Source organism: Phalacrocorax carbo, chromosome 3, assembly GCF_963921805.1.
Source record: "Phalacrocorax carbo chromosome 3, bPhaCar2.1, whole genome shotgun sequence".
Classification (NCBI taxonomy): domain Eukaryota; kingdom Metazoa; phylum Chordata; class Aves; order Suliformes; family Phalacrocoracidae; genus Phalacrocorax; species Phalacrocorax carbo.
Genome location: NC_087515.1, coordinates 92,495,598 through 92,604,063, shown reverse-complemented (window position 1 = coordinate 92,604,063; position 108,466 = coordinate 92,495,598). Strand labels below are relative to the sequence as shown.

The window sequence follows — 108,466 nt, the reverse complement described above, 5'->3', positions numbered from 1 at the left end:
AGTGACTGACCAAAGGTACAGGTTGGCATCATTGCAGTCTTCCCTTGATTCTCAGTCTAGTATGTAATTTTTAATACCTTATCAGTCCTGTCTGAAACTTCCCCTTTATCTCCAGTGTGAACACCGCTATGAAAACGCTACCCATTTGTGGCTGCTTCTGCACCCTGGAGCACCTGTGCCACCTGCCCTAAGGCAGGGCGGGTAGAAGGGATAGAGATGGGGAAGGCAAGCCTGAAAGGCCTGAAACGAGATCCTCAGCTGAGCAGAGCTGTGGCAGCTCAGCTGTTGTGTCACGGTGGGTAGAAGCAGCCAGATTTTGCTGCAGGGGTGGGCAGAAACTTCTTGATTTCCAGAGAGGAAGGTGAAGAGATGTTCTGTATCACTTTGCTCACGTAGCATCGCAGCCTGTGCTCCGTATGTAACCCCGTGGCACTGCCATTCCTCCTACGCGGCTGCTAGAGAATACCCTGAGGGCAGTCAGCGGGCAGAGATCCCGCAGTGAGGGATGCTTTGCCACTAGCTGTCATCCTCCCGTGTGTCCCAAGCTCTGCATGTGCTCCCTGTGCCAGGGGAGCGTCAGTGGGCAAAAGTACTTAAAAGTCATCTCTGTGTTTGCACACACGCATACACGTTTGTCAGTCGGTCTACATCTCCTTGTGCCTACCCCAGAGCAGTCCGTCTGGGCTGTGAGAAGGTTCTCCTGAGCTTGATTCACTTTTCAGGTGCCAGAAGGACTTTCCTTTTCATTCCGTAGACTTACCAAGCTCTTGCTGAAGGTGCTGTCACGCTCTCCTCTGCAGTAACCTCCCTCAGGCTGCGCTGTGCAGCACAGGCGAATGTGGTTCTGGGTGCAAGTCCTCCATACACTGATTACTGTAAAGGTGATCCCTGCATGTAATTCAATCCCCTGATGAATTTGGGAAACATAAGAAAATTATAGGATTAAGGAACTGGCACCCTAAAGAAAAGGTCCTCTGCAGCCCCGAAAAATTGTGTTTAGAAGGCAAGAAAGAAATTGTTAGGTTCTGGCATGGAGAAAGGGGGTTCAGAAGCAGAGTCCTTGAGAAACGTGTGCCAATCCCTAGCTGCTTGGTTGCCCATCCACTGTAGCCAGCCAGAGTACGGACATCTACATTTGGGAGAGGCACCTTATGCTCTCCAGTGTGAGCACACACTTCTGGCCATGGCTTATTTCATCCCAGGGCAATATTCAAAAGTCAGATCAATTGTGTCTTAAGAGTAATGCCACCTCTCCGCTCTGGAGGAGCTCAGATGCAAAGCCAATGTAGTTAGGCACCGTAGGGGGAATTCCTCCCTTTGTGTCTGAGGAAGCAGGCAGCCCCCTGAACACCCCATCCCTCTCCCTGCACTCCAGGATGCCCCCAATGGGGTCACCCTGTAACGAAGAGAGCCCTTACGTGGTGCTATTGCCATCCCCAGAAGGCACCTCACATCACGCATCAGCCCTGCATCTACCTGGGGATGCTTCCTGCTCCCTGCTGCTTGAGAGGAAAGGTGTTTTTCACATAATGGGAATAAACAGCACAATGTTTCGGCACCTCTCGAGTCCCACAGATTGTACGTCTCTCCCAGGGCTGGGTGCTATCTCCCGTAACTCTGCTGCCCAGCAAACTGCGCTTTCCTTTCCTTTGCACCTCTTTGGAGATCGAGCAATTCCACCAAAATCGATGAACATTAAGATGTGTAAAACAAGAATTGAGCCTACGTGTCTCTGCGTTACAGCGCCTTCCATAAATAAATTTGGCAGAGTAAGTTATTCTGCTGGGAAACAACAGGGAAAAAAAATGGGAGTAGCTTGGGGTTTTGTCTCGTTTTTTGGGTGAGGTGCTTTGAGGATCAGCGAGGCTTTGCAAACACCTCGCTGTAAAGGGCCAGAGGTGAGAGCGTAGCAGGGCTTCCAGCCCCAGCTGCCAAACAAAAGCCATGGCTGCTTTTCCCTCTGCTCCCAAAGGGACCGATGCACTGCCAGCTGCACCTACACACGAGGGATTTGTTTCCCCAATGTGTGATTGAAGGACTAAGAAGCAGATCAGCGCTGGCAGGGAGAGAAACCCACCGAGGATGATTGGGTGCCCGTGGGCAAGGTCAGGTGAAGAACACGGGCTGTAGCGGGTGGGGTTTGCTGAAGATAACACCTCAGGTCTGTCCCAGCCGGCTCCTCCAGCCGCTGCTACCCGTCCCTCCGCTTCTCTCCCTTAAACACTTCCAGCTCACACCTTCCCAGTAGGAAATGGGTAATTATCAGTTTTGATGCCTTTTGCATGCATTTCCAAGTAGCTTCAGCCATTTTTCTTTCTTCCATGCAAATTCATGTGCCAGCTTCTTTTTCACAGGGCAAAGCTGCAAGGCTGGCACGCACGGCACTGGAGATGGTGTGGGTGCAGCCGCCGCGGGGGGCCCGGTCTTGCAGCATGTAAACACCACCCTGTCCTCCCTTCCTTTGCAAAATCCAACCCACAGAGTCTGCAGCCAGGGGTGAAGCAGCGCTAACAGCTCTTCCCTTCCTTTTTCTTCAGCTTCTCTTAATTTCATGGGTTTATATCCTTAGTGGGAGGAGGAGGGAAGAATGTAGTTGTGAAGAGGCAGAAATGGATGACGTACAGACCGGCCTTTCATATGTGAGAACTAAGAAAGCTGAATCACTCTTCAGCATGACATGAGCAGCATGCTAACATGTTCAAATACCTGACTTCTATTGTTTAATTATAAATTGTCTAATTAAAGCTGTATCTGGAGAGGAGTTCAGTTCTTTCTGCCTCAGCTTCCTTGCCAACATACCCATATTGTCCTCTGTTAGCTATTGCTGGGAGCGGCCCTTGCAGAGCCCTTCGGTGACATCACCTGTCTGAATCAGTGACATGGCCACCTGTCATCGCCAGAAGATGGGGAAGTTGCTTGCGGAGCTGGCTGTAGCCCCCTGGGCGCTGCCCCTGGCCCCTGCTGCGATCCATGAAGGCTGGGTGTTCTGCCGCCATCCCGCCGTGCTGCGCCCCGTAATGGCTGATAATGACTTTCACCGCTGACCTCCGAGCTAATGGTCTTCCTACTACAAGACTTCTGTAATCGTTGGCAGTGCTGGTAAAATTTTCCTTCAACACATTTCCTTCTCTGAGTTTTCATAGGTTTAAACTCTTCTGGTTTTCTTCCTGGCTTTGTTGGATATGCTTTTTCTTTTAGATATCTTCTGTGAGTGGCATAAATTTGAGTTTAAGCCACGAGAGGACTTTTATGTTGGGACAGCTCTACAGCACTTGCTGTGAGATATGCCCTTGAGTCATTAAGGTAAACCGCTGTAGCATCAGTACTGCTCCAGCTGGGCTGTAATACTTAAAGCCTAAGTGGCCATTTCATGTCCTTCGGAGCACTCTCACTCTGAGCAAAGTGTGGGTATCCACCAAACCCACTTACACCTGCAGAAACTTGCAGAGGTGATGGCATTTCATGGTCTGAACGAAGTAGTCAGCCTAGAGGAGATCTCTTGGGTTACAGAGCCAAATCCTCTGCTGTTTCTGTCATTGCAGAGTCTGTTTCAGAAAACTACCCAACTAAGCTAAAAGCACCAAACTGGGTCTAGGTTGATATTTTTTCCCTGTGTTTTTTTGGCTCTGCCGTGCCAGTTGGAAGGATGTCTCAAAATTCCACTTCTCTTGCACCAAAAAACCAAACCTTTCAAATTCCAGCTGAAGTTTATTCATGGCCAGCTTATCTCCATTGCCCTTGTAGTCCTCTCATTTAGATAAGTCTCCTCGCAAGGGTTACCTGTGGTATGTACTTACACAGTGGTTTCCTCTACTGCCTTAACTAAGCTTTTGTCAGGCAGAAGTGGCTGAGCTGGCGCAGACTCCGGTTCTGCTGCTGGCACCACTGATGTCCAGGGACAACTGAGATTCACAGGATGAGATCTCCCTTATACAATAGTATGAAGTAACTCCATGAAGCAAGTCCAGAAAGAGCTCTCTAATTACTTCAGCTAACAGAATTCATAATTTAGAGGTGTAACGAAGACAGAGATGATCCTCATACTCGCTTTCAGTGTCTTGGCAGAAGTCTTGGCCATTTAACAGTTTCCCATTTTACCCCTGACTGAGCTATTGCTCCAGTTTAGCTTATTTCCCAGGCATATTGTGTGGGCAGATGAAAGAACTGTGCTTGCTAAATACATTAATTAAACATCCTCTTGACAGACTTTAACCTTTGATTAATTCAAAGGTGTCAGAAAAATCGATAGCCAGGGATGTGCTCCTTGAACTTACACCAGCTGCAGGAGCGAAATGCAGAACTTGGAAAAAACATGAGTAGCCAGACATCTTAAAATTAATTTCGGTTTAATATATAGACACACACATTAAAAAAAGTTGGTTCAGGTAGATCTTAATTCCCCACTAATCTCAACAAGGAACTTGACTCTCCAGGGCAGACAGCAGTTACCCCAGCATAAAAACCTGTATATGAGGGGCCTGAGACCTGTTGTGGTTGTGGCTCTATTTGCATGTGCTGTGTTGAGTGGGATGAGGGCAATGGCCATTTTTTCCCCGAGCATGTGGAAAATCTGCCTCCGGCCTTTCAGCAGCCAACCCGCTGCCTGCTCTTGCTGCACCGGGCTCAGGCTCTTCCTTCCTGCTCCTCTGCCAGCCCTCACTGCTGCCTCTCCTTCACCTCCCAGAGCAGTCCTGCTGCCTGGTTTTCCTGCACGTCAAGCCAAAATCATTGTTTGCCCCCCAAAAATCACTCTTGTGGTGTTTGCTCCAATCTGCTCCCTGCACGCATCCCTCAGCAGGCTCCCACAACTGAATCCCCACCCTTGTCATACCATCCTAGCTGGAGTTCCAGCACGTTTATCACGGTATTTTCCAGTCTTCTCCCCTTGCTTTACACCTAGTCGTGTCTTCAAATACAACCTTTGCTCTGGCGGCGTCTTCCCTTCGCCTCCTTCCCTGACTTCATGTCAGTCTCCCTGCCTTGCGTCACCAGCCGAGGTTATGAAATATGTGAGATATTTTGTGATATGTGATAAGGGGGAATGTAACAAACATCTTGATTATCTTCTTCCCGGGGTAATCAATTGCCATTACAAAGCACCACCCATCAGAAAACACCTCTCACTAAGTGTTAGCTGAGACCCCGCAGAGCAGACGCATCACTGCCCCAGGGGGTGCTACAGGGCTTATGCTCTCCAAACCCCAATGGGACAGATGCTCTTACGCTTAATAATAATAAGAAAGCCAGCGATGTATACGTCCTAACCCCACTGAGAATAAAACATGAAATGGTGACTACTTCGGCATTTTTTCCCAGCTAAAGACTGGTGAGAGTTTTGATCACTGTAACTTTACAGGATCTTCTTTACCATTACCAATTGCTCGACATCCTTCCAGGGTTACACATGACCTAAAGTTTAAACTAGTCTGTCTTCAGGGATGGTGATGGTCGAAACTAGAAATACATTTCAGGTTTTCTTAGCTTCCCCTATCCCACCTAATTGTGCATTATGCTACCCGTTTCTTAGTAATGTCTTCAACCAGTCAGAAGCGGAAGTCCTTTTAAAAGATACTCTTAAAAAGATTTAACACTTCAGGGGATCAGTAAAGACAGAATAAATGTTGATTGCACCTTTTTGATGACCTTTTTGACATCTTGGGGTGATAAAAAGAGTAGGGAATGAAAAGAGGGTAAAGTTAGAGATGAGGTCTCTGGTGAACATTGTCTTCACATTGTGCTGACTGAAGATCTTCACATTAGAGCCGTTTAGAAAAATGTTGTCCGCTTCCTTTGTAGAATAAAATCTTGGAAAACAAGCCCACACAACAAATAAATGAATTATTTTTCACATCTGCCTTAAAAGATAGAAGCCCCAAAGAGAGTAGGTACGTTTAACAGTTTTTGTGCACTTTCACCAACCTTGTTTTTCACTGAGAAAGGCTTCGATGGAAAATTCTTTTACCAGCAGCACCACTAATAAGTTCACCCTCATATAAGTTGGCATGGCAAGTTGTTGAATAGCCTTTTGTTTCTCCTGCACCACCTTATCTATCCGTTGTTGAAGAAGATCCTCCTGTGATACCATCAGCACACGCCGGCATGGCGTTCCCCATCCTGATCAGGGGCTGCAGCAATCCTTCGCTCACCTCTGAGGAGAGCGTACCACCTTTGGGAAAGCACCCTCACGTTATCCAGGTGACCTGGATGGCCTGGTCCTACCAGCGCATAGCGAGAAACTGTATTACCAACCGTTGATAACCCATGGGAAAATTGGAGACGAGCCTTTTCGAGAACTTAGGTCACAGATTTGCGTCTCAGCTTGGTTTGGAGGAACACCCTCCTTTGGTGCTGCCACGAAGGGACGGTTCCATCACCGGGACAATGAAGCCAGGGAAGGGGAAGGAGGAAAGAGTCTGGCCCAGCCATGATGGGCTGGGGGTGGGAGAGAGGAGCTGGGATGCGCTGTCTGCCATTGACATCTAGAGGACAACACAGAGAGTGTGTGTCTTGCAAAGCATTATAAAGTAAGCAAACCTGGGCCATGACAAGTCTTCCTTTGCCCTGGCGCCGCTCACAGACACAGCAGTGCTTGCAGCTGAAACTCACTGGCTTTCCAAACTGGTGCTCGGGCTGTCTTTAAGCATTTTACCCAGTTTGGACACTGACATTGCATTTTTCTTTGTCAGTGAGATACCAGCACTGCTTCTGCTGCGGGTACGTTCTCATCTCCCGCTCCTCACCAAACACACAGAACTGGAGACTGGCCAAACCAACTGGCACTGGTGGACGTTTCCTACCGGGGAACACACCGGCAGCTCCGCACGCTGCCATCACCCATCATGACTGCGAAGCCCACAGGCTTTACCCAACTAGGGAAGGAGGCCTGGTGCCAGCAGAGCCCCTGTGGCTCTGACGCTGGGGTCTGTGGGTGCCTGCTGGGCACCCTGTGCTGAACAAGGTGTTGGCAGGAGGCTGTGGGGTCCTGCTGGGCACCACGTGGTATAAGCCCTGCTGCAAGGTGCATCTGCCACCCCGCTGTGCCAGGGCTGGGGGCTGGATGGGGTCCCTCTGGTTGGAGCAGCAACCAGGAGCGTTACAAGAGCCTGTCAGCATTCACTTGTATTATGAATATTTTACACCTGCCTATAAAAATATGTTGTTCAAGCCCCTGTTAATGCAAGGTAAGCCAGCTTTTAAAATTAAAGGAAATATGTAGGGAGGCTACTGGGAAATTACTTAATTTTAGAGACGTATTTTCACAGTAGGCTCCTCTTCCTGGCATAGCTAAAGAGAATGAAGATGGAAGTTATTATAGACAGGCCACCTTCTCTGTGTCTTTCTGCCGGCACCAAGCATTTGGAGATGTAGAAAACAACTGAAGAGGCTGAAACAGCAATTTGTACCATTTCCAGAAGAAAGCTTCAGTGGAATTATTTTTAACTGCTTGCAGCTCTTTGGGCTGGGCTGGTTTCTTTTGCCCCAGGAGACAATCAGTGGTCACTTCAAGCCAAGGAGCCACTGGTTCTTCTCGGGGTGGCTCAGCACATATGTGCGCAGCAGCTCATCGCCCTGCTTAGACCATGCCAAAATGGCATTTAATAGGGCAATCTCCCAGGATCAGTGGATTACCCCACACCTTGGTTTTCCAGCACTCCTGAAGAGGCTGTCCTCATAAAGAAACAGTGAGCAGAATAGTAAAAGGATGAGTAAACTCTTTTGCACAAAGCTAATAAAATTTTTTAGAGGGATTTTAACTGAGGGGTGCTTTTAATTAGCTTTTCCCATGTTCTCAGCTTTGCCCTCTGGATTTACAGGGCTGAGGACAGCGAGGGCAGGTAGCACAGTAGGTGTAACCCATGCCACTGCTTCCCAGCAGCTCTGCACGTCGGCTGAGCAGTGCTTCTGTCAGCCACCCCCATTGCTGCCTGCTTTGTAGCCGGGAAGGCTCCTACCTGTTTGCTTTTGCAAACAGTGGACCCCAATGACTGACATTTCCAGGGGCTTATTTTATTTTGTTGGATTGATAAAGGATCACCAGTAGAGGGGGTTCATCAGTGAGCATGGTCTTCATGCCTGTGGTGTTACAGAGGGCCCTTCTGCTGTCCCTGCACACCATGCCAGGAACAGTAGACAAACACAACCAGAAAAAAAAGGGTGACAATCTGTTCATCTGCAATGGAAATGTGTTATGTGTAGAAAATAATTTGGGCAGTGGACACCTGATGGTGTTTCAGGTAGAGCTGGATGACACAGGGATTGACTTCTTCACAAAGCTTTAAGATTGCAAAGTTCTTCCAGTGACGCCCTGGGACAAAACCCCCAAATCTTTATTGTTTCACTTTACAAAGCAGCCAGTAGCTGCTATCCTTAAACCAAGGGAAATTTTGTCAGTGGATGGAAAGAGAAAGGCTACTTTATTCCTCATCCCTACTCCCCCAAAACAAGGCGCTGTCAGGTACAGTTTCCGGAAGGAGATGTATGGGCGAGGCAGATATGCCCCCACCTCATGGGACAACACTCCCCTGGCACTGGGGCCTCCTCTCCCGAGCGCTCCTGCATGAGGACAATGGTTTGGGGGCTGGTTTGCACCTGCTGAGAGAGCCGGTGCGGAGGACGATGCCTGCATCCCCAGGGGAAGGCTGACGGAGGCAGGTCCAGGGGGGCTCAGCTCAGTGCCACAGGGACGCCCCAGCGCTTAAGCTGGTTGCCAAAGGAAATAGGTTTTAAAAGCAGATGTTTTAATTAGAGCACCAGGCTTCCTCGTTGTAATGCCGTGTCTCTAGATATATTTACTGCTTTATTAACAAGTCTTTTGTACTTCTTTCTTTCCCATTCTGTGACAGATGCTTTCATCAGGGTTATGTAAAGTCCTATTTTCATCCCTGCTTTGCCTAGAAATAGATTAAAGAAAAGCTGAAATACAGATTAATAATGATATGCAGAGCAAAATATTTACTGCATACATTTTTAAAATTAAAATAATGCTATTTTAAACCAGTTTTACAAGAGTTGATGCTTCACAGCAGTATCTATCTACCTAGGAGTGGTGTCTCCAGGGAGGCAGCTGTTTCGCTGAAGCTGACAGGAGTTCTGTGCTGCCAGGGGAGAGCCGGAGTGAAATGCCTCTTCCTTGCACAGGCACACAGAAATGGGAAAAACCCCTCAGAGAATTTCAGTGCTGCTGTTGTCAGACAGCAAATTAGGCTGAGATTAGACGGGTTCCCATTAAAACATGTTGCTTCTGCTAGACGTGTTTCTGAGCAGTCAGACCAAAATGATATAGGCAGCCCAAGTTCACCAAAATTCGCTGGGTAAAGTTAGCCCTACTGTCCTGGTTTCAGCTGGGATAGAGTTAAATTTCTTCGTAGTAGCTAGGATGGGGCTGTGTTTTGGATTTTTGCTGGAAACAGCGGTGATAATGTGGAGATGTTTTGGCTGTTGCTAAGTAGTGCTTACACTGGTCAAGGACTCTTTCAGCTCCCTGTGTCTGCCGGATGCACAAGGAGCTGGGAGGGGACACAGCCGGGACAGCTGACCCCAACTGACCAACGGGATATTCCACACCGTATGATGTCATGCTCAGCATATAAAGCTGGGGAAGAAGAAGGAAGGGGGGACATTGGGGGTGATGGCATTTGTCTTCCCAAGTAACCGTTACCCGTGATGGAGCCCTGCTGTCCTGGGGATGGCTGAACCCCTGCCTGCCCATGGGAAGCAGTGAATGAATTCCTTGTTTTGCTTTGCTTGTGTGCGCAGCTTTTGCTTTACCTATTAAACTGTCTTTATCTCAAACCATGAGTTTTCTCACTTTTACTCTTCCGATTCTCTCCCCCATCCCACCGGGGGGGAGTGAGTGAGCGGCTGCCTGGTGCCTGGTTGCTGACTGGGGCTAAACCATGACACCTCCTTACTGCTGGGTTCAAAGGCGTGCTCACAGAAGGCAGAAGCTTGCTGGCAATGGTGTCCTGCACGCTTGCTTGGTTGGACAGTCAAAGTGATGAACAGATGTTACAGATATATTTTGAAGGCAGCTATGTGCTTTCTTACAACACAGGCCACCCAAAAGTACAAGTTCTTTTAAAGCGAACCATGGTCATAGAGGCCACAAGACACAAGTAGCACAGTTTTCAATTGTTTTAATATTGGCTACAGCTCTTCAACATTAACACTATCAATCAAGGTCACAGCAATTCTATCAATACCTTATCAGCCCCTCGACCTCACCACTTGGCTTTACCACTGAATAAATACGTCATCATTTTGTTCACATTAAGTACGGTCCAACAACTGAACGCATCCTTTGGCTTTACGTTCTTTTTATCCAGTTTAGAAAATGTACAAGCAGAGGACTGAGATTTAGCCCCATATTAAGATATCTAAGTGCATGTTCTTACATGAGCAAGGTATCAAACTTCCCCTTGCTGCCAATGGACATCTTAGGGAAGGCTCAGTTCAGCTGCCTGCAGGCAGACGTTTGGGTATCTAAGCCTACACCCAAATCCTGTCTTCTGTGGGAAAGATAACTAATGTCCATATTTGACCCCATGCTCATCTCCGATGCACCAGCTGTCACAGCTCCCAGGTCTCCAGGGACCTATTTTCTTCCTGCTTTTTCTGCTACAATTGCCCAAAACTTTAATCTCGTCACTGCGAGGCAAGGCTTTGAGGATGGAGAGAAATGAGAAAAAGTCTGCTTGAGGTCACTTAGCAGTGGTTATATTTTGCAGAAGAAACTTATTTCAGCAGAAAATGAAAGTTCAATCACAGCCAGATTTGGTCTTACAAGAACTTTGAAAATCTTAGCTGTTCCTAAGGAGATTTTCTCCAAATCCATATGTTTACATTACATTGATAAAAATCAATATAATTTCAGAAAATATTCAACTTTGAATTTATTTTAACTGGCACAACTGTATCTCAAAGACGGTTCATAAACAGGCCCCGTATATCATTATCTTCCTCAAATAAACATCCGTAAATAACAAAGGTAGTCTAAGGAAGGGATTTTGCAGCAAAATCGACTCTTGCCAGATGTAGAAGTTTCTCCCCATAGCACCTGGAATCACAGATTCTCACCACACAGTGAACAACTCTGGCTTTCACCTCCCGCCACCTTAACGCCAGAATGAGCAACGCATCACCATGTGTGAAACACGGGTCACGGCAGCGCCTGCGGGCAACAAATGTCCCACCTTCTGAGTGCTAATATGGAACCCAAAAAATACATCATGAGTGCTTCCCTCTGAAAAGGGCTGGTTTTCTTTTTGTCTGAGAATATACTTATTGCTAATAAAGTACTAACACAGTTGTGCCTGGTTTCACATATCAAAAAGGAGCAGAACATCCTCCAACTGTTGAGGGAAGGACCAGAGAGTCAGAGAACAGGACAATGTCAATGTTTCCTAAGAAGTTGCTTTTAACGAACACCATTTAATGAATAGCAAGCAGTATATGTTACAGACTCTGTGTAGTTTAACTAAAAGCGGCCATAACCCTCTGGAATATACAAGTGTTTTGTATGAACTAAAACAATTTAGCTGACATCTGCCTTTGCAGCAGATTTACCATAGCATCCAGCTATTCCAGTTTATTCATAATTAAATGACATCAGAGACATCTGCTTTAAAAGTGGAAGCAAACCTTCCAAAGTGGTTACAGCTGCATGGTCTTTATCTTATTTTTCAAAGCAACGGGACCATCTTCTTTTCAAAATTACCTTTAACTAGTCTCCTTCCTCTAACCACCTCTTTAAATACTACCATTGTCCGTGGCTTGTTAACAGAGTAAATGACTGAACTAGAAATAATACAGAATGTCCTTCTTCTTGAGGAGATTATTGGGGATGCACCAGCAGCAGCAGCAAGAAGGAGCAGAGTGCTTAGCAGAAATAACACTGACACAAGCAATGATAAACTTTAAAAATGTTTCATAGAAATGTTTTCATTTCATAGAAAAGTTCTTCTCAGGTAAGAACGTGATCAGATCTTTATTGATACCAGATCATAGAAAGAAAAAATCTTACAGAAACAACACTCGCAAACCTTTCTACTCAATGGGCATTTCATCCAGTTTAGGTGTTGGGAAGGGAGATCAAGCAATGGAGCAAGTGACTCTTTTCCCACTGGCCGACTCACTTCATAAAGTGTTTTATAAATGGTAATGCACAGAAATAGTGTCTTATTCACTTGGGAAGTGAAATATGACTGCCTGTTTTTTCTCGGTGCACTTTTGTTTCAAAGGAAGCCTAGGATTCTTCTATGTTTTCTGCTACCCTTTGATCAGCCGTCCTGATCATAACACCCTATTTTCGGTTTCATGTAATCACTTGTCTTGAATCTGCCCTCTGAGAAGGTAACTGGCTGGGACAAAAGAGGTCACTCAAAGCTTGTGTTCCTACTAAAATTACTATGATAAATGATTTATCACCTCTGAGGAAGATATCTGCCAGTAGAAAATACCTTTCCCAGATACTTATAAAGCAAAATTGCATTGGCCGTGCCGGGTGTCAAGTAATGCCGCAAAAGGTTTTGGGTTTTTTTACTCCTCTCTTTGTCCAAATCCAGGCTTGCCCACTTGTCATCAAAGGTGTATCCTCCACAAAACGTTTGCTCCCTGAAATGAAACAGCAGTGCACATGTCTGCTCAAGTGCAAACTTTGAAAGACGTCAACACCCTCCAGCAGTGACTGATCCAGGCAGAGCTGAGCCCCAGAGACATTTTGGGTAGCCTCCAGTCAATCAGAGGCTGTATCTGCCCCATTGTCCTACCCCTGCTGCAGAGCCAGGACTGATGCTGCGCTCAGCCTGGGCATCCCTCCTACACCAGGAAAGCATCACCGTAGGGCACCAGGTTGCGGAGGCTCGGGAAGGTGTTGAGATCATGCCTCTGCAGGAAGCAGGATGGTGTCTCAGGAACATGTCCAGGCTAAGGATTTGTGACTGAGCAGCAAAGGGAGGGCAGGATGTGCTGTGAGCACAAAAACAGAGTGAAAAAACATATGAGAGGGTGAGCTTTGGCATAGTTTGCTTATGGGAAAAGAGCTTACCTAGACCTGAGTAGAAGAATCAAGACACAAGCAGGATGGCATGTCTCGGAAAGAGTATAAGGTAAGCAAACTGAGAACAGTATGAACCAGATAGTTCAAGGGTAGTTTGGAGGGTCTTTTGGGGAATGGAGCCTTGCAAGGGCAGCTGTACCTAGGAAACCATATCATTAACGCCATTTAATGCTGAGATTGCATATGTAATGGTATCAGAAATACCGAATTTGGAAATGGCTGTAGCAAAATAGAGATAACATGGTGGTTTTTTTGGGAGGAGTCTGGTTGGAGAAAGGGAGGTAAAGGTGGTGAAAAGGAGAGCAGAAAAGGGAAATAAAAAAGGAGCACAAGGCATGAAATCAGACAGTGAGCAACAGGAGGTGGAATGTTTGCTGGCAGGAGTGTGGACATCTACAGGCAGTGCTGACACTGATCCCACCAGGACGCTGGAATAAACCCTTTGGATGCCTCACCAGACTCTCCACCCAGTCTATGTCCAAAAGACTTGTGTGGGAGGGTAGAACAAAGAGGGGTGGAACTGCACTGCAGTAACACATGGTGTGGGAGGGCACAGGGTGGGGTGGCAGAGCTTGGAACCCTTTGGAAATGACTGTGGTGCGATCTGCCAGACTGTTAGAGTTTCCCAGTACAGCTTTCAGTCTCATAAACAGATATATAAAACTGCGGTCAATCACTGGAAAAATCAAAGTGCTATCACCCAGTCTAAGATATAGACATAATAAAAAATATCACCTATTCTTAAAACAAAAAAAAGTTTTCATGAGGTTCTGAACATCCTTCTTGTTGCTGGAAAGCATCTTTGCATTCAACAGGCATTTCTTAATAAATGTGTGGTTAAGGTGAAATATTTGTGGACAGATACATAGTTAACTTAGATTTTTCTCTTTCCAATGAATGATGATGAAACATGTATACATTTAGAAAGTGACAGACTAGCGTTCATCATTTATGAGCTGGCTGGTAAACTAATCATGTGGGACTGTTCCCTATTAACCATCTGTTCTGGCAGATAATGGTTCAGTGCTGAGCCATCAACAGTGCAATGGTCTCTGCAGTCTTGCACATCAACATGAGCCTGGGAGTGCAAAATACAGAAAGGCTTTCATTGGGTTAAGCAATCAGAAACTCCAAGTGCATCCGTAATCTCCTTACACGTTAAGCTGGTTGGGAAGCAAGAGGCTGGGATCCTACTGACCTTGCCTGGGGGGTCAGCTCAGTCCACACAAATTTTGGGGGGTCTCAGACTGTGCTGGCCCTGCTCAAAATTACTGCTACTGCATCAGTCAGAAACGTGTTGTTCTTTTGCCTGCATGAGTGTTTAGAAGAAACCTGGGTGTGATGATGGTGATAAATGGCTGTTAATTTTGAGGTTGACTAAATAGATAAAAGGCAAATAGATGTTGCAGGAAGAAAAGGTGCATTTTCCAGCAGTACTAGTAACACTGAATTCAAGTGAAGAGCAGGAACCACTTTTCCATGGCTCTCACTAAATACCTTGAAGCACAAAGACTCCTATGCATTATATTTAGATTTTTAAGATATGTATAAATATGAGTGTGATCCAGTTTGAGGGGGCTGGCTGGCTTGATAGGGTGGGGATAGAGTTATGACCCTATCTTTGCACTGAGTTTGTGTAGCAAGGTTTTGGTAGCAGGGGGGCTACAGGGTTGGCTTCTGTGAGAAGCTACTAGAAGCTTCCCCTATCTCCAGGCTCCTGGCAGGACCTTTGGCTCCATGGAAAGAGAGGAGCTCACGCCGAAGCAGGTTTGCTGGCAGAACTTGTGACCCTGTGGGGGACCCACACTGGAGCAATCTGATCCTGAAGGACTGCACCCCGTGGGAGGGACCCAGCTGGAGCACTTGGTGAAGAACTGCGGCCTGTGGGAAGGCCCCACATTGTAGAAGTTCATGGAGGACTTTCTCCCGTGGGAGGGACCCCACTCTGGAGCTGGGGAAGAGTGTGAGGAGCCCTCCCCGTGAGGAGGAAGGAGTGGCAGAGACAAATGTGTGATGAACTGACCACAACCCCCCTTCCCCGTCCCCCTGTGCTGCTGTGGGGGGAGGAGGTAGAGCATTCAGGAGTGAAGTTAAGCCCAGGAATAAGAGAGGTCTGTGGGGAAGGTGTTTCAAGATTTGATTTTATTTCTCGTTACCCTACTCTGATTTGATAGGTAATAAATTAAATTAATTCCCCCAAGTCGAGTCTGTTTTGCCCATGACGGTAATTGCTGAGTGATCTCTCCCTGTCCTTATCGCGACCCACGAGCCTTTCGTTACAGTTTCCCTTCCCAGGAGGGGAGTGATAGAGTGGCTTTGGTGGGCACCTGGTGTACAGCCAGGGTCAACCCACCACAGTCTTGAAAAATGCAGTGTGACGTGATACCATTGCATACTTGTTCAAGTTGTCACTAAAAATCTGCCATCATGCAATCTTTTATTTCCTTACTTTAAATATTTATTTATACCTCGGATGTGTGACCATTTACCTGATGTAATATTAGGTCTTTTTTACTTCCTTTTCCCTTCCAGGAAGAAACCACATCCCATTCCAAGGATTCCCAAAGGCTGGTTTTACTGGGAAAGATCAAGGTGAAGAAGGCATTGAGTACCTTGGCTTTTTCTATCACCTTCCCAAGCATCGAGGTGAGGCTGACATGTCTGTAGGTCCCTGGGTCCTCCTTGTTGCCTTTATTGGAGACAGTACTGATATTTGTTTCCTTTCAGTCCTCAGGAACCTCTCCTGGTTGCCATGACCTTCCAAAGTTGATCAAGACTGGCCCTGCAGTCACATTGGCCAGTGTGCTCAGCACTCGTAGGAGCATCACATCAGGTCCCATGGACTTGTGGATGTCCAGTTCCTTTAAATGTTCCTAACCTGATCCTCCTTCATGGAGGGTAAGTCTTCCTTGCTCCAGACTTTCCTACTGGCCTCAGGGACCTGCAATTCCTGGTTTTACCAGTAAAGACCAAGGAAAGAAGGCATTGGCCATGGCTTTTTCCATGTCCTCTGTCAGAAGTTCTCCTTCCTATTCATCAGCAGGCTTACGTTCACCCTGGTTTTCCTTTTGCTGCTGATACACTTGAAGAAGCCATTTGCTTTATGGCCCTCGCTAGAGTCAGTTCTGGAGAGGTTTAACTGGCCACCTCTCTTTCCATCTGTGCTGTATTCCCACAGGAACCGTCTGCATTTAACCTTAATGGAATCTACTTTCTTTCAGTAATTCTGCATGATTTTCTATAATCAGTTTATATTATTAATATACTCCATATTGCATTTATTTTAAATTGGCACCATACTATGGGCAGATATTTGTATGTGAGTATTTGAGATGACTCCTCACTCCTTTAGAAGATCTTGCAGAAGCAGCAAGCTGTTGTCATGTTAAAGGTTCCATGTCCATGTTATCATCATTTATGCTTAATATATACTTTCTTTTTCTAAGATGAAAGGAATAGAGGATAGTTGGAATTCCTCCTTGCACATATACTTCCATTTTTTCTGAAGCTGATCAAAATTGATTAGAATTTCTCTGCAGAAATATTTTCCAATTTGGACTAATTTTTTCAGGCTTTGAAGTGTTTTCCTCCCTGTAAAGAAAGTAAAGAAAAGAAACATTTTTACATTTATATTTGTTATCATTTTTAGTAGGGACACATGTTATTACAGAGGTATGGACTTCACACTTGTGGAAGATCAGTGGAACAAAACCCTCAGATATGTCTGTTGCCCTCTCTTGCCCTGACCATGCGTAGATGACCTCCACACCACTGTGGCTCTTGAAAGGTGTTGTGGAGTTTATTGTCATCTCATAGTGTTTACTACAAGATACGTTTCTTTTTGCTATGATGCTAGCTTGAGATGTTCCCACCCCGAATGCCTTTGCCTGAGGCCATTTGTTCCACTTCTTGGCTTCTCCATCCCCAGCACTGCAGTTTGTTGCCACTTCAGCGGTGTTGCTCTTCCTCATCTCGCCGATATTGCTTGCAGCGTGGACCTCAGTGACCAATGGCAGAATGGGAGACAGAAAATGAGCTGGAGAAAGGGAATAGTGCCACAGACTTCTGGCGTGAGGAGGACTGACTTAATCCAGCTTTGCATGAAGTCAGTCTGTTATGCAGTTATGATTTTGGAGGTCAGCTACTTCTTCAGAGGGTGATGAAGTAGCTACAAAGTCTATGATGTTTTGAAGGGTTGTTGCTAAGTCTTTACCCTACCAAGTTTCTCAGTTTATCCTAAGGAAAAAAAAAATTCATATTCTTGTGAAATGAAGTCGTACTTTATTTCGTATCTTACACAGAAATGAGAAACCAGCGTGCGTGGGAAGTGGAGAACGAGGACAGTTTTCCATATGTTGGGTCCCAGGAATACTTGGATTTGTTTTTAAGCTGGATTTGGTAAAGATTTGGGCAAGATTTATTCACTGCTTTACTGGAATTGCAGCTGTCTTCCTAATTTAAAAACATTGCCGTGTCTTACCCCCTTCACTTTCAGAAAGCGACTGAATTGTTTGTGCCAGTAGCAAAGTTCAACCCTTCCCTCTCTGCCGTCTCACCCAGTCATCCCTACAGACCACAGCTTCTTGTAGGTCCCCCTGGGGAAAACCTATACATACATCCACCGTGGAGGTTTGGCATTGCTCAGCAGGCAGGAACAGCCATCTGCTAGGACTTCTGATGCTTAAACAGACCTCTGGCCATTCTGAAATTGTGTCACCACCACCATCCCTGCTCCCTCACAGCCTGCTCCACTCCAGCCTCTTCTTCTCAAGGCTTGTTAGCCTTTCCGTTCCAGTGCTTTAGTTTTACATGTGGTGGATCAGACTGTGCTAGTGTGTATTCCTTGCAATCCCCTGAAGGTCCCTGTCAAAAACTGACACAGATTTCCCCTAAAAAACATGGCTTGATGGGAATCACTGGTTTTTTACCAGCTGTATACTGACCCTGAGTTTGTTTAAAACTGCAAGATTCACACTTGGACAGAAGCGTATGGATTAGTTCTAGTTATTAATTTATTTTTAACTGTCTCTAGAGGTTTTCACTGATGTTTTGGTTTCTAAGTTCTGATGTGGTAAATGCTACTTTGCTTGCAAACATCTCACAGTTTTGACTGACTTAGTGACGTTCTTCCTAAATATCCACTGGGAAGAATGCATTATGCATCCATAAGTCTAGTTCATTGAGTTCTGAAAATAGCTTCATTTCAATAATTTATTTCCAATTTATAATTTAATGACCCAAGCTACACATTGCTGTCTATTTTTTATATACTCTCTCAAATAATGGTTGTGTTTTCACTTCTTTCCTAGCCTTCATCAGACTGTTTTTTCAGATTTGTATTTCCAGCTTGATTTTACTAAACTTTGTATTCCTATGCTTCAATTTCCTGGCATCAAGAGGAAATTCAAGATTAAAAAAAGAAATCAGATAGTTGCTCTGTTTCTTATTTAGTAAAGCTAATTTCAAAATCTGATAGCTAAAATTTGGTGAGACTACTTTTCTCCAGTGGTAGGAAAAGCAGCCCTTGGGTCTCCGTTAGCATTCAAATCAGTTATTAAAGCAAAGCAAAACTGCAGTGGCACAAAGCAATGTACTGGCAATGCCCAAACCAGTTTCTGCAAGACAGGAAAGTTGAGAAAGTCTTCCCAGCTTGGATGGATTTCCGAAGAAGGTGTTCATTAATGTACAGATTTACAGTTTCCAATCAAACAGAAGCGGCTTTCTGCTCACCTATGTGGTGACATTGCTTTCCCCAGTGTGAACACAAGAATATTTATTAAATGAGAGGTGTGCAAGGACCCATTATACACCATGGCACGCTTGTGTCTCTCCTCCATATTGCATTGCTTTGTTTCCAAACAGATTTTTAATTTCTAGCTTGTAAGATAATAAGGGATTTTAAGATAAAGTAGGCATTTCAAGCACTGCCTCTATAATTACTGTAGCAGGTTGCATTTGATAATGCCAGTCACTGTTACAGTGACCCCCACTAAGTCTCTGATGTAGAGAATAAATAGTGAGATGGGGTCTTTCTCCCTTCACTTGGGGCATTGCTGCTCTCTTTGCTTTAACCAAATTTTAAAAAAATGCAACAACACTTCTGTTTTCCCTCTCAAAGTAGTTTGAATTATTGATCATTGAGTTCAAAGTTATAGGGGAGAAGAAGGTTACCTGGAAGAAGCAGTTCAGGCAGTCAGCCCGTCTCCTCTCCTGGGCAGTGGCTGGAACAGCCTTATGGGAAAAAGGGTTAAAAAAGGGTGTTCTGGTAAGACCCAAAAGTGAACACCTGCTTCCGATTAAATTTCAAAATGCATAATGCTGCATAAAAGTAAGTCTTGCTAACACCGTTTGTTTCAAAACTTAAATGAGTTTCTCTACAAAACAGGTACAATCAGAGTTTTTTTTTCTAAAAAAAGGTGTTCGCTTCAAGTTACAAATTAAACAAATGTTGCTTTAGAGTGGGATTGATTTTCCATATCAAGATAAGAATTCACTGATAATAACACAGTGTGGATGAGTAATTACTTCAAACCAGATACAGAACAACCAATTTGGACATCTTTAGAAAATGCTGAAATTTATTTAGCTTTGGCTGATTTATTCAATTCACTAAGAAAATCCCGCGATTTATTACAAGATGCAAAATAGTGAAAATGGTATAAATTATTTAAATCCTAAACTCTTATTTTCAAAAGAAAACAGTTGGATGGGAGCAAGAACTGTGAGCCTAGTCCCCCAGCATCAGCTCAGGAAAGATGCTTCATACCCCACACAGTGTGCATCAGGGCAGCTGTGTTTAAGAAACGGTTCAATATTATTCACTATTAATATTTGACCGTGTTACATCTGATAAGCACAGGGGTTAAATGGCAGGTTTAAACTCCCAGTGGAGGCAGGGTAGGGCTGTGTCCCCAGCAGTACTGGGCAGGCTGATTTCGAGGCCCAGGCAGGCGGCTGTTGGAAATTGTTACTCTGAGTCTTCTGCAGTGAAGGTCTGACAAATTTGGCTCTGTCCCGTCTCTCACACCCGACTACCAAGGAATCCTCAATGACCCGGTACCAGCTCTTAGACGGCTAAAATTAATTAAATTTTGTGCCTTTTTATTTCTGGTGACATAGTAAGATTTTATGGTAGCTGGGGAAGGTTATGAATATACACCTACAGAAATATGGTCTCAGGAGCCGTTTCGATCCACCCTCCAGCTCCAGAGAGGCTAAGCTATACCTAAGCCACCCCCAACAGAGGTCTAAGTAAAGTAAAAGCCTTCCAGTGCCAGAGACCCCTTGTGATCCTCAGGCGATCCACAACAGGGCTTCACTATCCTCACAGCTGGAAGGGTCCTTCTAGCATTTCAGCTATGTCTTCCCAGATCCCTCCAGCTAAGGCTTGTGCTCTTCGTCCTTCTCTCAGTAGACATGAGAATGGGTAATGCCTTTTCTCTTTGTGAGTCTTTTAGAAATTTTTATTTGTATCCTCCTGCACTCATCTTCATCTTTGGGTAACCCTCTCAGACCTGAGGTCTTGCCGGGTTGCTCCTCTCTCCTGCCTCTGGGAGCCGATTGCCTCAGTGTCTTCTCCATTTTCCAAGTGCATTCATCATTTATAATTACTGCTTTGAAATCTTAAATCCAGTTGTCATTTACGGTTCTGTTCTATCTTCCATTTCTTGGCAAATAACTTGGAAAGGTACTTCTCAGTCTGGGTCTATGCTGCTTTATTCTTCTAATCCATTTTGCATGATTTTTAGTTGACTGCCACAGACAAAGCAGCATGAAAGTAAGCACTGTGATTGAAAGGTATCTTTCATAAAAGCAGGGGATACCACCTGCTCTCAGCATTTCACTGAAATCTCAGCTCTATTAGCATGTGTTATCTCTGCTGTAAAACAGTCAGATTGCTTCTCCAGGTGATTTGCTCCTCTGAGGGTTTCTTACTGCTAAGTCACAGAGAAACGGCAATGCTGGAGCCTGGTTTTTCTTGAAAGATAATGCCCATCTTGTAAAGTATCTTATTTCCGAGGTAGTTAGAAAAAGGGGAAAGTTTACTCTGTAGTGCCTATTTCAATACCAATTTTTATTCCAAATACCATTAGTTCAGCCGGTTTCCAGTCATCAACCCTATAATATGAGGCAATTCTATACCTCATTTCACTGTGATTTTAGACGCGCTCTTTGAATTCCCATGTTTTCTTTTGCTTTTCCCTTCTAGTGAGAGAAACAAAAGAAATATCAGAGAATTCTAGAGGACCATTGACCTTCTTTTGCCTGGAAGACTTCTAGCCAAACCTTGCTGTCCTTCCCAACCCAATGAAACCAAGGTTTTTTTCCACTTTAGTTATAATAATACTATAGCCTTAGTACAGGACCCAGCGTTTTTTGTCTTTCTTTTGGATAAAATAAAAATTTGGATAAATGTTCAAATTACAGAGAAGCACAGTTAATCATGGTACATATAGAGGCACCTTTGGATATCATGTACAATTTTGTTTGCATGATAAACATGAGCCACTTTGCTTCTTACGTGAAGACAAGCAAATCAAGTGGCTGCTACTCATCTAGCTAAGGAGGAGACAGACCGTATGATACCTTAGTCAAGGGGCTGAAGCACTGAGGATGTACATGTTTCACATCCCCCTTAATTAAAATTAAATAACCACTGGAGACAACATATGTCCTGCCACACAATATTCACCCAGGGAGATAGTTTGGGGCAGCTCAGTGCTGGAATTGCCTCCCAGTTTGAATGTCTATGAACGAGCTAGTGCACCCTAGGTCCTTTTTGGTCAGTGGATGGAACCAAGGGAAGGGCTGTCTCCTCCATGACACTGGCTACTCCTGCAGTGGGGTTTTGCAGAGGCTCGAAGCAGCCTGTGTGCTCTGAAATGCCTCTGGGCCAGGCCTGGCTGGTGAAATAGCAAGTAAATTCCCCATCTGCCGGGGTCATGGGTCGAGGAGCATGCCTGAGGTGCTGGGAAGGGTTACTAGCAGAGTCGATGCTACAGCAGTCAGAGTATCCTGGAAACAGGTGGCAGAGGTGTGTGCACGAGTATCTGAGAAGCAAAATATTTACAATCAATCTGTACCTACTGCGAGTTAGGGAGTATTTATGTAAGTGCTTGTGTGGAACAAATTTACCCAAATTGAAAGGTATTTTTTGTACCATACTCGTTCATGCTCTGTTGAAAATACATCTGTGGTTGCAGGGACATGGGGAATTGGGGTCTTAGGCTGCCTTTCCCCCTATTTTCTCTTCCTCATTTGTAAAGTTTATTCTGTCAGACTATACTGATAAGAAAAGCGTGTCCAGGAACAAGTTTATGTGAGCCTCCTGGTACTCAAAACCTTGGTTTTCCTGCCCCCCATCCCTACAGTAGGTGTTACAGGCACAGGTGCCTATAAAGTGCTGAGGAACCTCTAGGCATGGGAGGGTGGTCCTTCCAGTGTCTCCACAAATCACATCGACAACATAGTTAATATTTTCCAGGCTATCCAATAGGTTAGAAGGAACAATCTGTTTCTGAATCTCAGAGATTATTGAAGAGCGAGGCTGTAGTTATGCATCCTCATACTCCTGGAAAGTCACAGGCAGTCACAGCTCTGTCCTTTTAAAACATTATAATGTCCTTTTATTGCTTTCTGTCAGCAACTTTTTCAGACATGGCTAAGTGGAGCCCTTTGCATATGGACATTTGATATAAAGCTCTTCATTAAGTACATTTTTTATACAAGAAATATAATGTAAACTTAGTAACCAAAATAAACCCATCCATCCTTCTGCCTGTAGAAATTTTGAGGTGTTGGGTGACATGGTTTCATGAAAAGAGCAACTAGTCTGGAACTACTTTTTTTGGGTTGGTTTTTTTTTTCCGTAATGGTAGGACACATGATAAAGCAGATTATGAAAACCTTTGCATTGGGAATTGCAGGCCAGATCCCTGACAAACTCCACTTCAGTCCCTGTGAGGGCCCCCTTGTCCTCCTACACCAGCACGGGGGCTGATGCAGCAGAGGGAGGCTCAGGGGACATCGGGGTCCTGTCCTCGCTTCAGGGACATGGCAGCAGCACCAGGCACATCTGTGTGCTGCCTGGAGAGCAGTGTTGGGTTTGGGGGCTTGGCACAACCCTGTTGGTGCAAGAGGAATGTGAAGTGCTGCATTTTTAAAATGCAGGTATGGTGCCTGGTAGTCAATGTTTTTTGTCACAGCCTCCTACCTCTTCTGAGAACCAAGCAAGGAGTGCTCGAAATGGAGCGTAGGCATTGCTCGTTGCTATTTTTACTTACATCATTACCAGCCTGCCTTATTTGTCCTGCTGAGTTGTACTGAGTCCTTTGAATTAGCAGGTACTTGGTGGTGCAGGAGGCAGAATTACAAGTCATGGCAGTTCTTACGAGCAAGTGCCCGTAAGTGCCACTGTCAAGTAGGTTAAGGATGGCACTGCTGCTCGCATCCAGCTGCCAGAGCAGTGCAGCAGTGTTAAGGGCCATTGTATTCTGACCTGAATTTTGGAACAACAGTTCACTGTTCCTGAGCATTATTTGGATTTTAAATAACTCCTAGTGATTTGTATGAGTGATCTGGTTTTGAGTTACACTCATGGTCTCTGCCAAACTTTGTTCCCCACTCAGGAGAATACTTAGGTAAAATGGGAGGAAAAGCCTCTGACTTAGCTGATTTCTTTCCCCATCTACTACGTCAAAATCCCATCCAGACTTTGTCATCTGCTGCTTGCTTTGGGGCAATATTTCTAGACAGAAACGTGAGTCCAAATATGTAAATGATGCCTTCAGCTGAATCGTCAAACTATCCAGTGGGCCACCTCTGCCAAGTACCTTCTCTGGGCCTGAAACCAGTGGCAGCTTCTAGCACTAAACCTACAGGTGCTGGAGTTGTGGCATCCACCCTTGGGCATCCTGCCCCTCTGGGACATGCTGTGCCCATCACATGCCCAGACTCCCTGGGGCAAGTGGCCCCGAAAGCATCTCAGAGCCACTCAGAAAAACAGAAAATTGCCTGAAGCAACAAGTAGGAAACACCGGCTTTGTTTGGCATGCTGTATAGTCATGGTTTTCCATGTTCATGAAAGGCATTTAAACTGAGGCAGGGGCCAAAAAACACTATGAGGGTCTCTTTCCCCTCATGAGTTTCTTATTGCATGCCATTGTAGCAGCTTGGTGTGTTTTAGTCACAGAATCATAGAATCATTAAGGTTGGAAAAGGCCTCTAGGACCATCAAGTCCAGCCGTCAACCCAACACTACCATGTCTCCTAAACCATGCCCGGAAGTGCCATGTCTACACATCTTTTAAACACCTCCAGAGACGGTGACTCCACCACCTCTCTGGGCAGCCTGTTCCAATGCCTGACCACTCTTTCAGTGAAGAAATTTTTCCTAGTAGCAGAAGTAAGGCAGAGAGGGGATATGTTTACTGCATTTGGACACTCTAAGTGTGGGAGTAGATAAGCAGAAAGGATGGAGATATTTGAGCTATAGACACCATGGGCACAAGAACAAGTGATGTAAACTGGCCATGAATAAACTTACACTGGGAAATAAAAGATTTCTAACCACATGTGATAAAAATCCTTGTACAACTTCCAGCTAAATGCAGAAAGCACATCTGCTTTCAAAGCAGAATTTAAAGAATATATAGGAGAGATGAGATAAGGTAAGCACATAAGCTGCCTTACTTACACGTTAGAATTTACTTTTCATGGGATAGTCTGAAGCATGATGCAAGGAGCACATCTCATGGGGCACTTTGCTTGCTTCCCGTTGGATGCTTTCTCTATCAGCAGTCCCTAATGCATGGCAGTACGTGCTTAGCTGGGGAAGTCCACCCTAGCCAGTGACCAGAGGAAATGGGTATTTTTTAAGAATGAGTGTTTCAGATTGAACTGGGGAAGCCAGGGATTTAGAACCATACTTCTGTGTGTCAGGTGAGCACCTGCGCCTTCTATTTGGATCAGCAAATAGGCTCTGAGAAAAGCTCTTGGGTCTGTAGGACCTTGCAGACAAGGCAGGTGGGCAAATGCCTGGCTTGAAAATCCTCCTGTGGCTGAGACAGGAGATAAAGCTCTGAGCAGCTTAGTGGCATCAGGCTCTTTCTGGCTGTGCACATGCTCCCCAGAGGAAAAGTAGCTGCTGTGAGGAGCGGGGATGGGTGGAACGGTGGCTGGGAGGAAACACGTGCTGGGGACAGGCACACGTGGTAGGGCAATTTTGCTTTGGGGGCTACATCTGCTGCTCCATCCTACATTCAAACACCCATGAAGCCTTCAGGAGGGAGATATTTTTATTATTTCACACTTAATGTTCCAGGTATTTCCAAAATGTTGCACCCTTAAAAGGTCTTTCCTTTACCTTCTCGCTGCTCCTCCACTGACTGCATTGGAAGAGCATCATCTGTGTCATAATCAGCTGAGCATTCCCAACCAAAATGGTGCCGATGTTTGATGACTGGAGCTGGCAGTCAGGTCTCCCACCTTGGAGCGGTGCAGTTCAAGCCCCCGGACCATAACAGCGCGAAAACATAAATGCATGTATGGCTCTTGCGGTATGTTTCATTCTTCAGCCAAATAAGATGTAATCATGTTTCCTTTACGTGCTTTTAAAGGCCTTAATCTCCGGAGGAATAAAAAGAAATTATTTGGTAGATTAATGTAAACACTTCATTATACAATCAGAGTTTTTATGCTTGGGCCAAAATATTTATGTTTTCCATCAGTAAGGAAATACATAACACATACCTGCCCATTATTAATCATCTTTATGTTAACAAAACCTTTCATTTATGGTTACCGAGTACATATTGTGTGATTAGGCTATTTTAAAACATGATGAATGGAAATTTTACCTCTGTTCTGCCAATGAGGCAATTTTTATACTCACATGATATTTACATTATAAATAACACAAGCCAACTGCATTAATACTAATAGAATCATTTGTTATTGCTCTCTCAGCAGTCTTGTGAAAGCTGGCTTCATTGGATTTAAATTCAGCCAGAGAATTTGCCTGAGAAGGTATTTGTATGCCATTAACACCCCACTCCACGCTGGCGTTGGGGTGCCAGTGGCAAGACATGTTTTGGTGCATGTTAGCTTCACATGGAAACAAATCAGCAGCCTTTCACAACTTAAATTAGACTATTTCTCCCCTCTTCCCCTTGCTGATTTGAAACGTGGTTTTCACATTAATCTTGAGAATAAAGCTTGGAGGCACCTGTATTACATTTCCTTGACCATTTATATATCCAAATGTCCATGAAAGGTAAATCAGGACATCTGGCTCGCTGCAGTCGCAGCGCTTCTCCTTTCCCCACTTCTTCATACAAACAGCATTTCCTAGGGAGAGCTCCAAGACTAATGAGGTGGTACGGTAGTTAGACAAATGCTGTTGGGCGATAGTGCAAAGTATGCTGCTAGCATGATTAACTCACCGCAAGCTCTCTTCATCACGGAGATACATTTCTATGCTGAAGCACATTTCTACACTCAACCCCTTCAGCAAACAAAAGACTAGTTACAGGATGAGGGCTGAAATTACCCTCTCGTATTAGTTTCCTGTAGTGCTTAAGGCTGCGTGACAGCCCTGATGTGAGTGGGGATACAGAGAATCCCAGTGCCGGACTGGCTCGTGGGGAGTAGGAGGTTGTGAGCTTTGAATAATAACATCACACACACACGCACGCCCACATGGAGTTGCATTAAAAGCACTCCAAAGCGAGGTGGTAGCACTGCAGCCCATGTCAGGCCCTTGGTGCATGGTCGTCACTGGCTCCTGCTTGGCTTTTCCCACCAGGCTGCTGCCCGGTCCGGAGCTGAGGAGGCACTAGCACCGCTTTGGGAGCAAGCTGTTCAATATTTTTTCATCACTGCCGAATGTGTGGCCCCAGGCCTTATTTACTGCATGATAACCAAACTCTGCTCTCAGATACTTATTTCCTAATACTTTTTTCCTGTGGCTTTCGTTACTCTGTAATGTGACTGCTTCACAAACATTAATTAACTTACCTTCACAACAAGCCTGCAGCAGCTGATAAGCGCTGCTGGCCTTGCTTCCAGCCCTTCTAAGGCACAGCGTGACAAATGCAGCTACCTGCTGAGGGCTGGCCCGAGGTAAGCCCGCGGCAGGGGTAGGAGGAGCAAGAAGGAAATTCAGTGAATTTTCCTCAAGCATGTATGTACGTAAGAGCTCCCCTGAACTCCTTAAGTATCTGAAGTCAGAAAGAGATGTTGTAGCTGGGCATTATTCGCTGTCCTTTCTGACCTGTGATGCACTGGGCTAGGATCATGGCTTCTGGTACCCTGGGAATTAGCACTGTAGTGAAACCAATGGGGACATCTTCATCCTCCTTGTAACTCCTGCAGCTTGCTCATCACAATCACCAGAGCAGAAAATTAGATTATTGATGGCAGGAGATGGCCTCTCCATTGTCTGGAACAAGACCCCAAACAACTGAGCAAAAGGAAAACAATGGAGAGCTGAAATCTTAACTTTCTGTTTTCAAGTATTTTGCTCTATTAACTAGTAGAGAAATAAACACAAAACAGCTGGCAGTCACAAAGGGACGTGGTCAGATCATCTGCAACAGAGCCAGCATTGAAGATAGCAATGACTGATGTAGACTCTCTATTGCTGCATTCTACCCAGAATACAGCTGGGTTAAGGCATGAGCTATGTGAATATGGCCCTTTTGTCCCTGGACTGAAGAGAGTGAGGCATGACCCCTCAAGGTTTTTGGAAGTCTGAATGACTGAGTGCTTTCTGGTGTGGGAGATACTAAAATTTACCTTTGTGCCATAGCAGGCAGTTTGACCATGGCATGGTATTAACAGAGACATGGAGCTAGTCGCCATCTCTCTGTGAAGAGAATATGTATGAGGAATAACTGGAAGGACACTGCAAATAGAAAACAACAACCCTGAAATCAGCAAAATTAGGGTGCTGCGTTACTGCTTTGTAATGTTCTGCTCACCAGAAATGCATCCGTATCCTTGCTTTATGAGTCCTCTCACATTAGGACTCAAGACATTTCATTGCTTTTAATATTTAGTTTTGTGTGCATAGCTGCTCAGTGACAGTCAAATTTTAATTAGTCAGCATTATTTAGAAATGTAATATTTCCCAAAAGACGGCATTTGAAGTGTCTTGCTATAGTAATTGGTGTTTTTGCTCATTCCTAGATTACAGACATAGTAATTATTTCACATCATCTTCCTGCTAGTTAGGAAAAATGTTTTTACTTATTTTTGGCGGGAGGAAGGAGACCAGCTGCTTATTTATATATATTGGTTTGTTATGCTGAGAAAATGAGACATACAATAGCACAAAGTGTCCCATTTCACTTTTTCTGTCTTCTCTTAGGGTATGCATTAGTCGCCACGAGCAGTAACCACAGCTTTGTGCCTTCTAGGTGTTTCAAAATTTCTCCCTTAATATAGTTTATAGACAAGCAACATGCATTTCATAATCAATACCTTGACGAAATGTGGTTTAGGGTTATTTTTTTTAATAAACATTGCCATTATTTTAACACTGAATCAAACTTGCTGGCTTTTGCAATTACATTGCAAAACTGATTCGTACAGCTGCTAAAGTAAACGTGGAGAATTATATTAGCAAGCAGCATCTCTAAATTCTTTCATGTCATTCTTTTAGCTCCATTACAGCAACAGTAACAAAATATCCTTTAAGATGTTTTCTTTGTTCTCTAAATCATAGTGTTCGATGGAGCTGAGATGAATGCACGTTGGCCATTATTCCATGGGATATTAGATTGCTTTGGGGGTAAGTTCTGAGCAATGAAAAGTTCAAATAAATAAATTGCAGTCTACAAAATCCTCTCATCTTTGTACCATGTTAATCTCTTCCAAAACCTCAGCTTGATTTCACAGTCACAACTACAGTATCAAGATGTCTCCAAAACAGCAGTTTAATTTTCTTTTTGCCACTGCAGAACATGGCTTCTGCTTTTGTGGCACTTTACACTGTCTCACAATTACCTTCACCTCCCCAGTGCCCACAGTTCATCCACAATCTTTGGGGCAGGGATCGTTTCTCTAATACGTACAACGTCTCTTATGAGTCTGGTGTCCCTAAACGCTAAGGTACCATGCGTCATCATTAATAAAATACCCATGCATGCAGCCAGGCTATGACAGAGAATTTTGAATAGGCTATTGGAGGTTGCAAGTACTTCTTTATAAAAAAATCCTTGGGGTTTAAGTAGAAATCTAGTACTTTGCTGAAATCCATGAATTTTAACCTTATTGTCAACGTCCATCATCTGTCATTAGAACTGTACTTCATAGAAGATCATCTGTCCAAATATTTCAGCTGTGGTTTTGTTGTCTATTTTATCTCTGCCCAGCAAGCACAGCAAGCTTTAGAAGATTAAAAAATAAGATTCCCAAAGACTCTGGGGACTAGAGATGGGTAATGCTATCTCTTGTCATAAGTCCTAATCATCTGCTTTGAAATAGTGCCATTCCTTGATACTATTTCAAGAGAGCTCCTGGAGGAGCTCATTTCCGCAGCGGCACATTTTGATGGCTGCAGTCAGCACCTGAGGTGCGTGGGTGTTCGAAAGAAACAAACAGGTAAAGTATGGCACTGCGGCATTAAAAAAAGGGTCTCCCAGTCTCCCTCCCTTAACTTTGAAGCTGATGTGAGCTTGCTGTTGCCAATGTGGAAGACAGCAGGTGTGTACATTTCCAGACCACTCTTGTGGGAAAGAGGGAAAATTTTCCAGGGACTCCCAGATCCGGTGGCTCCTCTCCAACAGCCCATCCTACCATCGGCTCTGTGGGATGAAGGCTATGGGGAGCCATTTGGGACCCATGGTGCTCTCCAATTCACTAATGGAGGGTGTCCTGATTTTGGTCAGAAGAAGCTGGCCCAAAGCTTGCTCCTTTCTACAAGACACATCCAAAGATCCTCCTTCAAGTGGCTCTAAATCAAGCTTGAAGTTATAGCTGTGAAAATATCTGGAAAATCTGTGGGTTGTAACCAATGTCCTGGATCACTCAGGCAACGTGGGAGGGGCTGAAGCGCTGAGGGCCAGCCCCGATGTGCAGGTGGAAATGGAAGGTTGTCACAGGACCACCTCACAGGACCCCAGGCGACAGCCCAGGTGCCCTTAGAAAGGGTCTGGATTCCTTCTACAGTCTGGGGTTTTTGATCAACAGGTTTGCATTTTTGCATGTATGGAGGTGATTATAATATTCCTGCCTTGTGTCTTGGACCTTAATTATACTTTCAATCTTCTTTTCAATCCCTTTAATTAATCCATTATTTATTTCTCTCAGATATTCAAAGGACATGCCTGGCAGAGTAGATAAAATTGGGACAGGGTACTGGATCAAATCCTGGCATATGATTATCCACCATGTTTAAATGTGGGTAGGGGGAGGGATTTAGGGAATGTCCTCTGCAAACTCTGCCAGGTGACTTCTGGTCCCTTTTGTTTACTAACAAAATATGGTCACTGAGCCTAAAATAGTTGTTCCCAGTGCCTCCCTATGGCTGGGGCCAGCGAGCTGGCCTGTTTGCAGTCACTTCCACCATAAATGTCCTGTGTAAATTCTGGACAGTGTGCTTGGATGCATACCTACATTTCAGCAGTAGTTCAGCATGCCAGGTGTTTCTGCAAATTTAAGAGGTGTTCATCTTTGGGTGCCAAGGTGCATTTTTATAACTTGACCTCTTAGCTCTAAAAATTTTGGGGCTTCTTTCTGTGAAGATACTTCCTTCATGTTGCTGAGTTAAGACGACACATGTGGAAGGGAAATTAACATTTAATCAGAGCCAACTTTGATTTGGTCAAAATAGCAGAGGTTTTAAGTTCTTAAGCCTCCCCAGATGTTTAATATGTTTTAAATGCTTCATGATGAATTAAACATGTCAAGATTTTTCTTTTCTTATATTGATGTAGGTCTGAAGGGAGATAAAAAGCTGGATCTGATGTCATTGTTACGTAATTAGACTTGTTTGGCCTTTCATTAGCCAGTGCAATTGCTCCCTCGGACCTGTCCAGGTAGTGTGATTTGCAATTTAGCACAGAATAGGTTTCCTTGGCTACACCTACTTGCTCAAATTTTTATTTGTCAACTGTTGTATATCACGAGCATTTTCAGTTCTGCATAGACTGGCAAATGCTGCTTAAAATAACCCACATCCTGCAATTCTTCCCTCAGGAGCTTATCCATGAACATTTTCAGTGTACCGATTAATGAGACCAAGCTTTCCACCTCCCACTCGTCTGATTAAAATATTTAAAGGAATACTGGACAAATTCAGCTTGTCTAGTAAGTAGTAGACATGCTCTTCTCTGTATTAGTTGACTGTTAGTCATCTTGATAAAAGAAAGAGAGAAAATCTCAATAAATCAGAAGTCTGCTACTGTCTAAGGAACGCTCTCCTCCAGTGAAGGGGACAAGCTTTAACTCGTAACAGGTGTCACATAGGACCAAATATTATGAAACAAGTGATAAAATAGTCAGCAAAGCTATTATGCTGTGTAAGTTAAAGAAGTATCTGTTGCAAGTGGATTTTAAAAAAAAATTAATAACTGGATCTGCCAAAATGGTTCAAAGGTCTGTGATTCAGATGGAAAATGAGAAGTCCCAGTGTGAGAATTTGGGGGTCTTGGCATGAAATCTTTAAACCTCAGCGTTTGTATACAATAAACATGCCTGATGTTCAGTAATGGGGTGTTACTGCAGGTATCAGGCGCTGCCTGTTTCAGCTGCTCATATGTGAATCACACAGATTCTTCTTATCAAAGGCAATGGTCTCTCTTCATCTGCTTATCATTTTTGATACCAGGTGCACTCTTAAACACAGGACTAATCTATAAATTCCTAGGAGGGTTATAAAATCTATGAGAGTGCCAAGTGAACTGCATCCAAATGGGCCACTCTGAGGCTAATAGTTAATAATGAAAAACATTTCCTCTACAACGATGATTTAGGAATCCTAATTTTCATATATATGGACATGAAATCAATGGGCAGACATGTGTGCTATGCCTAGCACATGTAAACAGGTATGTTTGGAAAGGCATGAATACAGAGCAAGAAACGGTGACTTCTGTTACAAGTATGGGTCCCTCAAATCTGGATCCATACACTGATAGACTACCTTTAAACATATGTGCCTTTGCATCCTCTACGACCTTTAGCTTCTTGAAACTCTTTGTGAAACACTGTCCCTTTATGAAGCTGTGAAATATTGTTAGTGACAATTTGGAAATGGGGAAGAGGGAGGCTGAGGACTGAGTTTGCAAAGGCAAGCTGGAGCTGTAACACAACCGCTGTCCATGCCAGTGGCCCCTCTGTCATGCTCCAGGTTATGTACCTAGTCTCCAACAAAGCTCAGAAACAACCACGAGCATCCTGAAGCCAAAAGCACCTCCTTGGCAGAATGGAAACTGCTTGGCAAGCCTTCGTCTGCTACGCTTGCAAGCCGATGGTACGGCTTTGCCCCAGCCCAGGAAACCTGTGTGTGAAGATGGGCTGGGGCTGAGGGTGGGCTCCAGCCCCTTTGCACAGGCCTAGTCAAAAGAAGTGACCCTGCAGCCACCCCGCAGCACCACAGACTGCCCTGGATGGGCTCATGGTCTTTCCACACAGCCCACCCACCGAAATGGGTGGGAGGAGGAAAAGTGAAGGGAGAAAGGAGATTGAAAAGAAAAGGCCAGGAGAGGTTCACTGAGAGGCGGTGCAGGGCAGGCAAGGGAGTGATACGGACACAGACGGGCAGGCAGAGCGACCGAGCCATGCGCACGTGGTATGCCCGGCACAGCTCCTACCCTTCCAGGTCAGGAGAGGATGCTCTTATTAATGGTTTCACCAGCACATGGGAGAGATACTAAAGAATCTTCTCCTTAATCCACAAGCAAGGCACAAATAGTTTCTGATGGAAAACAATATTAAATTTGTTGACTTTTACAGAAAAAAATAACATCCATTAATCAAACAAATGGCACGCTCAGGAATTGAGCAGTGTGGGAGAAAAAAATTGATTGCAGGAGTTGTCTATTCCCCCTATGTCTCTCAGCATTTCAAAGTGTACATAATACCCAGCTTTATTATTTGCCGACCCTTTAAGTTGGAATTGAAATGCAATTAAAATAGCACTTGAGAGAGCCATACATTTTAATTAATGGCCTGCATTGCTGAGAAGTTGGAAAACAAAGAGAGCATTGCCCACTTACGATGAGTAAATCAAGACAGATGCGTTCCTGGGCATCCATACATCAATATGACGACATAATCTAGTAAAGCGAGAAACCCATCTCTGCTGTAATATCACTTGTTTTGCTTCAGAAATTTAGCCCAATGGGTGCATATGATAAGTTAAGTGCCATCTGAACAGCCTCAGTTTTTAAAAATGGGACAAAATACATCTAAGGGGATGTGGTTCTCCCACAGGGCTCCGAAACCAAAGGGAGCCCCCGTGCAGCTCAGCCTGACGAACTCCCGTCTTCACCATGCTGCTTCTCTTTTTGGTTTCCAGCTCCCAGAGCTATTGCCCTGAGCTGCTAAATTGGTGGCTCAGGTGCAGCAATTGCAGACAGGGTTGACACCTACAAGTGGTGTGAGAAAGGTGTGAGCCCGTGATGCAAAGTCTGGGCTTTCCTCCAGCTCAACAAGCTTGTTGGAGCCTGGGCCAGTGCGTGGTCTCCCCAACTAGCATGGACACTGATGGGAAGTATCCTGGTGATCCCTGTTGCTTCCAGTGGCACTGCTCCCATGGACAGCTTGGACTCAGCATCCCTTTTTTGGAGGGTACCCAGGTTGTGCAGTGTGTATATATATGTGTGGGTGTATATATACACCCACACATATATACCTCTATGCCAAAGACTGGTACCAGGCAGGTTTGCAAGCACAGATGTGGACTTTGTCTCCCAGTCCCAAAGTTCATGAATAATTTTATGTGATGATCAACCTGTACATAGCATTTACCTGGAAACATATTGACACACTGAAAAACCTAATAAATAGTAAAATGGAAAGTGGTTCACATGATATAAGTCACAGAGACTTTCAAGAGTATATATCACAGAATCACAGAATCACAGGTTGGAAGGGACCTCAGGGATCATCTAGTCCAACCTTTCTAAGAAGAACCTTTCTAGACATCCACACATCACACACCAGTTATGATTTTGGCTAAGGAGCAGGGGTTGCATAGAAGAGACTTCTTCAGCTCTTTACAAAGGGAAAACCAAACTGAACCAAAACAAAAAAGCTCAAACTCTTAGTAAGATCGGAAACTGAAATAGGAGACCAGAAAAAAGCAAACCTAGCAGCCATTTCAAAACACATTTAGAGACCTTAAAATTACAGACCACAGAAAAAACAATTTGCAGAGGACAGCATTTTTTAAGGTAAATTGGTCTTTCCTGGACTAGGGAAACTCCAGGAAAAAGCGGCAAAAGAAAGGCAGTTACGAAGCAGGATGACAGAGGAAATTGGCTCTTGTCAGTATGAGATAATGAGCCTTAACAGAAATAAGTTGGGCTGTCCTGTTCCCTTGTTCATTTCTCAGTTAAATCTGACTGTTTTGGAGAAGACGTGGACAACCTTTGGGGCTATAATCCCACAGCAGTCTCTGATCTAGGCACCCTCAGCAAAACACAGAAAGAACTGGGATAGAGAAGTAAGAAAATGCCACTCAAGTCATCTCCTGCATTTTGAACCCTTTAGCCAATTTTGGTCACCTCATCTTAAAACACCTGAGGTTGAAACTGATGGGCTCCAGAGAGTGGCCAGCAAACAAGTGAACACAGGGAAAACCTTTCTTACTTCCACCTCGACGTGGAGGTACCTAAAGGCTTTCCATTCCTCTCGAAAGAGCATTTTGGCTTTCGACACTTATTCTATGTCACGGAGGGCTGCAAATCACAAACTGACCTACCATCCACCTTTGCAGAAGTATGTCCTCCCCTGAGAAGCCTCCTAAGAGAGACACCAATGCAGATCAGCCAGCTGCCACAGCCAGGGGTTTGCTTGCACAGACTTTGGCAAGATTGTGCACTGGTAGAAACCAGCTCAGAGAAGAAACTGCATAACTGATATGAGGAAATGCCCAAAAGCTACCAAGAACACCTAAATATTTCTTATTTTATATCCATTGGTTGAGATGTATGGATTTTATGGTGAACAAATGTGGCATATCTGCTCCTCTCCTTAACCTTGAAGCTACAAAATGAGGTTTTATTGGTGTGTGACCTCTTCCTTTTCCCCCCCTCAGGAAGTAAGTTGTCAATGTTGACTGATGGGACCTTTGACTCTGCCTGTGGCCATTGCTTTTTCAGTTGGCTCACACGTCACTGCGCAATCCAGCCCAGTCAACCCATTTAGCACATACATCTACAATGGAGTATCAGAGGGGCTGTGGGCAGGCATAAGCATCCCTCTGCCTGGTCCGCAGGTCTTGACTAGGTAGGAGACAGAGACCTATATGTACAAATCAAGGAAGTCCTTGGCACATGTGTGTGCAGAAGGGAAGTTGCACGTGCGTTGGTTGTGGGGACTGGGGAGAAAGAAAAAGCAGACTTTTTCCATTCTGGCTTCTATCACCTCTGCCTTTCCATTAAATATTGTTGGAAAATATTTCTCAAGTGGAAACCAGTTGTTTGTATGTATTTTTCTTTCTCCTCTCAGCATTTAATAGCTCTTTTTAAATGTATCACAAAGGTTTTCTGGAAACTGGCAGTCATAGTAATGCGTGTCCACTTCAGAGTGCATGATTTATCCCTGAGATCAGAAGAAGGTGGGTGGCCCTTAATCCACACCTGCGTATTCACTGGGGAAGCAGCAAAGCTGAAGTACTTAATCTTCTGGGAAGTCTGCTTGAACTTGCAGATCCCCCCCCCGACAGCATCTTAGCAGAAACTGGAATATCATATTGTCACTCAGACTTGTGAAATGAAGATCAAACAGACACCTTATCAGCCCCATTTTATTTTCTGAGGTATCAAAAATCTGGAATGGGGGAGATGTACATGAAAGGTTACTAGTGGCTGAAGCAAAGGGACCTAATTAGAGGCCCGGGTAAGAGCACTGAAGTGAAGGCAGGGAATTGGAAGAAACAAAAAGACACTGTGTAATTAAAATAACTAACGTATTGCTTTATAAACCATGATGAACCACATATTTAGGGTTATGCTGTATTCTGAACTTTGGTTGACACCAACAGTTATGTCTTAATTGCTAACATTTGCAGTAAGGCAAAACAAACACAGCCAATCTGATCCACCAGATCTATGTGCTATCATTGATGCTAAGGAAAGAATCCCCTTCTCTAGTGATCAAAGGCTGACGATAAACTTGAACTTTTCAAGAACCTGAGGTGGAAGTTGAATAAAAATTTGTGATGAAAATAGCATGAGCCTTTGGATCAGGTATCCAAGATGACATACTAAAAATAAAGGAGGATATCTTCCATTATTTTGTCATCTGTCCATACCGCTGTTGCTGTTGGCACTCAGACCTGACTGCCTCCCACCTCAGAGCACCATCCCACTGGCTGACTTCTGAACCTTTGCTGCTTTTGTCCTGCCTATTCTGCAGGTGAAAACCATGAAAACCAGCTGGTGGTGTAACTGGTAAAGAAATGGCAAGTTCACCCAGCTGGCATGTTAAAGAAGTGGGAAAATTGTATTATCCCAAACTAAATGTAGACAAAAATCCATCCACCTGCAGTTACCCTTGACTATACCTTTGCTTTGTCACAGATTTTTGAGGCCAGCCTGCAGCTGTACTTAAGCAGAGTGTTTGCAATGGAACATAATTCAGAAAAAGCTAAATATGGGGGAGAAAATAAATTCCCTAGGAAGCTACTGGAAGATCTTAACTTTAGCATTTTTGCATTTAAAAGCTTTCCTTAAGAGCTATACTGTGTTTTCTGACAGCAAGTCTTTACAGCGCTCCCTCATCCATGCTCCTAATCAGCACTGGTTGTTTTTGCCACCATCTCCTCCAGCCCTCTCAGATGCTCGCCCCACCGGTGTATTCCTCAGAGGAGGCGCTGGCAGAGGTGTAGTGCATGTACTGGAAATGGCTAAAGCCATTTCACGGGTATGTCTGTGAAAGAAAAAAACCACACACCTAAAGCTACTCATAGCTATCAATTGGAGTTTGCTAATTAAAAATGAGGAGTAATTTTTTTTCAGGAATTCATCCCTCTTTTGTTTGAGGCAGCTTCAGTGACTATCCTTTACAGTTAAGGTTTCAGAGGAAAAAAACAGGACCAAAAAATTGAGCTTCTCAAGACTCAAGATCTGGTACAAAGTAGGAAGCCATACCTAGACTCAACTGGGAGGATGGTGGCCCAAAACATTCGCTTGCCTCCCACTACAGCTTTCCGTGACTGAAGCCACTCATGGTTATAAGGCACCATCGATCAAATCCGGCCTCAGGAAATCCTAATGCTAATGACTGATTTCTGGAAGGACAGGACGGATACGCTAAATGTGCCCGCTTTTTATACACCTTCCCTGCAGACGTGGTGTCTCCTGGCAGAGCCCAGGCACTGAGGTAGGTGGACCTTTCTCCGATCTTTTCTAAGGTCCCCTCTGGTGTGGCAGTCCCCATGCTGCTGTAACGACCCCCAGATTTTCTTCTTGCTGCTTCCAAAAGTGGCACCTCCTCTCCTAGATGTTTTGTGCTAGTCTACGTTTGTCTCAGTTTTTCCGTCCTGTTTGCTTATTGCTACAAAGTATTTCAGGGGTGCAGGCAAGACTCCCCTAGTCCACCAGGACCTTTGGGCTTGGCGCCCATGACCCGTGGCCACAGGCAGATGTGATTCCGCACTTCTTCAGCATACTGGAGGGCTGCCCCCAGGAAATTGGGACCTCCAGCATTATTACAGTGACACCCTGTGAGACCGACCCACTGCCGGGGCGGAGGGTCCCTTTGCAGGACCCCCAACTACATTGATAATACCCAAGGTTTCCCTGTGGGGCAACTCAGGGGCTGAAGAGGTTAACTGAGAAAAAACACATTAGATCTTAAAAAACAGTGTTGGTGGGCAGCCCTGCACTGTATAATAGAAAGAAAACCTGGCACACGGCTGGGTAATCCTGTGATATTTTGAAGAAATCATGCCCCCTGCTGATTTAATTAGGTTTTTTTTTAGCCTCAGCTCTAAACCTGGTGAGAACATTCAAACATACTGATTAGTGTTCAAGGTCAATAACTCTGATGTCCTGCTGGATAGTAAAAATCTTCTCTTTCAACCCCAAAATAAGATGCTTATTATTGATATTTTTTGGAAGCAGAAGGCAAAAGATGCATGGCATATCCTTGCAGGGCCGGCCTTTCTGTGACCATGCCTAGCATTTCACATGCACTTTGTAGCATTTAATGGGGAAATGAAAGCTTGGAATAATAATGCAAACAGAAATTTGTGACCAGGGGATTTGCCAGGTTTATAAAGCCTCCATGGATGTTTGTGACTCATCTGCATGGTAAAATCGTCTCATTTCCTAGCCTTCTACAAAGGACAGTCATCAGCTGCCCATTTAAAATGATCACGAGTGATTAGCACGATAAAACCAGATCGCTGTGCAATAGCAATCACTGTTATTTTACAAGATGTTTTTTATGCCCCAATATCTCAGATCAGCTCTCTCAATGGCCAGCAGTATAAAAAAAATGCACCTTTTTTTCAGAAAACATCAGCTGTGTCAAGCTGACTAGCACAAAGGTCACCCCCAAAGCTTCTCTCCTTGCAGGTCAGACAGCAAAAAGCAGGAAAGAAAGGAAGATAACCCAGCGGCATGCTGTCATGGGGGTACAAACTGACCTCCCAGCTGGCCCCGCATTCCTGTCCCGCAGTGGGGCTGGACGTGTGCTTACGCTCCCCAGGAAAGGGCCACCAAAGCCCCATTTCCCATTGCCCCATTTCCATCTGGCAGCTTGGGTGTCGCTGGAGCTATGGTACGGAGATGGTCCTGCTGGATTTAAGCAGGTCCAACATTTCTTTCCCCTAAAATCCTCCTTAGTGTGCTTTCTGGTCCTGTATTGTGCTCTGCTATTGTTAATGCAACTCTCAGTGACATTTTCTTTTGGCTTTCCTCTCCCAGTGGCTAGACTGCAAACCTGCCTTCACTGGAAGGTCATCGAGTACCCTCTAGTGGATATTTTTGGGAAATATAGCTCAGCTCTATTGGTCTCCAGAGTCTTAGCAGCAGCTCTCTGGAAAGCCTTGAGTTTAGAGTTAAGATACACAGGGGATGGATTACAGTAAGTACAGCACATACTAACAGTTGCAAGTTCTTACAAGAGCTCCTTCTCTTTAGTTAAATCAAACATGAAGGGCAAACGAGATCAAAAATCAATACTTCAGGGAAACACTGCTCAAGTTTTTTTAACTAGTAGATGTGTACAAGGGCAAAAATACCTGTAAGGAAAGATCAATCTGCCACTAGTACAAATTTTCAGTTTTTGGAATAGCCTGGGATGGGGTCAGGCCTCTGAGTTATGGCACTGAAGGGCAGGCTGGAAATTATGTCAGGGAGATCCTGGGAGGAGCAAGAATATATTTCCCATGATTGGCCTCCTTACCCTTTATTTCTTACTTTTATTAATCATCCCTTTTTCAAAATGAGCTGATGCATTTGCTCTTTGCTTCCCATGAACTGTATGTGGTGGGTTAGTCTTTGCAACTAGCCAAACTCCCACCCAGCTGCTCACTCGCTCCCCCTCCTCAGAAAATGGGATGAAAAAGTTCTTGTGTCGAGGTAAGGACAGGGAGCTCACTTGTCAGTTACCATCACAGGCGAAACAGACTTGATTGGGGGGAAAATATTTTAATTTATTGCCAATGAAAATAGATTCAGGTAGTGACAAACACAAATATTAAATAGATACCTTTCTTCTCCCCCTTTTCCTAGGCTCGGCTTTGTTCCCAACTCCTCTACCTCCTCATCCTGCCTCATGGCACAGGGGGATGGGGAATGGGAGCTGGGGTCAGTCCATAACAGCTCCTCTCTGCCGCCCCTTCCTCCTCATGCTTTTCCCCTGCTGCATTGTGGGGTCCTCCATGGGCTGCAGTCCTTCAGGATAAACCTGTTCCAGCGCGGGTTCTCAACAGCATGATGGATATCTGCTCCTGCTCCTGGAGGACCTCTGCCCCTGCCCCCTTTCTTCTCCTCCTCTGACCTTTGTATCCCCTCTGCTCTTTGTCACTTCTTCCTATCTGCCATCCAGTATTTTCTGTCCTTTCTGATACAACTTACCAATAATATTTTCACTAAAGTGTTGTATGGTACAGAACCAAAAGACTCACAGAAAACCAAATATCTGCATAAGCAAAGTGCAGGCAGAGTGTCCATGCAGAAAACCCCTCCATGCCTTTCTGTTCCTGTTTCTGTTCCTGTCATCTATCAATCCAATCCCTCTGTCAGCAGTCTCATTTGTTCACCTTGGGTTGATGTCAGACTAAATGCTGTAGAATTATCAGGCTCATCTTCATGCCTTTTTAACAGTGGCTTAATCCCAATACTCTGTAAGGCTTCAGGAATTTCACTGGTACACCAGGATGTATTCAAAATGAAGATGAGTGGGGCCAATTATCTCCTAGGCAGATCTTCCAGGACTCCTGAGTATGTAGCAAGACTTAAAACTATAAAAATCCGTATTCGACATAAAATGTCCTCACTTATAACTTAGCAGCTAAAAATATGACTTCTCGCATTTTGCTTGAATATATCGTCTTGCTTCTTTCCAAGTGCATAACAGAAATATTTGTCTTTACCTTTTCTCCCCTATCTTCTTCATAGGGAGTTGCTGTAGGTGCTGCCTGCTGTTTTTTAGGGACGTCTGTCAGGCTTTGCCCTTTATGTGTCTCATGTCTCTTCAGAATCACAAGATCCATGCTGGTCTGATGCATATTTCATGAAAATACAGTACCTCTGCTGGCTTAAAAGGCTTCTGGACCTCCCCCCTCCCCATTTTTACATTGGCTGTTCACCTCCTTTTTTAACATTTCCGTTCCTTGTGGAGCTTTTGGCTGTGGCTCCTGAAGCTGAACCTCCTGTGCTGTTCTTATGCCAAATGTTGGTCACTGTTGACCAATTTCTAAACCACCCTGATGGGTGGAGTTTTGCTTTTGCAAGTAGCGAGTAGCAGGCTGTCCATTTGTCATGATTTAACATTAAACTAGACTCTCTCCATAAACAGGTAGGTAAAAGACAGGCCAGTTGGGCCCCAGCCCCTCTCTCTAATCTTCTACTTTTGACCCTCCAGAGTCCACCCTCTCCACTAACAGCTGAGACACATCCAGCCTCCCGCTGCCCACCCCTGGGTTAGCTGAGGTTTCTGAAGGAGGGTGACCCCCGTGGAGAGGAGCTCACGCTGCAGCAGGTTTGCTGGCAGGACTTGTGACCCCGTGGGGGACCCACGCTGGAGCAGTCTGTTCCTGAAGGACTGCACCCCATGGGAGGGACCCAGCTGGAGCAGGGGAAGAGCATGAGGCGTCCTCCCGCTGAGGAGGAAGGAGCAGCAGAGACAACGTGTGATGAACTGACCACAACCTGCTGGTGGGGAGGAGGTAGAGAAAACTGGGAGTGAAGTTGAGCCCAGGAAGAAGGGAGGGGTGGGGGGGTGGGGGGAAGGTGTTATTTAGAGTTGTTCTTGTTTCTCATTATCTTACTATTGTTAATTAGCAATAAATTAAATAAATTTCCTCGATTTGGGGATGTTTTGCCCATGATGGTAATCGGTGAGTGATCCCTCCCAGCCCTTATCTCCCCCCACAAGCCTTTTGTTGTATTTTCTCCCCACTGTCCAGTTGAGGAGGGGGAGTGACAGAGCAGGTGGGCACCCGGCATCCACCACGCAGGGATGTGGCAGCTCAAACACCAGAGACACAGTCTGTTTTACAGAGCAAGCAGATGTGTGTGTTTCCGTGTGAGTTCACGCATAAGCAACAAACACGTATAACAAAAAAAAAAAAAAATTGGCTTAGCCAGTGCTTCAAAGGGCGTGAGCTGCCACCCATAGTAATTTCACTGTGCTACCTGCTGCCTTCCCCTTTGCAAAGGGGCACTCAGGTGATTCATGTGCTCACGTACTGCCGTTCCCAGCTTCTTAAACCACACCGCATACTCTTTGCCTTGGACCCAAAAATATCAAATAGTTTTTAAAAGGATTTTTTTTTTCTATGTGTGTCCATAGAGCCTTCTTTTGGAAGAGAGGCATTCCCAGCCTGTGGCCCAAGAGACAGGGTGGGCAGTGGGAAGTTGCCCTCCGCCCCTGCCTTGCTCACTTTGCTCACACTTGCTTTTCCCCATGACTGCTCCCTGTGAAAGGATGGAGCCATGTCCTCCCTTCCCACGGGTGAGAGTTGAGACACTGAGCCACTGGCAAACCATCCGGCTCCCTGCAGCAAGGGGTGCCTTGCCCCTTTTCTGATTCGGCTACAAAGTTGTAATGCTGATGTGCAGTCAGGCTGCAAAGTTACCATGCTGATCCAAATGGAAAGCCGGGATGTGCAGGCACCTCCTCCCCCTGCTTTATTGCTGGCTGGAGGAACACTGTGGGTTGCAGGAGCATTGCACTTCCATACCCTCCTCTTTTCTGTGCTGGATCCCCCTGTGCCAGCACAGCCATTCACCATTTCAAGGAACCTTCAAAATCTTTCCTAAAAAGCATTACATTTATTTTTTTAAATTAGCACAGATGACATTAATTACTTTTTATGAAGAACAAGGAGGTCTGCATCTCTTCCAGCCCTGCAAGGGCAGCCATGGGGGGCTGGCGTGGTGGGTGGGCACCATGTTCAGTGACACTTTCCCAATGCCTCCGGTGACTGATCTGCTTGGCAAAGCGTCTCTTCTGGTTATGTTTAGCTTCTTAATCCTTTTTCCTCTCCCTTTCCAGAAGTGACAACTTTTCTGTTTGCACCTCTATTGCATCACCACCACCACCACCCCCACCACCCCCTCCCCGAGAGCTGCCCTGCATTTTTTTGCCTAACAGCATGTAATTAATCAGCTCAGGTTTGTAATAAAATATGACGCCCATTTAATAGAGTGAGTCACCGGTAGAGCCAAGCAAAATTAGCCGATGGGAAGGATGGCAGGGGAGATAACGCAGGGCTGTCAGCAGGCGAGGGGCAGGCCTGCCTTGCACAGCCAGCACTCTGCCGCAGCAGCCTGGGCAACGCCAAGACCAAACCTGCTCGTGTTTCCTCATTGCTTGGTGACGTTTTGGCACGTTTTCCTGCCTTACCCAGCGCTTCTGTGGCAGGAGCCAGATTGACCAATCCTTTCCATAAGCAATGGGCACGGGTGGAGCGGAAAGATGACTGCCACCCCCGTGGGGACACCCCCCCCTCCAGGCGAGGGGAAGGGGTTGGACCCCACCAAGGAGATGAGCCTTTCAATGGGGAGGCACCAGCCTTGTCCTCAAACTGTTGGTGGCATTTCAAACATTGGGCTGATTTCTATTCGTAGCATTTTTTTGTTGCCAGCTGTGGTACAGTCACGTCATTAGTCTTCATTAGGGGGTGATAAAATACACAGGTAAAACCTAGGGTAAAACCAGCTGACCACCAGCACTGTGCTTTATGAGCTCTAGATTCAAAAGACAAAGCAGTTCTGTGGCATTATAAAATAAAAAAAAAAAATCTCCCTCTTGTGGCTCAGAGATCATCAAAGCTAAAAAAGAATTGTCCTTACGCAGCTGACAAAGGCTTTAGGGCTCGTATACACAAACAGCTAAACTGATGTATCAGGGACTGCTCCTTAGTAGCACCAGGAAGGTATTGGGGGTTTGTACAAGTTGCTTTGCAAGAGTTGTAGAAAAATACAGCAACAGCAGTTTAGTTTCACTTTAACATTAGAAATACAGAAAATAGCCTGTATAAACTCAATGTAAGACATGATACGTGCACCTTGGAAACAGAAGGATGGACAAAAGTGAAAAACCCGACATCTTAGTTTCGGTAATGGGGCATCTGGGTGCGTATATCCAGACACACATAGCAAAAGTAAACACTTTCTGATTTTATGGTTAACACAACTGCAGTTGTGTTAGAAGCTTTTTAAGAAAAAGCATTTTAGCTTTGTTTCATGCAATTATGAATTTTTCCATATGACCGCTTTTCAGCTGTTTGTTAGAAAACGCTTATCTAGAACACTTTTATGATGTAAGCTAATTACATCCCAATTAAAAAGATTTTATTACTAATGAATAAGATAGTGGGATTTGGCATTTGCTTTCAGCATTCAGCAAAATTCCTATTTAATGCTGTGCAAACTAATTTGGTCTCTTATCCCAGACCAGAAACTGCAAAAATTGTGACGCTACAAATGGCGCGTTACAGGACAGTCATTGCACGAGAAGCTTCAGGCTGCTCTGGGGACAGGCAGGAGAGCAAAAGCTCCGCCGGTTCTCTGCATGGCTGTGCCCGGGGAGGCAGCAGCGGCCAGGGGACCTCGTTTCCAGTCCCTCGGTGTGATGAGTCCTGTACGGAGCTTGCAGACGCAGCAGCAGCCTTGTGTTAGCCTGCCACGGCTGCGGAAGGAACAGGATCAAAGGAGAGAGTCACTACCCAAGTTCTTGCAAGTCTTGTTTCTGGTTGTTTACCAAGTATTCCAACCACTTCGTGAACGTCTCCTTTTTTAATTGGAAAACAATATTAACAAAGAGCCAGCAGTAACACAAATTACCTGCCCCACTTTTCATTATAGAATAAATAATCTCCTTACTTTATAGCGCGGCCAGGAGGGATAACGCTATTGTTAAGTTATGACACCACACTGCAGAGAGGGTGTCTGCTCAAAACTTTCTCATCCTTGCCTGTAGCCACTGGAAAACATACAAAACCCCTGCAGTTAAACAGCATGGTAGCCATTGCAGGTGAACTACAGCTCTTCCCTTTTGGTTTTCTTTCCCTGTTAAGGTAAAAAAAAAACCAAACACCAAAACAAAAAACCAACCCACACCAAACCCAAAGCTAAACACCTGAAAGGGGCCTTTTACTGGTGCTCAGAAGCTCCTGAAAGAGCAGCTGAAAGCATCTGCTTTTGGTGGTAGGTGGACACTAGAAAAGCCACTTTAAGATTACCCATCAGTTGAATTTTTAAAGCCAAGGAGGCGAAGCTGCGGAAACGCCCTACCTATTGATGCCAGAACATTATTTAGGTTCTCCTTAGAAAACATCAGTAGTTAGGAAAGGCTCCAAGCTTTCCTAAGGAAACACCATAGTGAAATGCATCATCAAGCTGGCTGTGCCTTCCGCACCGCTCATCTGTATCTGCCCCTATGCAGTGTAACCTGCTAACAGATTGTCAGGTTGTGCAAAGCCTGCTAAATCCAAGGGCCACCTAGAAAGCCTTTTGCAAGTGGATGCACTCTCCAGCTACAGGAATTTTCGCCTTCCCCTCTAAATTGCATACAGCAGAAGTTCAGCACCTGCTATTTTTATTTACTTATGTATTTAAATTGCTATTCAGTCAATCCAGTAAGTCTCCAGGAGTAAACCAATCCCAAGCAACAGGAATGATGAGTGATGAGAACATTGTGATTTTAAAAGGGGGTCAGGGCCCAATATTCCTATGATTTCTAATTCTTTCACCTTCCAAGGGACACCAGAGCAATCCCGCTGGGCACGTATGGATTCCTCCTTGCTCACATAAAATGCTGCTTCTGCTCCAGATTTCCAGGTTCAAGACCTGAAATTCTGGTGCCAATGTTCAGATTGCATTGTAACAGCTGAAAAAAGAAATCAGAAATAGAATCAGCCCACCCCCCACCTCTGACTGAGTGTATCATTAATCTCTTTGCTAAAGCATTCTTTACCACCATAAAGGCTATTTTATCTAAGCAACAAGGCGAAACAGGTTCCAGCTGGGGCTTTAAAACCTGAGCTACTGATTTCCTTAAAATAAATAGCATTAGTAGGCAATAACGAGGACATTTCTTAATTTAGTTGCTTCTGCTACTAAAATAGCAGAGGGCACAAAAAGAGCAGTAAGTAATAACCTCCGTGAGCACACTTCAGGGATTTTTTTTTCTTTACCTTATTCCTCAATGCTGAGGAAAGAGATGACAAAGTTGCGTTGAATGTAATGACTTTTAAAAATTATGTATTCATTTAAATCAAGGATTTAGGACACACAAAAAAAGCTGTGTTCCTTTCCAAATTCTTGGTTCCTAAACATAACTTCTGCAGATAATAATAGCACATATCTCTATATCCCGGCCTAGCCACAGTGCTGGGAAAGAGCTGTTGACTATATCTACTTACTGGCAGATTATAGAATTATTTTAAATTTATAAATCAAATACAGAAAACACTGCTCACTGGGTCTTAACAGTGTTGATAGCTAATCTTGGTGTCTAGCATCATGCTTACAAAGGGAGTTTTGCTCAGTGAAGGAGGTTTTCCACAGCACTCTGTGCCTGTTCTAACAAACAAAAGAACCACATTGCCTCAAGATGTTATGCTGCCAAAATTGCTACACCAAAATTTAAATTGAGAACAGAGCCCCAGATCACTTGTCTGGCTAAACCAATGCATTATTTTCAGCATCCTTGCAATTCAAAAGCAAGCAAACCACTAATGCTTTGAGCACTTGTTTGTAACCCAGCATATGTTCCTACCTCCCATGAAAAACATGCATCAAGATGTGATGCGACGAAAATACCAAGAATATTTTGCTCAGATTAAAATACCTACATAGGCCCCAATCAGTCGTTAAAATTCCAAAGAAAACACATTACAGACGAGTAAATGAATTGCTTCTATTTAACGCGTCACCTACTAGAGCTGCTGAGCAGTCATCTTCTGATACCTGCAGTGAACCACTGAGAGCCCAGTGCTGCTCCCTGGTAGCTGGTGGAAGGACCAGACACTCAAAAAGTCAAAGACTCAGGTGTTGAAAGGATGCGAAGTTGCCTCAAACAAGTGCTAAAAAAGGAGCAGAACCATACTTTTGTAAGATGACTTGTATGTATATTTAAAAAATAATAAAAAAATACAGGCTTGCATAGTTTAGAATTTAAATTGTCGATCTAATGGTTCAGTTTCTAAGAGTGCAAGGATTATAGTAAATTGGTACCTCTATAGCTTTCAATGGGCTTTAGACAAGATCTTCTAGATCTGAGGGATTTATAGACCTGTGAAGCAGACAACTTACGCTGACTGTTTATCACGCCGGTCCTACAGGCGTGTTCTGTACTGCTGGTGCAAGCAGAGGCATTCAAGAGAGTCTGAGCTACAAGGGTTGCACATGCAATCTTGTTTCTGAGTCCTTATCAAAGGCATATTTAATCAAGCGTCAGAAAGCAGGGAGGAATCTTCCCATGCAATTGTCTACAGTACAAAGCAGTTTTTTTTCTCAGTAAGGAATCTGCCACAGCCAACACTGCGTAAGTTCAAAATACATTGCCACTCTCCTACTGTTTTACTAAAGTAATTATGTTTTCATTGTTAAGTGTTTAAAAAAATCTAAATAGAAAAAAAATTAATTTTTTTTGGTGCTTATTTTTCTCTTAATATCTTAGTGTGCAGTGTGAGGTCTAGACAGTAAGTGAGCTTTGATAAATCCTGCTAGCATCACGAAGTGACCTTAGCTAGTGAAAATTCCCACTGAAATAAGTGAAACTTCACCTAGAGAACACCAAAATGCATCAAAAAGGCAGGATGAGAATTTTTATCTGTGCAAGAGAATATTTGTACCGGTTACCTGACTTTGAAATAAAAACCAAAAAGTCATATTTGTATAAAAATCCATTTTTTATTAAACTCTGATCACAGAAGAGAATAGCTCAGTATAAAACCTCTAACAAAGTGATTTTATAGTGCAGTAAACTCTCTGTCTCTCGCAGCCATAAGCTCTGGTTACGAGTGTACAAGACGCCTTCGTATCACAGAACACAAAACTGGAGTTTGTCCTTGTAGCCCTGTATTTGTTAAGCAGGAAGACAAAAATTTAATAAAAGCTGAATCTTTTTCTAGCTTTTTGTATCCAGGACACCCAGTTTTGTAGCGATGCTTTGAGACCATTATACGCTAAGTCTTGTTACTAGTCAACCTGCTCAGACTGTTCGGCTGCTGTTGGGTATTTCATACTTCAAATGCCCCAGTGACAAATCCCAGCAGTAAATTATTTCCTGAACGCGCACAGCAATCTTTGTCCGAGGAGCCACCCTAGCAGACCGGAGGAGCAGAAAGGCATGCACAGTGGTTAAAGGGAGCAAAGGGGAAACAACGGGAAGTTTTTAGTAAAAAACTAGCTACTACCTAAAGTCTCACTTTCTGAAGAAATCCAAAAAGTTGGGTTTTTTTTTCCACCACATTTGGTGGAATATTTCCACCACATCTGGTTTATGCCAAGCAACTAACAACAACTGAAAAGCACGCTAGGCTCTCTATGAATACTGAATACTGAATCCAGAGCCGCATTTTCTTCAAACTCTGTACCTCAAGTTGTCAGTGGAAAGTGTTCAGACAGCCCCTGCCATGTTTGGTGATTTGAGAGGAGGCAGAACTGTAAAAAAACCAACCAAACAAACCCCTCTTTGGCCCAAGGACGACTTCTGCCCAGGCTGACACCTGTGTGGAAACCAGGCTCGACACCAAATCCCAGGTAAGAATCTACCATCTAGTAAACAAAATTCAGAATGGGCTAGAAGGGCCCGGGTTGCTGTGCCCAAGGGCAGCATTTGAGGAGAAGCCAGTGTATCAAGTGAAGCCATGGACTTGAAATCCTTGACTCTGCAACACCCCAGAGTCCATTTTAACATTTTACTCACTTGCAACCACTACAAGATCTTTCTATGAAGTATATCCCACCCTGAAATAATTCAGTAAGCAAGCATCTGACCTGAAGACACATTGCCAAGAGAGAAACAAAGCAATAATAGGAGCTCTGCAGAATAGGTTTTTAGCAGTTAAATAGCAATTTTCATCTTCAGAGAGCTTTGTGTTATTGCGAGAAGCTTCTCAGAAGCTCTGAAAAAGATTATGAAACAGAAAATACAGGGTAAATATTTATTTGTGAGTCCTGCCAATCAGGACTACGACATTTGTCATTACTTCCACTACAAGCATTTGTGGTTAGATAAATAGCTCGCTCTATTGTAACTGAAGACAAAGCAATTTTTATTTACTACTTCAGAATGTACTTACGCACCAAGTACACTACTTGTATACTGCTACAGCATCTATAAATAGGAAATACACAGCAGTGACAGTTATAGAGTAGTCCTTAAACTAACTCCTGCAACATCTAGCGGCAAGGGCAAAAACTAGAGGAGCGACCACTCCATGTTCTCTAGCTTTTGGCCCAAGTTATTTCTTGTATTTCTCTAGTTTTCTCTCATAACACACTCCAAAAGCTACCAGTATAAAGGTAGTTTCTCATGAAACAAATTAAGATGATACCACTGCAAGAATAACAGTTCTCAATCTAAAGATAAGGATCGACAACCTTTATCTTTGAATCAGTTCAAGAATCAAAGATTTCATTTCATTTAGCAAACTAAAACCTACCTGATATTGGTTTGACAGATAGCAGCAATGCCATATGAGCTCGTATTAATTCCTACATATTGAATCAAAACGTAAATAGCTGTTTTCCCCTCAAAGCTGTACCAACTGTACGGTGCTCTGGCAGAAACTACTGGCACTGTTTTAATACTGTCAGACCAGCGTGCACTAATCAGGTCCTGGACAACTGGCACAGCAATGATCAAAAGAGCCATAACCTTGCCCATCAATAAGCATCTTCGTAATTAAGTCAAACGCAATGTCACCGACGCATCAGGCGATCAACAGAGAGGTGCGTGCGCGTTTCTTAGGCTACCTAGGAGTCTCAAGCATAAAAAGACACCGAAAGGCACTGGTCCTTAGAAAGGAAGTACTGCCTTCAAAACTGCCTTTGAGTACATGCTTCATTTTCGTCTAAGACTACAGCGTGTGTTCACCCAATCTCTTGTGGTAACTCCAGTGCTCTGAGCTGAGCAAGCTCAGAGTAACAGGTCAACGGGTAATAAAACTTTTCCCACATTCCCAATTTTCTGGACATTAAGCAGCAAGTGATACAATAAAGAAAACCAAACATGAAAACCAAAGGATCCAGCCTACTCTCTCCAACCATCTGATGAACCCAGCTTGACCACGCGTGCTTATTTTTGATTCCTGGTGGGGAATGAGTATTATGGAGAAGATGCCTGGACAGGGTGCCTACCACCAGCATATGTTAAGCGTCAAAGGGACAAACCCTGCTCTGAACACTGTGTATTTTCTGATTTCAGGGAAGATATAAACAGTGAATTGAAGCAACAGCTGTGAATTATGCAAGAGAGAATTGGCCACACCATATTTTGCTGTGATGGCAGACTCAGTTGTCTGCTACTTGACATCCAGAGCAGCTATTTGCACTTAGGCGCTAGGAGTGCCATATGGGTGCAACTCAGCATTATAAAGTTGATTATACTGATCATACTTGGTGGACTGGCTATGAAGAAGCTTATAGTACACAGCAACACGTAATCATGAATTACACCTACTGCCAAGAGTGCTCCAGATCCCCCGGGGTGAGAGACATCACATTAACACAATGTGGTGTTCAGCAAGAGCTAAACAAGTGGCTAATTGTATTCCTAATTGTTAATACTTCCAGGGCCAAACAATCTGGAGCCTGAGGAACAGCATAGAGATTGTTGTACCACCACGTTCTCAAAATAGAAGATTGATTGAGAAGGTTTCTTAGCTACAACCATTATATTCAGGCATTGCATCCATTTTTTCACTTTGCTGATCCTTCCCTCCCTCTCCTGCTTATCCAAGGCACAAGACATACTGGGCTAGCAGCAAAGGCCAACTCTATTTGACACTTTCAGTTTTCCCCCAGCCTTAAGATGATGTCTGGACAAATGTGATGCCAATATATGTACTGCACAGCTGGAATATATTCCGGGAGACTTGTTTCTCCCTTAAGGGGACATCCTATTTTCAGTCAGTTCCCTAAGGGTGACTTCAAAGCCACTAGACTACTATTTTGGGTCAATATTAAAAATTACAGAGTCCCCTAAACCTTAATATGGGATGATGTGCCACTGAAGTGTTTCTCTCAAACTTCTGGGCTACAGAACAGATTACATCAACACAATCTGTGCAACAGTATAAAATCAGCAAGCATCTCGAAGCAAGATGGGACACAGAACTTTCTACAGAATGCATAAAACCGAACCCAAACAGCATGAAAAAAAGTAATTTTTATTTTTATTGTTTACAAAAGCATGAACACCTTACGCAAAGCAGCATCCTGAACCATGTATTTCCCTCATCCTCCTGGGATACTGGCAGAAAGCAAGTATTTTGTCAGTTCTTTAGGGTTAAACGTACTCTGCTGACGTAAATGGGAACCACCCTACCTATTTCCATGGAGCTCCAACTGCTTACGTTAGCAAAGGGGCCAACTCATCAGACCACAACACAATGAGATGTCACATGGGTGACTCGCTCTAGGTGCCAAACTGACTTAGTCTGTGCTTCTAACCAAGATGAATACACTATCCAAATACTTAATAAGCTCTCCATTCACTTCAGTTTTAACTGAAACAGATCTAATTTTAAATATCTCTTTGAACATTATAACTCTCATCCCACACTAACTTCATGCAAGGTTTATGTACCATGAACAATTTCACTCAAGTTTTTAAGAGACAGCAAGCATGCTTATAAGCTATTTTAGGAATGAGACCTTTCAGCACAATAGCTATTTACTCCTTTCTTACCTGCCTCCCCAGCACATGGAGGTCAAGCACTTACTCTGAAGAAATGTGCCCTAAGGTTAACCTGAAAAAAAATGTGCAGCATTTTTATTTTGCCTTCATCTTTTTCTCCTGATCCGGAGCTGGAAGTAGTTAATAGTCATATAATCAAATAGGTCATGCTTTTGAACCTACAGAGAAACATTTTTTTTTTTTTTGAAGTGTTCTGTTAAACAGACAATTTGATTACAATGACTTCAAAGACTTACCTGGAGCAAATTACTCATACCATTTTCTAAAATGATCCCTACTATAAAACTGTAATTCTTCAGCTCCTCCGAGTTGAGATCCCTCCCCTCAGAATCTACAACCAATGCCTCAAAATATTTATTACACTGGAAGAAATGCATCTGGCTTGTCTGCCATCCCATGTCTAAAATGACTGACAAATACTATTTATGTCTGCAAGACTGATATTGGATCTATGGATCAATGAAAGCTGCTTCATTTTACTGCTCGAGCTGTCGGAACTGTTCTATTAGCTCCTGCCAACTTCACATTTAAGAAGTATAATTTACTTCACATATTGAAAGAACCTGCTAAGAACCCATATATATACCCCCACACATACCCTATGTATGTGTACACATATATACATACACATATATAGATAATTTGTATTTATTTTACACTGTCAAAGTGCTAAAAGAATCCAACAACTGTCACTGCTAGAGATGAGACTAAATGAAACGGTATCACTTATATGGCATGAAATAATTATGTGACTCTGGTCCAAGAGCTTCAGAACTGTTAGCAAAGTATTTTTTCATTGGCAAAAAAGAAAAGCTCCAAATGGTTTGAATTTCACTTTTAAATAAATTTGAAGCATTAAAAAAAAAATACCACGCAAAGTAGATTTTATAATTTAAATTTCAGTTCAGTGTATAGCAAGCACATTTATACATACATTGTGTTACTTTACTTATTACGGCAAAATTCTGAGGTGTCTTGGACTCAATGATGACTTTAATGAATCTGGCAGTATCTCACATGTGCATCGTTGCCTGAAATTTTGGAAAAGAAAAAACTGTACAAGTTCAGCCCCATACTCTGTGAGTTTGGCTGCACAGTCAGAAACAAAAGTATTGCACTCAAGAGAACGCCTACAAAAATGCACATTTAATAAGGCCATTATATTCAAGATCATAATGGGACTCAAGTAGTCATATGGACAATCAAATATATCATAAACAGACCTAGGAAAACATATTGCAGAAAATGGACTCAAAACAGCAGTGTTCCAGCAATTTAATAACTGATTTTTTTCCCCGTGAAACGCCAAGCTCTCAAACTGGTTTTACCCACAGGGCCAGGCGGCATGATGTGTGTGTACACATGCATTCCCACAATGCGCTGCTTCATTTTTTTTCTTAAAGGTTACCGAGTGCTCCAGAGTTTGAGGGTAGGATTCTACTCAAGTTCTGCCAGTAGGCTTAAGCTGTTATCGACTTTAAGCAGCTTCCATGCATGATGAGGGGAGAGAAGATTTGACTTTCAGTTATTTAAATATTTGCCAACATGCAAGACATAATTCTTACTTTACAAAGTGTAGCAAAGACGTTAACTGAACCTGTACTGGAATACTTCTTCAGTATGCTCTTTCAGAGCTAGATCACATTAAGAGCATCAGTTTATCTGATCTGGCTTACCAGAAGAAAGACAGAGCAAACAACCAATTTAACATAATACAAGGAATGATACAGATTTACAAGTTAGCTGCCCACATCCCATTGCAAATAGAAAGAAGCTACCCCTTAATCAAAGTGGGGTAAGCTACCTTGAATTTACAGTAGGGTAAGTGTATTCACACCAGCCATTACTTTGGAGTAGCAGGTGTGCTGTAAATCTGCTAGCTTGCTTTGTAGTTATTTGCTCCTTTAGCCATTCCAAAGTTACCCAGTCAGCCAGCATTTTGCCTTGGTTAAGAGTAGTGGCATTTGTCCAAGAAGGAAGGGTACACCACTATCCCTCTTCCCCACGCCACGCTTCGTAAAAACAGAGTGTTATGCAAATGCAAAAAGCTTCAGTACAAAGGCTGGAAGAATCACAAGACACAACAGATAGGAACCTTAACGGTCACATGCATTACAGCTCAGCAGAGACATCCTTTCACAATCCTATATTCTGCTGTAAAATCCACAGTGGTGGAGATTATGGATGAACTACCTCCCAGCTGAATCAATTCCAGCATTAGGAATTACTTCAGAGTACAACACACTATATCCAATCCTTTTTTTCCAAGGGCTTGTTTTTTGGGCTTAGGCAGTTCTTAGTATAGAGACAACAGACAAACCTGGGACACAGAAGATGTGACCTGTTTGCATGCTGTAAACAGACAAATGGTTAGTCGAGTTGTAAAAACTATTAAACATGTCACACACTTTACACCTACAGCTCCATGTACTTTTTTCCTGCAACAATGCTGTCACTTGCCAGGTGCAAGTTTGTCACTAATTATGAATATGTTTTTGTCCAGAGCTGGGAGGAATGCGTTGTTGCTGTCTAAACGTAGCTCCTGCGGTGATGAGCAAGGACCGTGGGAGTTCAGGTTTCTAATTCCACCCGTCTTACACTCATAACATACTGAGCAGCTCAAAACATCTCTCTTAGTAATCACATTATTTGGAAGAATAACTCTTTCCATATTTTCTTCACAAAAGGAGCAGTAAGAACTCCCTTAATGTATCAAGTAAGACGAAAAGCCGTCTAAAAGGCTTCTACTTATTTTAGCAGTTTTGACTAAAAACGATTAACATAATCACTTTGTCAATTAGGTTGAAAAGAGACAAGAATATTTTGGGAATAAGTTTCAGAAGCCCATCTCTGTCATTCACATTAAACTGGTGGCCTGACTGCTGGCAATACTTTGTCTGCAAGCGTCTAAACAAAGAGAGTGTTGATGGGTATCACCCATTTGCAGTGTTTTCAACATTTTATGTTTGATGTATTTAGTACTTTTTAAGCAAATTCTCTCTCCCAATAAAGCAACTGTCTTGTAGTTAGCGTGATTACCCATACACACAGCATTTCTAAATGGAATTACACATTGCTGTTTTCTCTCCACCGTAACATTATCTTACCATTTTCAGTATCGGTCAGCACCACAGGTGTAATGCAGGTCACGGACAACAAGCAGCAGGCCTACTTTTACTGCTTGCTTCAAACAATCTATTGTTTCATATTTATACATTCTTAAAATGTTTTCTTCGCTTAGCCATACTAAAAGTACTACTCCAAAATTCAAGCTTACATTTAAAACGGTTACTGATTACTTGACAAAAAAAATACCGCCCCCCAAATCCCTTTTACTCCCACAGGAAACCATGTTTTCTCCTGAATTAGTGTTAACAGATATTTATATTAGAGGACTCCATATTTCAGAAACCAGTTATTTAATGTTCAATATTCTTTTCAGCGGATGAAGAGGTAGGTATATTTCCACACAAGAAAAAAAAAAAAACCAAAACAACTTGTAACAGACAGTTAAATCAAGTAATGTCTGAAAAGTCAAACACTGTTCTGACAGCACATAAACATAATGTGTCTGAAGATACTCTCCAAGGAGGACAAGAAAATTTGCACATTCTGATTAGATAATATGGCATAATTTGAAATTTAATAATTTTCTGGAAAGAAAACACAAGTATCCAAACGCTACTTCCTTCCCCTCCCTCCCCCAAAGAAATGTGGGTGTCAACAAAACTGCCTGTATCAATGGTAGTATTAACTTTTGGACTGCTAAACATGGAATCAACTGCAATTCTTCCTTACATTAACCAACACCAGCAGTCTACAAGTTTACACAGAGACCATATGCATGATAATTACATAATTACAATAGAAATTCAACTTTAGTGTTGTTCTTAAAACAATCTTCATAAATAATGAAAATATCTGTGTTCTAGCTCTTCAGTAACCTAAGGTTAATTGGTACAGATAGTGTTTTTTTTCTTCCTTTTACAAACCAAACTGGAGGTTCCTCACTGCCAACAATGGTTAAGGCCTGGATCAAGTTACTCTCCTTTTGCTTTTCCCTTTTTCTGCTTTTTTCCATTTTCCGCCACTGCATTATTTTCTGGTTTGCTTACTCCATTTGCAACAGCACCATTTGCTATTTTGCCATTCTTTAGAGATTCCTTGGGCAGCTTATATGTCCGATAGTAGAAGTTACCAAACAGGAAAATGAAGGTGACAGCATAGAAAATTACACCCCAGTGCATCCATTTAGGGAAAGGACAATCGATATAAATAGACAAGGCTGTGTGGCCAATAGTCACATGGAACTGCACCTGAAAGACAGAAAACATAAAATCAAAAAGGTCTGGATATATTCTGTAGGTCTGATTGAATTAAGTTTTAAAAACTGCTAAATTGGGAGGCAGTAGGGAAGCTGTATTTGGTTGTCGTATCACGCATCCGCACGTATGCTTGACCAGGGACATCAAATTTATTGCAGTACCTGGCGCCAGTTTTCAGAAATAGGAAAATGAGCAGACATTAGAAGATCTGGATCTTCTCTACCTTTTGAGCAGGTCTTTGCAATTCAGTTGAAACAACCAGTAAAGTGGTATTAGATTTTACTCACACAGCTCTTATCTATGCTGCATATTTTTTGAGAGATGAAATAAATACTTCCACCTCCGGGAAGCATTCTAACTTGAGCTGTATCAGAGAGCTAAGAACTTTGGACGGAGCAGCATCTGTTCCAAGGTGCTGCAAATGCGAATCCCCTCCGAGGCAATACCTTCCAAGATAAAGGGAGAAGTTTTACTTACCAATTGCAATATGGTCAAGTATCGTTTCCACCACAGGTATTTCTGAAATTTAGGGCCACAGGCAGCTAATCCGTAATACATGTACATAATGACATGAATAAATGCATTCATCTGAGCTCCAAAAAAAGCTGTCCAGGAACAGAAAGGAAGATTGTAATATAATTTCAACAACAACAAAAAAGTCGTCTCTTCCAGTATTTTTCATGATAGTAAAAATTATAAAGCACAGGACATGCCAGGCTTCCACTCTTGAAATATTCAATAGTACCGTATAGACCTGACTGCCAACATGTGCTGACACAAATAGCTGTTCAATGCAAGTAGTACGTCACATCTGTCACGGAACTACTTACGGAAAAGCTTTTAATAAGATTTTTGTTGAACAGACATAAATCACACGGATTCCACAGTAGTTGTAGTGTAAGTGCAATTGTTTTGCAAAACGGGTTATTAAAAGTGGTATTTGACAACATAAAGGATAAAGTATCAGGTTCTGAACTTAAATCTTTCCAACTACATTTAAATAAACAAGGTTCACTTTTCTGCAAGAAGTCAAGAAACTCATGTGGAAGTCTGATGAAAGAGGCCAAAATACTGTACAAAGCAAAACTTAATTTGTGGTTATATGATGTTTAAGGGCATTGCCAAGTGAGTTTGTCTAAACTGCTCATCTTTAGTTTCCTTATTTATGAGGTAAAATATGCAGCATTCTTAAATATATAAACATATAGTATAGCATTTTCCAGAATGATCCATGCTGGAAACAATTACAACAGTTCTCATTTGCATTGAGATCTATTCGCTCTATCAAGATTAGCAGCCATTTAACAGAAACATATTATATCTCGTTAAGGTTTTCTTACACTGCTGCCAGAGAGGCTCAAAAAGGCTCTAATGTACGAGATTAGGGCAATACAGGCAATAGCTGCTGACATCAAACAGCTCAGATGCCCATGTGGTCTAGACCCAGTTGGTTATAATAGGGTCTAGTTTCTAACAGATCTGTCTATGTAAGCACTGTGCTATCAACTAGAACACAAAAGAACATAGTTTTATCCATATTTATCCAGTAGTGCTACATAAATGCAGAACAGCAACTATTGCTTTTCCTTTTGCAGGGGCTAGAAACTAAGAGGTAGTGCAAGAACACAAAAACTTGAAATAAATTTGGCAATAGTTGCAACGGTTGTATTGAAAACTGCAGATATTTAACATGAAAAATCTGAAAAAGCAACAAGGGAGAGAGCATTTTGAGATATGCAGGGAATTTCTAAGTAAGCCTACATGTAGTCTTACTGCATCCAGTCTCCAATAAGTTTATTTTGTGGGTGCAGTAGCCAATAGAGATCATGAAATGTCTGGTTGAGTAGCCGCATCCTGAGGATTACTTGGGAGAAATTAAAGGATAGTCACAGATACTAATTTTAAATATTTCTATTTTTGAATATAGAGTAACCACTCAGTACAAGGTATATGTAGTAAATGAGAGCATAAAAGCCCCATGCATTAGGTTTTAGTGTGGTTTGACAAAAAAAACCAAACCCCAAATCCTAGTTTGGTCTGGTGTTTACTATGTTATTTTCAGTGTCTTAAGCCTACAAAGCACATTACAAACAAAACAGGGTATTTTCCCCAAACCCTCCGCTCTGTTGAGCTTATAATCTGAGAGAGACAAATCAAAACAACAGGAAAAAGGGTACAATGTAGGAAAGAGAGGATGTTACAAGTGCAGTGGAATAAAATTCTTTGATGGGGGCTTTAGAAAGGAAGCAAAGAACAAAAAAGGCTGATAATGAATTATAGACTTGCGTCATTAAGAATAAGTTTTAAAAGTTAATCAACAGATTTATGGGCTCACCTTCAAGGGAAGGTTTCAGAATTTTATACATGCCTCTTTATAAAAAAGAAAGCAAACCTCAAACTCAGACATAATGCCAAAATAACGTTTCTATTAACTTCATCTCATTTGCACACAGATTGTGGCCCATAATTAGATTTTGCAGTTCTCTGTATCTGCAAAAATTAAAGTTAGGCAAGACATATTCATCTTCCTATTTCATACAGAAGAAGGATAATTTTGAATACAGAACTTCAGGCTTGCAACTGATGCCCATGAGGAAAAAGAAGTTTTGCAATTCATTCGATTATTGCCCTGTTATCTTTTCCTCCCCCACGTTTCCCACAGAGGAAGACTCTACACATTAAAGCTACTTACATTAAAGCTACTACACTGCTCCATTGCTATTTTAAAGTCTTGTATATTATATTGTTAAGTGTACGAAAACTTTTTTCCATTGATCCCAAACAATAATAATTCTCCCTTACATCCAGTCAAAAGGGTACGGGAGGAAGGGAGCTCACCTTGTCCACCTGCAACCCACTTAATACCAATCCACCATAAGGTGAACATGGTGAAATGGTGATAGACATGAAGGAAACTAATTTGGTTAAATTTCTTCCTCAGGATGAAGAATACTGTATCCAAATATTCAATTCCTTTAGAGACATAATACCACCATAAAGCAGCAGCTATCTGCAATGAAAAAAAAGACAACACAGAAGTTTTAGTGATTCCAAGTTGAACGGAATAAAGTTCTCTTCGCTTATCTGCTGCAAGAGGACACTTCTTCCTTCTCCAAATCCTGGTAAATGTTGAGGTGGAGTTACCAAACATCTGACGGTATGAGCACAACAAGGAAAACAATAGTCCATTCATCTAGTCTGGACATAGAAGTATTATTCTGAATCTACTGCTCACAAATCGCAACCGTAAAAAAGAGATAACATAATTAAAAGCTTTGCCATCTCTAAACAGTTTACCAGTTAAACATAGGGAGTTCATGTCCTCATTCTCTATCCTAAGCTTTGTGGGAGAAGACTATCACAGGGCTTCCCGTACTAATGAGGCAACACTCTGATGTGGTCAGAATAACGAGGCAGAAACGTTATGATAAAATGAAGGTGCAAAGGTTGAAACCTTATATAAAGTCTTTCAGTACCACAGGCATATGAGTGGGAAGATACCAAGTAACTCTTACAAGCCAAGTGTGGTACAGATTTCACATCCCTTAGGGTAATATTCCCCTCAGCTTCTTCTGGCCTGCTCAGTACCCTGCCTCTGGAAACCAGCGTTGCTCCAGTGGCTCTGTGCCACTCAGAGAATAGAAGAAACCAGACCACAGGAGCAATACAAGCTGCAGAGAAATAACCCAGCTACCCAACAGGGCAGTGCTACACACCCAAAGCTCTTTTTTGAATCCATGCGTTACAGTGGATCTTGCCCAAGATGCAACATGAATAAGGCTTCCTGCTGAAACTAGGATATTGTTGTAGCAAATAAAACCCAGAAGGTCTGCTAATTTGCTAATACTATGATATGGAGTATGGTGGTGGTGGGGACTCCCTTTCCGATCCCAAAGCATAGCAACAAGTCTAGTTCCTGGCATCATAAGTCATCTAGCTCGTTATGCAAGGGTGGGACCAGAACATATCCCAGATGGTGACTCACAGAGAGAATGAAAAAAAGAGTTGGAAATGGCACCACCAGCAAGAAGAACAGGCAATGTCACAACACACCTATCTGTAAGTTCACCTGGTCTTTCAGGACTCATCTGATGGCAAATCAGAGTTTCTTACCTTAACATGGTGTGAAATAATCCCACCACCTCCTCAGTCCCCAGGGGAGACAGAAAAGAAAAAGTTAAGACAGCAGTAGCTTCCCTACCCAAATACACACGTACTGTTAGGCAAGTGGGAGAAAGGGGAATCGGGAGAACGAGCAGTACAGAGCAACGATACAGCCCTGCATGGTGTTTTCCTCCACCGTTCCAAACTAGTGGGAAAGGAACACATCTCTCCTCAGAATAAGCTTGTCACAGCCATAATTTGACTGGTGAACATTTTAGGAGAGATTACAGCAGAAGCAAAAAAGCAGCATGGGAGCTGAAGAGTGCCGCAGATCTGCATTGCAGACTCTGCAGTTTCCCACAGGGACTGCACAACTTACTGTTGCCAAACTGCGGACTTCTATGTATCCATTAATGAATACCCTTCTCACTCTCTGGACATGATTTAGCCTACTGCAGGTAAGAAGAGGAGGCAGATTTTTTTAGTTTTATATAAAAAGATACTAGTATTTGTCAAAGTCGGAGAGAGGCTTAATGAGAGAAAAGTGACTCCCACAGATCTTGGAGCTCCCAGACACACAGGCAAGATGCAAGAGCCATTAAAAAAAATATATACATATATATAAAAAAATTTTATATATATAATGTTGCTTAATATCCAGTACAGTTCTGCCTCTGGGACAGGTAGTCAGGTTTTTAATAATACCCACATCAAGCCTTTGTCTCACACCCATAGATTAGCATAACAGTCCAGCATCTTTTACAGATGTTTGCTAAAGCTGCATCTCTTAAATAAATTAAGATAAGCATCTTTTCATCTCATGAGTTAACAATAAACATTTTGGACTATATCCATAAAATGACAAGCCAGCTCTACAATACCTAAGCTCTTTGGAGGTCCTTCCTTCTGAGAAACTTTTAAAGAATCAATAGGTCAGTTACAAGCAAACTGCCATAAGATCTCTTATAAAGCTGATGCGCATTTTGCTAAAGAAACAGTGGAAAAGTAAGCCAAATAGCCAATAAGCAAATAGCCAATTTACTGTATGACACAGAGTGAAATGTAAGCGGAAAAAATCCAATAAAAATTTTTGTTTTATGCCCAAGATGCCACAGGTTCGCTATATGCTCTTGGACAAGTCATTTAACACACCTCATTCCTCTTCTTTTGACTTCCACCTGCCTTGCACAGAAAGCAATTACAGCCTGTGGATCAAAGTCAGCTGAACTTTTCATCAAAATGCTTCCCATCACTTAAGAACAAAAACAGCCTCCATTTCTTTGCAGGATTGTACCTGCTGATTTTTGTGTTCCTGTAGATTTTTTTTTGCCTGACAGCTCTTTTGCTCTCTTCCTATCACTGAATTTTACTACCATTTATTCTCAAACCTGATAGGTTTCATGTACTGATGATCTATTTCAGTGCTCCCAATAACTTATGCAGGTGTTCTGATCATTAGTTTATAGATACAGAAAAAAAATGAAACTGATGTTAAGTCATTTGCCCAAGGCCACGCATGCAATCAATGACAGAAGGTAGAAATAAAGTAGAACAATACACCAATATGTAAGCTATGTCAGAAGCAGATGGCTACTGTTAAACTTCTTCCGCAAAGCATCAGAAGTTAGGACCTAACCTGTAGCCTTTCTTTGGACACAACATGAAAGGAAGATTTAGTTAAAAGAAAATGCGCATTAAAAAGGCATATTCCTGAAATAATTAGTACTAGTCACAACCATACCTTTTCTGGCAATTTTCATACGTGCTGATTTAAGTCTGTTAAAACACCAGATGGCACAGAAAGATTACACTACAGCCTAGGATTAAAGGGGTCAACAAGAGGTCCAATCCCATGACCTCTTCCTGCTGCGTGGTTTTTGAACACAGGGCTGTTTTAACATGGGACTCCATTCCTGCACCATCCTTCATCATTTCAGGTTGGAGACAATTATCCAGTAGGGTGTTGGAAGGGACAGGTACTACTTCGAAGGTAGTATGAAAAATTGAAGTTTTTTTTTTTAAACAGAACTGTTTTCCCCTGCTTCAGTTATAGAATTTTGCTTACAGGACCATGAAAAGTCTGTTTTGTTAGGTCAAGTTCCCTTCTCACAGAAGTTTCAAGTAAATTATTATTATATTTATTACATAAGGGGAAACTAGTCAACCCGTAGACATAAATACAAACAATGCAGATTACAATTACAATACAGAAGACAACCATAGCTTACCTTTATGATTACTATCAGCACGCTTAAAACTAAGACCTAACTAATACACATAGCCCCAGATTCCTAATTCTCAGCTCTCTAGAAATGCTAATAAAATAGATGAACCTTGACCCGGGAAACAAGAACACACATGTAAGCAGAAGGGGAAAGTGACTACTCACAGACATTAACATGCCTTAAGTTAGACAGTATCAGGAAACAGTTCACTCCAAGTACTGGAGCTTCCCCAGAGGAGTACTACAAAGCATGGATTTAACACCTCAGCCCTTTGCACTTACTATTTTGACTCCTAAGCTACAACCAAAAAAAGTTCTTCCAAGATGCAGATTCAGCATCTTCAGCAGCTTCAACATCCCTTATTGGGGATTTCTTCACCCTCTTCTTTCTTCTCTACTACAAACAGGGTTTTTTTTATATATATATAACCAATTACAAAACACACTTCTCAACTTCCTGCCAGCAGTCAGTAAGGTTGCTACCTACTACACACAGAAGATAAGTCCTTTAGAAAGGAGTTTACTTCTGCAACTGTGGAGGCTAATTTCCTTCCCCTGCAACTGTGGAATCTAATTTCCATCCCTCCTTGCTCCAGTTGTCTGTTGCCTCTTGTAGAACAACAGCCAAGGGAGCCTGGATGAGATTAACGGGAATAGGTAGGTTCAAAACAGTAAGTAGGAGGACCAACTTCGTCATACTATGTGTAAACTAATTACAGGAATTGTCAGTGAAAGCCAGAAGCTTGATAAAGTTGAAGAAAGTGTACAGACAAATTCATGGAAGAATATCCCCTTAAAAACTGGCAAAACAAAGAGGTTATGTCTGACTTAGGCCCATGAGCTGCAGATTGCTAGTGTTGCTTGATAATACAGAAGTGCCACCTTATGCCATTACACTGTTCCCTTGAAATCACCATTGGCTTACTGTCCTGAAACACAATGTGTGTTGGAGAGGAGAGTAAAGACATTCTCTGGCACCCAGGATAGCCAAACTTTTTTTTTTTTTTTCTTTTTTGGACTCTGTTTACCAGCTCTCTGTACTCCCTTGAGGAACAAAGGATGGTTTCTTGATCACTCATTTTCAGCAGCACCTTTGGTCAAAAGGGGTCACTACATGGCAACATCATAGTGGCACATTCCCAGTAAGATAGAAACAGGGCTTCTAAGTTTCCATTTAGACCACCACATGCAATTAGCTTCACATTTCTCAGTATTTGTTCCAGCTTTCTAAGCCCCACAATGAAGTAATGTATGAAGCTGTTGCTTTCCAGAGCATGTTCCGTAATGCTTTCCGGGCTCAGTGCTGCTTCCATTTGAGATAGTCCCAGTCTCCTTTATCCAACTAATACAGGACTGATTTACTCATTCTCTTACAAATAAAGTTATTGCATTTGTAATTAATGCTACTGTTGCAGTGCAGCATTCCTCTTCAGAGAAAACCCAGTGCCAACAGATACTAGATGTTTAGAATCGAGATCTATTAAAAGGGCATGAGAGATGTGATACAAGGTTTATCAATTCTAGACTCAAAATTGCAAAAAGCAGCCCACATTTACTTACATTTTCAAATTGTGTTGGCAGGTTTATATTAAGAGATATTTACCTAAATTGAGAAGTCATTCAAAAGAACTTCCAGATAATGATCAAGATAAGGGTCTTGGCTAAGAACATACTATACAGTTGCCACAACAACTTGAGAGAACTCAATTTTCCCTGCTTCCTCAACTCCCTCAGTTGCAAACTGAACATGTTACAACTTAAAACCTTAGAAACTTTATGCAAATCCACAAGTTTGGAAAAAAAACTTGAAAGGTCAAGAAATCCAAAGAGTAGATATTCCTAGAGAAACCTTTCTTTTCTGGACATATCATATGCAAAAAAATCCTTTGTGCAGTTCATTTTGCCTTTATGTCATTGTATAATAATCCTTAGTTTGTTGTAATGACCAAAATGGAAGATAATTCTTTTCAGCAGGTCTGACCCCTGCATAGCCTCCCCGCAAAAAATGTACCTAAAAGTGAGGCTACAAAACACAATTTTTGCGTACTAAAAATCACTACCTCTTGTACTTAGCTATTATAAAAATTCCTTCAATATATGCCTCATTGTCATCCAGTGAGTACAAGGGCATTCTATCTTGCTTATCTATTGAGAAAAAAGAGCTGTCAAGCATTTGTTATTCTTGGCTAGATTTTGTTTTTAAAGAAAACTATTAACAGAAGTATTCTAGTCACTGAAATAGTGAGTGCACAGTATTGGCAAAGATGAAAGATAGATGACTACTCTAAGGCCAGTAACAACCTACACACAGAGCTGTTCTGCAATATCAGCCATTATATACAAGGTGTAAGACGCAAACCTATCCTCCTCACTACCACCCCTGCACAAGCTTTTGAGTAATACTACCCATGTCACCTTGTAGACAGATATTTTTCAAAATGCGTTATAAATATTAAATGTATTTAGACTATAACACACTTTCATTACATTTTCAGGAACACATTCTAATCTGTAGATGAAACTTGCAAGAACAGCTGATAGACTCTCAAGTGTCAGCTCTGTCGGAAGATAAGGTTTAGTACATGAGCTAATCAACAGTGTTACAGAAATTAACAAGCATCTGCACTTTGATTTTAATTTGAATGCTTTCCAAAAGATACGCATTTGAAATCTAAGCTTCTGCAATGAAACGTACCGATAATACATCTGCCAGAAGCCAGCAAGACCTCATGAAGCCAAACGTGGGTAAAGGAAACAAAAAGTTGCCTCACCAGTATGAGTGAAGTGCAACCACAGCATATGCTGACAAATCTTACTTGCTTTAATCTAGCGAGAACATTACACCTTTGCTGTGGTTACCCTGGTATCATAAACTTCAGCAAGGTCTAGAACCAAAGCATGTATACAAGGTTTATCCTGGGTTGTACAACCATGGATGAAGCCAAGGATGGTATCTTTAAGACTACCCTTACTTGTAGCAGTCAGATGAAAGTTAATGCAAATACACTGATGCACTTTGATTAAACCTGCTATGTGCAGTGTAGTCAAACCTGAAGCCATCTGTGAGAATATAACGGGATACAACCATGGCTGACAGCACAACTTTGGAAACACTATTTGCAGACAAAAATTAAACCATCATGTAGTGCTATATATTACACACATTCATATACAAAAACAAAGAGAAGAAATACTCACCCTAACTTCATAAACATTATCTGAGTAATCCACAGTCTGGCAGACATAGCTGTACCCTCGAGCTCTTGAAGACAAAAACAGCTGAAAAATTTAAAGTCATACATGAGGAGACAGATGCTACATAAAACATGTTCATAACAATTATCAGCAAATTTCTTGCTACAAACTTACCTGAACAGAAACATTTAAAATATCCTTATCAGCCCTGACAACACTATTGAAGAAAGACAATATTTAGTTCTAACAACCTGTTGTTACAAAGTACCTATTTTTTTCTTGTAAATTAAAAAGAAAGTACTCATTTTTCCCTGCATGTATCTGCCCAGATTATTAGAGCCCTGCACAAATTAGTAAGGATTCCAGTATGACCTTAAGTTATTCAAGCATGAGTATTCCTTCTGATAGCTCTAGCTTCAGATACAGAAAGTACCTAATTGCTTTCACTATGAATGACAGAAACGCTATTCCCGTGATGGATTAGAAAGGCCTTTCTCCAATAGACAAGGATAAAATAATTTGGATCTACTATTCTTAAAACAGTATACCAATCAAAATCCAGGGGAAAAAAACCCAAACACAGAAAACAAACAAAAAACTCAGTAGCCAATGCTGAGCACCCATAAAACATACTGTGAGAAACTAGATGAAGAAGAGTTCCCCATTTAACGCCAACAGAAACAGCCTAAAGCACATGAAGTGCTCCTGTAGGGCCACTCCAGATAAAGCATGTTGTTATAACCTGAACAGGAGAAGATAAACTTGACATTTGAGCAAGTTCCCACTGGAAAGAAGAACACTTGCCTAGAGCTGTACAATGTTCAAGTAATACTTCTAATGTTGACATTCACAGATGTTATGATCCAAGACTGTTTAAAGCCAGGCAATCCCACCCTCTTCAGGATTAAAAAAAGACAGCAGGGGAGCCAATGTAACCAGTAAACTGTGAGCTGTGAAAGTAAAGAAGGGTGATAGAAAAAGCTCTCCAAAATAAACACAGGTAGGCACTGACCATCCTTACCCCTAACCTCGCTTCCATCTTATTTAGACTGAACTCGAGTTTACTTCAGTGTCACAACTTGCATACACCCCTAGCAGTGCAGACAGGTGCAGAGACAAGTGTTATCCAGACAAGATCAACATACAAACCCTTGTGAAACTCTGGACTTATTTGCTGCATATGTCTGTTAAAGAGGGAGGTGAAAGAACTATCTACAGAAATGATCCCAAGAAAGAAACTGAACTACTTCTGCATCATCCAAGCCCATTTACAAACAGCTGTAACACCACTACTCTCCAGTGTGGTCCAGGCATGAGCACCTTTGATAATATCAAAGAAGTGGAGGGAACAGTTTAGTCTGCACTGTTACAGAAACTGACCAATCCCCTCTGCAACCTACCAGGTAATTTGACCAAGGTTCATTTGGCAAAAGGCAGTAAATTGACTTCACCAGACTGCCTCAAAGTAGAACAAGATATTCAAGACTCTGTGGTGAAAAGGGGGCTATGCATCTGGGTCTTCTGCATGTTCTAAGCAAAATCTGTTCCTAATTTGAATCTGAACTTGAGTCCAGCGTATGGGAATCTTGGACTAGACAACCTAGGAATGCTTTATGGACGTACCATTTTAACATAAGTTATCACAAAAGAACAACATAGCTTGCCATAAGGATGATTATTTAAATAACATTTAAAGGCATTTCACATTCCAAGTCTGTTCTCAGCAATACCTGGAAACTTTACAGCCATTCACAGATACAAACTGTGTACCATTTTACCATAACAATTACATTACTCATGCTAATTACCACAGTGACACACTGGTATTGTAAACCTCATGCAGATTGAAGCAGGAGTTGCCTGGTTATAGGGAACCACTGAAACTCAAACACCTTCCTCCTATCGGTCTCTAAGATCAAGAAAAGACACTTCCTGTAAATGTTGTATATCCATAGCCTTAACATCCATTGAATAACAACCTACCATTTGAATAGGAAACTAGAACCTCTGTCCATGTCTAAAATTATGAGCTTTCAGCCTATCAGCAGCAAATGCGTATTTGCAGTCTCATTCATTTTTATGTTAATTCAGTGATTTGGAAGTGCCATGCAAACATGTGTTATCCTATAAGCAACATAGGTTTGAAAATTAATGGACTACAAGCCTGATATAATTCAGCTTACGGATAAACCAAACCAATTTAAAAGAATAAGTGAAAAAGACAGAGATGGCAAAAACACTGCAGAATTCATTTCAGAGAAGTTTCAGTTGCAACCTGTCAAGATGATTGGATTTCATCCATTCCCACAACTATCCTTGGGTGTCAGTATTAAATTCTGTGGTACCTGTAGTACTTTATTACTTAATTGAATAGCACAACAAAACAATTCAGACAAAATGACGACTCAGGTGTGATGGCTAAAATTTTACTGAACCATGTCTTAAAAAAAGAGGCTGAAATCAGTTAACAATTCTATTAAAGAAGCTATGGGGAAGGATCAGTACGGAGATCATCACCAGATATGCCGTGCTTCCCTCGCAAAAGCACAGAACAAACCAGCCAGAAAAAGAAGAGTTTGGCAATGCTGTAATTTTAACTGCTCTGTTCATTTGCATACTTTTGGAAACAGATTTTGCAAATTTACAATCCCAGGTCTTCCAGGAAGAAGACTCTCAATCCAAATGAGCAAAGTCACAGCAGCATAAACTACTCCCTAGCATCAGCTATATTCTGGACAGCTATCCTTGAATAATGATTATCAAACTGTTAAAGTAATCCCACTTAGCTACTGCTAAAGAGCTGATCCACTGCATTGTTACTATTAATTTCCTCTGTACAGAAAACCTAACAAATGAGAAATGCAGCAACACTGAAATTTATTAAAATTAACACACTCAGAATGTTGCAAACCAAATATTAGAAGACTATATTTATATTTTTATTTTTATTTAAAGACACAGTCCACTTCATTTTTATTCTTATTCTTATTCTGAAAGATAAATTACACAGAGATACTGTTCCTCACTACAGACAAGGGACATCTGAATTTCTTAAAAATAATAAACACATTGAAGGCACCAACAAACAGTTCAATTTCCAACAAGGTACCTTCTGATGGCCTTTAGGATTATTAAAAAGAAAAAAAATCAGTTACAAGTGTTAAATCTCTTCAGATTTTAGTTAATCTATCCAGTATTTACACAAACAAATCTAAAAAGAACCAGGAATAGCTAGCACACAAATTCTTTCTATAGACTCATTTAGTGAGTTTATTCTCAAACAGAATGTACCTAGCTCCAGAAATACTCACATCAAAGGCAAACTCAGCTTAAAAAGTCTGTGTAAAACATTCACCCTCAATAGACATCATGAATATGTAAGACTATTTTCATTTGACAATCTGAAGACACCCTCAGACTTAAATAGGAATTCCCTCCTGCAAGAGGGCATACACACCTCTTTGAAAATGAAGAAGTTGAGTAGAACCATTCCAAAGTTGTAAACAACCAACAGGAAACGTAACTGGAAGGGCTCTCTTGTCTTCATCCATTTGGGGCCCAGCCAGACAGTGAGGAGATAAATAGTGCTTATAGTCAGTGTTGGAAATGGAGACTGCATCAAGGGCCAGTCATCAACACGTTTGTCTGGGGGGGGTGAAGCAAACAGAAGGAGTCAACAAGGTCTGAACAGAATATATTCCATCATCATTTTAAGTATTATTCTCTCCTGGAATAGCTGCATCACATAGTAGAAACACAATACACTCATTCTTTCTAGGAAGGTTAAAGAAAAGAGTTTTAAAAAACCCCCACTATATCACATCACCTCACACAGATTCATCATGTCATGCAAGTTGTATTGTCCAGTTCTACAGTCCTAAACAATACAGCAAACAGATTCACGTGAGCCCGAACCCAAGCCGCTAATCCCTCCAAAACCTATTTTGTTTATGATGAACAGTGACTACAGTGGCAACATAACCAAATATTCAACACCACTGCAAATGAAAGATACAGAAATCTGGCAAAATACTGATAAAATTAATAGCTTTTATTAGTTTAAAATTAGGCACTAAAAAGCCTCCAATTAGTTTTATAAAGGTTGCATGATGCTAACCAAGTACCTTTGCTATTTGATGTAGGTCAGTCTCATATGTTTCTAGACAGAATACTACCAATGTTACTAGAAAACAACTAAATAAAAGAGTTCAAAGGGATAGTTCTAGTGAGAGTAATCTGTGCTGCCATATGGGAAACAAAAGTTTTATTTACAGTCTCCTTCAGTCACTCACGGGATCCACAGTTACACATACTCTAGGGCCCAGAATATGCTTTATTAAGTTCTAGAACTGTATCCAAAAAGCACTTAGCCTGATGAACCGGTGACATCTAGGATTAGAAGATGGCTCTGCTGCAGAAGAGATAAGGGAAAGCCTATAGTGACACTTCCTTACTCAGTGTTTCCTTCCCCTCTCTCCCCATATAAAGGCTCATCTCTAGTTACAGCAAGACATAAAAGGTAACTATTCCATAACTATCAATACTTCAGGTACTGCACCGCTCTACGATACTACCTGGATTATTTCCCAGATGCTTAGGCCAGTGGGAGTTCAGATGGAAATCACACACAGGGCTCCTCGGGAAGCTCAGACATGTAAAACACCTGCCTTCAGTCATTTGTGGGCAAACTCCCAAATAGCAATGCAGTTGCTCACAGACTTCGCTAGAGGACAAGTTTCTTTCGGAGAACTGTTTTACTTCATGGTAACCCAAAGACAGTGAAAAAAACCTCATACCATAAATGAATTCCTGAACCCAGGCATACTAGAAGGTAAGTTAAAAAACCCTTCTTATCTACAAAATGAGGAACTCTGATGCAATGAGGAAAGTACAGAACAGCACTGCCTTTTCTCCTCCTCCACTTCTTTCTCGTTTCCTTGGTTGCCCTAGAGATCATAAATTAGAACCTCATTTTAGGAGCAGATTTCATGAGACCCTCTATTTCTAATAAACCACACATATTGTGATGTATAGAAAGACAGTGTGCCTGGCACTGACTCTTCTTGCTTCCAGCTGATTTAACAATACTTGATCTGAACATTGCACGTAAGATGCTAGGAGGCCTAAAAAGAAGTGGAAAAGAAGATAAACGAGCTTAGGTGCTTCCATTGTGGCCGTTAATACCGAAAGAAATAAGTCATCCTAATACATGTAAACCTCCAGCAAGGCTGACGCTGCCAGAATGACAGGAGTCAGCCTTGTGACCGCAGCCACCAACAGAAGACAACGGCAAGGTAGGGCAAGGAGTACAGGGAGGAGCAACAAAACACACACGCAGATTGGCTGTAGAAACACAGGCAGTGAAACAGAACAGAAGAAAAGTGAGAGAAGACAGTTAGTTACCTCCTACTTTTCAGCAAGTCCCTGGAACAGATGCTTCTGTTACATTATAATGTACTCTCTGTAAAACATGAGAACGATTGCTTTATAGTACAGTATAGCGTCTTGGGATGTAAAGGAACAGCCCCAATTTCCAGAGCTTACAGAATGCTACCTCTTGAAGCTCAAATCACAGCGCTGTGTTGCAATTATTACACTGCTAGCTCCCTTACGCTTTAGTTCCTGCTTGCTTTTAGCAACTGCTCTACAAACCTGAATTTAAAAAGATAACACTATTTAGAAGACATGAGAAATGGAGAACTTCATCATCCACCTGATAGAAAGTAATGGGCAAAGACTCATCTCCACCAAGCAAGAAGAAAAGTGTCACTTCTTAATTAGGGGACAACTCTGGGAATAGCCAATGTGTGACATGTTTTAATCAAATCTGCGACTCACTTCAGACCCTGTAGTGTGCAAAGAGTTAAGAGCAGGTGAGGCAAGAGACCCAGTTGCTTTCCCAGCCTTCTTGCACTAAGCAATATAAAGAGGTACGGACATACTAGAGAATGTGTCTTCTATTTTTCTAACCCAGTGTTTCATGGTATCCTGAATACTGAAGTGACAATTCGAAAAACGTGAAAAAAGGAAGAAGATTTTACTTTTACCCAGGAGCTGAACATTACCACCCACTGCTGAAAACAGGAAACCATGACCTATTCCAGATTTCTTTTTGTGACAAAAGACAAAGATTTCTAGAGGGAGAAAGTGAGGATTCACTAGAGGGTGAAAGGAAAGAGAAAGGGATAACTTTTATGAAAGCTCAGCTGCAAGTGAGCTTTGCCTCATGCTTCATCAGCACTCTGCACAGTTCTTTCACCTGCTTTCTACAAATACTACAAATCAAAGAACTTAACTGGAGAAAACCAAGAGAGGTATTTAATTAACTCTGACAGCAACATAAGAGCACCTGGGCAGCTGCCATTACACTTCCATACCTGTATCATGGTTTCAGCCTATTACCTTCCCTCTGCACAGGGCTTCTGGACAGTGAGCCACTGCATCTCAGAGACAAGTCTTAAAGTATTTGCAAGAAAAGCATAGTTCACTGATACAGACCGTGTAACACACTGCCCAGGGAATCTGACTGGGATTTTGAGGGCCTGACCTCTCCCAGGTTTTCTGGTTTACCAGGCAAGCCTGCTTGTCCATGTTGCACACAGAAAACAAAGTTATATGCAGACCCTTGTTCCAAACTTCTTTTCAGATACCCTCTTTCGAACCAAGATAAATTCACTCTCTTAAGTCATCTGCTTAAGTGACAAACCACCCAAGCTACTCCAACACCCTCCTCCCTTGCACCCCACCCCCAACCCTGTTTTAGCAAAACCAGCATAATTTTGCATCCTACTTACTACCTGGTGCTGATGACCACGAATGATTTCTGCAAATTACAGAGAACTGTGATAGCTTAAGGGGACACATGAGTGTAGTGAATCCTGCAGTACTTCACACACAATAGGTACATTATTACCTGAAAGATGAAACAGGCTTGAAATAAAAAGGCCAGGTCCCTGAATTAAGAAATCCCTCCAACTACTTTGATGCAAAATGACCAATGCCTTTACCTGATTAGAATTGACAGAGACTGACTGAATCTTTCAGGGGATTAATGCGTTTGTTGTCTTTCAAATCCTAAGACCCAGATTCTAATTCGATCACCAATAAAATGTCTGTTGTGATGGCACAACCTGTAGTACAGTGCTTTTTCTGTAAGGTGGGAGAAGGTTTAGAACAAACATTTAAAGCTGCACTCAGTTATAAAAGTGAATCCAGAGTAGAATAAGGCATCTGCTAACATGTTCCTGATAGGAAATTACAGTTATGTAAGGAAAGAATAAGGAATGTTTATATACCCACGGCTTTCCTGTCAGAGTGTATAAACATCTTAAAGTTGCACATTGCGAAGACATGACAAGAAACAGAACAACATATATCTATTTTTATATATATATAAAAAAATTTAAATTGCTGTGAGGCACCAACCCTTGCAGGATTTAATTCTTTATGTGGGGCAATTAACAGGAAATACACACATAAACCCCTCTGATTTCTTCTTCCAAAGCAAGAACAAGAGCAGGACCAGTGAAAAGGACTGAATATCCCACCCAGTAATGTCCAAAGAGGACATAATTAACCTGTATTGAAATATCAAAGGCAAATGAAGATGAATTTCAGTAAGTAGGGCTGCAATGATGGTGATCTAGAGTCAAAAATCACAAGAAACTTCTGTGAAACATACTGTAGGTACTTAAATATGCAAAAGCTTCTGTTAAATATGGTTCAGCATTTCCTTCCAACAGAGAGGATTTTAGATGGTTAAATTTCCTTCATATTACTGAGCCTATGACCAACTTTTTTTTTCTTTCCTCAAGAAGTACAAACTTTAAAAATAAGCAAACAAATGCATAGTACAGTTGCTTCTACATTCATTAGGAGAAATCCTGAAACAGAACAACGGTGAGTATCTCTTAATATTAGTTTTAGAGAAAATATTACATAGCTAAAATACATTCCCTGCATTCATATTAGATTCAAAATCAATACTTAGTAAGTCTTTATTTTTACTTTAACATAAGTATTCCTTAACTATAAGGTCGCTACTCACTAATTTATCTGGAGAGCCTTTCAAAGTTATTAATAGCTATTGATACTATTCTCAGCGCAAAGACACTTACAGTGCCAATCCAGCACATCCATCTGTCCAATTACATTTCTAAAGACACTGCAGAAATGATGGTGACTGTTTAAATGTGGTTCTCAACAGTGAGAGCTCTCTGCACACCACACTGCTTATTTTAACAAGAAGTCCTCTCAAAGCCCAATCTTAGGTTTAAGAAAGGTTGCCTTAAACAAATGAAATTTTGATTCCACAATATAAGGAAAGCAAACCAGTATTATCTAACTGGGGCATTGTTCTATGAAGTACACTGTTCTAATTATCTAAGAATTTCACACATCTTTTTAGCTCCCCTAACACTATAACTGAAGGATATTACAAAAATCAAAAACATGTATCATACAAGAAAACATATGGAAAACATAATATCATGCACCTTAAAGCATTTACAAAGCTTTCACATTAAATTCCTTTGCAGTATTTTAGTGCCCCCCTCTTCTTTCTGATTATGGATTAATGTTCCATACAACATACTTCTCTTTCTGCATTTGTATTAGAAATACTGGCTCAGCCCTGTAAATATTTGCAAGTGAATATAAGGTTCACTGTGCCTATACAACCCCTGCAGATTGGCTCAGTGGAAAGTACACTTGAATAAGCATCTACATGATTAGGCCCTAGCCTTTTAAACTAAATGGAGTAACGCATCAGAATCACTTAAAAGTACATTTAGTCTTACCAGTTTGCAGAGATTCCAAGAAAAAAGCTCAGTCTTTGACTAACTAAAACCTCAGAACGTACAAATGGAACAACAGCCGAAGCCATAAACTTAGACTTTAAAACAGTACATGACTAACTACATGGGCTGCACAACTTGAGACTGAAGACTGTTAAGAGAAGTACCATTGCAGAGTCAAAACTGAGAGGCCATATATCTTTGGACTGAATACCTACAAAAGTTAAAATTTTCTATTCACTTATTCATTACAATTTTAATAGAGCAGTTTACACGGCCCAAAATGAATTACTCTTTTAAAGATCTCCAGTGCTTTAATTAACTTGTCTGCCTTGATATTGATTATTCTTTGCACATATTGCACTCTAACCCTCAGTTATCTCAGTTTATCAAGTTTCTTTATGATAAATCCTATGACAGAGGACTGAAGCTAGTGCATGAACTAAAATAACCTGCCTACTGCCTCACTCCTGTTTCAGTGAGAAAAAAGCCTATATCCTCCTCGGAGGGATTGTGCAGACAGGAGAGCAAAAGCCCTGGTACACAAGGAATGGCCAGTTTATGCTTCTTTCTCACCTTTATCTTACCTATCATACTTGGCAATGTCTGCAGTCTTCTGGCACTATGGATATTTCTAAGAGTCTGACAGGGTCAGAGATACCTGTACCTAACTCAGGAACATTGCAATCTAGATAATCTACAAAACAAAGGCCGTGAAACTTCCCTTAACGCATGTTTTAGCTAAGAAATCTTCCTTAGAAGAATTTCCCATTTTACTATACGATACGTCTTTTCAGAGGCAGAGAACCCAGTAGAACATAAAACAGCTTGCTGTAAAACGTTAATTAGACCCAATGCATAAATTTGCTCCCTAAATGCAAGGAATTAGAATTAAATTTTAATCAGTTCCTGATACTTCTCTCTGCCAGACTGAAGGCCCAACTTTTATCAATTTTTTTCCCCTCCTCATTTGGGCAGTTATAAGCAGTTGTCAGGTCACTCACTAGCTGCCTTTTTTTTATTATTATTATGTTATTTGAAGAAACACCTTATTTAGTTCACCTGAAGGTGCATTTTCCAATCTTTTAATCATTTTCATGGCTCTTCTCTGGATACTCCACAAACATTTAAATCAGCTTTGCAGCTGTTTGACAGGGAAAATTAACTATACCAATCAAGTCCCTGCCACCCTCCCTCACAGAAGAATTCTGTATTATCACAATAACATCATAGCATCAGTGGCGGTCATGACTGGCAAGAAAATGGAGAGGTGAGAATGCTACTGGTAAAGCTAAGGGTGACATGCACACAATGCTATATGGAAAAAGGTTCCCAAAACCTGGCACAAAAGAGCACAATAGCTGACCCAAATGATTTTTTTTAAAATACAGACCTGTACAGTGAAAACATGTTTACTTTGATCTTCAAGAATGAATGGAAATATCCAAGTTACGTATTTTGTCTAACCTCAAGGTTTAACTAGCCAAGAACAAACTCATTTCTTTGGGTCAAGAGGAGGAGACATCAAAATTTTATTGCAAAGCATTGCTGTTTTAACAAGCTATGAAACATCAAGCTAAGATACAAGAAAAAAATATTCAGTCTCAAGCACAATGAATAATGAAAGCATATACTCTGAAAAATAAAAAAAATAAAACCCACATCTTACAAGTTTGCAGCTGAAGCTGCAGATGAATTCCATTGCACTGAGAAATGAGAGGTGCCTGCCCCAAAACCAAAAGGACCACAGACAAGACTAACACATACTGCCCACAACCAGCTGTGGCTTTGTTTTAAATTTCAGGGCATTGCAATTGACTGTTTAGTTGTCCTTAAAGCTGTATACCGCAACATAAAATCAAAATACCACACAGCTAGGGATAACACCTCCTGCAGCTAATGAACACATGTGTAATACATGTATTTCATAAACTCCCATTAAAGTAACAGGAACGCCTAATCCCAATTTGTTGTTAAAAAGATCAGATGTATCTTAACCAATATTCCCATTATTCTAACCAGCATTCTGGTCTTCTTGGACTCCCATAATTCAATCACTAATACCATATTGTCTTTGTGCCTGCACACAGCAATTATGGGATGCACTTGTTTCAAGACACAAAAATAATAGAACTGTTACGAAGTTCAGGAGCCATGCCAATTCACCATCAAGTCTCAGGATTTTCAAGTCTACTTGTTCAAATTATTTTTGATTTACCTCCTCCATTGTTTACGATTATTTGTGAGGATCAGTGCAAACACTCTGCTTCAAGGAATAATTAAAATATAATCCTCATTGAAGCTTACACAAGATTTGCAAGATAGTAAGCCCTCGAGGCACGTAACGTTCTTCATTTGTAAAATCTTACTTTTCCAAACATCACAGAAGCAAGGTGCATTCCCATTGCAGTGATACCTGCATGGCTTTTCTTAAATGTTACAAGTTACAGAGTAAACAGATGAAGAAAACAGATGAAAAAAAACAAAACAAAAACAACCCAACCAACCCAGAGGATGTAATTTTAAGAACTAGTTGCAGAACCCTACGATCCATCCCATGTCTCTGTATTTCTAAAGAAATAAAAGTGCTGTGTAAAACACACTTCAGCAAGCTTGCTTTCTACTGTGTTTTTACTGAAACTTTAATTCTTAGCCAACCCTGTGTTTCTGAGAGCTCAGACTGGAGATGCCATTACTTCACACAGAAGTGGTGGGTTTTGGTACTATGAATATAGTTGTAGGGGTATCAGTAAGCAGTAATACAAACACAGGATTTATGCACATTCAAGGTTGCAATAACAGATTAGACTATTGGCCCATCTAATACGATTCCGGGTTTTTAAATGCCAAAGGGGATGATCATAGAATAAATCTTCTCCACAGATGGATTTTTGTATTGGATTCCCTCAGTTAGAAGCTAACATCCTTGAAAAATGTGAGGGATTATTAATAGCAGTTTAATAATAACTCTGCAAGACCTTATCCACTGTAGAGAGACATGTGTTACATACTCAGCATACACGGGACAGTAAGTTCAGCAATGATATATGTCTTGCTAATGTGCTAACACAGCGGAAGGATACTGGTGCTTAACTACACAGGAAATGTATACATCTTATGTTGCTGCTCTTGTAACACAGAATGACTTGGGGTTGCAGATGAATGTTTAGAGACATCTTGATGCAGTGATTGAACATTTATGAAAACCAGCAACAGCAAGTTAAAACTACCTAAAAGTAACACCAGAAAGCTACAGAACATTTGCAAGGAGCTTGCACAGAAAGCTCTCTGATAAACTACCCATTTTTTCTGTTTTATATCAGCACGAGGATGCTGGTCATCAATTTGGTTTTACAGAGGATGAATGAGGTGGGAATTCTGTTTAGAGTAAAAACTGCCAAAGGAGTAATTGAAATATATTAGCTCTTATCTTCAAAGTTCAGGGGCAGAAGCAAAATTTACAGTTGTGAGGTACATTAGGTCTTCTGTTAGCCTAACACAAGTGCTCCAGTCAAAGCCTCCAAAGAAGAACAACACTGAAAACATTTCGAACTTATTTTTTCAACATGCCTTCAACATCAGCAAAAATGACAAATCGGGGGGACACACACACACGACACAGGGGGGACAGGGGGGACAGGGACCAGAGACTGATTTTGAAATGCTGATTTTCAAAACATTAACTTAATGAGAAAATATTCTTATACCCAAAGATGACCAGAGAATGATCAGAGTCTGAATCTTTCACAGAATCACAGAATAGTAGGCATTGGAAGGGACCTCTAGAGATCGTCTTGTCCAACCCCCCTGCTTGAGCAGGCACACCTAGAGCAGGGGGCACAGGAACACGTCCAGGCGGGGTTTGCATGTCTCCAGGGAAGGGACTCCACAGCCTCTCTGGGCAGCCTGTGCCACTGCTCTGGCACCCTCACAGGAAAGGAGTTTTTTCTCATGTTTAGCTGGAACTTCCTGTGTTCCAACTTGTGCCCATTGCCCCTTGTCCTGTCGCTGGGCACTACTGGAAAGAGCCTAGTCCCATCGTCCTGACACCCACCCTTTAGATATTTATAGGTATTGATGAGATCCCCCCTCAGTCTTCTCTTCTCCAGGCTGAACAAACCCAGGTCTCTCAGCCTTTCCTCATAAGGGAGATGCTCCTGTCCCCAATCGTCTTGGTAACTCTCCGCTGGACTTGCTCATTCACTAAGTATACAGAATCAAAATCATCATTTTGGCAGCTAAATAATGCCACACCCAAATGACTGCTACAGCTAAGTCTCTTCTGTTCTACAGTTGTGTTACCTTTTATGGTAGCATATGGCCCCTAAATCTAAGCTTCTCTAATGGCTTCTGCAATACAGTTTCTCACTCTTGATCAAAAATTCATGGATCACTGAAACCGAGATTAGACAGAGTAGAAGAAAATGTGACCTAAGTATGAAAGTATTTTGGAGTAATCTATGTGTAAGTATTTCTATTGGGCACATATGTTCCTGGTAAACCACTAAATATTAAATGTAAACTCAGAAAATACAGTTATGAAGTCTTCTATTTACAGCCCAGCTATTCAATTTAGCACCTGTGTTTAATTTTTTTCAATTACAGTATCTTAAACCATTTAAAAACAAGATGTTACAATGATGCTCTAGGAATAGAAGGACATGAAATCTTGGCTAGAGAGATGAAATTTACTGGCTCAACAGAAAAAGTGAAAGACATGGGTTATAAACTCCCTTCTTCCAGCAACATTCTGTGAGCTTTTAGAAAGCAATACAACAATCTCTTATATTTGCTGTAACTGGGAGATGGAAAGAAGGAGATAATATCAATAAGCAGATTAAAAAAAAAGAAAAACACCATGGTCAAGCATGCAAACTGAAGCATAACGTATACAAGAGCTAGAAGACGACACTTTTGCAATACTGCATAAAGAGATAAAAGCAATAGGAAAATATGGCGGAAACAAAGCAAATAGTCAACAGTCTATGATCATGCTGAAACAGAGGAGTACATGTGGGAGGTGGATGGATGGAGTGAAGCTAGGGAAGAATCTCATGGTACAAGCAGGCACAATGCCGCACAGAGAGAGAGAACACTCCGGGGCAGAGTTAATGATCAAACCACTGAAATTATTCAGGTACATAAAGAAAGGAGTTGAGTTGCAGGCACGTAAGTGAGTTAACCTGACACAACCAAGAGCAGTTAATACCCACAGGCATGTCATTATCTTGCATCAAATGCAAGCCAAATTGAGGTAGCTTATTCCCCCTCACCTTCCATGACAGAAATTTAATCTAGCTCATGTTTATCTTGAGATCCAGGCACACACAATGGGGTTAATATGAAACATGTTGCACTCAATTCATCTTTAGGCTTGCCTTGGAGCTACTTATTGCTTTACCTCCAGCCTAGGGTGCAGTCCTGAAAATGCCCGCAGAGCTGACACCTAAGTCTTGGCAGACCTGAATTTCAGAGCTGCCTCCATTTATGTCCTTAAAATGCCACAAGACCTTGAAGTCCATATGCTCAGAAGCACTTGACTCTTGACAGAACTGAGCACAGTTTTACCCACTTGCCACCTAAACAAGATCAGGAAACTATGTATCCTCCATCTATATCTTCCTAAAGGAAACGTCAGTCAGATGGTCCCACACACAAGAGTTCCTTATGAGATGTGATGGTAGCTTCAACTTTTGTTTTCAAATACAGCCTGAGAAAGCAAAGCCCTGTCGTATAACAGTTTACTAGTCAGAGAAGTCCAACCTTGTGGATCAGATCTGCCCCTAAAAACAGTGTCCTAACTTCTGTGCTCCAGGTGCACTTCACTCATACCAACACTCTTTAAAAGCCAAAACTCTGATTCTTTTCATGGCCAATTCTTCTTAGCTAAAAGAACTCTCATTTAGCCCCAGTTTTTCAGGCCATTCTTGTTTAGCCCCATTTGCCTTACCTCAAAAAACCTCTTTAAACACCATGGCCCTTTCCCCTTCCCAGCCTTGCATCCTAGCATATTCTTCCTCCCGAAGTTCTCTCTGCATCCACTGGGAACCTTTTCATTCATTCACCTTTCACCTAAGTGCTCCCTTAATCCTTTCCATGTGAATCGAGTAACTCCAAAAACACGTCTGGACTGGCAGAGGAAAAAGTGGAGTCTTGCCTCACCCATTCCTCATGGCTTCTGGTCTACAAGACCTTAAAAGGAACTAAAACCTGTTCCTACACCTTCCTCTACTAACTGTCCTTATGCAGCCTTCGACAAGCCTTCCTGGTTGCACAGGATAGTATACCATAGCTACCTTGAATTCAACCTCTTCTGGTCTTCCATAGCTATAACCATAGCCCTGCTACACGCCTCTTCACCCCAAGCACAGCATAAATACAGAATGACTACCATGATCAACCTCTAGTCAAGTTTCTCCAACTAAAGACAGCTACCTATGAACAACAGTTCAACCACCATGCTCAATCGATTTATGTAGCCAGTGCAGCCCCCAGGATGAATGCATCTCCTTCATGCCACAGGTATTTCAACTGCTCAAGAATTCTTCCCCTCTCATTGCAGTATGTGGTTCCAGGACCACGTGCCAATTTGCACCTCACTAGTGGCATGCAGCCTCAGCTAAGAAATATGATCCACCAAGAACTCCACAACAGTAATTTATAGTGTGCTGCGATTTTAAACATCCAGTCATTTGGCCTTCTGCAGTAGGAACTAAGGTCATGCAATCAGCTTTGTCATTTTGTACAAAGCCATTTTCCAGCCTTTTTCCATGGAATCTGCTTTAAGGGTATTCGTAACATCCTATTTCCTCCAGGGATTTCAAGACATGCTCTCTACACAGCCTTAAAAGGAATTTTCAGAAGGTCAGTTACTTTCTTGCCATTTTGTCCAAACATCTCCTTTCCTTTTGCTTCTGGAATATGCTGATGAGCGCTCAAACAGAAGTTTGTATCACATTCTTGCTGGTGCTCTTTGAAGGATTTTTTCTGTTTCACCTCTTTGCTGGAGCTGAGAGTTGCAGGTGATCACCTACAACTCTTCCTCCTTCATTTTAGGAAAGAGGTGTTCCACTCATAACTCAGCTCCTCATCCACAGTGTCAGCTTTCTTTCAGGCTCTTCCTTCAGGCTTGAGTTCTTGAAGCCTGGTGATCCAAAATCTCTAAGCAGACATTTCTACTTCAGTAATGTACTTTTCTGAATGATGTTTCTGTTTCCAAAAGTGCTTGGTATCTGGTTTGTTCTGATTATCTGTCGTTTGAGTTCTGCAACCTGATAAAACCTCCTGGTGATGAAACGTGGGTGGAATTTCCCTCAAATACTCAGCAAATTGTCTTCAATATCTACAGCTGTTTTTTCTTCAATAATAAAGTCCCTCCCTCCACTGACAGGCAGTTAAATGTGATGCTTAATGAAACGGATCAAGTAAACTGGGATGCTCCTATTGCTCAGTTTGGTTGACAGTAGACTCACATAATCTAGCCTTTAACATTCTTTACTTCTTTAATCAATTTCTCCAAGTCCTGCTTCTGCCACAGGCTTTTCTTTGTGTTTCTGCCACAAGACAGCCAAACCCAATTACACTAGCCTCTCCAGTTTCTGGTGTGTTTCCTCCTGTCTAATCCTTGTGTTTTACATAGTCATGATCACAGATTGAAAAAACTGTTCCCTTGAGAAGGAAATTGTATCTGCAAGACAAGATTCATGTCAAATCACCGAGTCTGATGCTCAGCCAGCTCCCCAAAAGCTTAGAAATACATTCTGCTTATTTTCTGTGAAACAGGCCTCATGAGCCTCCATCTCACCCTTTGTTCTCTCTCCCCATCGTCACCCTCTGAAGAACTTTCATGGTGATTCTACTTGCCTCCAGCTTTGGCACAAACCCTCAAATACAATAAAGTACTACGCGCACTCAGACTGTTCTGCTAACCACCCCCATGAACCTTCCTCAAGCATAAACATTCAGGATCCTTTGGCCACATTTGTTTTCTGCATGGGGAAAAGAACAAGGGAATGAGAAGAATAAACGTGTTTTCTTCCAGTTCTGTTCCCTGGACTGAAAAAGAAACTGAACCTGAACTTCCTGAGCATTCTTAACTTAGTCCCAAGATCTTCCTGGAAAAAGTTTTTAAGGCAATTTGAGTTCCCACAGAGGCTGTGCCACCTGATCACTTTTAAGGCAAGCAGCTGTAAGTTTCTCATGTTTCCCGTCCTCACTGCCTTACACGTCCGACATAACCAACAAAAGCTACAATTGATACTGTTCTGGAACAAGATGCTACTTACAAGACTACCACTAAAGTGAAAGTTTGCATCTTTCTCCTCTCTCCTTTCCTCCTGATGGAAAAAGTCTGTAATCTTATTAACTGCAACAGCTCTAAATAGTTGCTGTTCCAAAGCAGTCCCACGTGGCCTGGGGTGGCCCTGCCTTCTTTTAACTTTGAGCTCCAGGAACAACCATTCTCACCCAAAGTTGGTAAAAACCTTCCATCCTTTTGCTCAATACATTAAAATTAAAATTAACTAGTCCCTCTAAAATAAATCTTTTTGACAGAAGGTTTCATAAATCTCCTTTTCAAGCCACAGTCTCCTACTCCCCCTCTCCAACTGCCAATGGTCTCTTCACCCATGCCTTGAGATTTCCACATTCTTCTTTCCTGGATTGTGTCCTGAGTTATTAATCTTAATAGTTCCCCTAGACTCAGCCTGGAACCTCCCTTTAAGTCACTTGCTCAGTCATCTAATCATACCCTTAATCCTTCCTGACAGTTCCAAACACAACCAGCTACCTGAGCTGAGAGAAAGAAGGAAGCCCTGCCCTACCCTACCTATTACATCTTACCAGCCCCATGTCCTTACAGAAGTAATGGCATGAAATTCCTAGATCATCTTTCCTGATAGTAACTGTCCCACTGACCACTTTTTTTTTTTCTCCTGATGACTGCTAAGACCATGTCTTTGTCCTTTCTACCTCTCCGTGAAGTTTATGGCTTCCTAAACGATCTCCTTCAGCCTTTTCAGGTGAATATATGGTTACAATGGATGTTAGGCTTTCATGAAAGGTGTCTAAAAAGATAGTCAAGGAAGGAGAGGAAAGAAAAAGTAGTATTTAAACAGATTTGCAAGGAGAAACGTTATGCTAAGGCTGAAAATGTATTTGATAATATATATGGGGAAGAAGTCACAGAATACTGTTATTATTCTGAAATGCAAGATTTAGAAAACAAACGAAAAACAAACGAAAAACAAACGAAAAACAAACGCCACAGCAAACCCACAAACAGATAGCTTTAGAGAGCACACAACGCTAAAAAAAAATTTGCGACATTATTTAAAAAAAAATCCAGTTAGGTTTATCATATACTCGATCTTTTGGCGTTCTTTTTGGCTTCAGAAAAGGTCAGTTGCCTTTTAAATAGCACAAAGCAGGGGAGGAAAAAGACCAAATCTTTACAGCACAAAACCAAAGCAGCACAAGACTCAGTGGGACATTCTGGCACAGTTCTACACAAGTTTCATCACAGGAGTCTGGTGCAGCTTTAGAAATCACCTGCTGGCAGGGCAATCCCGCCAAATACTAAGAACAGGGCTAAAGACAGACTTGGGTGTCCAACAGAAAATGGAAGCAAAAACTGGAGAGAATAAGCAAATTTGGTTTTACATGAATGAGAAGATTTTGTGTAGGAGTAGTAGTGGGAATAAAATTTCTTCATATTTCATTGTGTAATTTTGCTGTGTAGTAGTGTTTCAGTGTGATTTATTGTGTAATGCTATTGCATAGCATCATTTGTTGAGCAACTTTGCTGCGTGGTATAGTTTTTTATTTAATGATATTGAACATTAGGCAATGGTCTTGCATGCCATAATTTGTATTTTCTGTTGAGCAACATCATTGCCATAGTTCTTGCCACAAAGGTGAATTGCATGAATTCACACAACAGTGCTGAATTCATGATTTTAACGTATATGCACTCAGAGACAGCAAATTGAGGCTATTATTTTTTTCTGAAAGAAGACACATGCAGAAAAGCAGCAAACTGAGCAGGTACTTAAGCAGAACTTAGAGCATTAAGATACAATTTCATTAAATAGCAATACAGCATTGCCTCCTCATAAATGACACTTTCTGATCCGGAGCTACCTTGTAACTGCGTTGTATGATATTACATGTTTCACATATCCATACCTGACTGTATAAACTACTGGAGGACCTTGTTTTAGATACTACCGGGTATAAATAAGAACAGTAACATGCTTTTGATGTAACTTAGGCTGTGTCCAAAACTATCCTTGCAGGAAGCTGATGAAATCCAGAATCTGAACAAGAACTCTCCACCCGCGCTTCTGAACTTAGAGCAATAATTTAAAATTTGCATTAGTAAATTAGTAAAAGATGTAAGCATATTTCAGATGTCACCACGTCAACCTACTACTGCTTAAGATTCTTCAAAGCAGCAGGAGGAAGAAAGAAAACTTTCCCCTATATGTAGTATTAATGTAAGTTACTTATCTTTACATTCATTACATAAACTACCCTTTTCATCCATCCTTCCCTCCCCCGGATCCTTTTTGCTTATAACAAAAGGGGTCCATATACAGAGTTAAATAACATGTTTGAGGCTGAGGAAATCTATTAGAAGTTGAAATCTTTTTGCAAACAAATAAAGTAATCCATAAGGGTATCAACTTTGTACCCACATCCAGTTTTATATCCGTCAGAAAATGCTACTGATTGGCTAGAACAGCATCTCTTTCATGCACTACCTGGCAGTCTATGAACAATTGTGTTGCAAGAGGCAGAGAAAGAGAGCAAACGCTGGTAGATTACAATGCAGTGCTGCTGCAAGCATTTTTATTTGATCTCATATTCTAGCAGGTTTTAAATACAGAAGAAAAAAATGCACACGGGCCTAAATTTTAATATATGGCAAAAAACAGAAGATAGGCCGGGAAGGCAAATTGTGAAAAAAAGTGGGCTCCCTCCATCTATAACATAAGATTAATTTATTATCTGACAGATGGCAGAAGGGAGGGGGGCGGAAAAGAACAGACTGCTGATGCAGTAGTGAGCTGCCCGTCCATAACGAAGGCCCCACATTCTCACTTATCATGCTGCCACAAAATACGTCCGTAGTCGCGTTCCCTCCAGAGCTTTGCTCCATGTATTTCTAGGTTTAAATCAAAATAGCCTTGACCTCATCACTGTGTGGACAACTAAAAAAAAAACTGAAGAAAACATCCAGAGAAGTGATTTCTTCTGCCAACTGCCCAAGGCTACTCACGATAGCAACTGTGAAAGCTGCGACTCTACCCTGCTCATTTAATTTGACCAACAAGAGAGGGCCTTTCACGCTGACCAATACTTCCATAGCTACCGGCCACTGTAGCAAGTTACCATCTCATCTGCTGTCCCAGCACTGAAAGCCGCTTTTTTTCATACTTCTCCATATTCCAAGACATTTTCTCTTCCTTCAGCATCTTCCACATTGCAGTCACGGGGTGCCAAAACAAAAATGGAGCATATTGAAAACGGCAAACAGCAGAACCAACCCAAACACGCTTAAGAGAACACGGAAAGCTTCTGCGTTGACAGTAACAATCATTTCCTCATTTAGTTTGGCGAACTCCATGCGATGCTGTCACAGGGCTCCCACCTGCCGCAGACGCCAAAGGCCGCCGGAGGGATCACAGAGGGATCACGGCAGGATCACCGGAGGGCCTCGCTTACCTCCGACACCAGATTCCCGTGTGACCACCCCAAGGCACGCTGCGGCCAGAGGGAACCTGAGGAACGACGGCTCCGGGAAGCGGGTTTTGCTACGTCCAGCCCGGGGGACACCCTCACCTTGCCACGAAACGATGCCCCGCGCGCCCCGGGCCGTTGCACGGGATTAAGAGAGATAAACAAACAAAGCACCCCAGTACACCCGGGAGGAGGAGGAGGAGGAGAAGCGGGTGCGGAGGGGCCGCCAGGCCCGAGGACCCAGGCCCAGGGCTGTCCGCCCCCTCGGCGCGTCTCCCGGGAGACGGAGCCATTTTGAACGGCCTCAGTGACAGCGGGCGGGGGGCGGCGGGCGCGGCGATGGCGGCCGGGGGACACCCGGCTTGCCGGCGGGGCCGGGAGCCGCCCTGACGCGTTACCTCGGATGCTCCAGGTCCAGCGGTAGAACTCGAGGGTGTCGTTCACCACGCTGGACACCAGGCCCATGGCGCGGGGGGGCTCGGCGGCGGCGGCGGCGGCGGCGGCACCCATGGTGAGCAGCAGCAGCAGCGGCGGCGGCTGAGCCGGCAGACCTGTCTCGGCGCGTGCGTCCGTACCTCTGCGCCGGGGCTGCTGCTGCTGCTGCCCTTCTACAGCCGGGGATGTGATTTAAATCTCTATCTCTCGGTATCTTCCCTCCAGACTCCGCCTCGCTCCCGTCACCGGCTCCCGTGCCCCTCGGGCAGGGAGGAGGTCGAGGAGGCGGAGGCGGAGGCGGGTGCGGAGGGAAGGAAGGAGCGGGGGGCGTGTGCCGGCGCGGCGGCCGCGGCTCCGCAGCACCGTCGGCGGCGCGGTGCGGTGCTGCGGTGCGGTGCTGCGGCGCGGCGCGGTGCGGCGGCGTCACGTGCCCGCCGGCGGGCTGCCCGCGGGGTCCCGGCCCGGCGCGGCCCGGGCGCGCAGGCGCAGTGCGGGAGCCCGGCCGCTTCCCGGCTGAGGGGCGCGCGGCGGGAGCAGGTGCGGGGGGTCCCGGGCACTCCCCGGGGTACCCTTCTCTTCCCTCAGTGGGCATCCGGGGTGGAAAAGAGGCTCTTGTTATTGTAACTTGCTTTTTTTTTTTTTTTTAATAGTTATGGTTTCACTAGATGAGGGAATAAATATTTCAGTCGACTTTTATTTCCTTTCTTCCTTTTCTCTTTTTAGCAGTTTGGATTTTTCTTCCTCTCTCCTTCCCCTCTTGCTCCCCCTTGACAGACAGGCTGAGGCACCCTCAAGACCGGCACGTACTTTACCTCAAGCCATTCCCACTGCGGTCTCCGTGTCGGCTTTTCAGCTGGCCATGCCACAAAGTCTGTGCTAAAATCCCTTCCCCTCCCAGGACCGATAAAACCAGCAATCACAACGGGATCTCACTATGTCCCTGCTCCACCGGAGTGATGAGTGGCCGTTCCCTGACCATCAACTTGCCCAGCCTCCTCCAGCTGCCACCGAGGTGGATGTCGCATGCTCTCCCCTCCATCTCCTGGACCACAGCCTTTATGGCCACTGCAGGGCACAGAGAGGTTTGCCTGCCTGCACCATTGCTGAGCGCTCCAGGGGAAGGAGCCTCCGTGGCAAAGGCCAGCAGGGCTCCAGGTGCAGCCCCAGTTTGCCCATTCTGCGCCCTATGTTTCAACCACAGCAAACCCTCTGCCTGGTGTGGTGCACCAGCTGCTCCTCACACCCTTCGCCTCTTATCTTCTCCTGCCAGCTTGTCTCTTTCCTTCCCTCTCCCACGATCTGCATAGTGTGGATGGCTGCAAGACACTCTTAGGATTGGTTTCCCCACTGAGGGACAGGAGAGGAGCTGCTGCAACCAAATTGCGAGCTTTCCTCCTGGCAGACAGCAGATCAGACGGTATGTACCTCTCCCTCCCCTGTGCACCAGCACTTGTGTCACTTGTTGTGACTTGGTCTTGGCGAGCACAGCTTGCGCTCGTCCTCCTGGCTGAGTCACCCTCCGTTCAGCTCCTGGACCACTCTGGCTGCTGCAGTCCCAGCCCTATGGATGGGAGAGGCACACTGGCCATCGCTAGTAACTCCACCACGAGCCTGGAGCTTGGAAACCAGCAGGTGTTTGGGAGTAGGGATCACCTGCACTGGGAAAAGGAGCTATGGGAGCTTTGTCAGCTCCTGCTCCTGGAGGCCTGGATGGACGGGGCAGTCCAGCTTATCCCAATGCTGCCTGAAAGTCTGAGCTGAAGCAAGGTTACCGCATGCTGATGTATGGACACCTGCTACTTCTTTCATATGAGAAGAGTCAACCAAAACTCTGCATGAATCGCACTGACTTGAATTACATTTTATTTTGATGGCGCTGATCGTGGCAGGAGGTCTGGTGAGAGCTCTGAAATGGATCTGTCACTGGGTAGGGCACAGAGAACACCAACATGTTTCCCCAGGTGCAGGCAGACAGTGTAGCGTTAGCTGTGGTTCCTGTGCCTCCTTCAGGTGAAACCACTGCAGCGGATCATTGGGCAGTTAGAACCTTGATGTGTGTTTGGCATTGTCTAAAGCACAGCTTCAGAACTCTTGTTTAACATTATAATTTAAATCAAAAGGAAACCAGAAGAATGAGTCATAATCCTCAGTTTGGTATATGGCCATTGGCCTTGGCCATGTGTTTGAAACTGAATGGGCTAAGGAATGAATCAACATGGCAAAGGATAGCAATCCCCTGCTGTCCCTGATGTCAGGCAAGATGTGGACTAAGCAGAGTCCCACCAACACAAGGAGTAAAGATCCACAGCCTACCCAAGAACAAAGAGGAATAAGACATATTAGCAATATTAATACATATTCATAGTAATTATTAATTATATTATGCCCTAGATATACTTGCTTCTTTATTAAAATGATTATTTATTTATTCCATGGAAGTCTTTTTTGCACAATCGACACTGATAATTATTGTTTATAAAATATTTACACAATCCAGTTTACTGTTTCATCTGTTTCAGATTAGATGACTTTTCCTTGATTGCAGTTAATTCCTTTATATTGGCAATATGATTGAACATAGATAATTTTCCAGAGCAATTAAGTCTTGAGAAGAGGTACAACCAACAGGGAGAAGATGAACAAGCTAACCAGGGTATCTTCTTCTGTGCTTCGAGAATTGACATTGGCTTTAGAAAATGTGATTAAGTTTATGACAAACTCTCTTCATTCGTTTAACATTCAGCCTGTGAGCATGTGGAGATGGTTTTAAAATTAGGTCTGTGTCTGAGGGCTTCCAAACACATCCCAGCCAGTTTCCTACATTTGTGCACCCAGCAGGATGTGCTGGTTCTAAGGCAGCTGCGACCCATATCTTCTACTTAAAGAGAGCAGAAGGAGGAAGGTATCCAAGGACATAGAATTGAAGCAGCCTCTGAGGAAATCTGCAGCATGGTAGTCAGAAAAAGATGAATTTTTGATATCATTAATTAGCCAGTGTTGTTATCTTCTACTTGGTAATCTACACCTTCCTAAAACCTGAACATCTCAGATGGGCAAATTTCATCTTGGAAAGGTGAGCCTGTGGCAGCTGACCCCAGCGGTGCACACTAATTCCCAGCTGTGTTCCAGCCATTTGTCCAGCGCTTCAGGGTGCTTGTGCTGGCAGCAGGCATGCCCGCATGCTTCAGGAAAGGCGCAGAAGGTAACAGGAACTTGTGGGACAGCCTGGCCCAAGGGAGGTCTCCTCCCAGATCTCATGCCAGGTTTGCTTATACTCTGAGATACAAACCATTTGTATTCCTTCCAGAACTTTTTGTAAAAAAAACCAATTAGATACCTAATTTCAGAACTATTTCAAGCCATCTTCTGCTTATTTGTGACACAAATAAATAGCAGAACATTACAAAGTCCAGGTGATGAGTGCATTTAATAATGCACGTGAAAGAGCATTTATGCATTAATTTCAGTGAAGCATATTCTACTGTAATGTTTGATGAATGAGCAGATGCTTCTGCACTAATTGAAAGTATTCCCTCTTGGGTTTTGCTTCAGGTTAGCAATGAGATTGTTGTAAGGGGAAAGTGAAATACAGGTATGCTGGATAATAGCTATGAAGCGTACTAGGAAGAAAGCAGTTGGAGCTTTGTATGTTGCCGCCAGTGATCCCTCCAGGCAGCTCACCACAAGATAAAAACAGCAGTAAAAGAACTGTGCTTAGCCACAAAGAGAATCACAACAACCAGGCACTTCCCTGGTGGAAAATCATAGAAGTGCTTGAATCAATGCATTTGACAGAAGATCTAAATGTTACGCCATGTAGTAAAGGACAACCTATTCACTTACCGGTAAAGAAGGCGTACAAAGTATTACTTGCGCTAAGCATGACCAAATTAAAATTGTGCAGAAGATCTTAACTTCAGAAATGTACGTGCTTTGACTACTTTAACTATTGAATGATCATATTTTTTCATTTGATTCCATCAATGTTTTAAGAGGAAAAATGATAAATCAGCACATCAATTTGCAGGGTATGGGATGTTCTTGCACAGCCTGTCATTGAAGCTTTCTAGCAGATATGCCTTATATGCCTTATAAAGACTGCTAACTGTGCCAAAAAAAGCTTGTCTTATCTTTGAATCAACAAATGCAGGTTTAAGTGTATGCATATGCAATAGTACAACTGCTATCCTCTTCAGTATGGGGGCAGGTTTAAGGCAGCTTTATACTATACATGCTTAAAAGAGGCTGTTTTCAAACAACCATAATTTTTAAAAAATAATAACATTAAAACCAACAATGTGTCTTTCAGCACTAATTAATTCTTTTTGTTTGTTACGTAACTGTCGTTAACCCCATAATTTGAGGTGGGGTAACTCAGGCACACAGGGATTACACAGCTTTTGCACAGTGAGCCTTCCGTAGGATCTGAAACAGATCCATCTCTTTTGTCTTCCAAACCATCTGCTACCAAAGAAATGTCTGTCCTTTCATGCATTCAGCTGCATCAAAAGAGTTTTTTCCCAAACCAAGTATATTGGAATGATGCATCAGAAAATATCCAGAGATGTTAATACTCAGTGCAGGCTTTGGCCAACTTACCTTTGATGTAAATTCCCACTAGGTTCCACCTCACTGGTGTCTGCCAGCACCAGCACTGGATTTGATTTCTGGTCTGGACCAACTTAACATTTTGAACATCAGCCATTTTTACTGTGGCTAGATCTGAAATATCAGAATTAAAATACATTTAATATCTTGGCTTAAATGCTCAAGAATCAGATCCAACAGAGAGAATTCCTAACTAAGTAAATACAACTTTTTTCCCACAGGACTCTATACACATCGACATTTCTTCTCCAGTTTTCCATCCAAAAATTTGGTCTCGAGAAGAAGAGCAGGGAAGTAGTGGACAGCTTTCTCCCAGGTTTTATTCCCAAGTAAATATATCTATGGTTTGACTTCCGATCATTATGTTTAGAGGTTTTAAACTGTAGAACTAACGCCATTTACTGCAAATGTGAAAGGTGGCTGGAAGCGTTGGCCTGCAGCCCTGGGCTGCAAACAACTTAAACTGATGCTGTTCTGTACAGGTCCCAAAGAGGAGCCGATAATCCAGGGCTTCCCAGTCCCATTCTGAGAGATTAATTTATAATGAATTCCTCTCTGGGAGATTTCACCCTAACCAAGAAGCTAATGTGTAATACACAGTATATGAGTTGTGTTCTATAGTCAGCAGGTACATGTCCAAAGCTCTACCTGTGTTTCAGCTTCCTTTTAAAAATGAGCATTTCATGGACACGAGGATGATAAAAACCTGTATGAGCACTATCTCAGTCTGCCTCACTGATACTTTTCTTACATGGTTTCTCATACTTTTACACAGCTAAGATTTTTATCTGCAGTGATATCTGTCACAGCATCTATCATTTGTGAGGTGTGGCAAGCACACTTTTGCAATGAGGGCTTCATATGTGTACATGCTGGAGAACGGCTATGCCAAGCTATCAGCTGATGTTTTGAGGGCACTATGTTGAAACGACAGCAACATGTATAGTCAGATCTGCAGCACCTCACTAACTACCAAATCCAGCCTTTTCCATAGGTGTGTGTCACTGCTACTGCACCCACTTCACTGGGTGTGTCGGCCTCCTGAAGGCGTGTAGCTGTTTGTAGGGATGATTTTGCACCTTTGCTTCTGCGCTAGTAATGGCCTGAAATGTAGGGCATAGTCCCCTGCAGAAGCCGCTTATAGCAATATAGTTAGGTGGAAGGGTGCTGATTACGCAAGCTGCGGCTGTTACGCTGTCTCTGGCTGCTGCTGCTGTAACTGTGTGAGTATGGGTGGTAACGATGGTGCTGGGCATACCCTTTTTCTGTGTGATGTGTGGAGTACAAAACTGTGGTAAAGGAATTACATAAAGGCTGTGTCAGCCTCTGGGCCTCTGAACCGGTGTGACCCGGCACACACTCTGCCTTCCGCTCTGCCAGGGGAATATCCTGTATATCCATATGCTCTTGATGGACAGCCCAAATACCAGTCCTCAGCAGAGGCTCATTTTGTCCAGCGGAGAGCCACAAAGATGCTCAGGGGGCTGGAGCTCCTCTCCTGTGAAGATAGGCTGAGAGAGTTGGGCTTGTTCAGCCTGGAGAAAAGAAGGCTCTGGGGAGACGTCATTGCAGCCTTGCAGTACCTGATGGGGGCCTACAAGAAAGCTGGAGAGGGACTTTTTACAAGGGCATTTAGTGATAGGACACAGGGGGATGGCTTTAAACTGAAAGAGGGTAGATTTAGATTAGATATAAGGGTGGCGAGGGACTGGAGCAGGTTGCTCAGAGGAGCTGTGGATGCCCCATTCCTGGAAGTGTTCAAGGCCAGGCTGGATGGGGCCTTGAGCAGCCTGGTCTAGTGGAAGGTGTCCCTGACTATGGCAGAGAGGTTGGAACTAGATGATCTTTAAGGTCCCTTCCAACCCAAACCATTCTATGATCCCCAGAAGATCACGTGGAAGTATTTGCCACAGGGTTATACATTTTATAAATAGCAGTTAGCCATATAAGACACTACTGAGATAAGTGAGTGTTATTAACTTCATTTTATGTATGGTGAAATCAAGCCTAGATAAAAGCAATGACAGTTCCAGCTCTTTGGAATGGAATAGAACAAAAATGTTGGGATCTCCCTTAAGTTAGCTAAGCCTTGTCCACTTACTAGTACAAACCCATGGTTCACTGGTCTTTCCAGCACCATATTCAGGCATGATCAGTTTGGGCATGAGCCCTAGAACCCTACTTTGAAAGAACCCAAAGACACACTATGTAGTTGTAGGCAAGCCAGACACATATAAGACAGCCCATTTCATATACTGTATGAATTTGTGAGAAATTCCAAATTTCTCGCAAAATGTGTAACATTGGCTGCTCTAAAGCTTTGTAGTTGGCAGGGTTCTCAACAGAAAGTTTTGTAGTAGTTGTGTGTGTGTGTATAACACAATGGTGTTTTAAGAGAACAAAACAAGCAGAAAAAATATAATGCACTGTAAGAATATTTAGTTGCTGAAATCAGAAAAACAGCATTTACCTTGTAAAGGGAACTTGAAGCTGTCTTTTACAAGCTGCTGTCCACACGCAGCCCAAGTTGCCAAACGTCCATCTCTCCAGCCTGGGGATAGGCAGGGAAATCCCCAGGGAGGGCTGCTGTGCAGGAACACTGTACTTCCTGCTGGGGTTTGCGCTGCCTGTTGCAGGGTGTTGTGGCGCTGGGCTTGGTGTCAGCCTGTGAGCCATCCGTTCTTAGCGCAAGAGGCAATTAATACTCAGGAGGATTTTGCCAGGATTACAAAGCTCTGGTGGGAATGAAGTCACCTGTCCCCAAGGTAAGAGTCACAACTCTACATGGCAGCTCAATGGACTCCCAGAAGGGAAGGTGACAACCTAAACTGTTGTGCTTTTTATAAGGCAGCTATTGTGTATGAGTAGGTGCACCAAATATGCACATTTTATCTGCTGTGCATGTTTTATCAACCTTGCATCTAGCCACAAATCTTTATTTTGCCTCAGGTGTTGCCTCAAAATTTTAGGTCTTATTTATGTAATGGAACAGGATACTTAAAACCAAACCTTGGGAAGCCTGACACTAGAAGAGGATCTGTCTGTTAGAGGCAATAATAAAGTATGCCCAAATGACAAAGATCCATCAGATACTGTAATACCTGCCCCAAAAATCATAGGAACAGAGAGGATCATGGACACGAATAATAGCCCTGTAACTGAATTACCTCAAGAATTCATGAAGCAACAATTGAAACAGATCCTTAGCTTGTATAAATGAACAGGACTCAGTGGACTGCAGTAGAGTCTTTATGGACACCTAGTTTATGTCATTTACAGGCAGAAGCACCAATGCAAATATAATACTTGCCTTTTCACTGAGAAAGTGGCAACTGAAAATGTGAGGGAGGCCAAAGGTGCTGCACTAAAAGAGCACAATAAAATGTTTATAATTACATTAACATACTCTGAGGATCAGTTTATTAATACATGTCAATGTGAAAAAAATTTTTATTTAAAATACAGTAATTGAGTAATAAAATGTGGTTTTATTTTTTTCCTAGCTGAGTCTAATAACAAAAGAACTGGGCTTGTTTGGTCTACTCCTAGTAACCCATAGGATTGAAAGATGGAAAGCAAAAGAGGCAAGTAGCAATAACAGCTCTGAACTGCAACAGAGAGGGCTTCAGGGAGATTCCTGGTGTGCTAGTTCCAGCTGCCACTTTGAAAGACAAAGAAGCCCGGGAGAATGGGTTGATATTCAGGGACAACCTCCTCAAAGCACAAGAAGCATCCACTTATGTCTGCATGACATGATGCAGGTGTGAGGAGGTCAGACTAGCTGAATGGGAACTCCTGACTGGGCTCAGAAGGAGCGAGGAAGCTTATGGGAGATGGAAGCAGGGATGGGCTGCTCAGGAGGAATAAAGAAGGAATGCCCAAGTATGCAGAGATTGAATTAGGAAAGCCAAAGCTTAGCCAGAGTAAAAACTGGTGAAGGACATGAAGGGTTACAAGAAGGGCTTCTACAGGAACAAAAGCAGCAAGAGGAAGACTAAGGCCAAGTGTACAGGTGACCTAGTGATGAAGGAGATAGAAGGTTGAAGCTTCTATGCCCCAGTCTTTACTGGCAAGGTCTGTTCTCAGGCATCTCATGCATTTGGTAGACTACAACTAATGTTAGAGAAAGACTGAGTTAGGGGTTGCTTAAGCAACCCAAACACAGAGCCAAGCAGGATGCATGGCTGTTATCACCGCAAGGCTGTTTGTCTCTTCAGAAGGATGCAGTGATCAGAAGTTCCCAATGACTGCAGAAGCAAATGGCACACCCACCTTCCAGAAAGCCAAGGAGGAAGAGCTGAGGAAATATAGGCCAGCTGGCTTTACTCCAGTCCTTGCAAATGTTATGGAGCAAATCCTTCTGCAAGCCATATCCAGGCACGTAAGGGAGAAGAAAGTAACTGGGAAAAAACAGCATGGATTTACCAAGCGCAAATTGTGCTTGACCAACCTAATTGCCTTCTACAATGTAATGACTGGATTTGAAGATGAGGGCAGAGCAGTGGATGTCATTGACCTTCACTTCGGCAAGCTTTTGACTTAGTCTCTTGCAGCATCTTTGGAGCTAAACTAGAGATATGGACTAGCTGGGTAAATTACAAAGTGAGTGGAAAAAAAGGCTGGAGCACCAGGCTGAAAGTGTTGTGGTGGCTATTGATAAGTGGTATTCCTTGGACATTCATATTGGGACTAATATACTTTATATCTCCATTCATGGCTTTGACAGTGGAACAGCGTGTTCCCTCTACAAATGCACAGGTGATATCCAACTGAGGGGAGTGGTCATTGTGCTGGATGGTATGGCTGCCATTGGAAGTACCCTGACAACCTGGAGAAATGGGCTGACAAACATTTTATGAAATTCAACAAGGAAAAAATCAGTCCTGCATCTGGGATGGAATAACACCATGCAACAGTACAGAGTGGGGACTGAGCCAGAAAGCAACTTTACGAAAAAAGACCTGGGGGTCCTTCTGGACAACAAGCAGAACATGAGCCAGCAGTGTGCCTTTGCAGCAAAGGTGGTCAAACACATACTGGGCTGCAACAGCAAGAGAGCAGCCAGCAGGACAAGGAAGGTGCTTCTTCCCTCTGCTTGACACTTGTGAGACAGCATCTGCAATGGTGTGTGCAGTTTCAGGCTCCTCATTACAAGACTTGGACATACTGAGCCCATTGGAGGACCACCAAGATGGTCAGGGGCTAGAGCATGTGATGTAGAAGGCAGGAAAGACTGAGGGAGCTGGGTTTGCTCAGCACAGGGAAGAGATGACTTCAGGAAGAATTTATTGCTGTCTACAGCTACCTCCTGGGAAGGTGCAGATAAGACAGAGCCAGAGGCTCCTCAGAGGTGCACAGAGAAAGGATTAGAGGCAATGGGCAGAAGCTGCAGCTGGGAAAAAGATATTCAGAATGCAATGAAAGGGCCTGAGCAATCTGCTCTGACTTCAAAGTTGTCTAAGGTTTGAGCAGAGGACTGGATTAAATAATCTTGAGTTCCCTTCCAACCTAAATTCTCCTGTGACTCACCTTCAACTCCAGAAGTTAAATCTTCCCTCCCTTAACTCCAGATGTTTATTTTCATCACTTTCAGTAAATTTCAACACTCCAGCCTGAGCAGACTGGTGGTGAGCTGAGGTAGGCGCTACTTCTCATATCATTCCTTGCATAGACTTGTACAACTTTCTGTATATATTGTTAATATTTTTAAAGTTTTTCTTAAGAACGTAGCCCAAGGAAGTGCTAGGTAATGCATGATGATGTTACTGTGAAGTAAATGTAAGTATACCCTTGCCAGCATGTAGCAGTTTCATTTTATTCTTTTTGTCTGTGCCTCATTGATTTCACTTTCAAATTCTGAGTTTCCTCACTCCACGTGGCAGCAGCTGAAATGGTCACAACCACGGGGCTGTTCATGTCGGACAGGAACCTGGCAGTTGGACTAGGTGATCGTTGTAGGCCCCTTCCACCTGAAATATTCTATTCTATTCTATTCTATTCTATTCTATTCTATTCTATTCTATTCTATTCTATTCTATTCTATTCTATTCTATTCTATTCTATTCTATTCTATTCTATTCTATTCTATTCTATTCTATTCTATTCTATTCTGAATAAGCTGTCTGTATGTCCCATTTAAGTTGACAACTAATGAAAGGGACTGGAATTTGTAGCTCCTGAAACAAGACTAAACATTGTACTTATTGTAAGAATGTAAATATGTCCAAGCAAAGGTAGAGGAGTGTGTCTGGTAGAAACCAACAGCAGAATAGAAAGTAACAACAAGAGAAGCCAATGAACAGTTACCCTAGCTACTAGCAATCTATTTGATCTATCTTTGAAATGAGTTTTATGGGCATCCTTAAACAACAGAACAATCAGCCTTATTTCAGCACCAAAGAACCCTGCCTGAAACATTAAAAAAGGTATTTTAAAAAGCATGGAATAGATTGAGACTGTAGTTACTTGGTAGCATAACCTTCTGGGGAAGGAAAATAGTTTCTTTGCTCTTGTAAGATATTTTTAGCATGTCTGAGAAACTATGGATGACTCAATTTATCTGTATTTTCCAAAAGCCTTTAAAGAGATCAGCTGAAGTATGTTAAAGAGAAAAAAAAAAAGTTGCTGTAATGCAATATAACACCATACATCAGACACTGGGTAAGAAAAAAAAAGTAATAATGAACAGTTAACTATGAACATGAAAATGGCTATCAGACAGCCAAAAGTTAATAGATATAAATATGGTATATAGTAGTATTTATTACACTAGCATGCTCTAGAAAGGGTATCTGTAGGTACAGGGCTAGCCCCGGGGATTGTATTCAAGTCCACAGAGGCTAATTAGCTACAGAAAGGAGATCACACTTCTAGATTTTTTACAATTTCACACAGTACAATATTGGTACTTAAAGAACAGTGCTTCATAGGACAGTATCTTATTATAAAGGGATCCGTTTCTGTCTTTTACTGATGCAGGGGTGAGGGAGTACACCAGGTAATTCTGCCAAGGTGCAGGTCCATGCATAACCCAGTGCCACCCAGAACTGGTCAGCGGCTGCAGCGCAGAGGACATGGCCCTCAGACCTGCTGGCTAGCGAGTCAAGAAGCAGCTGAAACATCCATCTTCGTTGCTGTCACCATCTCCACTCTCTTTCCAGCGCGGAGTGGCTGCCTATCAAATAACCTCCATTTAGCTTTCTGCAGCAAAGCAAAAAGAAAGTCGTATCTTTTATCTCTATGGCATACAAGAGTTTTAATTTATCTTCTATTTTGAACTAAGTACTTATAAGTTGTTATTTATCATCATTGTTTTCTTTTCGGAATGTCCCATTGTAGCTTTTAACTACCTGTTATACAGTCCACTGCCAGTAATGTCTTCTTTGTGTAGGTATTCCTATATCTTCATTTAGTAACCTCTTGATTTTTTATTGGATTGCAAATCAGATTAGTCTTATTTTGACTGTTATTGTTAGGCATATATTCCAGATGTTATATCATTCACCAAAGTTTTTGCAAGTTTTCAGTATTTTTTTAGAAGTGTGAATGCCAGATCTGTCCACAGTATCTCAGAAAGAGTCTAACTACTTACAGATGAAAGGCTTTCCATTTGCAGCTACCCTTTTTTGTTCTGTCACTTTATTACTTGTTAAGCCATATAATAGAAATTAAGTAATTTTTGAATCTCTATTTATTTTTTTTTCCATAAACTCATGCAATTCAGGTGCCTACAGAAGCTTTATCTTATATACTAGTACCACTACCTTTATCGGTCAGACTTTAGCGAAACCTATCTGACAAAATCCTTATTTCATAATACCAGCCTGATGGATATTAATTGCTTACGTATTTTATTTTCTTTCTCACAGCATCCTATTTCTACTTTTTTAATTGATTCCTGAATTATGTCATGTTAATGAGCTACAAGTTTCTGAAATCAATCAGTTTAACATTTGGACTTTTTTTCCCTAATGCACTTGAAATTCATGAATGGTTCAAAATTAGAGAAAAATCAACTTCAATCTTTCAGAGAGTTCTTTGACCAACTATTGTAATATTTTAATACTCTTGGAGAATGAGTCTTCCACAATGATGTTTTTTTAAAATATTACCAATATAATGAAAGATCTGTGTCCAGTTGATTATTACTTCTAGTGTTTCAAGTGCGATAGCTTTACTTAATGACTCGTGAAGTGTAGCTATGTGGGATGAAAACTGTGTTCTGTTTCACGTGTATTGCATTTAAGGTATGAAACATAACAGAAAAGTTTTTGTATGGCAACTAAAATTTAAATGTATTCCTAGCTGTATTTTGTCTCTTTTTCTGACACGTGCAAAAGTATCCTAGAACACAGGTTACAATCTGACATGTCCTGAGCTTTACTTGCAGTATATGCTATCTCACACTACATCATACAGGATTTATGATCTGTTAGTGTTAATAATCCCAAATTTGCTCACATTCATAAATGATACAGATAAGACATACTGTAAAGGAATATTTGTGAATGTATAGGTGTGAGAATATAAAATATGCTACTGTATAAGAATTGCAATACTGTGATTAATAATAATAACAGTAGTAACAATGCAGTCAGAATATCCTCATGGTCATCACAGAGGTGTCTGCAAGACCACTTTATTTAAAGAATCAAACACTAAACCATATATAGCACATATAGCAACTTTTATTGCCACTTGGGTTCAGTTTGCCTATTAATGTACAGGGTTTTTTCTTGCATGATGATATTAAACATGTCAAAATAGCTTTCAATACATCCTAAAATCTGAATATTCTGTATGCCTAGTACATGTATGAATGGAATTTCATCCATGAGTGGAATACATCCAGTGTGCAACAACTATGGATTATAGAAGGTTTAAAAATATTCTATTAATTGCAAATAATAATGGTTTATCTGTAATGCTATAGGAATGAGAAACTCTGGAACCTGTATGCTAGAAATCACTTACACCTACAGCAAGGACACAGCCCTTACCAAAAAGACCTTGCAACATAGGCTTGGATAAAAATATCTTACAGGCAAGTCAGATATTGGCACTTTCAAAACACTCTGACATGCCTGCATGAAAAATGCTTTTGGCCATGGGAGGGGAGGCTAGGGAAAATGGCATCTGGTCCATGTTATGGGTAGAGACTGCCAAGACAATATTACTATATAGGTATAGTGACCTATGATAATGATTCACTGATCTTAGAGCTGTTTAAATAGGTACCTGAGGTGATTCCACCTCCTTCATCTCTTCCTACTCCTCCTTTCCTTTTTCCAAACATGAGCTCAGCTTTGATGTTAAGTTTAAACAGATTCTTGCTGCATTTTTTATTTCTGTGGTTAAGGCTTGCCATACATTCAACGAAGAAACCTGGGTTCATGCCTGCAGGACATGGCATTTCCAGGTGATTCTCCTGTGTTGTGTCTGTACACTAACAGCACAGTGTAATAACAACCAACATGTGCAATAACAGAGCTTGGTACACGCTTGGATAACTTTTGTTTTGTGTCTTTCCAACTTGATTTAAAGGATATGGTGGGTACAATGCATATTATCATCTTATATAGATGATATTTTAGCCATATCATTCTTAAAATAAATAATACATAGCAGCAGTTGATCAAGCAAAATGGTAAATCTGTGATTAATCTCACTTTACTTTGTGCACCTCCATATCTTGTATGAACTACTCTAGGTTTCATAGCAACTGGGGAGAAATAGACACTTGCAGAGGAAGACGCATCCTGCCACCCTTAGATGAAATGAGCCATTGCCCGAGATTTTCTGTCTCTACCAAGAATATAAAGAGCATGGGATAGTGACTAAGGTGAGATACCTAAGTGTTAGATGGTTAAAGAAAATCAGAGAATCATAGAATGGTTTGGGTTGGAAGGGACCCTTAACGGTCATCTAGTCCAACCCCTCTGCAGTGAGGAGGGACATCTTCAACTACATCAGGTTGCTCAGAGCCCCGTCCAATCTGACCTTGAATGTTTCCAGGGATGGAGCCTCCACCACCTCTCTGGGTAACTTGTTGCAGTGCTTCACTACCCTCATTGTAAAAATCTTTTTTCCTTACATCTGGTCTAAATCTACCCTCCTTTACTTTAAAACCATTACCCCTTGTCCTGTCACAATAGGCCACACTAAAGAGGTTGCCGCCACAACAATCTCCCCATGACAATGTCCCATGAAAATTGTCCCCATTAAATTGTCCCCATGTCAATGTCCCCATGAAAATGAATCCGACCCTTATATATAGTTTAGGTAAACCTCACCCATTCTGAGCCAGTGTATGCATTCTCTATGTACATACAAGCAGAATGTGCTGTCCTATTATGAATAATGAATGATAAATAACAAGCATACTTTTCATATATCTATCTCATTCACCCCAGAATATCCTCTGTGTGCTTTATAAACATTAATTAATGTGGCTTCATTACGATCTCATGAGGAAAGAATTGCCCCCAGTTTAGAGATGAAGAAATGCAGCTATAGCGTGCTTGAATAAGTTGTCCCAGGTTGCACAGAAAACCAGTGGCATAAATGTAAATATCAGGGGATGCCTCACAATCATAGCCCAAAGATAAGGTAGTAATAAGATGTGGCTCCCAAAGCAATTCAAGAGTGTAATATGGTGCTTGTTTCTGCCCTATTTGAAGTCAATAGGTTGAGGTGTGTGTTCACATTAGTCATACATTAAATTTGGTACAGATGTAGACAGACTGGCTAAGGACAGAACAACAGGGTGAGTATCAAATACCTGTTCCACATACCTGAGACATTTTTGTGTCTGTACAATTCTACAGAATCCAACTTTTCAACAAAGAAACAAAATTTGAGAGCAGCCTTGCCGAGAAGGACTTGGGGGTACCGGTAAATAAAAAGCTGGACATGAGCCAACAATGTGCATTTTCAGCCCAGAAGGCCACCCATATTCTGGGCTGCTCAAAAGACGTGTGGCCAGCAGGTCCAGGGAGGTGATTCTGCCCCTCTACTCTGCTCTGGTGAGACCCCACCTGGAGTCCTGTGTCCAGCTCTGGAGCCCTCAGCACAGAAAAGACATGGACCTGTTAGAGTGGGACCAGAGGAGGACTACAAAAATGATCAGGGGGCTGGAACACCTCTCCTACAAGGACAGGCTGAGAGCATTGGGGTCCTAGCCTCATGGTCCTAGCCTCTGGACAAGGCTTAGGAACAGCTGTGGAGAAGGCTAGCTGGTTCAAGCTGAAAGAAGGACAGGGAGCATTTTAGGAGCTTGCTAGTGTAGATGGTTTCAGTTCAGGGTCTTGGGATATTCCGTGACACCAGTTTATTAGTGAAGACACAGGCACTACTGATGCCAGGCTTTGTTCACACCTTCAGTAGGCTTCACATCATGACTTCTGAGGTTATCTTCAATATGGATTTGCTGCATATTTTTCTCCACACCACCCCTCTCCCATCCTGGCTTCATCCCCTTACTGCCATTCTTGCCTAACACCTCTTATTCGCAAGTCTAAACCAACCGTTATCAATGCGCACATCTCCAGAGCTGCAGGACAAATTGCACGATGAGGTTATCTCCCTGCTTTGCCATACGGAAGCAGCAAACGCATGGGTACTTCAAAAGCACCTTTCCTCTTTTTATACTCCCTACTTTTTTCCTTATCACTCTTCTATCTACTGGATAACTTTCTGATATGTCGAAGGTGTCCTGCTGAATGCTACAAGCACTGGACTAAGCCTTAGAGAATGGTCTATGGACAGAAGAAGGTCCACTGATCCTTTTTACAGTTGTCATGGGCGAGTTGCAACAGAACAGGAAGAGACTCCTCAATTTCACTGCAGTATCTGGTTTTACACTCTGGATTTACTACTGTTTTACAGCTATGGATTGTATTTGGCTTTGTGTAAAGCTGGGAGAAATAGCATTTCTCTTGCACCACTTCTTTTTTTCCTATATTTGATTACCTATGCAGGATGGAAGGGAAGTGATTTAAACATACAGTGTGGGCCTCTTTTAAACTGTCTTTGCAATTCAAAGAAATATAAGGGATATAGATACAGTAAGGAAGAGTACCCATCTCTTCTGATATTTTTTAGATCTATCCCAGCAGTAGATTTGTGACAGATTAACTACCACTGAAAAATTGTTCAAAGGGATAGAATATAGATCCCAGTACAGTTACAGTCTTTGGCTTGTGTAATTTCTTAGCAAGCTTTTTCTGATTGAAAGGGATGGGGAAAGATGCACAAAACAATTTCTTTCTGGAATTCCCCTCATAGTTCAGCTTCTTTTCATACTTGCCTAAATTTTCCCTTTAGCCAGCAAGTGACACCTCAGAACAACCTTTACAACAATACAGGTGGAACTGCAGGTGGTCAATGAGATGCTAGTGAGTGCATGCTTTCAATGGCAACCTCCATAACTAACACATATTACAGTCTATAATACACTGTTGAGTCACCAGGTAATTAAGAAATCTCCTGTGCATTAACAGGTGAAATTATGCATATCTTTCCATAGTTTTCCTTTTTTTCAGTCTCCAATACTAATGTGTTCCAGGACCTATAGAGTATGAAGCAATAGTGAAACCATTGCTAGTAACAACATCATGATGCCGTGCTATGTGTTGTGGTTTAGCCCCAGTCAGCAACCAAGTAGCATCCAACCACTCGCTCACTCTCCCCCCACAGTGGGATGGGGGAGAGAATCTAAAGAGCAAAAGTAAGAAAACTCACGGGTTGAGATAAGAACAGTTTAATGATTAAAATAATAGTTATTATTATGATGATGATGATAGTATGAGAGTGAGAGAGAGAAGCAAAATCCAGAAAAAACAAGTAATGCAACCACTCACCACCCACTGACCGATGCCCAGCCTGTCCCTGAGCCGCAATTGCTGCCCCCCGGCCAACTCCCCACAGTTTATATACTGAGGATGATGTCATATGGTATGGAATATCCCTTTGGCCAGTTTAGGTCAGCTGTCCTGGCTGTGCCCCCTCCCAGCTTCTTGTATACCCAGCAGAGAATGGGAAGCTGAAAAGTCCTTGGCTAGTGTAAACCTTGAGGTACACATCAGACTTCCCCATCCTTCCGCGGGTGGGTTTGCCTTTGCCTGAGGCAGGAGTAACCCAGACTGTCTTCCCCAGTCTATTTTTTATGTGCACTACAGGGACTTTATCACCCTCTACAGTGCATAAAAGTTTTGATTGGGCAGGGCCAGCTCGATTGGCAGATCCCCTAGTGTTGACTAATGAGGTGGCTTTTGCTAAATGTGTATTCCAGTGTTTGATCATCCCACCACCCATTGCTCTCAGTGTAGTCTTTAACAGCCCATTGTATCTTTTGTTTTTCCCAGAGACTGATGCATGACAGGGGATGTGATACACCCACTCACTGCTGTGCTCTTTGGCCCACGTGCCTATGAGGTAGTTTCAGAAATGAGTCCCACGGTCTGACTCAGTTCTCTCTGGGGTGCCATGTTGCCACAGGACTTGTTTTTGCTTGCCCACATAGTGTTCTGGGCAGTGGTATGGGGCATGGGATATGTTTCCAGCCATCCGATGGTTGCTTCCACCTTTGTAAGCACATGGCGCTTGCCGTGACAGGTTTGTGGGAATGCGATATAACCAATCTGCCAGGCCTCTCCATATTTATACTTCAGCCATTGTCCTCTGGACCACAGAGGCTTTACCCACTTGGCTTGTTGGATTGCAGCACGTTTCATGTTCATGGATTACCTGTGCAACAGCATCCATGGTCAAGTCCACCCCTTGCTCACGAGCCCATATCTACCTTGACGTTGCATCTCTCCCTTGATGGCCTGAGGTGAAATGGGCCCACCAAGATAGAAATAATTCACTCTTACACTGCCAGTCCAGATCCACCTCATCCACTTCAATCTTGGCAGCCTGATCCACCTGCTGGTTGTTTTGATGTTCTTCAGTAGCCCAGCTCTTGGGGACGTGAGCATCCACATGACATACTTTCACAACCAGGTTCTCTACCTGGGCAGCAATATCTTGCCACAATGCCACAGCCCACATGGGTTTGCCTCTACGCTGCCAGTTGCTCTACTTCCACCGCTGTAACCAACCCCACAGGGCATTTGCCACCTTCCATGAGTTAGTATAGAGACAGAGCACGGGCCACTTTTCCCGTTCAGCAATATTTAAAGCCAGCTGGATGGCCTTTACTTTGATTCACCTTCTCCTTCAGCAGTTTCAACAACTTGTCACATAGGACTCTATACAGCAGGCTTCCACCTCTGATGCTTTCCTACAAGATGACAGGACCCATCAGTGAACAGGGCATATTGCTTCTCATTTTCTGGCATTTTGTTATACGCCAGGGCCTATTCAGCACATGTCACCTCCTCCTCTGACGATATTCTGAAATCTTTGCCTTCTGACCAGTCCATGATCACTTCCAAGATTCCTGGGCGACTGGGGTTTCCTATTCAAGCCCGTTGGATGATCAGTGCAACCCATTTACTCCACATAGCATCAGTTGCATGGAGTGTAGAGGAGACCTTTCCTTTGAACATCCAGCCCAGCACCAGCAGTCGGGGTGCCAGGAGCAGCTGTGCTTCAGTACCAGCCACTTCTGAAGCAGCTCAAACCCCTTCCTATGCTGGCAATAACTCTTTTTCAGTTGGAGTATAGCGGGCTTCAGGTCTTCTGTATCCCTGACTCCAAAACCCTAGCATTTAAGCTTGAGTGTCCCCTGGCACTTTCTGTCAGAGGCTCCCGGTAGGGCCATTCTCCCCGGCTGCAGTGTAGAGCACATCTTTTACATCTTGCCCTGCCTGGACTGGCCCAAGGGCTACTGCATGAACTCTCTTCCATTTAATTTATTCACAGACTTGTCATTGCTCAGGGCCCCATTTATATTATTATTTTCCCTAGCAAAGCCTCCTTTCATTTTCCCAGTTATTAGAAGTTTTTGTTAGTTAATAAAGAAAAAGAAATTCTTAACATAGTTTTGGTTTGTTTGCTTTGGCCCAGACAGCTTTGGCTTTAAAGACTTCCAAATGCACACTATTTCAAGTGGGAATAAATGCATGGCATGTTGATAACAAATCCTAAAAGGGCTTTTTTTTTTTCCTACATAAGAGGAGGACATTTTTTTCCCTCCTCTATTATAAATATTTTCAGTTGTTCTGCACCTGCTTTTGGTTTTGCACATACATTTCATTTTGTTGATATATATTGACTGAGTACCTTAAAAGTGAGATTATTTGCTTGGAAAAATGAAGGAGAAACACGTTGTTGCACCCCAAACTTTTATTGTAGGTAGAGTCTCTTAAAATTCTGTAAAACCAAAAGTCTCTGATGCACAACATCAAATCAGTCCGTAACAGGAGAGTGGATACAAATACCACAGCAGAACAAAACACACGACATGACCCACGGTCGCCTGGCATTCCTTCATTCCTAAGCCACATCACCCTGCAATAATGGATGTGGGAGCAGAAGGCATCCCTCATTTTCCCTGGTTACCTCCCCTTAGCCCCAGAGGGAGGAGGTGGGATTTTTGCCTCTGTGTGCTAGATCTACAAGCTGAGTATCTATTGGGATAACATACTAAGCAACAGCCTGCCATTATCTTCTCAGGTAATGAGAAGATAACATAAGAAGTAGGTAACTACTCACTATGTAAGCTGCAGCATGGACAGGACCATATCCAGGTGTTTCCCTACACAGTGACATTTTCACTGCAGCCTGTACATTCTTCCACTGTCCTGCAATCACTAGGCATCATGGTAGGAGCTGGTCAATGGTATTCCTTGCAGCAACAGTGAAATCACATGCTTTATTGATTACCTCGTGAGTAAAGTGAGTAAAGTCTCTATTGTCCCAAAAGGCAAACATCGGATCACTTCAACAACGTGACAATATATACCTTTGCTGATACTTCTATATACACGTTGAGTACCACTTGAGAATGATGGAATAGCTGCCTCGGCAATTCACTTTCCACATGTTCATTTGATGGGCAAATGATGTACATGTGAGTACCACTGATGACTTTACTGACACTTGGTAAGTTCAATTCCAGACAGCTATTTCAGGGACATTTGAAGAATTGTTCTATAACCCAATGGTGTCATTTCAATGCCTGAATTGTATCATGCTGCTCTTACAAATGAATTAGAAAATGGAATAGCAGTGAAGTTATTGGACCAGGCTTTAGGATTACAAGTGTTATTATAGACATGTACATGTATTTCTCCTGAAGGAAGGGAAAAGGTATACTAGTACACTTCCATTTCAATGACTCTCAGAATCTTGTTAAGTAAGACACAGTCTCTTCAGCATTATTCATGTGTCACCAGAGCTGTGTCCTTTTGAGCTGTAATATCATCAAAGAGGTAGGGCACAGGTAAAACTAACTGTAGCTTCTCTTACGAGCACAATACGGCCACCTTTCTCAGAAGTATGCAAAAAAGGACTGTAACTAAATATTCAATTTATTCCCTTGGAACGGTTCTGATGTTCTTCAAGCTCTTAGAGATATTCTGTACTGTACCGTACTTTCTCCTTTCTTTTTGCTCCCTATGATACAAAATTCTGGTAGATCAAATACCTTATTCAACAAAAACACTGCATAAGTTGTGCAACAGTTATGGACTCAGTGTTCAACACAATGGACAATTATGAGAAAACTACCTCTCAGAAGTCTCGTTTTAAACTTATATTTAGTAAATTCACCATTTCAACAGATGGACTAGAAAAGAGATAGGACTAAGGTACGTAGTGGTGGAAACGACCATGATGTAAAAAAGACCTTCCCACAATATTTATGTCATATGAATTACACCTCCTATACAACTATGCAACCCAGTCACTCAGCATATGGCAAGTCCTTAAGTCCAACTTAATTAGTACAAAAATTAGACTGAAACACTGTTGAGTAGGAGTTTCAAAATGTTCAGTGTTTAGTGGGATCTCTTCTCCTTCTGGTAAAATGGACTTGTGTTTAAATAGATTGTTTTTCTGACTTATCTTTGATGCACTACATGTTTTTAATTCCTGTCTAATTTTGGTGTTCATGCCTCAAGAGTGACCAGAGACACCTCAGCCTAACTAGTATTCTTCGGGTGTACATCAGCCATACCAATGAGCACAGGAAGTACTTTTTGAAGTCCCACATTGTGTTCACATTGGTGTTCAGTTTTGGGCCCCACAG

The 108,466-nt window shown here is 42.5% G+C and overlaps 1 protein-coding gene across 1 annotated transcript; it reads right to left on the bottom strand.

Annotated features, from left to right (window-relative positions):
• Window positions 1-47,815: 47,815 nt before the first annotated feature.
• ELOVL4 (ELOVL fatty acid elongase 4) lies at window positions 47,816-87,137 on the bottom strand. The gene is made up of 6 exons (XM_064447751.1): window positions 86,625-87,137; window positions 69,147-69,334; window positions 65,693-65,773; window positions 59,005-59,176; window positions 56,644-56,771; window positions 47,816-56,157 (listed from the first exon to the last, which is right to left on the bottom strand). Exons 1-6 carry the CDS (start codon window positions 86,734-86,736, stop codon window positions 55,882-55,884), a joined length of 957 nt encoding a protein of 318 aa, XP_064303821.1. The 5' UTR covers window positions 86,737-87,137; the 3' UTR covers window positions 47,816-55,881.
• Window positions 87,138-108,466: the final 21,329 nt, after the last annotated feature.

Bases quoted from the DNA above. Each gene is read 5' to 3' on its own strand.
- ELOVL4 (XM_064447751.1), bottom strand. From the start codon at position 86,736: ATGGGTGCCGCCGCCGCCGCCGCCGCCGCCGAGCCCCCCCGCGCCATG. The intron at 65,774-69,146 runs GTGTGTATGCCC...TAAATTTTTCAG, and splicing joins ACTTCTTCATTTTCAAAGAG to CTGTTTTTGTCTTCAAGAGC. The intron at 59,177-65,692 runs GTGAGTATTTCT...TTTTCATTGCAG, and splicing joins ATAATGTTTATGAAGTTAGG to ATAGCTGCTGCTTTATGGTG.